Source organism: Manihot esculenta, chromosome 3, assembly GCF_001659605.2.
Source record: "Manihot esculenta cultivar AM560-2 chromosome 3, M.esculenta_v8, whole genome shotgun sequence".
In the NCBI taxonomy this organism is placed as follows: domain Eukaryota; kingdom Viridiplantae; phylum Streptophyta; class Magnoliopsida; order Malpighiales; family Euphorbiaceae; genus Manihot; species Manihot esculenta.
The window spans coordinates 10,285,820-10,429,998 of NC_035163.2; the positions used below are offsets into that span (position 1 = coordinate 10,285,820).

At 33.4% G+C, this 144,179-nt stretch overlaps 3 protein-coding genes and 1 long non-coding RNA gene across 4 annotated transcripts; 3 read left to right on the forward strand and 1 right to left on the reverse strand.

Annotated features, from left to right (window-relative positions):
- The first annotated feature begins 19,503 nt into the window (after positions 1–19,503).
- On the forward strand, positions 19,504–55,750 carry LOC110610499 (protein LSD1). The gene is made up of 8 exons (XM_043954591.1): positions 19,504–19,868; positions 19,955–20,024; positions 34,774–34,890; positions 48,485–48,595; positions 51,109–51,221; positions 54,919–54,993; positions 55,100–55,171; positions 55,280–55,750. Exons 3-8 carry the CDS (start codon positions 34,776–34,778, stop codon positions 55,319–55,321), a joined length of 528 nt encoding a protein of 175 aa, XP_043810526.1. The 5' UTR covers positions 19,504–19,868; positions 19,955–20,024; positions 34,774–34,775; the 3' UTR covers positions 55,322–55,750.
- On the reverse strand, positions 45,081–45,730 carry LOC122723184. Its single transcript, XR_006350130.1, has 3 exons — positions 45,591–45,730; positions 45,385–45,489; positions 45,081–45,287 (listed from the first exon to the last, which is right to left on the reverse strand). It is a non-coding gene; the product is annotated as an uncharacterized LOC122723184 (long non-coding RNA).
- Positions 55,751–72,361: 16,611 nt separating the features above from the next.
- On the forward strand, positions 72,362–73,295 carry LOC110612306 (CASP-like protein 1B1). The gene is made up of 3 exons (XM_021753057.2): positions 72,362–72,641; positions 72,746–72,869; positions 72,952–73,295. The coding sequence occupies exons 1-3, from the start codon at positions 72,421–72,423 to the stop codon at positions 73,186–73,188; spliced, it is 582 nt and encodes a 193-aa protein (XP_021608749.1). The 5' UTR covers positions 72,362–72,420; the 3' UTR covers positions 73,189–73,295.
- A 31,118-nt stretch (positions 73,296–104,413) lies between these two features.
- On the forward strand, positions 104,414–104,791 carry LOC110607837 (RNA-binding protein 12). The gene has a single exon (XM_021747001.1). The coding sequence runs from the start codon at positions 104,414–104,416 to the stop codon at positions 104,789–104,791; it is 378 nt and encodes a 125-aa protein (XP_021602693.1).
- Positions 104,792–144,179: the final 39,388 nt, after the last annotated feature.

Consider the following 144,179-nt stretch of genomic DNA (forward strand, 5'->3'; position numbering starts at 1 on the left):
GGCCGAACCTTCTCTCCAGAGACGAAAGTCAGGCACTTTCGGCGGCCGAACATTACCTTCGGCGGCCGAAAGTCTGCTTTCAAGCCAAAACTCAACTTTCGGGGGCAAGGTTAGGCGGCCAATCCCTGCATCCTCAGGCAGGTTCGGCGGCCGAAACCACCTTCGGCGGCCGAACCTGAGTTCTTCCCAGAAGGGCAGAACTCAGCTTCTTATGCATTCCAGCCTCCCAAACCTTCCAAACACCCCAAAACAAGCATCCAACTTCTCAAACACATGCATACATCCTCAATCATGCACAAGGGAGCTCAAACAAGCTTAAACTCCCAAAAACAACATCTAAAGCATACATAGATAGTTTATGACCCACATAGGCCAAAACCATCAAAACAAACCAAACCTCACATACTCTCTCCCAATCATGCATACTCTCTCCCATATGCTCAAGGGGCTTGAAAACTAACTTAAACCCCAACACAAACATCACATGAACATACATTATCATACATTGGGCATAAAACTCGCATAAACCCTAACATGCATATCTACCCATCAAAACCATCTTAAAACTTCATGAAACGTAAAGAAAAGCATAGATCCACACTTACCTCTTGAAGATCGAGGGTTGGTGCGACCCAAAACTTGAGATGTGGAGAACCCAAACTCTTAAAGTCTCCAAGCTCTCCAAACCTTGATCCAAGCTTTAAAACTCTTCAAAACAACCATATAGCTTATAAAACGTGAAGGATTTGAAGAAAAAGCAAGAAAACGACTAGAGGAGGACATGAACACACCAGAGCTTGAGAATGGGGAGAAAACTCGCCCATTTTCGGTCTGAGGGGCTTTTATAGGTGGCCAGCCAAACCTCCTTCGGCGGCCTAACGTGCATGCAAAACACCCCCATGTTCGGCGGCCGAACTTGAGGTTCGGTGGCCGAACCTGGTTTGTTCAAACATAGCTTTCGGAGGCCAAAAGCGCTCCCAAAACCAACTCATGTTCGGCGGCCGAACTTCACTTTCGGCGGCCGAACCTGGCAAAAACCTCCTTAGTCTTTTCTTTTCAAAACTCCCTTCTTTTTCATTTAAAACCATGAAATCAGTAAAATCATTTTAGAAAATCACATTTTACCCCTCTAGAAGACTCTGACATCATCAAAATTCCATATTCCAACGGAGATTCCGCCGGAAGGTAGGGATTCCGATGCCGGAATCTAGCCGGGTATTACATGTTTCGTTTAGGCCCATCAAGAATTGCATCAGTTTATGTTTGCTTTCCATATCAGCAAATATCTTTGTCACACCACAGTCACACACTGGAATTGGTTCTAAACATGCATATTCATCCCATAATTTCTTCAATTTTGTGTAATACATCATGATATTGTTGTTTGCTTGACTGACATTACTGATTTCCTTCATTAATTGGTACATTAGGGGGCCATTACTATCCCCGAATCTTTCTTTTAATTCTTCCCATAGTTCATAGGCGTTAGTAGCATAAAGGAAAGCCTCAGCTAAATCTTTTGTGAGAGCATTTAAAATCCATGACATTACCATATTGTTTGCTTTCTGCCATTCTTCATAATTTTTGTCATCTTGTTCTGGCATTTTGCATTTTCCATTTATAAATCCTAGCTTGTCTTTTGCCTTCAATGCGATGACCATTGATTTGCTCCAGGTTAGATAATTGTTTCCGTTCAGAGGGGAGCTGACCAGGGTCATGTTGGGGGAATCAGAATTCTGCAATTTGATCATCTTCTCTCCGTTGTCAGCGATTCTTGGTATAGCTTCTTCAGCAATTTGTGCCATTATTCCTGTTAGGTAAGGTAAACTGTATGGAAAAGAAAGGGAGGTTTCTCTCCAGATCTAGATCTGGTTTTGGCAGGGTAGTTTACACAGGATATGCTCTGATACCATGTGAAAATAATTGTGTTTGGTAGAGGAAAAATGTATATCTTTTATTGAATGATAATTGTGTTTATATACATGCTGAGTAACTGAAAAGTAACTGATTTTGTAACAATTTTTGGCTCTCTACAATATTCTGGAAGCTTCTAGGATGTGCTATAACTATAAATAAAATGGCGTCGTTTTACTTCTTCATAAACGGCGTCGTTTCCAATTCTGATATTGTGCCTCTCTTTTTCCTTCAACGGCGTCGTTTGGGTCCAGTATATTAAGTCTCAAAGATTTGAGTCTCTTTATCTACACCATTTTGTTTTCTCTTTGTTTGGCAATTTGGTATCGCTGCTCCTAGAGACGCATGTGTGAAATTAATGTCATTTGTGATTTTTATTTAAACATTTGATTGTGAATTTATGAAATTTGGATTTTCTTCCATCGTGAATTGCTTTTGATATTTGTTATATAAATATGAGATGTTGTTTCTAGGATTGAGGTATTTAGTTTTTTGTTTTGCGACTTTGTGGTTTGTAAATGTGGGTTCTGGCAATGGGTGAGTGAGGAGGTTTCAAACGATATCATTTTTATCTAAAACGCTAGAGTTTGAATCAGAAAAACCAATCGGTTATAATCAAACCAAACCAATTTATTTCGATTTGGATCAGTTCGGTTGTTCTTGTAATTCAGTTCGATTTGATTTTTAAAAAATACAAAGTTTGGTTTTTGATATTTTTATTCGATTTAATTTCAAACCGAACCGACTGAATGCATACTCTTATCTTTAGTTATAATTCATCTCTATTTTCTTATAAATTGATCCCTAAATATTATAAAATTATAAATAAGTACTTATATTTTTTATAAACTAATCTCCCATATCTATCAAATTTAATATCTTATATATTTGGCAATAAATTAACAAAATAAAACTTGAATCAAGAATTTTGGCACAATATGCATCTAAATTTCAAACCCAAGAAATTCTTTTCCGTTTAATTTCTCTATTATCAATAATTAATTTTTTTATTTAATTAGGACAAAAAGAAAATGATAGATTTATTATTTAATTTTTATTTATTGTTTTTCACATTTGAGATACTACAATTCAATAAACAGAGAGATTTGAAATATAAGGACTTATTAGCAATTATAATGTTTAGAGACCAATTAATAAAAATATAGGATTAATTTTAATTAAAAATATAAAAGTTTAAATTGAGGGATTATTTTATTAATCAAACAAAACTTGAAGGACTAAATTCAAAAAATATATGGATTAAAATTTAACTTTCATAATATTAAGGAGTAAATTGTAATTTACTAGTAATATTTAACGGTGTTAAAGAAAAAGACTCACTTTGCTAATAGTGTAAAAGTACAAGAGTCTTTTTGTTACAAATTAAAGTATAAAACTCTACTTGAAAATACACTAAACCATAACGTAGTTTTTTATAATTATTCTTATAAAATATGTCTTTAGTTCACAAACTTATAATGGAGTTTCGAGACATACTTTTATAAGGGTAAACTTTTCTCGTCATTTTGTATATTTTTACAAATGATTTGCATGTAGAAACTTACGAGTAATTATTTTGGGTTGGAGAATATCAAATATGTAACACAAACACATTTCGGAGCTCTAAGACCCACTTTTGTAATGGTAAAATTTTATCGTCAATTTGAGAATTTTACAAATGATTTATGCGTAAGAACATGTGAGTGACCATTTTGTAGTTGGAGGATATTAAATATGTTCTTAGTTGACAATTTTATTTTAAAATTATGGGACCCACTTTTGTAAGAGTAAACTATTATCATTTTGAGTATTTTTACAAATGATTCGTATATAAAAACTTGTGAATGATTATTTTTGAATTAGAGAATATCAAATATGTCCTTAGTTGGCGAAGTTGTTCAAGAACTTTGAAATTCACTTTTTAATAATAATATTTTAATGTTATTTCGAGAATTTTTATAAATGATTTGTGTATAAAAACTTATAAGTAACCATTTCAGGGTTCAAGAATATTAAATATGTCATTCATTAGTAAACTTGTTCCGGAACTCCGAGACTCACTATTGTAAGGTAAACTTTTATCATCATTATGTGCATTTTCACAAATGATTTGCACGTAAGTACTTGTGAGTGACCATTTTGGGGTTAGAAAATATCAAATACGTCATTAGTTGATAAATTTATCCCGAAGCTCAAGGACCCACTTTTATAAGGGTAAACTATTATCGTTATTTGGTGCATTTTTACAAATAATTTATGCATAAAAACTTGCGAGTAACTATTTTAGGATTGAAAAACATCAAATACATCCTTAGCTGTCAAACTTGTTTCGGAGCTCTAAGACACTTTTATAAGTGTAAACCTTTTTTTGTGATTTCATGCAAAATCCAAAATCAACATGTGATTAAGAATTCTGTACACATACTTGACTACGAACGAGACTTAGATAATTTTCAAAGGTTGCTTATCTACTTTTATTCAGCTATACAAGTAGAAACGAGAATTGTAGAACGATAAAAACTAGATTAGAAATGCCACAAGAAAAACTTTAATAAATTATTAGGTATGGTATAACATAAGAGTAGAATGAAAATTCTCCACTTATATCATTAATTAAAATAAAGTGTCAAATAACATTAGTTGGCTGCTATGCTTAATGTAATACCCGGCTAAATTCCAGCGTCGAAATTCCAATCTTCCGACAGAATCTCCGTTGGAAATCAGAATCTCGAAACTGGAATCTCTCTAGAAGGGTAAAACAAAGTTTTCTTAAAATGATTTTTGGTTTTGTGTTAAAAGAAAGAAAAGAGTTTTAAAGGAAAATTTTTTCGAGCAAACTCTAGGTTTGGCTGCCGAACCTTCAAGTTCAGCCGCCGAAGGTGGTTCCTCCAAGCCACCGAAGGTGGTTTCTACAGCTACCTATAAGAGGTCTTCAGCCCGAGAATAAGAGAGCTTTCTCTCTATTTTCGAGCAGAGGTGAGTCCTTGCCCTCCCTTTGTTACTCTTGTTGTTTTTCCTTCAATTTTCTCAGAAAATTCATGAGTTTTTCCTGGTTTTTGAAGATTTGAGTTTAAATCTAAGTTTTAAATCTTGGAGACCTCCGGAGATCGATTTTCTCTCATCTCTAAGTTTGGGTTGCTACTACCTTTAAATCTCCAAGAGGTGAGTTTAGATATTTGCTTTTCCTATATTTTAAATGAGTTTTAAGAAGGGGTTAAGGGTTGATAATGCATGAATGGGTAAATCTAAAAGTTTTAGGGTTTGAGTTAGGTAGATAATGAATGTTTTCTCTTGTGTTGTTTTTGTAGTTGCTTGTTGGGGATTAGCCTAGATTTTATGTCCCTTATGCATGTTGAGTGAGTATGAGTGTTTATAAGTTATTGAGTGTGAGGATCGGAGCGTTTGGTGGCAGTATGCGTAAGGCAGAATCGGGTTCTGCCTTGCTGGAGAACCCAGGTTCGGCTGCCAAACCTACTTGTGGAGGCAGCCTTTTGGCCGCCTAACCCGCCTCCGAAGGTTCCAACCTTCGGATCTGTGTGGGGTTTAGGCCGCCGAACCTGCCCTCGAAAGTCATCGATTTTGGGATCTGTGTGGAGTTTAGGCCGCCGAACCTGCCCCCGAAAGTTCCTGACTTTCAGATCTGTGAGGGACCTTCAGCTGCCGAACTTACCGCCGAAAGTCCCCTGTCCAATCTTCTTCTGCTTGTTTTGTATGCATGTTTTGGTATGTTTTAGGAGATTTTTAGGGAGTTGTTTAGAGTCATGTAATAGTTATGTTTGGTCCCTCATTTGAGTCCATCTGTGTAGGATCGGGCCTGGGAGACCGTAGAGGCCTACAGTGAAATAACTACGTCAGTGTTAGGCAAGCATCAGCCAGAGGTGAGTAGAACTGAACTGATCTATTATTTTAAAGAAATCAAACTTTTTAAGTATGCTCATGCATCACGAATGCCATGTATATGTACTAGGTTGTTTTACATTAGAATCCACGAATATGATGCATTGCATAACTTACTGTTGATGTGGATGGATATTGGATAACCCACTAGCCCTCGAATATGATATGATATGATATGATATGAAAGTCCAAGTCGAGGCCCATTCTACGCCCCTGGCATTATGGATATGTTATGTTATGTTATGTTTAAGAGGAAGTCCTGAGAAGCTCCCGTTGAAGGCCGGGCATTATTGGAATATGCAGAGGGTTACTGGTGACAAGTCCATTTTGATGTAAATTGTTTGTATTGTGATGCATTTCATTTGATCTTATGTTTAATAAACTATTTTTATGTTCTGCTCACTAGCTCTTGTAGCTTATCCCTTTCCCCTAACCCCAGGTTTGCAGGGTCAAAGATAGCTCGGGAAAGTCGGCATAGTTGCTGGTATAGTCTCATGTAATAGTATAGTTGTGGACATGTATTGTTTAATGGATTAGAATTGTGCTTTGCCCTAGTTTTTGACCTTGTAATCCCTGTTTTCATGATCCGTATGTAAAGGTTTTTATGTATAAGTTTATAATTGAACTAAGCTTGAGGTATGTGATATTTACTATACTGAAGCATTTGATGAGGGCTCTACTATGGGCTTATGTTTTCAGTTTTGATGCATGCACAGGTCGAGTCTTAGTTCATGGGATGTTTTTGTTTTTGTTATATCTTGTGATCATGTATGGGATTTTATCAGGTGTAACAGGATGCACAGTAGGCTTGCTACGAGTTCCGGTGACCTTAAGTCGATCTGAACCTTAGCGCTAGTAGTGGTCCGATTTTCGGGTCGTTGCAGAGTGGTATCAGAGCCCTAGGTTCATATGGTTAGACCTAGAGTGTTGGGATCATAGATGTTATAGAAGAGCAAGCACATTAGGAAAAAATCATGTCCACTAGGATAGGATGTAGAGTTCTGTTTTGATGAATGTATGATTATGTGTAAAGCCATAATTTTATGCATGTGCATTAATGATATGTTGTGTATGTTGAGGGTTCATGTGTATCCATGTGAACCATATAATACTAATGTTTATATGATATATGTTATTTTTTAGAAGACAGGATGCGAGGCTCACGTCGATCTGCACGATTGACCGAAGTTCCACCTGAAAATGAGGGTATGGATGCCTTTCCTCTTACTGCTTCGTCAAGAGCACGATCGAGTAGGACTAGCAGAGATGAAACGTCAAGGGACCCTAGAAGGTCTTTTGATGTAAACAGAAGAAGAACAGATTTGGGAAGGATGTCTGCAGATATTAGGGAAATGGTGGAGGATGATCAAAGAAGAGACAGAAGTCTGGGTGTGAGTTTTTCAAGAGAGGGTATGGGAGAATCTGAAGGAAATGCTCAGGCCTCGAGTTTTGCTTACCCACCTCAGTACCAACCCTATCCACAGGGACCCGGGTATTCGATGGGAGGCACATCGGACTACTCTACCTACCACCCGTACCCCTCATTCATGCCCTATCCTCCCTACTACCCACCATATCCACCTTACCCTATGTTTTTACCTCCATTTTATTACCAGAATCTAGCAAACCCTAATCCAGGGAGTGCTGCACCACCTCCTCCCCCAGCAAAATCAAAAATTTCTGAAACCTAACCACCTAAACCTAACCCATCAGCAGGGAGCAAGGTGAAAATGACGGACTATCTGAAGTTGGATGCTCCTAAGTATAAAACGGGTGATGACCCATTTGAATACATCAAAACGGTAAAGATGATAGCCGATGAGTTAGGAGCCAGTGAAAGCAGAGCCATTCAGATGGTGGAGTTCACTTTAAAGTGCAAGAAGGCAAAGAAATGGTCCAAGAATTATGTGGACCCGAAACTGGATAGCCTATTTTGGGAACAGATTGCAAATGAGTTTGCAGGGTGGGCTTTTTCAGATAGTTCGAGGGGGTTGAAGGTGATAGAATTTGAGCAGTTGAGACAGATTGAAGAAATGCGTGTGGATGAGTATACAGACAAGTTTCTAGAGTTGCTTCAGTTTGTGGATCAGGCTTATAACACTGACCAGAAGAAGGCTAGGAGGTATACCATGAGACTTCAGTCTAGGTACTCCTCCTTGATCTTAGCAGTAGAGAGAAAGAGTTTTCACACTATTGTAGATGCAGCCAGGAAAATGGAGGCTAGTGCCACCATCCAGGGAACGGTAAAACAACAGGTGGCACAGTCTTCGGGTTCCAAAACCCTGAGTACAGGAAAATTTGATCTCTCTTCTCTCAATGCAGCCACCACAGGAAGTAAAAAGTGGAACAAATCCATGAGGAAGCCAAAGAAGAACAAGTTTTAGAACAGGTTGAAGTCTGGTCTGAGAATGGATAGTGGTTCAAGCTCCGGTTCAGATAGTTCTGGATGTATGAGGTGCGGTAAACCGCATAAAGGGCTTTGTCAATTTAGAACTACAGCTTGTTACAGATGTGTATAGGAGGGGCACATGGCACGTGAGTGTCCCAATCACTACAAGATTTTTCCGGATTAGTAACGGATTTTTCCGTTACTAATTAATGAAAAATCCGTTACTAACCTGTTTAGTAACGGATTTATATCCGTTACTATGAACCTCGTTGCTAATACAATAGTAACCGATTAGCAATCCGTTACTAATTTTATAACAGATTTAGTAACGGATTTATAATAGAATTTAGTGACGGATTCAAAATCCGTTACTAATTTAATAAAATTTTAAAAAAATATATATAAATTAAATCCGTTACTAAATTTAGTAACGGATAGAAATCCGTTACTAATCCATTACTAATTTGATAAAATAAAAAATAAAAAAATATATTAAATTTATATTTCGTTATTTTTTTGAAATAGAGGTTGAGGGAGTCGAACCTTAGACCTTTCAAGGCTACAGGATGCACTTTCCACCATAATTTGTTGTTAAATTTAAAAAATATTTAAAAAATTGTATTAAATTATTAATTTATTTCATTATATTTTACATTAAATAATAATTTAATTATGGTAAACTATTAATTTTTTCATTGTATTTTACATTATATATTAACTTTAATATTTTAAATCTTATTAATTTTATAAGAAAATTATTATAAAATTACAAGAGAAAAATCTAAAAAATGAAAAAATTTGAGAGAATGGAAAAAAATGAGATACAAAAGAGAAAATAAGAGAAGAAAAAAAATAGAAAAAAACAATGATAAAAATGAGGAGAAAATAAGGAAAAGGGGGGAAATTAAAGAAAATAAAAAAAAGGAAGAAAAAAGAGAAAAAAAGAAAAGAAAATAAGAGAAAGATGAAGAAAAAATGAAGAAAAATAAAGAGAAAATGAAGATACAGAAAAGAATGAAAGAAACTAGAGTATATATATGAGAGAATAGAAAGTAAATGAATGAATAATAAAAGAAAAATGAAGGAAATGATAGAAAGTGGAAGAGAAAATAAAAGAAAATAGAAAAAAAATGAAAGAAAATGAAAGAAAAAAATATGTGAAAGAAAATGGAAAAAAATGAAAGAAAATGTAGTCAATGATTAAGAGAAGGAAATAAGATAAGAGAAAAATGAAGAAATGAGAAGAGAAAATGAATGAAAGGAAGGAAGACGAGAGAAGAAAATAAGATAAGGGAAAAATGAAGGAATGAGGAGAGAATAGGAGAAAGAAAATGAATGAAATGAAGAGAGATAAAATGGGTGAGTATATAAATAAACGAATTAGTAATGAATTTAGTAACGGATTGAATCCGTTACAAAATTTAAAAAAAAATCGTGGGCGAATTAAAATAAAAAGACGGTATTATAATTTTAGTAATGGATTTCTTAATCTGTTACTAGTTTTTAGATTAGTAACGGATTCAGTAACAGATTTTTTCCGTTACTAAATTAGAAAAAAAAAGGTGGGATTTTAAAATAAAAGCGCGGTATTTTATTCTCTAAAATTTAGTAACGGATCATAGATTCCGTTAATAATTTTTGAATCAGTAACGGATTTAGTAACAGATTATATCTGTTACTAATTTAAAAAGAAAATATAGGATTTTAAAAAATAAAAAGTCGATTTTTTGTTAAAAAAAAAGTAACGGATTAAATTTGTTACTAATTTTGTAATAGATTGCATTCCGTTATTAAATTCATTACTATTTTATTCATTTAATTTATTTATTTAGTAACCGATTTAGTAATATATTTAGTAACAGATTGAGATCCGTTACTAATTTTTAGCAAATTTAGTAACAGATTTGTAACGAATTTCAAAATCAGTTATTAAATTTGTAAATAATTTTATTAAGTAACAGATTTAGGAACGGATTTGTTAATCCGTTACTAAATAATAAAAATTAGTAATGGAATACAAAATCCATTACTAATCCGTTATAAATTTATAACGAATTTAAATTCGTTACTAATATCTGTTACTATTACGACAGATTTTTATAGTGAATGCGGCTATGATGGCTCAGTCCCAACAGACGGCTTCTGGCAGCGTGGCTCAGCCAGCAGCTTTAGCCACATCTCAGGGCAGAGGGCGAGGTCGAGTGAGAGGGACAACCTCTTCTTCAGCAGGTTCCTAAGGGGAGGGTCCTTCAGCTCCAGCACGGATCTTCACCATGACAAAATAGGAAGCCAACACATCAAACACTGTGGTGTCAGGTAAACTCACTATTGGGTGTTTTGATGTGTATGCTCTTATGGACCCTGGTGCCTCTCATTCTTTTATTTCTCCGAGAGCCGTACACAGTTTGGGTTTGATAGCTTTCAGGCTAAAGTGTCCTCTTTGGGTAAGTAAGCCCAAGTATGATCCATCTGTGGCAGAGATAGTCTACCGGTTCAGCCCAGTTATAGTTGAGGATAGGTGCCTTCCAGCCGACCTTGTGGTTCTAGATTTGACTGATTTTGACGTCATTCTAGGGATGGATTGGCTCTCTACTCACAGTGCTACCTTTGACTGCAGAGACAAGGTAGTTAGATTCAGAGAACTAGATGGATCAGAGGTTGTCTTCCGAGGGGACAAGATAGATATGCCTAGAGGTTTGATATCTGCCCTGCAGGCTCATAAGTTGCTTAGGAGGGGTTGTCAGAGCTTTCTTGCTCATGTCAGAGAGTTTAATGGTCATGTTAGGGAACTAGCTTCAGTGCCAGTGGTTAGAGAGTTTCTTGATATTTTTTCAGACGAGCTACCAGGTTTACAACCTGCCAGGGAAATAGAGTTCGAAATTAAAGGAATGCTCAGAACCAAACCCATCTCTATTCCTCCCTACAGGATGGCACCTGCCAAGTTGAAGGAGTGAAAAGAACAGTTACAAGAATTGGTAGATAAGGGTTTCATCCGACCTAGTACCTCACCTTGGGCTGCTCCAGTTTTGTTCGTGAAAAAGAAGGATGAATCCTTAAGGCTTTGTATCGACTACAGACAGTTGAACAAAGTCACTACCAAGAATAAGTATCCGTTATCCAGGATCGATGATCTGTTTGATCAGCTAGCAGGAGCCGATTGTTTCTCCAAGATAGATTTGAGATCCAGGTATCATCAGTTGAGAGTCAGAGAAGAAGACGTACCTAAGACAACTTTCAGGACCAAATATGGGCATTATGAGTTCCTAGTGATGCCATTCGGGCTAACCAATGCCCCTGCAGCATTTATGGATCTCATGAACAGAGTTTTTAGTCAGTTTCTGGATCACTTTGTTATTGTTTTCATTGACGATATCTTAGTGTATTCTAAAAACGCAGAGGAGCATGCCCATCATCTAAGAAGAGTGTTGCAGACCTTGAGAGAACACGACTTGTATGCCAAGTTCTCTAAATGTGAGTTCTGGTTTAGTAGTATCTCTTTCTTGGGGCATATAGTGTCAAAGAAAGGAATCGAAGTGGACCCTAAGAAAGTAGAAGCTGTAGCTAACTAGTCCAGACCCACTACAGTGACATAAATCAAAAGCTTTTTGGGTTTGGTAGGTTACTACAGGAGATTCCTTCAGGATTTCTCAAAAATTGTTGCTGCTATGACCAGGTTGACCAAGAAGAATCAAAAGTTTGTCTGGTCAGAACAGTGTGAGGAAAGTTTTAAAGAGTTAAAGAGAAGACCGGCGTTAGCACCAGTGTTGGCCCTGCCTACAAGCAATGAGGATTTCATAGTGTTTTGTGATGCATCTCGAGTGGGACTAGGTTGTGTGTTCATGTAGAATGAGAGGGTAATTGCTTATGTTTCTAGACAGTTGAAAAAGCACGAGTTAAATTATCCTACACACGATTCAGAGATGGCAGCTGTGATTTTTGCGCTCAAGATGTGGAGGCATGATCTGTATAGGGTAAAATGTGAGACCTTTACATATCATAAGAGTTTACAATACATCTTGAGTCAGAAAAGAGTTGAACCTGAGATAGAGAAGATGGGTAGAACTGCTTAGTGATTATGATTGTAAAATCCAGTATCATACGGGTAAGGCAAATGTGGTGGCGGATGCTCTCAGCCGGAAATCACTTGGCAGTTTATCCCATATATCAGTAGAGAGAAGACCAGTGGTGAGAGAATTTTACATGCTCATTAGTGAGGGTTTACAGCTAGAGTTGTCTGGTACTTGTGCACTAGTAGCATAGATGAAGGTGACACCCGTGTTTCTAGAGCAAGCGGCACAGAAACAACACGAGGACCCCGAGTTGGTGAAAATAGCGAGAGCTGTTCAGACAGACAAAAATGATGATTTTAGATTCGACAACAAAGGGATCCTCCATTACGGAAATAGATTGTGTGTACCAGATGACGTAAGCTTGAAAGGAGACATTATGAGAGAGGCTCATAATGCTAGGTATAGTGTGCACCCTGGGGCCACCAAAATGTATCAGAATCTGTAGAGAGTTTATTGGTGGCCAGCTATGAAGAGGGAAGTGGCTCAGTTTGTGTCCGCTTGTGAGATATGTTAGAGGGTGAAGTTAGAACATCAGAAGCCAGCTGGGACGCTCAACCCACTACCAATTTCAGAGTGAAAATGGGAACACGTGGTGATGGATTTCATGGTAGGATGACCAGCAATGTCCAATAGACTAGACTCTATATGGGTAATAGTGGACAGATTGACCAAATCTGCTCACTTTAATCCTGTCAGGAGTGATTACTCCGTGGACAAGTTGGCGCAGGTATATGTGGAAGAAATTGTTAGGCTACATGGGGCTCTAGTTTCTATAGTGTCAGATAGGGGACCCCAGTTTACCTTCAGGTTTTGGCGGAGTCTGCAAAATGCTATGGGCACAAGGTTAGACTTTAGCACTGCTTTCCATCCATAGACTGACGCACAGTCAGAGAGGACCATCCAAACTATAAAAGACATGCTAAGGATGTGTGTGCTAGACTTTAGTGGTTCTTGGAAGCAACATCTACCATTGGTAGAGTTTGCCTACAATAACAGTTACCATGCTAGCATTGGGATGGCTCCTTACGAAGCTTTATATGGGAGGAAGTGCAGGTCACCTGTCTGCTAGGAAGAAGTAGGAGAAAGGGCTTTAGCAGGACCAGAATTAGTAGAGATCACCAGCAGGGTAGTGCCTATCATTAGAGAAAGGATCAGAACAGCGGCGAGCAGACAAAAGAGCTATGCAAACATTCGCAGAAAGCATGTTGTTTTCCAGGAGGGGGACATGGTGTTGCTTAAGGTGTCTCCTATGAAGGGGGTGATTCGTTTTGGGAAGAAAGGTAAACTAGCTCCAAGGTACATCGGGCCTTTTGAAATCCTACAAACGATTGGGAATGTATCTTACAAGTTAGATTTACCTGCTTTTATAGAGAGGATCCATTCGATTTTCCATGTTTCTATGTTACGGAAATTCGTGTCAAATCTGGGCAAGGTTTTTAGTGAACTTGATGTGGAGATCCTAGGAGATCTCACCTATGTTGAGCAGCCATTTCGAATCGTAGACACGCAGATCAGAAAGCTGAGGAACAAGAAAATCGCAATGGTGAATGTTCTTTGAAATCACCACAACATGGAAGAGTGCACGTGGGAGACCCGAGAGTCGATGCTTAAGCAGTACCCCTATCTCTTTTAAAGTAAGTGTTATAAGTTTCCATATGTTTTCTTGATGTTTATGATTGATTGTTTGCTTTTTTGAACATTCGGGGATGAATGTTCTTAAGAAGAGAGAATGTAATACCGGGCTAAATTTCGACGTCGAAATTTCAATCTTCTGATGGAATCTCTGTTGAAAACTGAAATCTCGAAGCTAGAATCTCTCTAGAAGGGTAAAACATAGTTTTCTTAAAATCATTTTTGGTTTTGTATTAAAAGAAAGAAAAGAGTTTTAAAGGAAAATTTTTTCGAGCAAACCTCAGGTTCGGCAGTTGAACCTTCAAGTTCGGCCGCCGAAGGTGGTTCCTCTAGGCCGCCGAAAGTGGTTCCTGTTCGGCTGCCGAAGGTGATTTATCCAGCCACCTATAAGAGGCCTTTAGCCCGAAAATGAGAGAGCTTTCTCTCCATTTTTGGGCAGAGATGAGTCCTTGCCCTCCCTTTGTTACTCTTGTTGTTTTTCCTTCAATTTTCTCAAAAAATTCATGAGTTTTTCCTAGTTTTTAAAGATTTGAGTTTAAATCTAAGTTTTAAATCTTGGAGATCTCCGGAGATCGATTTTCTCTCATCTCCAAGTTTAGGTTGTTGCTACCTTTAAATCTCAAAGATGTGAGTTTAGATCTTTACTTTTTCTATGTTTTAAACAAGTTTTAAGAAGGGATTAAGGGTTGATAATGCATGAAATGGGCAAATCTAAAAGTTTTAGGGTTTGAGTTAGGTTGATAATGAATGTTTTCTCTTGTGTTGTTTTTGTTGTTGCTTGTTGGGGATTAGGCTAGTTTTTATATCCCTTATGCATGTTGAGTAAGTATGAGTGTTTATGAGTTGTTAGGTGTGAGGATCGGAGTGTTTGGTGGCAGTATGCGTAAGGCAGAATCGGGTTCTACCTTGCCGGAGAACCCAGGTTTGGCCGCCGAACCTGCTTGTGGAGGCAGCCTTTTGGCCGCCTAACCCGCCTCCGAAGGTTCCAACCTTCGGATCTGTGTGGGGTTTAGGCCGTCAAACCTGCCCCTGAAAGTCATCGACTTTCGGATCTGTGTGGAGTTTAGGCCGCTGAACCTCCCCCGAAAGTCCCTGACTTTCGGATCTGTGAGAGACCTTCGGCCGCTGAACTTACCGTCAAAAGTCCCCTGCCCAGCCTTCTTCTGCTTGTTTTGTATCCATGTTTTGGTATGTTTTAGGGGGTTTTTGGGGAGTTGTTTAGAGTCATGTAATATTTATGTTTGATCCCTCATTTGAGTCCATTTGTGTAGGATCGGACCTGGGAGACCGTAGAGGCCTACAGTGAAATAACTGCGTCAGTGTTAGGCGAGCGTCAGCCAGAGGATAGTAGAACTGAACTGATCTATTATTTTAAAGAAATCAAACTTTTTAAGCATGCTCATGCATCACGAATGCCATGTATATGTACTAGGTTATTTTGCATTAGAATTCACGAATATGATGCATTGCATAACTTACTGTTGATGTGGATGGATATTAGATGACCCACTAGCCCTCGAATATAATATGTTATGATATGATATGATACGAAAGTCCAGGTCAAGGCCCATTCTACGCCCCTGACATTATGGATATGTTATGTTATGTTATGTTTAAGAGGAAGTCCTGAGGAGCTCCCGTTGAGGGCCGGGCTTTATTGGAATATGTAGAGGGTTACTGGTGACAAGTCCATCTTGATGTGAATTGTTTGTGTTGTGATGCATTTCATTTGATCATATGTTTAATAAACTGTTTTTATGTTCTGCTCACTAGACTCTTGTACCTTATCCCTTTCCCTTAACCCCAGGTTTGCAGGGTCAAAGATGGCTCGGGAAGTCGGCATAATTGCTGGTATAGTCTCATATAATAGTATAGTTGTGGACATGTATTATTTAATGAATTAGAATTGTGCTTTGCCCTAGTTTTTGACCTTATAATCCCTGTTTTCATGATCCGTATGTAAAGGTTTTTATGTATAAGTCTATGATTGAACTAAGCCTGAGGCATGTGATGTTTACTATACTGGAGCATTTGATGAGAGCTCTAGTATGGGCTTGTGTTTTCAGTTTTGATGCATGTACAGGTCGAGTCTTAGTTCATGGGATGTTTATGTTTTTGTTATATCTTGTGATCATGTATGAGATTTTATTAGGTGTAACAGAATGCACAGTAGTCTTGCTATGAGTTCTGGCGACCTTAAGTCGATCTGAACCCTAGCACCGATAGCAGTCCGATTTTCGGATCATTACACTTAAACAGAACTTTTATAGCTTTTTCTAACCCTATTTTCTAGTGCAGGAAGATTTTCAAAATCAAACAAACAAGCCTTCCCATTCTAGGATTTCAAAAAGATTCTAGTCCTAATTTGACTAGTAAAAAACTTCCTCTATAGGTTGATGGATGAATTTTCCATCTAAAATGAATCTAAAATTATTCCAAATAAGTTCATTAAAATAATAAAATATAAATAATAAAATTTGATCTAAAATAATTTTTTATTGTATATGCATTTTGCGACCTCAATTTATGTTGTGTGTCTATACATACGGTGACTTATTTTCTCATTCTCTCATATTTTCGAAATATAGTTCTTATCGCTTAACTCTCAAATTAATTAATAATAACGGTTTCAAGTTTCACGTAGTATGCTTCAAATTGTTTAAAAATATAGGTTTGAGTTTTTTCTTACTTCAAATTGTTTAAAAATATTAGCCCATGTGCACGCATCAACTTTCATTACTATACCATGCTAATCCATGGAGATAGAAAGAGGTAATTATTAATTATTTCAGAATAAAAACTTTTATTTTGCTGAAATCATCAATCAATTTGTTTTTTAAAGAAAAATTATTCAATTATTCAAAATTTTAAAAAACGAAATATTATAACTTAAAGGTTCAAACAGTAAATTCTCAAATATATGATACATTTAATATAAATTATAATAATTAAAGGTTTTCTTTATATATATAAATTATAATAATAAGATTTTGTCAATCAATTACTCTAAATTTTTCCTTTGTTTTTTAAAGAAAAAACAATGTCATTATGTCAGGCTAACCTTACCTATAAGGAATATATAAACACTTTATTCAAATTAAATTTTAGAACTCAATAGAATTACCCCATTTCAAAAAAAAAAAAAAAAAAAAAAACTCAATAGAATTACAACGGATTTTTACAATCTAAAAGTATTGTGTTAAATTTAAAAAATTAGATTAAATCGTAAAAATAACAAAGCTTCGGCGTTTGCTTTTAAAATAGGCTTACTGTAAAAAAAAAAAAGCTAATTCTTTCTATTTTTTATGGCTAAGCTTGACTTTTCAATTTTAGATCACAAAATCTATTTTTTCAATTTTATTATAATTATAATCGATATTTAAAATTAAATTTAATTAGAGTAACATATAAGATCAAGCGTATTTGATTCAAATAGAAAATATCGACTGAACTGAATTAATTTAAAAATTTAATTTGATTTTTTATTTATTTTGATTTAGTTTGATTTTTAATTTAAAAATTTTAATTATTTCAGTTTGATTTAATTTTAACAAAAAAAATTAAATCGAACTGATTAGTGATAATAATATATTATTTTTGATAATATAAAAATTAAACTATAATTAAAATTGAAATATTTCAAATAAATTTTAGAATATTAAAAATAAAGTGTAAAAAATAAAAAAACTCATTAAAAAGTTTAACTAATTAAATTAAATTAAATTAAATCAAATTAGACTGATTCGATTTGATTTAACAAAATCAATTCGCGTTTTCATAAATACTAAAATTTCAATTATCGATTTATTTGGTTTGATTTAATTTTAAATTAAATCAACTAAATACTCACCCAAAATTGACATATTATGTTTATGTGGATTTTTATAATTTTGACTTTTAATTTTTTTAAAAAATCAATTCTTTTAATTTTTTTCATAATTAATTAATTTCTAAAATTAATCTTGAGTAGAGTGGCGTATCTTGTTTTATAAGGACTCCTCAAAAATATAAAATCTCTAAAAAATTCTTTATTTTGCAAAATTCAATCTCTAAATGTCAAAGTCATTTCATAAGTATAATTTATCCCACTAGATACAATGCTACAAATTAGGAGTGTATAGTATTCGGTTCAAATTGAAAAAATCAAGCGAATCGAATTAATTTTAAAATTCAGTTCGATTTTTTATTCAATTCGGTTCGATTTGGTTTTTAATTTAAAAAATTTTGGTTATTTCAGTTCGATTTAATTTTGATCAGAAAAAAATTAAAAAAACTGAATCGAACCGATTAGTGATAATAATATATTATTTTTAATAATGTAGAGAAATTAAATTATATTAAAATTAAAATATTTTAATTAAATTTTAAAATATTAAAAATAGAGTGTAAAAAATAAAAAATTTATTAAAAATCGAAACCGATCAAACCGAATCGAATCAGACCGGTTCAGTTCAGTTTCTGATAAAAATCAATTCGATTTGATTTTTATAAATATTAAAATTTCGATTTTCAATTTATTTAATTCGGTTCGATTTTAAATCGAACCGACCAAATGCTAACCCTACTACAAATTACAGAAAATCTTAACAGATGCTACAGATGAGCCACCACCCACTATTTATGTTATGTGACAACCAATGGTATATCACTCATGGCCACGAATTGTTTTATTTTTGAAATGAGCTCATGGCCATGAATTTATTTGTCTTTTTTTGTTAAATGATATGAAAAAATTAAATTTTTTTATAAACATGACATGTGACTCTTGCCAAATTTAATTTTAAAAATTAAATAATCACGAAAAAAATTAAAAAAAAATTTTAAAAAAATTTATTTGTCTTTTTTTATTAATTGATTGAAAAATTTTTAAAATGTAAATTTGCTCTCAAATAAAATTTCTTATTTAGTTATTAAATATTACTATTATTAATAAATCGGTCTCTACATCTTTAAAAATATATTAAAACGCGTATATTTTTTTCATATATATTAAAACATATTTATTGTTTATTTTCGTCAACGAAATAGTCATTCATCTTCCGCCTCCTCCTCAAAAAAATAAAGAAAGAGAAGAAAAAGAATTGCCTTCTCCTTCTTCTTAAAAAAAGAAAAAAAAGAAGAATCACAGAAGAAAAAAAAGAGAAGGAAGAATCGATGAAAAAAAAGAAGAAAAAGAAGAAAAAGAAGAAAAATAAAGGGAATAATTTATTCTTTTGCTATATTTTTAATAATATAAATAGATAAAAGAATTATTTTATTGTCAGAGATAAAATATAAGTACATTTTAATAAGTTTTTAAAAATATAAAAACTGACTTATTAATAATGATAATACCTTAAGATTAAATTATAAATATATTTTTTATTTAATATAAATCGATGATGTAAAATTAAAAATTATTAAAATATGATATGCATCTTTGATAAAAATTACTTTTACATATTATATCTAATCGAAAATTGAGCTATGTCCTGAAAAAGTGCTAAGAATCGCCTTTTAGTGGAATTAGCCTTTAAAATATTATGAATTTACCTATACGCCTATACAGGTAAGCCTCCTCGATATGTACCAATCCATGAACTCTGCCGTACGAAAAGTGGACCCCACCTGTGCTACGATAGAGTACAACCAGTTTTGCAAGGAATTTCTCCAAAAGAGAAGTTTCCGTTTATTTGTTGGTCGTTCACAAATTCTATTCAATCCCATTCTCAATTCCATCCCCATACGTATTCTCAATCTCCAGTTATATTCAGAAACAAATTTCAACAATCCACATTTTCTACATAAGCCCCTCTTCATTTGTCCTTTTCTTTTCAACCCAATATCATATTTTAACGAATTATTTAAAAAATCCATTTGATTTTGGGTCCTTAGCTTCCAACTAATCTCCTCGGTTTCGTCAATCACCGGATTGTTCTTGTCTCGATAATTTTCTACCGTTGTTCTTGTCAAAGATAGAGAATTGGGTATTTGTTTTTAATTAATTTCCGTGTGGTTTATTATTGCGCTTAATTTTTTTTTTTAATTTGATGAAATCCATTTGGGTTTGCAGGAGTTAAACTCTTACATTTCGATTGCTTCTGTAAAGAGTGCAAGGCGATTCTTCTTTTGAAGCAACTCAGGTGATTTTTTTTTTTGACAACTCTTTCATTTTTTAAGTTAATTTTTTGCGTTGATTTGCAATTCTTTTTGGGTTTATCTCGTGTTCAATGAAATAGAAGTTATAAAATACGTTTTGCAACGCTTGAAAGCACCAGCCTTCAATTTTATTGAATATCAATTTTGGCATTCTGGACTGCTGATGGATGTTGGCTAATGCTATTCTTTAGATTGTGTTTCTTCTTGGGTTAGGGAGATGGGCGAATCATGCATTTCTTGGGCAAATCTGATGATGCATATATGATGCAAAAAAAATTTGAGATGGAGAATTAGAGAAAACAAAGATTGAGAGAGAAATTTCCAGCAGGAACCACAATTCATTCATACAATTGATTACATGGATTGCTTCACCTAATTACAAGCATATATAGCTATCAAAACCTGTATTCCCGCCTATTCCAACAACTTCTCCAGCTGGCATAACAAACTCCTCACTCCTTCCCCATGTAATTGTTACCTGCAAGGAGAGAAATGTGCATTTGAAGATGCTAAATCTCCCTTTTATTCTATGTAGTTAAACGGTATCATATAAATACCTTCCGCTTGAAAAATTCCTTGTCCTCAAGGAAGAAAACTTCATCTTGCATTTAATCTTATTCAAATGCCCAACAAAATTATTGCTTGACGTCTATTCCATTTTGCATTTAATTCTTCCCAAGTATAGTTTCAATTTCAAAGCCAAATTTCCCTTTCCACAACAGTTAGCTTCCTTGAAAAATTCCATATTACGTTCAGAACTTCAGATTGGAATGTACTTTTAAAGGAAACTATCAAATTATTCAATTCAACAATATCAAATGTCGACCCAAGTCCTAGATCATTGGATGGATCAAATTGCCTCAGCTGGCCAATTTATTGACTCTCTATTTGTCTAAACATCTCTTTCAAATCTTGTTTGCCATTGCCCAACATCAACATGACTAGTTGGATATCCTGACCTAGTAGTTGTTCTTGCTGACACTGCTTTATGCAATAGCAATTCTAGAAACAAGGTCTGCTGCTTGTTGCCTTGCCTTGGTAATCTTGTTGTTCAAGCACCATTTTATGGTATCAAAAATTTATGAAAAATAAGCTTTTACCATCTATTCCAGAGTATCCACAGTAGAACCAAACCCATAAAACATCACATTAGCATCATCACTAATCTGCTTTAGGAAAGCAAAAAGAATACTATCAATTAAAAGATCTTTTGAGCTGTCATCAATAGCTGATGCACCCAAGTTTGAAGCCACTTCCTCAATTGTTTCCATAACAAAATGCCAGTATGATACACTCTGATCTATAAAATCCTCAACAATTCTACCTACAATATGCTTGGCACCAACGTGGTTAACAATCTCCACAATTGTATCAATATGAGGTGTTTCAACATTGATAACCCAAGATATTTCCAATAAAGAGATCTTTGTAAGTTGACTTCCCATTTATTTAATGAGTGATCATATTCTACAACTTCATTTTGTGATGACTTTTGTATGATATTGCCAGCATTCACAATTTCATAAGGATCCAAACCATTACCACTACCATTTGTTTCTTCTACTACATTAGTATCCCGATCAGTCTGAGTGCTATCAACAACAATTATCCCAATCAATATTATCCATAATAAAGTTTGCACAACCATCTCTATTATGGCATGATACATCTTCATCACTTAAATAATAGGGGAAAGTATAAAAACTACTTTGTAGTTTTATCGATTTTTCATTTCAGGGTTTGTGGTTCAATTTGTGTCAAACTAGTACTTGTGGTATCATGCCATTAGCAAATAGCGGCAATTTTTAGGCGCCGTTAGAAATGTTGTTATTAAAATCATATCACGAGATACTAATTTAATACAAATTGAACTACAGATCCTGAAATAAAAAAGAGTGAAACTACATGGTATTTTTTTTATACTTTTTCTTTTTAATTAGCAATTATAGTTTACTTACTATGTCAGCATTTCTTGACAGCATCAGAAAATAAAATGGCTGTTATTTATTAACGGCATGATACTACAAGTGCTACTTTGACACAAATGAAACTACAGATCCTGAAGTGAAAATGAATAAAACCACGAGGTGTTTTTTTGTACTTTTCCCTAAATAATACTTGTTACATAAGCAATAGTCCTAGGAGTGATAGTCATACTAAGCCCCACATTTTCAGCTCTTGATTTAGTGATTATAGATTACTCACAACTCACAAGACCCATTAGAAGTAGCTTTTGTAGAACCATCCTTGATTGAGGCTGGATATGGAGGTAAAGTGTCAGGTGCATGAATATCCTCTGCCATAACATGATCTAAAGCATCATGGAATGGCACCTCCGTTGGTGGCCACCAGTGAGCAACTGTTGGAATTGTTGCAAGATGCTCTTCCACAATTTTGTTACATATCCAGCTTGCAATGCCATTTGAAACAGAGAAATGGGGAGAGGAATAGACTGGATTGAGAAAAGAAACAGAAAGGGGAGGAGATTTAGAGAGAAAATAGAGAAGAACAAATATTTCTTGTATTTGATTATTGAATGAATTTTCCTTGATACTTGTAGATTCCTGCCACTATCTAACTAATTCCCTACTAACTTCTATACTCTTCTTTAATTATAATTTCAGCCCCAAAGTCCCTTATTCATTTGCAACATCCTTCATTCTCCTTATCATAACATTCCCCACTTCTTGAAATCATTCTTGCCCTCAAGAATAAAAAAAGAGAAAAGCAATCATCACACATTATTATTAGGAACTGTAATGAAATTCAACATTGAACTACTATACTGAAACTGAACTTCCTTTCTTCATATTTGCCTTTCTTTCTCTGCCTTCTCCATCTTTCAAACATATCTTCTTTCAGAATTACAGATGCAGCTCCTTTCAAGATTACTTTCTGCTTCTTCCTTCTTAATACCTCCACTTATCCACCATGGAAATTAGGTCACAAGAATAGAACTCACAGTCATAGTCTTCAAAATATAGCCACTTGCTTGCAACATTCCTCGTTTCTTCAATGTCTTTCACTTTTTCTTTATGAGAACCCTTTCCAAGAATCTCAGCAATAAAAGGATCCCACTCCCAAATCCCAACTGACTTGTGGTACTCCAAATTTTTTTAATTGCACCCCAAATGCCTTTTCTGAAACTTCAACAGAGTCAAGATCAAGAATAATACCATGGCCACCTGGATTTGAGCGTTGCACTTTGCTGTTGGAGTCTTCCATTTTTTCATCAATAACAAAGCACTCACTAACCTCCAATTTTTGTGCAAATTCGCCAGTTTTTCCCTCTTGAATTGATAAGCCAAATTCACCTCCATGGCTCCCAGAAGTCACAGTTTTATGGACTTTGGGTTGTGGTATGAATCAATTGCGAACTGGTCTTCATCTGCAAACCCTTCACTATGCTTTTTTCTGGGGTCTTCAACAATATTGTCGTTCTTCTGTTAATCATCAACAATATCAACCTCACCTTCTTCTCCATCTAATTCATGAATATCTAATTCCAGCTTTTGACTTCCACGTTTGACATCAAGGATTTTGTCATCTACAATTGAAGTGAACAATTTAGGTCGACCATCATTTTGAATTGCAATTCCACAATCAAATTCTTCAATAGGCTTCAGGAATGGACCAGATTCAGATGCAACTCTAGAAGTTGCAATATTTCCCATTTTCTCTTGCATTAATTGATTAAATTCACACAGTTTTTCCAATCTTTGACCACATTCTTTTAGTGCCTCATTTTCTCTTTGAACTTTGAAGTCCTTTATCTAAAACGTTTACAAGGACTTAGTAATTTCTCTATTTGCTAAGGATGTATTCCCATAATTGGCTGATTTGGTTATATTTGTATCTAGTTCTAAAGAAGGAACAAAAATTTCAAGAATTCCAAGAAACAAGTCCTTGAAGTGTTGGAAGTGAGGAATTGAAGAAAGAAAAGTTAAGAAACCAAAAAACAATAGAGCAAGAAAGAATTTGGTTCAAGAATTTAAGAAAGAAAGAGGTTCTAGAGGAAAGAAAGAAGTGCAAAAACAAGGTTTTGCCAAGAAGAAGAAATATAGCAAGAACAGTAGGAAAGAAATGGAAGAAATTTCTCCAAAAGAGAGGAAGAAAATTCTGGAAAAGAAAGAAGAGAAAAATAGAGGAAAAAGGAGAAGAATTCTCAGAGAAAGAAGAAAGAAGAAAGAAGAAAGAAAGGTAAAGAAAGAAAGAAATTTTAGGAGGAAGAAGAAGAATTAGAGGAAAGAAGGCAGAATAGAAGAAGAAAGACAGCAGGAGAAACCTGTAACTTGGGAGGACTGCTACTGCTACTGATATGTGCTTGATTGCAACTCCGAAAAATTCATTTGGAAGCAAAGACCATCCTCGACAAAGCTCTGTTACCAATTGTTACATATCCAGCCTGCAATGCCATTTGAAACAGAGAAATAAGGAGAGGAAAGGAGAGGAATAGACTGGATTGAGAAAAGAAACAGAAAGGGGAGGAGATTTAGAGAGTAAATAGAGAAGAAGAGATATTTCTTATATTTGATTATTGAATGAATTTTCCTTGATACAAGCTACCCTATTTATATGTATTCTTGTAGAGAACTAACTATTCCTGCCACTATCTAATTCCCAACTAACTTCTATACTCTTCTTTTATTACAATTTCAGCCCCAAAGTCCCTTATTCATTTGCAACATCCTTCATTGTCCTTATCATAACAAATTTCTTCATCATCTTCAGTATCATTTATAATGGTAACCCAAATGGGTTCTCTATCACAAATATGACCTATTGAATACATTTCTTCACACCAGTGACAAATACCCTTTTCCCTTCTTTCATTTCATTTGGACAAATTTCTGGTCGTTGAGCATTCCATGGTTCTTTGTCAAACGTGAAGGAAGAATAAGCTAAAAAGAGAATTGGAAATAGAGAAGAGGAAAATAAATTTAGAGTAATTGAAGTAGAAGATAGAGAACAAGAGAGAATTTCAAAACGATAATGGAATGGAGAAAATAGAAGGAACAATATACCTAAGAAGAAGACCAAAAAAAAAAAAAAACTAAGGAGAATTTCAAAAAGAGTGACAAGAAACCAGCAACTCCATGCTTGAGAGCAAGCTTCAATAATGGCTGAGAAACAATAAGGTCTGATACCAATTGATGCAAACAAAATTTAAGGAGATGGAGTATTATAGAAAACAAAGTTGAGAGAAAGAAATTTTCCACAGGAACCCACAATTCATTCATTCAATTGATCAAATGGATTTCTTCAGCTGATTACAAGCATATATAGCTATCAAAACTTATATCCCCGCCCACCCCAACAACTTCTTCGGTTGGCAAACTCCACACTCCTTCCCCATGCAAGTGTTAAGTGCAAGAAGAGAAATGTGCATTTGAAGGCTCTAAATGTTACAGATACTTTTATCGGCAAGACTGATCATCGACAACAGCAAGTAGATTGCGTCTCAAACACTTAATCGTCCTTTATAGAAAAGACTAGTTTCAGATAAGGATGGGTTTTATTAGATTAATAATATGCTGTCATAGTGCTATTTTATTCTGATAGGGATTTTGCTATTTTATTTTAAGCAGGACTTCTGATTTACTTAGGACTATTTGCAGTAGGACTCTATTTGTAATCTCTATTTATAGAGATGAATTTTATGAATAAAGCAAGTATATTATGAGATACAAATCGAGATTAGAGGCTCTCTCTTTAACGAGTTTTGAGGTAATAGGGCTCCCTCCAACGATCTCCATCACAGCAATCATAGATTCAACAAAGCGAGGAAGAAACAGAAATAAGGGAAAGGCTGTTGCAGCTGAAGATTCGGTAGTTCATTGAGCCGTGAGAAGATCCTTAATCAGAGAACTCAACAACTTGGTATCAGAGCCAAGTGTCATAGGAGAATCAAGGGATGATCTCGAGCATTACTCCAGGAAATTCAGGCTCAGAATGAAGCTCGTGTAGCACTATCAGAATCCCGCCTGGAAGCACAAATTTAGGCTCTTTCCCGACAAATACAGGAGCTGGTGGGGAAAGCGAACCCAACCCGAGGCAAGGAACTTGAGGTAGGGATCGGCAGCAGTAACAATAATCACTCGAAACGTCATTTTGAGCCAATGGAAGTTCATCCTGTTGCTGGAATGGTGCCAAGATATTCCAAGCTAGATTTTTCAGTGTTTGATGGTTCTGACGATCCTTTAAGCTGGTTGCATAGGTGCAAACAATCTTTTGCTAATCAGCGGACGCTGAAGGAGGACAAGGTAGGTTGGCAGCATTTCATATGCTAGGAGAAGCTCAACTATGGTTCTACAAATTGAATCAGGAGGAACCTGAGATGTCTTAGGCAACTTTTAAGGGTTATTGCAACCTGAGATTTGGACCACCCCTCTGAGGAAATCCCTTGGGAGAGTTGGTCAACCTGAAATAGACAGAAAGTGTAGAAGAATATCAAAAGCAATTCCAATACCTCTTAGCACAAGCTAATACGGTTCGGGCAGACCAGTACATTGATCTTTTGATTGTTGGATTAACCGAAAGTATACAATTGGATGTCGAAATGCAGAATCCTTCCAATTTGGTCACAGCTATGAATCTTGCTCGATCCTTTGAAAGGAAACAACATATGGGTAGGAATGTAGGCTATCGAAAAAATATCAAAAAAATATCTGGTTGAATCAGAAGGCTATGCAAGCTCCTTCCACCAGCAAGGCACTGTTGGGGATGGCAGCAGGCTCCACGGCTATTTCCGGCAGTAGTAGCAATGCAACTCCGTCTATAAAAAAATTATCCAGAAGTGAAATGGCAAATAGGAGAGCAAAAGGATTGTGTTACAATTGCGATAAATTGTATAGCCTCAGACATCAATGCAAAAAACTATTTTGGTTAGAACTGGAGGCTACTCATGTGACACTTGAAGAAGAAGGCTTTGAGGGCAATCCGGCAATTTCATTGCATGCAATCATAGACTTAAGAATCCCAGAAACATTCATAAATCCAAAACCATGCAACTGATAGCTGAAATACATGGTTGTCTAATGGTGTTGGTGGACTCGGGCAGCACACATAATTTTCTTAGCCAAGTAGCAACCCAACGCTTGAAAATAGCAATTGATCAACATAATGGTCTGCAAGTGACGGTAGCAAATGGCTAAAAAATTCCTAGCACGGGGAGAAGTGTTTTTTCCAATCGACTTTTACATTATTCCCCTAGATGGTTTTGATATTGTTTTAGGTGTTCAATGGCTGCTCACATTAGGCAAGATAAAGTGGGATTTCAATACCCTAATCATGAGTTTTCAGCTTAGAAACCAATGCATCACCTTGGAGGGACTCCACTTTGATCCTCTACTACAGGTTCACTCGATTAGATCCACTACTGACCAACAACCCTTGGATGCATTACTAGAGGAATTCTCAATCCTCTTCCAAGAACCCACGGGATTGCCACCTATCAGGAAATATGACCATCACATCTGTTTACTTTCAAGTTCTTCATCGGTAGTGGTCCGACCATGCCGCTATCCTTACCTTCAAAAAGATGAAATTGAGAAACAATGTGATGAGATGCTGCGCCAAGGAATTATCTGTTCAAGCCACTCTCCTTTTTCTTCACCAGTATTGTTGGTTAAAAAATAAGATGGGTCATGGCGATTTTGTGTGGACTACAGTTAGCTGAATGCTAAAACAGTGAAGGATAAATTTTTGATTCCAGTTATGGATGAATCATGGAGCCCAGTATTTTACTAAGCTGGACTTACGATTCGGCTATCATCAAGTCTGGATGAAAAAAGAAGATGTGGAGAAAACAACATTTCGAACTCATCATGGGCACTTTGAGTTTCTAATAATGCCCTTTGGCCTCACCAATGCTCCCTCAACATTTCAAGCATTAATGAATGAGGATTTCAACTTTATCTTTAGAAAGGTTTTCTTTGATGACATTCTGATTTACAGGAAAACATGGGAGGAACATTTGTATCACATACAATTAGTATTTTAGTTACTTCATTCCCATTGCCTATCCTTAAAACAATCAAAGTGCTCATTTGGAGAACAAGTTTCCTATTTGGGCCACATCATTACTGCTATAGGTGTATCTGCAGATGCCACCAAGATTCAAGGCATAACAAAGTGGCCTCTCCCACATTCTATCACAACTCTACGCGAGTTCCTCGAGTTGCCTGGCTATTATAGGAAATTCATTTGAGATTATGGTACCATTGCTGCACCGCTCACACAACTTCTCTCAAAAAAAAAAAAAACTTCAACTGGAATAATGAGGCAGCAGCTTCTTTTGCAAAATTAAAACAGGCCCTGATTCAAGCCCCAGTCCTCTGCTTGCCAAACTTTGAAAAGGAATTTGAAATGGAATGTGACGCATCTGAAATTGGAATTGGGCGCTGTTTTGCACCAACAACAACATCCTACTGCCTTTCTCAGTAGAAAATTGACCGTTCGACACTACACATTAGCTGCCTATGAACATGAATTGATTGGACCCTGATCTTTAGGGAAGGTCTTTTATCATCCGAATGGATAATTATAGTCTCAAATATCTCTTGGAGTAATGTCTAGCCCCATCTTCCCAACAACACTAGCTTAGCAAATTGATGGGCTTTACTTTTCCAGTAGAATACAAGATGGACAAGCATAATGTAGTGGCATATGCACTTTCTCGCTGACATGAAGAGGAAGGACAATTGATGGCAGTTTCTTCTCCCACCGTTATGATATTTGGTGGCATTCGACAGGAGGTTGCAAATTCCACAAAGTTGTCTCAGTTGCAACAACAAATTTCAGATGGGCAAATGGATGCCGCGTGGACAATACGCGATGGGTTGCTTCTTGTAGAAATATAATATTTTGTTGTTGTATTTCATAATAAAGATTACAACCTATTTATATATAAAAGACGGTATCTAAACAGGAAGGAAAATCAAATCTATGATTATACAATCCCTAAGATTAAGCAACTAACCCATCTATTAATATTTACTTCCTATAATCTATAACACTCCCCCTCAAGTTGGAGCATAAATGTTAATCATGCCCAACTTATTACATATATAATCAACTCGTCCCATACAACTTAGCAGACACCGAATTTGTGAACCCAACTTCTTCCAATAATTGACGTACCCACAAAACTTCACAAACGGTTTTTGCCATAACTCAATATTCAGATTCAGCACTAGAACGGGAGACCACATTTTCTCAGCTTGGTAAAACGTCTTACACACATCATAAATACAAGAAATATTCCCTTTGCCAGAATATAGAAATTCCAAATACTCCATTAATTCTTTAACAAATTCAGAATGATTAATAAGACAAATCACCTCACTGTGAATAGAATTTCGAATCTGTGAACAGTACTTCGATGAACAGTACTCGTGACTCGTGAACAGTACCCGATGAACAGTACTCGTGAATAGTGCCCGATGAACAGTACTCGAGAACAGTACCCGATGAATAATTCCCGTGAACAGTACCTGATGAACAGAGCCCTAGGTCTCCAAATGTTACCCTTTATGGATAACCCAAATGAACAGAGCCCTAAGTCTCCAAATGTTACCCTTTATGAGTACCCCAATTGAACAGAATCCTAAGTCTCCAAATGTTACTGTAACCAAATGAATAGAGCCCTAAGTCTCCAAATGTTACCTTTTACGAGTAACCCAAATGAACAGAGCCCTAGGTCTCCAAATGTTACTCTTTTATGAGTAACCAAATGAACAGAGCCCTAGGTTTCCAAATGTTATCCTTTTATGGGTAACCCAAATGAACAGAGTCCTAGTTCTCCAAATGTTATCCTTTTATGGGTAACCCAAATAAACAGAGCCCTAAGTCTCCAAAAGTTACTCTTTATGGGTAACCTAAATGAATAGTATCAAAAAAAGCCTCCACCCAACACCCAAACGAACTGCGAATCTGACAAGGGAGCTCCAGGGCGACTTTGGTATCCTCTTTAGGTGAATGGTGAGAGACAAATATTATCCTAGATGGATAACACAAAAGAACAGGAGTCCTGAGTCTCCAAAAATTTAAGACTTGACGAGAGAGAAAAAAATAAATCTCTACGAACCTGGCTCTGATACCATGTAGAAATATAATATTTTGTTGTTGTATTTCATAATAAAGATTACAACCTATTTATATATAAAAGACGGTATCTAAACAGGAAGGAAAATCAAATCTATGATTATACAATCCCTAAGATTAAGCAACTAACCCATCTATCAACATTTACTTCCTATATTAATATATTTATTTCCTATAATCTATAACACTTCTCTATCATAATAGGATCTACCTTCTTCCGGATTCACTATTGATCCCTACGATAATAAGTGCTATCTACGGTGGCACCCACGAAGGTGCTCAGAAAATGCGTCATCGCATTCGCAGTGATTTCTTCTGGACAGTTATGAAGTTAGCACTTAGGGAATTTGTAGATTCTTGTTCTATTTGTCAAAAGAATAAAACACTAAACTTGCATCCTGTAGGGTTACTTCAGCCCCTTGCACTTTCATCTCAGATATAGTCCGATATATTAATGGATTTAATTGAAGGTTTGCCGAAAGTGAAGACTAGTTTCAGATAAGGATGAGCTTTATTAGACTAAGAATACGCTGTCATAGTGCTATTTTAATCTGATAGGGATTTTGCTATTTTATTTTAAGTAGGACTTCTGATTTACTTAGGACTATTTGTAATTTTTATTTATAGAGATGAATATTATGAATAAAGCAAGCATATTCTGAGATACAAATCGATATTAGAGGCTCTCTCTTTAACGAGCCTTGAGGTAATGGGGCTCCCTCCAAAGAGCTCCATCACAGCAATCATAGGTTCAGCAAAGCTAGTTTATCGACTTGAGGTAACGGGGCTCCCTCCAAAGAGCTCCATCACAGCCTTGAAGAAACAGAAATAAGGGAAAGGCTGCTGCAGCTGAAGATTCGGCAGTTTATGGACCCGTGATGAGATCCTTATCCAGAGAACTCAACACTAAATCTCCCTTTTATTCTATGTAGTTAAACCATATTGTATCAATATATTTGCACTGATGATTGTTATAAAGTGGTCTTCATTTTTTTTAATTCCATTAGGTGTACTTAAGAAGAATTGCCAATTTGTTAGCTCCATTGAACAAACATTATTTTGGGTTTTGTTTTTCCTGAATCGCTTGACCCTTATGCAACATGTGCAACAAATTGATAACAAGAAAAGCAGTTTCCCATTTATCAGATGTGCCAGTTCCATTACCTGTTAAGTTGTTCAATATCTTCAATTTGATTTGAAATTGCTAGTACAATGGGCTTCTGCATGCATTTCTATTTTATCCCTGCCTTTCGAAAGAATGAAAGAAAACCATAACTATATAATCGTGTCAGTGGGCTTGATAGGAATATGGAGTATTCTAGAACATACTATAACAGAAATAAGGTTTGTTGGAGAGAATTGGGGATGGAAACATGAGATAAGACAGTTGGCAAAGAGAGCAGAAATTTTTATAAATAGAGGAAGAGGAGAATGGAAAGGGGATCTTTTCTTATTGTAATTGCAGCTATAAGCTAGGGCTAGTCTTGATGGTTGGGGAACTGAATTCGTAGGGGGTCTTCATGACCATTTTAATCCTTTCTTCTTTGATTGTATCATTGAGTTCTTAACACAAACAATATATCAAAAGGCATTCTGCCATTTTTATTAAATATATAGCATTACATATCCTCCATTATTCTTCTGTCTTTTCTAGAAATATATTCATCAAGTTCCTAGCCTTATCAATTGGCCTGACCTACCGGATTCGAACTGCTTTCGTGGGCTTCGAAAACAGAATCCATTCCCTTCCTAGAAACGATTTAAATATGAGTTATTACAATATTTTGGTGAAGCTAACAGCAACCATTCCACTGCGGATTTCATTGCTGATGAATTGAAAGGCTCAAAATAGAGATTGAGATGGGTTTGAACCTTTTGCAACGATGGAGTTCAATTTCTTTGAAGATGCTTTTTGGAGTTGTTTGATTAGGCGGAGCACAAAAGGATCTTCATGAGTGGTTGCAACTTGAAGAATCTTGGGAGGAATTTTTGATTTTATTCCAATTGAATTGATCTTTATAAGATTTGAGTATTTATACGCAAAAAATTAACTTAAATTAGGAATATTTACAATAAAAATAAAATCTCTATAATCAAGCCTAATTAGGATCCCAAAGATATGAATCCTCCTAATTAGGAACCTTTTATGTTGGTCTAACACTTCCCCTCAAGTTAGTGCATAGATATCATACATGTCGAACTTGTAAACCAAGGTGTGATAGGTCTTGTTGCTGATCTCTTTGGTAAATACATCATCTAGCTGTTCATCGAAAGTCACATGATTTAATCTCAAGGCACCATTTATTAACTTCTCTTTAATAAAGTGTCGATCAATCTCTATGTGCTTCGTTCGGTCATGTTGAATTGGATTGTGGCTATACTGATGGCAGCTTTATTGTTACAGTATAAGAGGAGTTTGTTCCTCTCTAACAGTTTCAATTCCACAAACACCTTGTGCCATCACTCTATATTTCACCTCAGCACTTGATCGAGCAACAACACTTTGCTTTTTGCTTCTTCAAGTGATAAGGTTTTCTTCCACAAGTGTGCAGTAACCACTAGTCAACCTCCTATCATCAAAGGATCTAGCCCAATCTGCATCTGTAAATGCGTGTATGCGAAGATGACCATGTTTAGAGAATAGGAGGAGACCTTTTCCAGGAGCAGACTTCAAGTATCACAAAATGTGAAAAACAGCTTGCATATGAGACTCATAAGGATCATGTATAAACTGACTGACTAAGCTGACTGCATATGCTATTTTGTCTCCATTGTCAGAAGTTTGTTTCACAAGAAGGTGTCTGGTGAATCAAGAAGATCAGGATTTTTTTGGTTTGACATGCATAAAAGATTCAATGCCGCAAATTATTTCAACTATTCAAAGTGAGCACATTGAGGTATTTTTCCATTATTTGCAAATTGGATTGTGGTGAACTCCTTTTGGTACTGTGTTCTCAATGGGTCTACGATCTAGCTTGTGCAATTTTATTCTTAATTTGGATCCTCATACTGTTGTGGAACAATTGGGTTTTTCCCTTATGAAAATACTGGACTCGTAAAATTTTCACTTCAGTCAACCATCAGTGTTCTCTTCAACATTTCTCATGTGTTCAGTGAATATTTATATAATTTTATCATTTATAAAGGCCAAGGAGGCCTGAAGTTTGTAACTACGATGTAACCAAAGAGGTGCAACAATGAAGGATTTCCATCTCAAGTTAGCAACAAGATTTGGTGGGTCTCATCTTTCATTGAATTCTTGTCTGACTTTCATGATAGGGAGGGTTTATGTTTAATTGACTTTCCATTGAGATCACCACAGTGGATTGCTAGTAAGTTTTCTGAGGACAAATTAATTGATGAGTTTATGGCTATTTTCATTTTCAAGATGGTTGACTTGGTTAAACTGGTGAAGTCAGGAATCAGAAACGGAAATGCAAATTGCTTCACTGCTCTTGAATTGTTTATTGTTCCAATGCGGATAGTTTCAAGCATCGAAATAGCTCTTATTTCTCATTAATCGAATCAAGTGCTTCAATGGGGCTTATGTTTGTATGGAAATTCTTTTCAGCCGGTACTATCCAATTGGTTATTGTTATTGTTATAGACTAAAATGTCTACAGAGGAATGCCTATGTTCCACCACTTACCCAATCACAATCATGTCCCTTCTCTTATGCTGCAAAATCTTCAGTTATCACATCCATTATTTTCTTATTTTTGACTCTGTTGATGGCTCAATACACTTCCATAGCAGTGTTGATGGAAAGAGCTTATTGGACAAGTCAATTGCAAACATTCAGCCTTGAGGACAAAGCTAGTTTTTTAGGGGATAGTAATGATAGGAATATGGAGTGTTCTAGAATATATTATAACAGAAAGGATATGGTTTGCTGAAGAGAATTGGGGGTGGAAACATGTGATAGGACAACCGGCAAAGAGAGCAGAAATTTATATAAGTAGAGGAAGAGGAGAATGGAAAAAGGACATTTTCTTGTTGTATTTGCATCTATAAGCTGGGGCTAGCCTTGTTGGTTCGGGAATTGAATTCCTGGGGGTCTTCATGACCATTTTAATCCTTTCTTCTTTGATTGTATCGTTGAGTTCTTAACAAAAACAATATATCAAAAGGCATTATGCCATTTTTATTGAATATATAGCATTATATATCTTCCATTCTTCTTCTGTCTTTTCTAGAAATATATTCATCAAGTTCCTAACCCTATCAGGATCTTAAAAGTTAGTTTGGAAGTTGATTATGTTGTTCAACTAATGAATGCAATACTTACATTTGGGGATATTAGCTTGAATATGTCATTTATGTGTTGGCAGGTGGAGATATTTGGTATTCGGAAATACACTACACCTCATACCATCCTTTAAATAAGCATTTAGATACAGTACTATGCTGTACATGCTTATGATCCAAATTGATAAAATTAAAAGCGTAGTTAGTGTAGACGTAAAGTTCAGGGTTAATATGAACTAATGTAAATGAGAGAAGTTTTGCATCCATGTGGAAGTATACATATAAACTTTGAAGTTGATGATGGTTTTGAATGTGTTCGATGGTCTTGCATTAATTCTGTTGAACTAATTCTTATGTTGATTTTCTTTTTTCAAATTGCAGCTATGCAGGGCCAGCTTCAGTGTAGCGGGTGTAGGAACATTCTTCTTTATCCAAGGGGAGCAGCAAATGTCTGTTGTGCATTATGTAATACAATCAATTTTGTCCCTCCTCCTCTAGGTACACGTTTTTCCTATATATGATTTTTTAGAGCAGTTTGTGGCTATGCCATGCGTTTTCACATTCTTGAAATAACTTGCTATACCTTTTACAGTTTTTCCATTTGTCTTCTTTAAGCTTGGAAACTTTTTCTAAGTTCATTTTTGCCTCTAGATACGATGAACATTCTCGTCCTGTTTTTCTCCCCACTATGTGTAAATTTTATTAGCAAAAGTGCTGACGCTAGTTGATTATGATGGAATGCCGAATACATCAAAATCTCCAAACCTAGTGGCACCCTCAACTTTCATTCAAAACCATTTAGCTAGCAAGGTTTATATATATATATATATATAAACTAATAAACACAAGTTCTGCACTGTGAATACATGTGCCCTCATAAAAATTTCTGCCATAGCAGATTTCAGGCTGATTGCTGATTTTTTATTTTAGCAGATCTCAGGCTGATTGCTGATTTCTAGGTCCTGAATTGTAGCTAATTTATTTGTTGTCTTTCATATAAAGATTCCTGGTTAGATCGAATTCTTTGTGTATAAATTGATGAATACATTGTATGTAAAATATATGGAAAAGCAATAAAGCTCAGTATTTCCCTAAAATCTTCAAGGATCAGCTGGTGATTTGAAGGAAAAATTACTGCAGCAATATCATGATTTAGCTCTTGGGGGGCACTTTGGAATTCATCCTACTTATGTTAGGTTCGAGAGGAACTTCTATTGGCCTGGGTTACTTGCTGATGTAGTGTTTACTGCTTAAGCAGATTGTTGGGATCCTAATTAGGTTTGGTTATAGAGATTTTATTTTTTGCCTATATTATAAATATTCCTAATTAGATTTGCTTCTTTATGTATAAATACCCAAAGCCTGTAAAAATCAATACAATTGAAATAACACTGAGAATTCGTCCTAAAATTTTTCATGTAGTTTCATGGGTCAGGCAATGTGATGTGTGTGCTAGGTGTAAACCTGAGCATTCTGCTCCTGTGGGGTTATTACAACCTCTGTCTACTCCATCACAAGCATGGTAATGCATATCAATGGATTTCATGAGCAATTGCCTAAATCAAAGGGTGAGGAAGTGATTTTGGTGGTGATTTGTAGACTAACTATATATGGCCATTTCATAGCTCTTTCTCACCCATACGCTGCTGCTGCCTCTATTGCTAAGATATTTTCCGACTGGGTGTTCAGACTTAATGAGTGCCACTTTCAATTGTGTCTGATAGGGATAAGGTGTTTAGCAGTCTCTTCTGGAAGGAACTTGCAAGTTACTGGGCACTAAATTGGCCTATTATACTGCCTATCTCCACGGTCTGATGGACAAACAAAAAAGCTTAAATCAGTTCCTTGAAAATTACTTGAGATGCATGGCCCATCATCATCGTTGATCCTTCTTCATGGTTTAAGTGGCTTCCCTTTCAGAATGGTGGTATAATACTGTTATAAGTTATAGAAAGTAAATATGTTAATATAGGAAGTAAATATTGATAGATGGGTCAGTTGCTTAATCTTAGGGATTGTATAATCATAGGCTTGATTTTCCTTCCTGTTTAGTTACCGTCTCTCATGTATAAATAGGTTGTAATCTCTATTGTGATAAACAACAAATATTATCTTTCTACATGGTATCAGAGCCAGATTCGTAGAGATTTATTTTTCTCTCTCGTCAAGTCTTAAATTTTTGGAGACTCAGGACTCCTGTTCTTTTGTGTTATCCATCTAGGATAATATTTGTCTCTCACCGTTCACCTAAAAAGGATGCCAAAGTCGCATTGCAGCTCCCTTGTCAGATTTGCAATTCGTTTGGGTGTTAGGTGGAGGCTTTTTTTGATACTATTCATTTGGATTACCCATAAAGAGTAACTTTTGGAGATTTACGCCTCTGTTTATTTGGGTTGCCCATAAAAGGATAACATTTGGAGACTTAGGGTTTTGTTCATTTGGGTTACTCATAAAGGGTAACATTTGGAGACCTAGGGTTTTGTTCATTTGGGTTACTCATAAACGGTAACATTTGGAGAGTTAGGACTCTATTCATTTGGGTTACTCATAAAGGGTAACATTCGGAGACTTAGGGCTCTATTCATTTGGGTTACTCATAAAGGGTAACATTTGGAGATTTAGAGCTCTGTTCATTTGGGTTATCTATAAAGGGTAACATTTAGAGACTTAGGGCTCTGTTCATCAGGTATTATTCACGGGAATTATTCATCGGGTACTGTTCACGAGTACTGTTCATTGGGTACTGTTCACATGGTACTGTTCATCGGTACTGTTCACGCCGAGTACTATTTTCTGATTCTGTGTTTCTTTTGTTGCTATCGTTTTTGGGTTGGTTGTCCTTATGGCTGAAGTTAAAACCACTACCGTAACTGATGTGATTCCTATGATGACTAAAATCACGGAACACAAATTGAATGGATTTTCCGATCAGGGAATTTTGATATCTGCAGATGAGTATGCACAATTCATCCAATACCAGGCATCTATAAAATCTTCTAATTCCTCCTCTATCACTGCAATTGCCGAGTCAGGTAACTCTACTGCATGTCTTGTATCTTCATCCTCCAAATGGGTTATTGATTCTAGTGCTACCGATCATATGTCAGGTAATTCTATCCTTTTGTCCAATCTTGAGTCTCATACATCGCCTTCTTATGTTACTCTTGCTGATGGCACTAAATCATCTGTCATGGGTTCTGGTCATGTCAACTTAACCCCCTTCTCTTTCTGTATCCTCTGTGTTATGTCTCCCTAAATTCACATTTAATTTGCTTTCCGTGAGTAAACTCACTCGTGCATTGAATTTTTGTGTCTCATTCTTTCCTGATCACTGTGTTTTTCAGGATCTTTCGACGAAGCAGATTATTGGTAATGGAAGTGAGTCAGAGGGTCTTTACGTCTTGGATCAGCAACTACCTCGATCTCCTCGATCTCTGGTATGCTCCATGCGTTTAACACCTTTTGATGTTCATTATCGTTTAGGGCATCCTTCTCTCTCGGTTTTGAAGAAGTTATATCCACAGTTTCATTCTCTGTCTATTCTAGATTGTGAGTCTTGTCAATATGCTAAACATCATCGTTTACCTACACTGTCTCGAGTCAATAAACGGGCTTCGTCTCCCTTTGAGTTAGTCCATTCAGATGTTTGGGGTCCTTGTCCTGTTGTGTCTAAGTCTGGCTTTAAGTATTTTGTTACTTTTGTTGATGATTTCTTTCGTACTACTTGGTTATTTTTAATGAAGAGTCGTTCAGAATTATTTTCTATTTTTTGTGCATTTTATGCTGAAATCCAAATCCAATTCAATACTTCCATCCGTATATTGCAAAGTGATAATGCTAAAGAGTATCTCTCTGGGGAATTTCAATCTTATTTGTTACAAAAAGGGATTCTTCATCAGTCCTCTTGTGTTGCCACTCCTTCACAAAATGGAGTTGATGAAAGAAAAAATCGACATCTTCTTGAAGTAGCCAGAGCCCTCTTATTCCAAATGAAGGTACCTAAATGTTTTTGGGCTGATGCTGTATCCACTGCTTGTTTTTTGATCAATCGCATGCCTTCCTCCATCCTTCATGGTGATATCCTTTATAACATTTTATTTCCCACTAAATCTTTGTTTCCTATTGAGCCACGTATCTTTGGTTGTACTTGTTTTGTTCGTGATGTTCGTCCACAGGTTACTAAATTGGATCCCAAATAACTCAAATGTGTCTTCCTTGGCTACTTTTGACGTCAGAAAGGGTATCGTTGTTTTTCTCCTGATCTGAATCGGTATCTTGTGTCTGCGGATGTAACATTCTTTGATTCCACTCCGTTTTTTCCGCCATCATCTGTTTATAACACCCGGGAGGAGGAAGATGACCTCTTGTTATACACTGTTCGCTCTTCGTCTCCTCAGACTACTCCTACACCTTTCGCTCATGTGCCAGGTCGCCCTCCCATCTTTCATGTGTATTCCAGACGCTTAGAGGACTCTGACTCCGTTCCGCTACCCGCTTCTTCGTCGACCGATCCTGCTCCTACTGATCCTTCATTGTCTGATTTGGATTTACCCATTGCTCTTCGCAAAGGTAAACGTACTTGCACTTATCCTATTTCATCTTGTGTCTCTTATGATCAATTATCCTCCTCTTCTCGTTGTTTTGTCACTGCTTTAGATTCTATTTCAATTCCCAAAACTGTTATTGAGGCTTTGTCCCATCCTGGTTGGCGTGCTGCAATGGAAGAGGAAATGATGGCCCTTGACACTAATGGTACTTGGGAGTTGATGTCCTTGCCCCCAGGAAGCGGGCTATTGGGTGCAAATGGGTGTTTGCAGTGAAAGTAAATCCTGATGGATCTTTTGCTTGCCTCAAGGCCCGTTTAGTGGCCAAAGATTATGCACAAACTTATGGAGTTGACTATTCTGATACATTCTCCCCAGTTGCCAAGCTCGCATCTGTCCGATTGTTTATTTCCTTGGCGGCTACTCATGATTGGCCTTTGTATCAACTGGATATTAAAAATGCTTTTCTTCATGGTGATCTTCAGGAGGAGGTTTATATTGAGCAACCACCTGGTTTTGTTGCTCAGGGGGAGTCAGGTAAGGTTTGTAGACTTCGAAAATCGCTTTATGGCTTGAAATAGAGTCCTCGGGCATGGTTTGGCAGGTTTAGTGAGGTGGTCCAACAGTTTGGAATGAAGATGAGTAAGTGTGATCACTCAGTGTTTTATAGAAATTCTGATAGTGGAGTAATTCTGCTTGTAGTATATGTGGATGATATCGTTATCACAGTAAGTGACATTGTTGGCATCACATCCCTAAAAGAATTTCTGAAAACACAGTTTTATACAAATGATTTGGGTTCCTTGAAATATTTCTTGGGAATCGAAGTTATGCGGTGTAAGAAAGACATCTTTTTTGTCTCAAAGAAAATATGTTCTTGATTTGTTGGCAGAAACAGGAAAATTGGGTGCTAAGCTTTGTAGTGCCCCAATGACCCCTAACCTTCAACTTATCACAAAAGACAGTGAGCCATTTGCAGATCCTGGAAGGTATAGAAGATTAGTTGGCAAGCTGAATTATTTGACGGTGACTCGTCCTGATATTGCATATTCAGTGAGTGTGGTAAGTCAGTTTATGTCTTCTCCTACTGTTGTCCAGTGGGATGCTCTGGGACGGATGCTCTGGGACAGATTCTTTGTTATCTTAAAGGGGCCCCAGGGCGAGGCCTATTCTATGGTAACCATGGGCACTCAAATATTGAATGCTTTTGTGATGCTGATTGGGCAGGCTCGAAAGTTGATAGGAGGTCAATTACTGGGTATTGTGTTTTTGTGGGAGGTAACTTGGTCTCATGGAAAAGTAAGAAGCAAAATGTGGTCTCCCGTTCTAGTGCTGAATTTGAATATCGAGCTATGGCACAAGCCGTTTGTGAAATCTTGTGGGTACGTCAACTGTTGGAAGAAGTTGGGTTCACAAATTCGGTGCCTGCTAAGTTGTGGTGTGATAATCAAGCAGCTATCCACATTGCCTCCAATCCAGTATTTCACGAGAGGACTAAACACATCGAGATTGATTGTCATTTTGTTCGTGAAAAGGTCCAACAAAAGATAATATCAACAGGACATATCCGAACTGGAGAACAATTAGGAGATATTTTCACTAAAGCTCTAAATGGGACTTGAGTTGATTATATATGTAACAAGTTGGGCATGATTAACATTTATGATCCAACTTGAGGGGAGTGTTATAAGTTATAGAAAGTAAATATGTTAATATAGGAAGTAAATATTGATAGATGGGTCAGTTGCTTAATCTTAGGGATTGTATAATCATAGGCTTGATTTTCCTTCCTGTTTAGTTATCGTCTCTCATGTATAAATAGGTTGTAATCTCTATTGTGATAAACAACAAATATTATCTTTCTACAAATACCAATTACCATAGCAGCTTCAAACTTACACCATTTGAGGCCTTGTATGGTTATTCTCCAACATCCATTCCATTCCTAGAAGAGATTACTACATCTGTTCAAGCTGTTACAGATGTGCCTATATACAGGCAGAAAATGTTAACTATTCTGAAAGAGAATTTGCAGCAAGCTCAAAATAGAATTAAGCAACAGGCGGATAAAATGTGGACTGAGGAGTATCAAGTGGGAGATTGGGTGTATCTCAGATCACGGCCTTACCGACAGACTTCTTTGGCTATAAGGAAGCCACTGAAGTTGGCAGCAAAATTCTATGGGCCTTTCCAAATCACTGCTAGGGTAGGAGCCGTTGCATATTAACTACAGTTACCTCCTGAATCTGCAATCACCCAGTGTGGCTCTCCTTCTACAGCTGCCAACACTAGCAGAGGATCTTATTGCTGAAGTTGCCCCTGAGAAGTTGCCGTAAACTAGTCATTAATAGACAAGCCTCGAATGTTTCTCAAGGATTGATTAATTGGAAGAATCTGCCTGAAGAGGATGCAACGTTGGAAGACCAAGCCTTTTTTCAAGCTCAGTTTCTTGCCCTAAGAAGGTTCTCGAGAAGAGGGTATTATCACATATAGAAGGAGGAGATATAGGAATAAATGAGGCTCGGGAATTGGAGGGGAAAACTGTTGTAACTTGTAACTGCTAAGAGAATGATAGGGATAGGAATGGGTAAGCTTCAGAGTATGGAGAAACTTCTAGAATTGAGTGAGCTGGAATTGGGTGAGCTGAAATATTCTTCTGTCAGAGAGAATGTTAGAGAGAATTTCGAAGGGAGATACATGGAAAGAAGCCAGCTGGAAAAGAGTATAAATAAGGGATGAAATGGGGAGTAGAGGGGTCAGGTTTTGAGTACAAATTTCTTTGTTACAGAGGTGCAGGATTCCTGCATGGACATTGATCCTAGGGGTTCTTATGAGCCATTTAATTTCCTTGTTGGTTCCTTTTTATTATTCTTATTTCTAGGTAGGGATTGTAAATCTATGAAAGGGTTGCATTGTTAGAGTTGTATTGTTTTTCATTATCAATCTGTACAAGTTCTCAATACTATTTTAGATACTCCATTGTTCTTTCTATTTTTTAGGTTTTTGTGTTCCTAACTCTATCAATTGGTCCGACCTGCCGGATCTTGAAGAACTGGTCCACAATGGAATATAGAATAGAGAAGGTAGAGAAGAGATTAGAGAAGATAGAGAGGAATATAATAGTCTTCCAAGAAACCTAAATGTCTATCATTGCGAGCTTGAAGAAAAATTTAATAGGATTGAGCATTTACTTAATTATTATGGAAGGAAGCAGCAAATGGAAATGGTGAAGCTCCTCAATATCTTCATCAACATCAAATCAGTGGTGAGTTGGTGACTGTTCATAAAGAAATAGGGTATCCGAACACACATTTGGGAACTGCTCAGCAGTTGGGAACTATTACAGGGTATATCGATGATGAGGTTTCCCAGTCGGTCACCGTATTAGTTCCTTCATATCCTATTTGCGAGTATTATCCATTAAATGAGTTGTGTTGAATCCCACATCGGTTGTGAAAAGGGTAATGTGCCCCTTATATGAGCCATAGGCACTCCTCCCCTTGAGCTAGCTTTTGAGGTGAGTTAGGCCTGACTCAAATTTAATATAGCATCAGAACATCCCCATCCGATATTGGGCCTCCCATAAATATGTCACGCACCAGTAAAATTCTGGGCGTGAGAGGTGTGTTGAATCCCACATCGGTTGTGGAAAGGGGTAATATGCTCCTTATATGGGCCATAGACACTCCTCTCCCTTGAACTAGTTTTTGGGGTGAGTTAGGTTTGGCCCAAATTTAACAAGTTGCAAGGAGAAGTTAAGGTGAGGATCAGTTCTCACGAGGCCCTTGATTCCTATGGAAGGAAGGAGGCAACATGAAGGCTCCAGAATCCAGATTCTTGAAAAAAATGACCTATTCCTGTGTTATTTTCCTACATGTATGTTGGAGAAGATGGGACTGGGTGTTGGGCCTAGACTGAGAGCACCGTTGGGACTTGGGAGAAGGAAATCCAACTCTTTCGACGGGCCTAATTTTTGGTCCTTTAAAGTTATTGCACCACCTAGACAGGCCTCCAGAGAAATGTATCAGCCCAAATAATTTTGAAAGCTCACATCCCAAGCCACTAGATTTAAGCCCATCAAAGTTGAGAAACATAGAGATACAACCATTGTCTTCTCCAATGATGCATACATTTTTCTTCCATCCCGATTTCTCCAAACTGGTTCATATTTCTAGCAAAATTTTTCCTCCTAATTTCAACCCAGAAGCTGCAATTAATTTTAGATTTTGGGATTTTTCAATCAAGTAAACTTCAAGAAAAGGGATCTATTACAATTAATCCATTTATAGTAAGGTTGGAAAGCGAGGAGAGTCGTAGTTCCCTGTCGCAAAACTCGGTTCCACATTTCCTAATTCAGATTCAAGATGCATTACAATGTGCTACATTTTATATCAACTCACATCTTATGGCCATTTTCTAAGTTTTGAATGTAAAGCATTTAGTACTGCTTTTAAAAGAAATGTGGAGGTGTGGGGTAGAGGAGTTTCTATCTTCTACTCAAAGCTTATGGATTTAATTTTTAGAAATATTTGGGTGAAGTTCTAGAAGAGGTGTTGATTAATTGGCTGGAAATTCCATTGGTTTTGCTTCAAAAGGGAGAAAGCATTCACATTGGTTCAAAACACAAATTATATTGCAAAGATGAATTTCTGCATGGGGTTGCGATTTTACAACAGAAGCTGCAGAATTTACATTTTCACTTCAGATGGAGAATCAAGAAAATATTTAGAGAGTAATCCAATGCTGGGGAAGTTAATGATATAGCATTTGCTCTTCTGAACAAGCAATTATGCATCATCTTATTGATAGGGAAGATTAAAAATTATTCTGTGCAAATTCATAATGCCAAAGCAAGGGTGAATAAGGTGAAAATAGAGCTTAAGGATCTGCCCGCTGAAACCTTTTATGCCTCTTACATATTAATGGAGTTGCTAGAGAATTTCTTGCTTGAATTAATTCTTTTGTATTTACTAGACTACCTTGAGGACAAGGCTATTTGTAAGGGGGTGATATTGATAGGGATAGGAATGGGTAAGCTTCAGAGTATGGAGAAATTTCTAGAATTGAATGAGCTGGAATTGAGTGAACTGGAATATTCTTCTGTTAGAAAGAATTTTGGAAGAAAATACGTGGAAAGGGGCCAGCTGGAAATGAGTATAAATAAGGGATGAAATGAGGAGTAGAGGGGTCAGGTTTTGATTACAAGTTTCTCTGTTACAGAGAGGTAGGATTCCTACACGGGACATTGATCCTGGGGGTTCTTATGAGCCATTTTAATTTCCTTGTTGGTTCCTTTTTATTGTTCTTATTTCTACCCTCTTATTTCTGGGTAGGAATTGTAAATCTGTGAAAGGGTTGCATGTTTTCCATTATCAATTGGTACAAGTTCTCAATACTATTTTAGATCCTCTCCATTGTTCTTTCTATTTTTTAAGTCTTCTTTGTTCCTAACTCTATCAAGAATCTGTTGTAACTGTTAGAAGAAGTCTATGGCAGCTTCAGTATACAAGTAGTAAGCTGCACTGTACTGAGAATCATCGAAGATCAATAATATCCTCCCTCAATTCTACTCAATACTCTCTGTTCTACTTTCTTTTCTCTCCTTCTCTTTATTTCTTCCTTTCTATCTCTAAAGCAGAACTCCTAATCTAGGGTTTCTACATGCTGTTTGCTGGGAAAATTTTTGCATGTTAATTACAGAAAGAGATCTCTGAGTGTGAATTCAAATAGAAGTTAAGGGTTCTGCTGAACTTTTCAGTAAAAGTCTAGGTTTTTTTTCTTTTCTTTTCTTTTCTTTTCTTTCCTCTTTTCTCTTTTTTTTTTCTTTTAGGGGGTGGGGGATGGGTGGGAGGGAGAGAAGCAATCATTGATTTGGCTGTTTTGAGTTTATTCATATTTCAATTTTTCATCAGCTAAACTTTGCTAGCAAATGATTGCTTGGAATGAGCTTAAACTACAATATGGTGGACAATTTTTTAAAATTCACTTTCTTACTCATATATATATATATATATAAATTAGTGATGTCAAGATTCTATCTATAATGTATATAAATGTGTGAAGAGTGAGGGGGAACACTTCAAATTTACTTAAATACCCTTACTATGGATTATTCATATTTCAATTCGTCATCAGCAATTTAAATTTTGTGAAATTCAAAGGAAGGCAGAATTATAAAACAATAATAATCATAAAAATAAGATAGAGAGGACTTAGAAGCATGACCTGCCAAGCATCCATGTGATTCCTCATACTTGATGAGCCATTGATGGCAAGAACATATGCACCCAGAATTCTCCTTTAATTAAATAAGGTTTCAACATGGTGCATGTAACAGCCCAGCTCAAACTTCTGCACATAGAGTCAAAATTAATCCATTATATCCATGAAAAGAATGAAGGCAGAATTACATTAAAATATAAATAAAAATGATGGTTAGAAGAATGACCTGCCAATGCATTTAAAATCTCTTTGAATTTGTTTCTCACTTCCCAATTTATTAGAATTTCAGGTGCGTAAAAAACAAAAAAATGATTCCTCTAGCTTGATGAGCCTGTATATGTGGGAAAAAAAAGGGTTAAAATTTTAACATAAAGCAAATAAATTTTATTATTGACCTTGATTGCAAAGAAATAATGACAAAATGATACTTACGAACTCAAAAGCAATACAGTGCTCATTTTGGAAGAAACACATCCAACAGTTGAAAACTTATCCTTCACTGATCTGTGTAATAGAATCATAGAGTGAATATTTTCTCATATAAGTTCAATTTGCAAATTGGAAAGAAAAAGCAATTTCTAAAGTTCAAATAATAAAACTTATTGTTAATTCAAATATTAGAAAATTTTTGAATAAATTTAAATTTAATAAATAGATAGTATTAAAATATTAGATAATTTAGATAAATATATTTAATATTAAAATAAATTAATTGAAATAATATTATTAGCATTAATATTAAAGTAAATTAGTTGACATAATATAATTATATTTAAAAATTAGCAAACAATATGGTTTACATTTTTACATAAAAATAATAGAATACAATGTTTAATTAATATAATAATTAATTTTTAAATATTATTTTAACAGTGATCGTAATTTGCATCAAAATTTTTATTACAATTTTTAATTTAAAAAGTAGTTATTGTATGATCATAATGCTATTTGTATTATTAATTCATAAAGCTCATATGTTATTGAATCAATTTAACTTAATTATTATTGGGTTTTAGGAGGATTGTTACCTCGTTATACGACGTCCCATTTGATTTGCAGGTGTAACGGCCGTTACATAATGCCAACTTACGTAACAGCCATTATCGACTGTGAAATAGCAGTAACGACAGTTACCAATAATTGAAATTCTTTTATATCCTTTCTCTTTTGCCTCTATTTTCATTTTTATTAGTTTCTATACTTTTCAGTAGCTTCAAAGGCAATATATTTTAAGTTTTTTATTCCCTTTCTCTTTCAAATTTCAATCTTTCCTGCATATTTCTCATATCAGCTTAGATCCATACAAAACTACTATATTTCTAAGCTTATTTCTTCTAAAAGTTAGTTAAATTTTATGTATTTTAGTTTTTAGTTGCTCTTTTTTCCCTTTTTCAAAAGTTTTTTTATGGATTAAAGTATTAGTTTTGAGTTAAAATTATACTTTGAGTTATAATGTTTATTTGATCTATAAAGATTATATTGGTTTTTCTTATTTTAAACTATATAATGTTTAACTTAAATTAAATAATCTATATTTGATGTATCTATATTTATTATGCATTTGTGTACATTATTCTGAATTAAATCTAATCAATATCATTTTATTTATGAACTTTGCAAATTTTTTGAAAAATTTGCATTGTGCCAAACCGTTATCTTTACGTTACTGTCGTTACAAGCCTGTTTCTACGACCGCAACCAAGATCAAGATCGTGATTCAAAACCATAGTTGATACTATAAGGTTTTTTATTAAATAATTAATAATTACTTATTATAATAATTATTTATTATAATAATAAATAAATAATTTTTATTAGTTATTAAAATAAACACATTATAATATATTATATATTAAATTATGAGTACAACGGGTAAAGTATCGTGCAATGCATGATCGGAAAAGAACTAATATTCCTAAATGTCAGTGTTATGGATGGTTAGTTCCTGATTGGAAAATACTATGCACTTCTTCAACCGTTTGAAGCCGAACAGGCGCGAAATTCATTCTTAACTCTTGATTCTTGTGCATGTCATCTCTAGGTCGTTCTTGTTTATGTCTTTTTTTTCTGGATTTAATAAGGAAGAAATTGATGTTTTATTTTCATATGTTTTGTCATCTCTAGGTTGTTCTTGTTTGTTTGTCTTTTTTTTTTTTTGGATTTAATAAGGAAGAAATTGATGTTTTATTTTCTTTTGTTTCCATTATTTGTAATCATAATCATTATTACTAAAAGAGTGGATATTACATTTTTAATCATTTATTCCACTTTAGGTTGAAATGTTAACCAAACAAAATAATCATGATTATAAATATACTGATTATTTCATTATATAAAATTTTGATTCCAGTTTATGAAAATCATCCTTAATTATTGAAACTTGGCTTGTATCACAGTCAATCTTAAAAATAATCATCATGCATGCATAAAACGCAATTAACATGTTAACATTATGTAGTAGAAATGAACAAGTGAATCTTGAAAGAGATATTTTATTTTATTAAGAAAACTTCTACTGACAACTTGCATTACTGAGTGATGCAAAACAAGTGGAGTTATGGGAATTATGGGGTGAGAAACAAATTCTAAAAAGATAGAGAATCCAAAACAAATACAAATTTTCATAGGTATCTATAGTTTATCAACTCGTTCTATTAATACCTAATTGGGAATATTAAACTAAAACAAATTAGGGAAACTAAACAAGTAACCAACTCGGACTAGGAAAATAGTAAACCTAATATAACGGAATTCCTAAATAATAGAACTCTAATTTTGCTAATTCTATAATGAATATAATTCCTAAGTTGAATTTTCTTCCAATTCTGCATCACTAAGCTTCCATATTTTTAATTAATATAATCTTAAGTTAAGTCTTCTTCCAATATTTGCATCATTGGACCTCTTTTTTTCTTTCCTTTTTTTTTTTTTTTTGGGGGGGGGGTTCCCCAAGAATGTTTGGACCTATGAGACTTTGGTAGTTTTTTTCCCCTACTCTAATAATGGTCCTTTTGAATTCTATTTCAAACCATTTCCAAGCAGCTGCTAATTTTTTGGATACCTTTTAAATAGCGGGACAAAGATATCTCTATTGACATTTATAAAAAAAAAATTGCTTGCTCTTAATTTTTGAATAATTATGGTTTGTGATTGTATTATATATAATTATGAGTGATCAAACATTTTCAAACTATTATGCCTAATACTTTAGTGTAATTGTATTTATGTTTTTATGTAATAACTTGAATCTATCATATAGATGCTTAGAAATGTTATAATATAAGAAACTTCATTTGATAGTCTGAATTTTTATGATGCCCTTGCAGGGATGGAAATGTCACATCTTATATGTTTAGGTTGTCGGGCATTGCTGATGTATCCACATGGGGCAACAAGTGTAAGATGCTCCTGTTGTCACACTACAAACCCTGCGCCAGGTATAAATCTATGACATAGAATTCTTGAACTGGGCAAATTAATTTGCGGGATTGATTGATTTGAAAGAAGTAAATTTTCTACTTGTTCGTAAATATCAAATGGATTAGGCTTGTAATTTCATAAAAGGATTTTTTTTTTTAAATTCTTGGTTGACATTTTTGTTAGATATTCTAGAAGAAATAAGAAGTAGCTAGAAGTGAGTAAGAAGTAGCTAGAAGAGAGTTTGTTGAGGAGCCAGTTACAGAGTTTTGGAGGGAAATAATCAACCAATTCTGTTAGTGACAGCTGGACTCTCGAATATATTAGAGTTGATTTGTAGACAGAAGAGGCATGATTTGAATGAAATAATACATCTCTCCCTCTCAATTCTCATTCTCTTCTCACCTTGCTCTTCTTTCTCTCCATCTATCTCACCAATATCTTCTCCTTCTCATCTCATCTCTATTCTACTTTTCTGTCAACTCACCTCAGATTAACAACCTCACGTTATAATTTGGTATCAGACCCGGTCCTCTACAGGCCAACTTAAGGTGTTAGCTCAGTTTGGATAATTTCCATCGGAATTTCTTTTACCAGTGATGATGAGATCCACGGCTGTTAATCAAGAAACAAGAATGGTCAAAATGGAGGAACAGATCAAGTTAATGCAGGAAAATGCGAAAAGAGATAAGGAGGAACTGCAAGAAGAAATCAAACAAAATGCTGTGGAAACAAGGAATGCCATCTTGGAGGAATTAAGAAGCATCTTTGGAGTTGCCATTCCCGACAAAGGAAAAGGAATCGTAGGAGAAGGAAGCAAAGGAGTGGGGGAACCCGCAATGATTCACTCAGTTCCAGCTGTGCCCCGAAGGAGTGGGGGAACCCGCAATGATTCACTCAGTTCCAGCTGTGGCTGTTGGGGCAAAGGCATTCTGCCCAGTCCAAAAGGGATCGTAATTCCACCCCTGAGGGATTTCAACAGCTCAGGCTATGTTGTCGACTCCCAAGGCATGTTGAGATTCATTCCTAAGATTAAATTGGTGACTTGTGATGGCAAAGGCCCTAGAGCATGGATTAGAAAATTCATAAAGTATTTTGAGGTGTATAACATTCATGGAGAGCATAGGGTAGCTATAGAGAGTCTATTTTTGATTGATAAGTCAGATGCGTGGTATCACAACTGGATACAAAGCGAAGGGAGTCATTCTTGGGCTGAGTTTGAAAGGGAATTATGTGTAAGATTTGGGGAGGAAGGGTTAGAAGATGTGATTGAAGAATTAATGAGAACTAGACAGGAAGGAAATATGGAAGAATATCAAGATAGATTTGAGGATATAAGGATTAGAGTGGAAAGGGTTATGCCTAGTTTGGGTGAAGCTTATTTTTCGTCAGTGTTCATTGGTGAATTGCGGGATGATATCAGGCCCATTGTAAGAATGCTGAAACCAAATACCTTAGCAAGTGCTTTCCAGATAGCCAGGTTTCAAGAGCAATTTCTTATTGGTTCCAGGAGAACAAATGCTTCCTTTAAACCCACTTCCAGCAATTTCAAACCCAGTAACCCAACCTTTACAACCAGCAGCCCATTCAAAACTGCACCCTTACAACAAAATTTTCCCCATGCCACTAAACCCCCAAATACCGAAGCTTTTACCTCTCAAAAAAAAAAAACCCAGTAACATCCAAAAATCTTCTCCTAGCCAGTCAAATGCTTGCTTCTAAAGGATACAAGGATTCTTTACTTAATTGGGAGAAAATGCTAACATGTGTAGAGATCAAGTCATGTATTATGTCAAAGGGATATTGTGAATTACCCATTCAATTACTAAATGAAATTTAGAAGTTTTTAAAGTCATAGATCAAGTAATAGGATGCAAAGGCATCAAATTATATTGTCTATTCCCTGGAGTGTAACTCTTCTAGAGTTGTTTCCTCTTCTTAAGTTGAAAATGCATATGATGGTTAATTTTATTTTTGAAACTTCCCTCATTTGTTTTTTAAAATTAAGAATATGAATTTTGCAGCAATTATGAGAAGATTTCTTGTTATGTGCAGTCTGTCAAATCTCTATGTCTTGTTGTTGCTTGTATGAGAGAATCATTATGTGCTCCTAAATGTTTTACTGAGTTTTTCACATCATTATTAAATAGAGAAGTACTACTGAAGGTTAAGTGGACATTCATGGAATTCAACTCATTCCCCCTTCGATATCCCACCCATTCCATGGGTTTTGTTTTGTTTAGGAGATCCTTTGATTTGGAACTGGAATCTGGTTGACTAACTGTGCTTTCTTTTTTTTTTAAAAAAAAAAGAATAAGAAAAAGAAAAAGCTTTTGAGAAATGAATGCATTTTACTTTTTTGCATTATAATGGGTCCAGTTTGTTGTATATTTCTAGATTCATGGTCTGTATCAATTATACATATATACATACATACATATATATATATGTGTGTGTGTGTGTGTGTGTTCTTTTGATTATTTGGTAGCGTACTGAATTGTTCTATCTTGGATTTTTTCTGGCTGTGGAAAAGTATCTAGCCAAGTTGCTCAAATCAATTGTGGAAACTGCCGGACAACACTCATGTATCCATATGGAGCTCCATCTGTCAAATGTGCTATCTGCCAATATGTTACTAATCTTAGTGTAAGTATATACTGCACTAAAGATGCCGTTTTTAACTTCCAAGCATATTATACGTTTTTGCTTAAGCTTTGAAATTATCTTAAATTTCAAGTCAGGTGTTGAACTTCTTTTCTTTTCTCTCTTAATATAGCATGATGTACTGTCCAGTTGAGATATTTGAACTCGAGGGTTTGCCTGTATCATATTAAATAAATACAGACGATGGACTGAACTTAAATTGCTGAACTTTTGTATTAGGTTCTGGTTTGTATGATCGGCATGAATATTAGGACTGTGCAGGGCTGTCTATACTGTGTTGTGAAGGACAAGCTTAAAATGTAATCAGTGGCATATGTTGTGCCCCACTGATCGCCTGGACTTCGGCATTTGAGGATGTTGAATCCCACATCGGTATAAGGGGCCATAGGCACTCCTCCCCCTTGAGCTAGCTTTTGGGATGGGTTAGGCCTGGTCCAAATTTAACATGGTATCAGAGCCTTCCCATCCGATGTTGGGCCTCCTATAAATATGTCACGCACCAGTAAAATTATGGGCGTGAGGGGGTGTGTTGAATCCCACATCGGTTGTGGAAAGGGGTAATGTACACCCTTATATGGGCCATAGGCACTCCTCTCCCTTGAGCTAGCTTTTGGGGTGAGTTAGGCATGGTCCAAATTTAACAGAGGATATAAAACTTTAGCTATAGGGTACTGATTGTTATTTGTGCTACAATTGTATCCAACTGAAAAGTGACAGGGTTAATTTGATGCATAGCATAAGTGGTACAAATTTGTAGTTAAATCATATGATTATGAATTTAAATTTCTTCATCTAGGATGCGCATGATGTTCAGTGTTATTCATTACAACTGTTGCATAAAATAGAGATGTTTCACTATTTGTCATGGTGAGACCCATGGACTGAATTTCACTCTATCATCCGGTTGAGAAATTTGAGTATCTGAGCTACATGGAATAAAGTGAATATGGACGAGGAACAGAATGTTGAATTGCTACAATTATCCCCTGTTGCTCTTAAAACTTGAATTGCTAATGGTAGCAGCTTCCATTGCTATGATTTACTTGAATATTGGATTTGTGCAGTATGTCTGAAATCAAGAATTGTGTACAAGGTTTTACTAGATAAAAGTTAAGGGAAAATGATGTTGGTTGTGTATCCTGTCCAACTGATTGCCTGGCCTTTGGCATATTTCTTGTTAAATTGTTGCCCATGGACAATCAAGACTATTTAGATTGAAGGTTAATTGATCATAGAAACTCAAAAACAACTTTTACCTTTGCTGTGACATTTTTTTTTTGGGCAAAAACACTCAGTAGGTAGTTGTTGCTATAAAATGATCATTGTCATCTTCACAAGGCAAGTCCCCCTGTTTTGATTAGGAGAATAAAGGGTGTTAGAAAACAAATTGAAGGTATTGAGATTTGAGTGTTGAAATTGTAATAAGAGGATCGAGTAGAAGGTAGTAAACTTAGCTAGGAATTAGTTAGAGAGTGAAGCGGCGGGAACAGTTATTTTAGAGATCTAAAAGCTGTATAAATAGCAGCTATTGTAACTAAAGGGGAACCATTCCAATAATTATTAATCAGTCTTCTTTTTTCTAATCTCTCTCTCTCTCTAATTCTCTCTATTCTGCATTTCTCCCTTTTCTTTCTCTCCCCTTTCTTCTATTTTCACTCCCCTTTTCCTCTCTTTCTGACTTGTTAGTTATCCTTAACAATTGTATCAGAGCTGTTAGATTAGTGGCCAACCATAAAATTGTTTCATTGGAGTTGCATCTATGGCATATCAGTGGTAATCTTCCTTCTCTCCTCTCTTCTTCTTCTTCTCTTCTTCTTATTTTCTGATCTACCCTCTTCTTCCCTTCTTCCTCTTCCCTTCTTCCCTTCTTCCATCTCTCCTTACTTTATTCTCATTCTTTCATCGTTCTTCCTTTCTTGGAATTCTTCTTCTCCCTACTTTCTTGATTTCCCCGAAAATTTCCTCGAGCTCCCATTTTACTTCCCAAAAATCAGATTACTCTTTTTTTATTTTCTTAGTTTTCTTGAAATTCTTAAATCATGAAAGTGCAGTATTTGGCACAAATTTTTGTTGATAGGGTTCAAGAAATTCTAGATAGAAGATTAGAAGAACGAAAGGAGCAGTTTGAACAAAAATTCGAAAAAGTGATTCAAATAAAAAAGATGAGAAAATGAAAAGATTCGAGTAATCAATTAAAGTGACAAAGGAAAAAATTGCAGTCTTGATCAATGAAGTTTAAATTTTTGAAAAGCCTAGTGAAGAGCAAGATGTCTCAGTTTCAAGACAGCCATTGCGGAGGAGTAGGAGCTTTTTGTTGACATGTCTAATGTAAGTGGGATCAATGAGGAGAAGAATGATGAAGATGGTGATGATGGACAGCTGGAGTCTGAAATGAGGAGAATATTAGCTGAATCTGAAATATTTGCACAATTCAGTTCCAAAATTGAGTTTTTTGCTACTGAAATTCTTGGAAATGTTCTTGCAGAAAAGAAAGGTAAAGGTGTTACAAAAGGTGTGGGTGTTGAAAACATGTGGCAGTATTTTGGTGCCAACATAGTGAGTACAGCAGTTGTCATCCTGGAATTCTTATGGAAGATAAATGGGAAATAGCAAGAAGAGAAAGGAAGAAGGCTATGACATCAAATTCTATTGTGATCTTGAAGGTCAAGCATGGGAAATTTGGAGAAGGAAAAGGAAGAAAGTTTAGCACCTACAGCCAAGCTTCATGGGTCATTTCAGCTGAAGAAGAAAAAAGAAAAAAATCCTTGTCAATAAAGAGTCCATAAAATCACTCAAAACTTTAGCCCAACTTTCTGGAACATTTCAACTGAAGCACGTGCTGGAAGTTAACATTTGGGGTTCTAAATTCAAGGGATTAATTGACCAGCAAAAAGCCGCTGTGTGGGATTTTCACATCCTTTTGACCAAGTCTGAGGTAAGAAGTAACAAAAATTCATTTTCAGTATTTTCTTCATTCTTGAGGACAAGAATGATTTCAAGAAGTGGGGAATGTTATGATAAGGATAATAAAGGGTGTTAGAAAATAAATAGAAGGTATTGAAGGTTGAAATTGTAATAAAAGGATGGAGTAGAAGATAGTAAACTTAGCTAAGAATTAGTTAGAGTGGAGTGGCAGTAACAATTATTCTAGAAATCTAAAAGCTGTATAAATAACAGCTATTGTAACTAAAGGGAAACTATTCCAAGAATTATTAATCAGTCTTCTTTTTTGGAATCTCTCTCTTTCTTTCTCTCTCTCTCTCCCTCTAATTCTCTCTATTATGCATTTCTCCCCCTTTCTTCTATTTCTCTCCCCTTTTCCTCTCTTTCTGACTTGTTAGGAATCCAATCATTAACATCCCCCTTCAAAATAGGCAGGTTCACTAAATTTCTTCCCCTCCTTTTATCCCTTGATATATAGCTGGTCATTTATTCGCATTTGTGCCAAAACAACACTGCTGTTATAATAATAAAAAAATCTAATATGTTAGCAAAGGAAAAAAAGGATTACTTTGTTTTTCAAATTGTGAAATAAAATTAGAGGCTTTAAAGGATTGCAAATAGGCTTCTTTGGCTTGTTGGTGAAATTGTGCTTCAGCTGTCTTTTATTCTGTTTTCACCATTAACGAGTTAACATAGCTAACCTATAACCTTTTCCTTTATATTATATATGTTGCAGATGGCTAATTTGAGAGTTCCGCTTCCTGCTAATAGACCTAATGGTACTACTGGAATGATACCGTATACTTCAACAGTGAGTAATTGACCTTTGCTGATCTTAGCTTGTAGTTATATTTGGGTTTTGTCGAACCTATCCGATGCATACTAATTTGGTCCTCCCCTTAATGTCATTCTGGCAGTCAACACCCCATTCTCAAACTCAAACTGTTGTTGTGGAAAACCCTATGTCTGTCGATGAAAGGGGAAAACTGGTAAAAATTATTCCTCCCTCGCTCTCTCTCTCTCTCTATACATATATATGCACACATACACACCATTCATTGTTATGTATGTACTAAGAAGATTTCTGAATGTTGCAGGTGAGCAATGTTGTTGTTGGTGTAACAACAGAACGAAAATAACACGCTTTATTTAGAGATCTTGCTGTTCATATGGTATCAAACACTCAATATGGAATTTGATTGTGTATATTTTGTTGGAGAACCAAGGTTAACATTAATCTTTTGAAACTATTGCACATATATATATATATAGCTGTCAGAGAAATTTAAAGTGTGATGTGCATTGTGAGCATGAGAATTCATTGCCAAATTGAAGTATTGTAAGTGACTGTGTTTTAACAAAAGTAAAGAGCTTTGGAGCGATTTAAGGTGAACTTGTTGACTCCGTTTAGTATGCCAGTAAATGCTAAACAGGGGGGTTCTTCTCTTCTCCATGCTTTACCTAAGCTTTTACTGTGTAAAAATTCTAAACCAGCTACTAGACTTGGTGTCCAATGTAAGGTTTTGCTTTGTATGAGGTTTAAATTATTTAATTACTTTGAAGTTTTATGTATATAAAGAATTTTATCACACAACTTGAAAAGCAGTTGTTCTAATAGTTAATTAGAGATAAAGATTATAGAGTGATTATTCCATATTAAAAGTACCACAAAGAAGCACCCTTGATAAGTAACAAAAATTATCATACATTATTTTGGGTCAAGTAGAAAGTAGGTTTAAAAATTAATTGTATTAAAGAAAATTAAAGATTTTAATACTTATTATCATATATTATTAATATTTAATAACAAATTCCATGCAAAGAACTATATTCCTAGACGGTTATGATGGTGGCGGTTGAGTTGGCTTGGCTTGCAAGAATTTTACAACTATGTATCTCATGCTAAATTCAAAGAGAGTAATAAAAAGAAACACAAGCTATTTGAAAATGGAGGAAATTTTGAAAATGGAGAAAATTGAGCTGTGTGAAAAAAATACATAAAATTGAGATTGTATTAGTGGATTTTATATAGAATGAACACATAAAAAAATTATATTTTTATGGAAAATAAAAAAAATAAGATTATCATAATTATTAATATAATAAATATCTTGGTTGTTCAATATTTATTACGATAAGAATATTTTATTTTTATTGATATATCAATTGTAGAAACATAGTTTATATGCATACAAAAAAGTATTTTATTTTGTTTTAGATTAAATTTCAGTGTTATGAGGTTAGTTTTTCTATTATATTCATTACTTCATATTCTTTATGGTTAAAAATTAAATTACTGTTTTAATTGTATAAATAATACTAATAAGAAATCTAAATTCTTTTAATGGCCTATACTGTGTAACTGGAATGATGTGTATAAATTTTTTTAAAAAGTATAATTCGTAATAAAACTAAGCAAGTTCTATTATCTTGGATATTACTAGGATCCGCATAAAAATGAAGAATATCACTTTTTTTTTAATTTTGATTTATTTACACTTTTTATAATAATAATAAATAAAGTTAAAAAAAATTGATTTATTTACACTTTTTATAATGATAATAAATAAAGTTTAGAGACAAACAAAATTAAATGTCTATATATATTTAATACAAAATGTCTTCTCTCTCATTGACAATCCTAAGTCACACTATTAAAAAAAAATATCATTATCAATTAAAAATGTCTTTGTTAAAAGAAATATAAGCAAAACATATTTAAAAATAGAGCTGAGCATTCGATCGGTTCGGTTTAAAACTGAAAAAAATCTATTGAATAAAATTCTAAATCCAATTTACTAATTTCGTTCCATCTTGCGATATGAATTAAGTAACGTATAAGATGAATTAAAACATAAAAGTCTCAATATAAAATTATTTATTAATTTCAAGTCAAATAATCACTTACACAATCATCACTTGAAAACATAGATTATTTTTCATATAAATTTCTCAGGCAGATAAGTTCAATGCACTTATTTATAAAATAAATATTTATATATCAGTTCTCAAGATCTCATATATCTCAACCTACGAGATCGGTTGCTTCATCTAAAAGGAAAGAACATAATGTATACTAGTCTCAACTAATTATTGTTCAATCATGGTAAAATATTGACCAGGAATATTTGGAGATATTACTTAAATGCAATAGGATTCTCACAATTATAATCATATTATAATTTTTTTTTTGCATAGTAATATAGTCTTATAAACTTTATCTATATTCGAGGTTCAATTAAATAAATAATCATCTTTATAAAATGTATTTAAAATATTTAAAATATATAAAAAAATAATATCCAACTATAACCAACAGATTAGTTGTAGGGCGTATTACTAACAATCTCCCACTTGTATTAAAGTCAATCACCCATATAACTTATCATATAAGTATAAATACGGTAATTATGTTTCTATGAGAATAATACCTTAGTAAGAGAATCTTTAAGATTCTCATTATTAGTAGAACTTGCTTTATCTTCACACCTTTCCTTTTAATAATCTCTCTAATCATTTGAAATCGTTTAAGTAAAAACTCATATCTTCAATGAGACTTAAGTTTCTTTACTTATGCAATGACTCCATTGTTATCACAGTAAAATGTAACTGGATAACAATGTTAAGAACTGTACCAAGTTTTGAAATAAACTTCTTAATTCAAAACGGTTTCCTTTGCTACTTAGGATACAAATTAAAGTGCACTTAACTTTTGTTATAGAATTTACAGTGGTCTCTAATTTGAAACCTTTGTAACTCACTTCTCCACCATTTGGGGTGGTTGAAGGGACTCCATGGACTATCAATGGTTCTTTGTTAGTTCTCAAGCAATAGTCTTTGGATTTAAAAATTGAAGAAATTGATTTTTTTTTTGTCCCTCCTGGGTGCAAGTCCATCTCTAACTCAAATTATTAGAGAGAATGCTCAAAAAATTGAGAAACTTTTCAAAGGTCTGGTGGATTTAGAACACTCCCATTAAAGTGGATTCTATAGATAGCTGTTTGAGATTAAGAGTGGAAATGGATATTAAGAAACCTAAGGAAACCTAATGGAGGGGTAGAGCATGTTAGATTATTTGGACACTAGATTCATATTTATCCAAATGTACCTCTTATAATTAGTAGCTCTTACCTGGGAAGTCTTGAATCTCTGAGAGCTGAAATTTTTTCGACCAGTAAACGAAGTCTTGAATCTCTGAAAAAAACTCAAGAAAAGAGGTGCAGAAGAATATGGGAAAAGATAAAGTGTGTGTTGAATAAATGCCTACCTCTATTGTGGAACATGAACCTAACAAATATGGGATATCTCTGTCAAAGCCTCTCTGATCCTTCTTCTCCTATCCATCTGTCTAAAAGATCTATGTCATCAGAACCTTTGGCAGTTAAATAGCTTATTGTTTCACCCAATCAATCATCTTCCCTCAACCTTAACCCACTCCCTAAATTTGTCCATTACCTTAGCCCACTCCTTAAATCTGTCACCTTTGAAATAAAGGAACTAAGAAGAAAAATCACTGTCACATCTTCACCTAAACAACCTTTTCTCTATTTTTACTAAGAGACCAAACAAGACAACCTTAAATGTAAATGTCTCTAAATCATCTTTGGCTCCTAAAAAACATTGATGTTTTTTTCTCTGGTAACAAAGTGTGGCACACAACCTTTATCTATGATGAATCGACCTCTTTTCTCATGGATCTCATGAGGCTTAATCTAAATAATAACTGCCCTTGGATCATTATTAGTGATTTCAATATCTGTAGTAGATATGTGGGTCTCTTTCTCAGGATGCAATGATATTATCAGCAGGATATGGCAAACAGATCTTTCATCTAATGATTTTTCTAGTAAGATAAAGTAGTGTAGTCAAGCTCTTTCTTCTTGGAGCAGATCTTCTATGAGGAATTCACAAATCAGACTTCAAGAGTTATCTAAAACTCTTGAATTTATTCAATCCTCTCTCTTTTACAATGTTTCAAAGGATGATGTTCAAAGTATTAAGCAGGAATTGAATTTCCACCATCAACAAGAGGAGATACTCTAGTTTCAAAAATCCAGAATCAATTAGCTTTGCTATGGTGATAGAAACACCAAAATTTTTCACTCATCTACCAATCAGAGAAGATCCTTAAACCAGATTGTTGAAATAGCTGATGAGTTGGGAAATTTTGTTAGGGAGGAATAAGAACTGAAAGCAGCTGTTGTTGGTTATTTTCAAAACTTGTTTACAGATAGTTCAACTCAAATCAATCATGATATTTTCCAACTGATTCCATTCATGGTGACAAATGGGATGAATGAGGTCCTGTGTTCTTCTGTTTCTCAGGAAGAAGTTGAAAAATGCAGTCTTCACCATGGGAGCATACAAAGCACCTGGTCCTGATGGATACCAGGAATTGTTTTACTAAAACTTCTGATCTTTTGTTAAATCTTCTATGCTTCATGTGGTACAAAAATTCTTCCAATCAGGATAGCTTCCCCACTAGATCAATGAAGCAAATGTTACTCTTACTCCTAAGATCTGGTCTCCAAAATCTTTCTATATATTATATTCTCTATTTCTATAATGAAATTTTAAAATTAAAAGTATATTAGTCTCTAAAATATTATATTATTTATTTTTAATAATAAAATTTTGTAAAATAAAAACTAATTAATCTTCACATATTATATTATGTGTATCTAATTCAGTAAAATTAATTTTATTGTATGAAAAATTTTAAGTACTTTTGAATTTATCACTAAAATATTTATCTTTGCTGTATACAAAATAAATGAACTAATTGTACAATGTAGTAAATATGTATATACTATAAAAAAATTAAATAATAAAAGTATTTTTTACTTTAAAAAATTAAATTAAATTGCAATATATACTTCTATGACATTTTATTTGTTATATATTAAAATAAACGATTATAGTTAGGTTTTAATCAAATTTGTATTAATAAAATTAACCTATAGTGCTAGTAAATAAAATTTTAACTAATCAGGTATAGATATAATAATAAATTTAAAATCTTAACATATTTTAGTTTTATCTTATGACTACTTAAATTTATATCATAAGATAATATTTTTAATTAAAATTATACTTAAAAATTTATAAATTATAATAAAATTTTAAATAAATTTTAATATATCATTAATTTATTTTAAAAACTGACATATTAAATTAAGAATTATAAATAAGAAATAATGAAAAAGGAAATGAAGTGGGATTGAAGTCCCACATCGTTTCCTCATAAGAACATGGCAAGAAGTAGGCGCAAACAATTCATCTGACTTTATATGATTTTAAATCAAATTGAATCGAATAAATTAAAAATTAAAATTTTAATATTTATAATTTTGATATTTATAGAAATTAAATTAATTTTAATTAGAAATTAAATTAAATCAATTTAATTTGATTTAGTTTTGTTGATTTAAATTTTAATAAATTTTTTATTTTTTATACTTTAATTTTAATATTTTAAAAATTAATTAAAATATTTTAACCTTATGATTTAATTTTTATATTATTGAAATAATATACTATTATAACTAATGGGTTTGATTCAGTTTTTTTAAGTTTTTTTAATCAAAATCAATTTGAAATAACAGAAATTTTTAAAATTAAAAATTTTAACCGAATCGAAATGAATAAAAAATCGAACTGAATTTTTAAATTAATTCAATTCGATCGATTTTTTTAATTTAAACCGAATACTGCATACCTTAAAAAGAAGGCTCTTTATTTTCCCTTATAATTTTTTTTTTGTTTTATAGGTTTTATTATTATTTTTTAATTTAAATAGTATTTTAAGTAAATTCTAATTTAAATTTTATTTAAATTAAATTTAATAATACGATAAAATCAAAATAAATAAATAATAATTAATGATTTGGAGAAATTAACATAAAAAAATATTATTAGAGATAAATTTATTTGACTTGAAAAAATTTTAAAAATAAAAAATAATTATTGTAAATTAATTTTAAATCAAATTAATTTATTAAAAAATAAATAATATAATTTGTAAAGTGATATAAAGAGACAAAATTTTGTTTCAATAAATTTATTTGTATAAAAATATATTTATCTCTAAAAATGAAATTTATTTACATACTTCTAAAAGTTTAAATTAGTGTCCGATATAAATTTATTTTCATATTTATCACTAATTATATTTAGGCAACAGTAATAAATAATTTTTGAGATAAAATTTTATATTTCAGTATAATAATTTTGATGTAGTGAAAAGCTTACCGCTGAGTTTTGGTGGAGTCATTCAATTGATAATAGCTATATTCACTGGATGAGTTTGAGCAAAATGACTAAAAACAAGAAGGAAGGAGGAATTGGTTTCAAAGAGCTCAACCTTTTCAATCTAGCTTTATTGGCAAAACAACCTTGGAGATTAATCTCAAATCAGGATGGTATCTGGGTCAAGTTACTGAAAGGAATCTATTTTCTACATTCTGATTTCATGGATGCACAGTTGCGTCATAATCCTTGTTGGGGTAATGTGCATCTTGTATGAGCTATAGGCAATTCTCCCCCTTAGTTAGCTTTTAGGGTGAGTTAGGCCTAACCCAAATTTAATATGGTATCAGAGTCTCTCCATCCGATATTGGACACCCCATAAATATGCCACACACCAATAAAAATTATGAACGTGAGGGGGTGTGTTAAATCTCACATCGATTGTGAAAAGGGGGAATGTGCCCCTTATATGACCCTCCCCCTTAAACTAATTTTTGGAATGAATTAGTCTGACCCAAATTTAACAGGAACATCTATGGACCAACTTTCCTGGATTCCTTCTAATCCAGGCTTTAAAGTCACTTCTATTAGACCTCATGACAGCTCTCAGATCTTATTAATTGCAACACCAACCAATGGGACCCTGCAATTATTTTCTCAAAATTCAATGACCAGGATGGCAAGGAAATTCTTAAAAGTAGATCTGCTAACTCTTCAACAGATTGGGTAGCAAAGTAGGCAAGACAAAGTCTAGTAGGCTAAGGTTGGCTAGCTAATCCCTCTCAACAGTTACAAAGCTTTCTTTGTTAAAGATGTTGTATCAGTTCATGATTTGAGAAAAAAAAAATGGAGCCTAACTTGACCAAGTCAAATCACTAATTGTTCCTACAACCAATTATTTTTTTTTATTTTAGCCCCTAAACTTTCTATTTTAACCATCCAAGTCCTTCAAATCGACCATTACTCATATCTCTATAAGTTTAATTGCAAATTTTCATCCATCAGACTTCTTCATGCAATTATACATATCTTTGTGTCTTGGCGGATTTCTTTGAAAAATATTCAAATAGGATAAATTTTGTATAAAATAATTTGTATTTGAAAAATATTTTTTAATTAAATATTTTGTACAGAATATTTAAATTATTTTTATTATTTAATCTTAATTTAAAAATAAAATATATTAATAAATTTATATTAGAGGTATTAATAAAATTCTTAAATTGTAGAAATGACTTATTTTTAAAAAAAGAAATTATTTTCTCAAATTTAATTAATTTTTTCATTAAACAAATAGATTTTAAATCTATGATAATTTGCAAATTATAAATTAACACATAGTATACATGGGAACAACAAAAAATTTTACAAAAAAAATTATATTTTTATTTAATATTTTACAATAATTTGAAAATCAAATTAGATTATATAATACAATTTAATATAATTAATTCTAATAATTTTTTAAAATTGAATAATACACAGCCGAAAATTACATTAACACAAATTCTCATTAAAAAAAAAAGAGAAAAGATAAATTTCAATTTTTTTTTTGTCAAAAAAATAAATTTCAATTACTTGATCACATTTTTGGATTGTAAAAAAAGCGAAAGAAAAAGTAATGTAAAATAAATAGAGAATTTGTTTATTATACAATGAGTAGAAAATTACTTAATAATTAAATTTCCATTGCATAAAAAAATCTCCATCTAAATTTACTGATTTTAATAATAATTTAATAAAAAATTACAACTTAAATTCATTTATTTTTACAAATTAAATATGCATGGGATGTTTTTATACTCGTTACATTATTTTTAAATATGATATAAAATTATATTATAAAAAATACTTTAAATATTTATATTTTTATTATAAAGATGTTAATATATAGTTTGTAATTTTTTTTTATATTAAATTATTAAAATTATAATATTATATATGAAAATTTTAAATATATAATTAACTCAATCCATCTCTAATTTATTATTTGTATATATAAATCAATTTATAATAATAAAATTTATAAAAATATAAATAAAATAGAGAAAAATATTTTAAATATTATATAAATTTATATTATAAAAAATACTTTAATGTTTATATTTTTTATTATAGAGATGATAATGTATATTTTATAATTTAATTTTATAATACTATAAAAAATTATAATATTATATGAGATTATAAATATTACAATTAATAAATTTTATTATATTTTACTATTTGTTTTAAATTAAAATTTTTAAATAATAATAAATTTATTTATTATTTTTAATCAAGATAATTTATAATAAATGTAACACGAGTATATTAAACCATCTTATTATTTAAATATATAATATAAATTATATGTAAACTAAGAAATAATAAAAAGCCATATGAACTTATTTTGTATAAAAATTCAATTAAAATAATATTTGATACGTTTTATTATCTCCAAGATAAAGCGAGTGAAGTAAAGAATTTAGCATCTCAATTTCATCTCTTCCCTAAAATGAAATTCGTGGGGGTGAGTACTGTTCGATTTAAATCGAAAAAATTGACCGAATCGAATTAATTTTAAAATTTGATTTGGTTTTTTATTCAATTTGGTTCGGTTCGGTTCGATTTTTAATTTCAGAAATTTTAATTATTTCGGTTCGGTTTGATTTTGATCAGAAAAAAATCAAAAAAACCAAACCGAATCAATTAGTGATAATAATATATTATTTTTAATAATATAGAGAAATTAAATTATATTAAAATTAAAATATTTTAATTAAATTTTAAAAAATTAAAAATAAAATGTAAAAAATAAAAAATTTATTAAAAATTAAAACCGATTAAATCAAACTGAATCAAACCGAATCAGGCCGATTTGATTTGATTTGATTTCTAATCAAAATCGATTCGGTTCGATTTTCATAAATTTTAAAATTTCAGTTTTTTGATTTATTCGATTCGGTTACCGAACCGATCGAATGATCACCCTACATGTCTACATTCAATTTTATTGGATAGCAGCTTAATTAAGTAATTTTTTATATATTACAAGATGAATATTCTAGTATAAGTTAATGAAATTAGTAGAGTTTATATAAAGTTTAAATTTTATTTTTTTTCTGTTTAAATTTTTATAATTATTTTCATTAAAATTAAAAATTTTCAAAAAGTAAATAAATTAAATTAGTTTGACTTTTCTGAAAAATTTTAAATTATCTATCTATTAAAATTATTGTTTTTTATTAAATCTAATCCACAAAATTTTAATTAAAATTATCTATTAAAATAATTTCATGAATAAAAATATAGTGATATTTAAGTAATATAATATAATAATTATGTTAAGTATTTTTTTAAAAAATATTTAGATAATATTTAAAATTAGGACAATTTTTAAAATTAAAATAATATTTTTTAAATATTATTTTAAACACATTAATAAAATTATATAAAGATATTTAATTAAATTTAAGGCGTTCTCTCCTCTTCACACATCTATATATTATAAATTTATTATAATATTAATAAAATGAACTGAATTATATAATATGGGAAAGAGGAGGAATAGTAGAAATTTTTAAAATATTTTAATTGTTTATATTATTTATAATAAAAATTTGATTGGATAATGATGTTGCGAAAATTAAATTGATGACGTGACTGGAATGGAGTTGCGCTATAATTAGATGGAGCCTGCAAAGAAGTGAATATGAAGTGGTGGCGGCGGTAGCCACTCCGACATTTAAGTTAGTATACTAAAAAAGAGAACGAATTTAATTAATTGTTTAGAACTTTTGTGTAAGAGAATAGCGTATTTTTGCCTCACAATGTTTCTCCTCTTATGCCGTAAGAAGGTGGAAATAAATATAATTTCATGCTTGATTCCATTATTGCTTTGTTATTTTGATCAATGTGGCCAGTTGATTCTTGATTACAAAGTAATATATTGTTAGTTTGAATAATTTTAAGTCTATAATTGCTTCGATTGTTCAAACACAAGAACACTTGGTGTAAAAACTAAGGAAATTGCATGATCTAGCGATATCTCCATGCGTTTGGGTAGCTAGAATTAGATCTCTCTATTTCTTAATGCAATTGACAGTTGTTTTGATGCCTAAGGCCCAAGGACGTTCCTTGGCAACTTGTTGACTAGTGATTGGTTAGAGAACGTTCCCTAATTAATTTATGCTTAAGGAGAGACATGGTGGTGAGAAGCGTCTTTCATCTCCATAACTAATTTATTGAATCAAACAACGGAACCTAAGTATCAATGATCAATCCCAACAACTGAAGTGGATCCAATTCTTCAATTAGAGTCTTTCTCATATTTGATTTACTCTACTTTTAATTATTCACTTTATTTTATTGCTTTCATCATTAAATTAACTGAATCAATCTCAAAACCCCCATTTTACTTTACTTGCAGTTTATTTTATTTTATTTTCAGTTTGTTCTCTTGGTCTTGATAAGAAAGATAGGTGAGTATCAATTCCTGAGGATTTGATCCTTTCACCACTATTTACAGTTGTAAGATTGTTGATAACCAGAAAGGTTATTTTTGATCGACTTCGATAACCGCAGTCGCCTGGAATATTTGTAATCTGAGAAAATTTTATCAATAATAGTTAATGATGTAGTTTTTCATGTGTTGTGTTCTTTAGTGACAAGGAACATTGGGGTTGTCTTCTTCAAAAAGATTAAAGAGCATTGATTAAAGGTCACAAGGCAGGTACCCGTCAGGCCACATAATCCAGGTATTAGTCCCGCTAAATAAGACATCTTATGCTAGGCCACAAGGAGGGTTCCACCAGGCCACCTAATCCAGGTATTAGTCCCCCTAAATAAGGCATTTGATGCTAAGGCCATAAGGCTGGTATCCGTCAGGCCATAATCTGGGTGTTAGTTTTGCTAAATAAGGCACCTTATGCTAGGCCATAAGGTGGGTATCTGCCAGGCCATAATCCGAGTGTTAGTTCTGCTAGACAAGGTATCTTATGCCATGCCACCTAATTTGGGTGAGTCCCGCTAAACAAGGCATCTTCTACTAGGCCATAATGCGGGTTTTGCCAGGCCACCTAATCCAGGTAATAGTTTCGCTAAATAAGGCATTTGATGCCAAGGTCATAAGGCGGGTATCCACTAAGCCATAATCCGGGTGTTAGTCCTGCTAAACAAGGCATCTTATGTCAGGCCATAAAGCGGGTATCCACCAGGCCATAATCCAGGTGTTACTCCCACTAAATAAGACATCTTATACCAGGCCACAATGTGGGTTCGGCCAGGCCACCTAATCCAGGTGTTAGTCCTGTTAAACAGACATCTTATGCTAGGCCATAAGGCGAGTTTTGCTAGGCCACCTAATCCGGGTGTTAGTCCCACTAAAAAATACATTTCATGACTAAGGCCACAAGGCGGGTATTCGCCAGGCCATAATCTAGGTGTTAATCTTGCTAAACAAGGCATTTGATGCTAAGGCCACAAGGCCGGTATCTGCCAGGCCACATGATCAAGTGTTAGTCCCACTAACTAAGGCATTTCACGCCTAGGCCATAACGCGAGTATACACCAGTCGAGCATCCAGGTGTTAGTCTCATTTCACAAAAAATCTCTAAGGAATTTCACACCCAGGCCACAAGGCGAGTATACGCCAGGCTGAGCAATCAAGTGTTAGTCGTGTTTCACAAAAAGTCTCTAAAGCATTTAACGCCTAGGCCATAAGGCAAGTATACACCAAGCCGAGCAACCGAGTGTTAGTCCCGTTTTAGAAAAAGTCTCAAAGGCATTTCATGACCAAGCCACAAGGTGGGTATTTGCTAGACTCAACGACGTGGTGTTAGTCCCATATAAAAATTTCTAAGGCATTTTATGCCTAAGCCATAAGGTGAGTATCCTCTAGGCCACGCATTTGAGTGTTAGTCTCATGTTGAAAAAATTTTTCTAAGGCATTTCATACCCAGGCAACAAGGCGGGCATCTGCCAGGCCAAATGTTCGAGTGTTGATCTTGCTTTGCAAATTTTCCAAGTTATTTTATAGCCACTAGTTAGGCCAATAATCGGTTGTTATGCTCTGGTGTTAACCCCTTAACAATCTATTAAGGAGATTATTTAAGCCTCATTGATGATAGTTGGAAGAGAGTTATGATCGAGTATCGATCATATAAAAACATTGTTAAAATAATGACAAATTGAAATGAAGTCTTTTCATTTAAAATGAAGGAGTATTACAGGCCATGAGGGACATCATCAGTCACCTCCTCCCGAGCTTCTGTTACAAGTTCATCTATTGCTATTATAGTGGAAGTCGAGTCAGGAGGGTTGTCCTCGATTACCCCTTCCACGTCTTACCCCTCTTTATCCTCATCCTCCTCGTCCGGGAAGATTTCGTAGATCCAAGAGAAGTCCTTTACAGAAAATCGCCTGATGAGCTCCTTCTTGACAGAGTATAGACCTTATACGAACATCTCCCTGCCCCAAGCCACCGTCTCCTTAAGCTCGGCTTCCAATTTAGCCACTCTAGAGGTGGCAGCCTGAGCCTTCTTTATTTGAGTCTGTAGCTCTTGGACTTGGCATTAAAGTGTAGCCACTTGGTCCTCGACAATTTTAGCCCGGTTCTCAGAGGCCAGCTTTGAAGCATTAGCCTTATCTAGGTCTGCTTAAAGTTTTTCAATGGACTCCAATGTCTCCTTTATTGTACCCTCCATTTCCTCAACCCGAGCCTTCAGCCTCGAGCATTCCTCTTGTAAGAGACCTTTTTCTATCTCCTAGGCGCTAAAATCTCGCCTCAAGGCCTTGTTACTCTCTATGGCCATATAAGCAAAGAGGGCACTCTCTATTGTAGAATGGATAATGTTGTCATAAAGATCATCTGTCTTGACAACATTTAGTTGATGACGATCCCTGAGCCTCAAGGTGTCCTTAGCTATCAGGACAGACAATTGGGGCTCCTTGAGAAGAGAGGTTGTCTAAGTCAGCGCCAGCGCCATGTGCTAGATGCCCCGAGGCCACAAGACTTCCGCTTCAGCCTCTCCTTGTGAAGTTCCAGCTTGGGTAGGAACTGCTTTAGGTTTGCCCCTCGTGGAAGACTAGTTGAATGGGGGCTGGTTCCTTGGATGTAAGGGAAAGATGGGGAGGAGGAAGAATGATAATCTCCTTAGCACGATGAGCACACTTAGGTGGAGGCACAGTCGCTCCAGCAATAGCCTTGCCTTTCCGGGGCAGCAAGGGTAACTTCAACAAATTTGGCTTTTGATCCGGCCATATCTTCATAAAATAAAAAGTAATTAAGTAAGACAGTTTAAAATACAAAAAGAGTTGGAAAGAAAAACACGTTGCTCATTAGCCAGAGAAGTGCTTTCTCTGAGCTTGGGAAGGCTGGGCGGGTGAGGACCTCAAGCCTGGCTCGCTTGAGGATGGCTCTGCCAAGATAAAATGGCATTTCTCACTGCTTGGATGATGTTTATTTTTCTAAGACTTGACCATCATTTGGAGGAAGTCCAAAGCCTCTTCCTCACTCCTCCGGGGCTGGACCTCATCCTTTTTCAGTTCTACATACACATTCTAGTTTGTACAGATGAGACCAAAACTGCTGGACACTCGGTGGTGGAAAATAAAAAAATTTATTCTTCCAGTGTTTCAAAGATGAGGAGGTCCAATCAACGAGTGTCTAATATTTTTCTCCCGCTAAAAATCCAGAACTCCTCATTCTTTTGTGTACCTAGCTAGTATAATTAGGAGAAAAGCGCCATGCTTGGCTCGATGTTATTACTAAAACAAACGAACTACAAGGCCACCAAGATCCTCTAACTATTAGGGTACAGTTGGACGATTAACGGCTTGTTGAATTGGAGAACCTCGGTAAAAAATAGGTCCATGGAGAATCGAAGACTCGCCTTCAATTGCTCTTTATACACCATGATGGTATCCTCCACAGGGATCTGGTCATCTACATGAACGCTTAAAGATGGAGCAAAAATGCGAAAGGTTTCTCAAGAGATGTTGTATTTATTGAGAAGACATTTTATGTCATTCGTAGTTAATTTCGAAGGGATTTCGCTGATCAGGCTGCCTTCACTTTCATTGATCGTCTTCAGTGGAATAATGAAAGCTGGAGCACGAATGGGGGTATCGGAGGAGGAGTTTAAAGCAGAACTTCCAACAAAGGAAGAAGGAGGGGAAGAGAAAGTACTCTTATTCATTTTTATAAAAGGAAAGCAAGAAAGAATTATCTTGAAGCATGGAGATGTGAATAAGAGAAGTGGTAGAGGCTTTTCTAAAGCAAAGATATCAGTTATGAGCAAAAGTGATATTTGGAGGAGAAAAAGGATTCTTAAATAGCGGCTTCACTGGAAAGTTTTCAATACGGATCAAAAAACAGGGCAGTCTTCATTTATGGGCAGAAGTAGGGAAAGCAATGTGAGTAGAGAAAGGCCAATCTAAATAAGCCACGTGCCCTATATCGTGAAGACAATGGTCACCTTCAAATCTAAAGAATAAAAAACCAACAGAGGGGATCTCTGATGTAATACAACAATCGCCCAAAATAAACCATGAGCTGTCACTATAAAATAAGGCCACGTGGCAAGGGTCTGATAAGTCGATACGCGGTCTCACCCGTGGAAAGGAAAACTCGAATATCGTAGCACTTGATTTTTCATCAAGATTCACCCTCTTCTAAATAGGTCAAATTTTCACATGAAATTACCATTAAGAGGTACAATCCAGTAGATTCCCATTACGCCTATAATCACGGGATCTCCTATTAATCAGCTAGTACCAACTGGATTTTTAGGAGTTGTGATAATTAATTATATTTTCTTACAGTATAAAAACTAATAATGACAGAGATTAAGGTATGGAATTTTTAAACAACTACGCTTGAAGTTCTAAATAATTCCTTATGTTCGCTATTTTTTTCAGTTTACTGACTTAAGCGTTGGAGTAGCTGTCACGGGCGCCAATCAATTCACGTTCTCTTTTTTGTTGATTGACCAATTGCAACACAGATCCATTCAATTACATATTAATTGAATTCCAAATAATTAAAAAATGAAATTATATATAATAATGAAAATAAAAATTCTTAGTATACCACTTTATTCCAAAACTATTTAAATTTCATGAAACATATATAATTTAAAAAGAAATTATTGAATTAATTTATTTTTAAAAAAGTATATACATATGTAGTTATTAATTTTTTAGCTATATACAAATCAAACAAAAAAAAAGAAAATTATATTTTTAAAATAAAAGTATAACTAGATTATTTTATTTTTATTTTTAAATTATTTAAATGATAATTTCAAATTTATGTATTTATAATCTATATATGTGGAGAGGAAGAAATAATAGAATTTTCTAAAATGCCTTTAATTATTTTAATTATTAGATAAGATATTATATATAAAAAATTATTTATTTAAATTTGAATATATACAACGAATAGAGACAAATGAATGTATTAAAAACCTAGTTATATAAATAAAATAAAAATTTTAGTACTTTTCAATATTACCTTTTTTAACATTTATACATTTTGTAAAAAAGAATATTGTTAACTTATGAAGTTTTTAATGAAACCTAAATTTATTTTATTAATTTAAAACCTTTATTACATAAATTCTTAATAATAAGTGCTATTCGAAAGTAAGAAAGAACATGATATTAATTTTCCCCTGCAAATATGGGGCTTAACTCAACATTCAAAAAGGCTTTAATGCAAAAAATAATAATATAAATTTTAAAGTTGATGTTACGAGTGTGGTGGATGCGTTTGAATTTTCTGAAAATGACTGGTTTAAATTTAATAAGATTATAAATTATTATAAAATTATTTTTCATAAGGATATGATGAAATTTTAATATGAATTTTTATTCAAATTAATATGACTATTTACCTCGTGTTATGTGGTCGTCTTGAAATTTAGTCTATTTCTCTAAATTTTATTTATAATTCTATTGAATTATTTTTATTTATAAATTTAAAATAATATACGATGTGAATATTATATATATAAATAAAAGAATGGAATTGGTTAAATTGCTAACAAGGCGAACTTACCCTTATTAAACTTCATTTTAGGGTGAGTAGTATTCGGTTGAAATAAAACAAATCAATTGAATCGAATTAATTTAAAAATTCGGTTCAATTTTTTATTTATTTTGGTTCAGTTTTTAATTTTAAAAATTTCAGTTATTTCGGTTCGGTTCAGTTTTGATAAAAAAAAATTAAAAAAATCGAACCGAACCGATTAATGATAATAATATTTCATTTTCAATAATATAGAGAGATTAGATCCTATTAAGGTTAAAATATTTCAATTAAATTTTAAAATATTAAAAATAAAATGTAAAAAATAAAAAATTTTATTAAAAATTCAAACTGAATCGAATCAAATCAGACTGATTCACTTTGATTTGATTTCTGATCAAAATCAATTCGGTTCGATTTGATTTTCATAAACATTAAAATTTTAATTTTCAGTTTATTCGATTCAATTCGATTTTAAATCGAACTGATCGAATGATCACTCTTAATTTATTCGGCAAAATAGTTGAGGGCAAAAAACGCTTGAAAAATTAAAAACCTTAAAAATCCATGTAACTATAAATTATATATATATATATTATGACAAATAAATAGTTAAAATAAGTTAAAAGAAAAATAAACCACCCATCTAACTTGGACTTAATAATAAAAAATATGAAAAAGGAAAAAAAAAAAAACACTTGTTCTCCATTTAATATCTGTCCTCCATGGCAAATACAATGACGTAATACTAATATGAGTTCACACTAGAGAAAGAAGCATAAATTTTTCCAAACCACCATACCAATAAGAGGAAAACAAGTGGATGGTTAGACCCACCCAAAGAAACTCACATGCCTTAGTAGACCAACCAAATGATTTTGATCATCCACTTACATCTTATATAATTCACATAACACATCTTAGACAGAGCACGAGCAAGTTGTTCAAACTCAATTTCACCACTGTGTTTCTTCCATGGCATTAGAAAATGGAGAAAAGTCTGAAGAGAGGTCAGGGCCAACTGGGAAGTATAAGGTTGTTTTGATGCTAAGGGTGATGGCAATTTTGGCTACTGCAGCTGCAACCATTGTCATGGCTCTCAACAAACAAACTAAAACCTTTGTGGTTGCCACTATTGGGACTACACCTATATCTGCCACTCTCGCTGCCAAGTTTCATCATACTCCAGCTTTTGTGTAAGCTCTTTAATTCTTTTCTAATTTTATCTACCATATATGTGGGTGATTATAAGGCTTCTCCCAATGAGTCCTTTCTAATACAAGAAGCAAAGATGATACAGGTTCTTTGTGGTAGCAAATGGAATGGCAACTGTTCATAACTTGGTGATGCTTGTGGTGGAAATATTTGCTCCAAAACTTGATTACAAAGGACTTCGCCTGGCCATAATTGCCATTTTGGATATGGTAATTAATCTGTCTTTTAACTGAATACTTTAGTTTCAATTGGCGAAATGGTAATGATGGTGGTTGCATTTGACTTGAGCAGATGACAGTGGGATTAATATCAGGAGGAGTGAATGCAGCAGTGTTCATGGCAGAGCTAGGGAAGAATGGGAATTCACATGCAAGGTGGAATAAGATATGTGACAAATTTGATAGCTTTTGTGATCGTGGAGGTGCTTCCATCATTGCTTCCTTTATTGGCCTTCTTTTCATGCTACTTATTACTACCTTCTCCATCATCAAGCTTCTCAAACCCATTTCTCATCATAATCTACCATAATATCACTTCCTCTCTAATTGCCTTGCATGTAAAACTTTACCACTTTATTCCTGTGTAATATTATTATTATTATGAAAAATTATCATGCATCTTATTTGATTTAATTATATTTAAGTCCTTTTCCACAAGTAAAGTCATCCAATTTAATTTATGATTTAGAAAAGTAAAATCTTTAAATATTAATTGATGGTAAGATATAATTTAATAATTAAACTCTAATGAACATACAATTTAATCTATATATTTTTAAATTTAGTTATTAAACTTTTATTTCATTAACTTAAACTGTCCATGAGTATAGCCATATAAATTAAAAATATGGAGGATTAAAAATTTGAGAGCGAGTGTTTTGCCGTTTACTCCTTTAATGCCCGATATAAATCTGAATTAATTGAATCAATGAATTTAAAATACTCGATGGTTTATATAATAAAAAAAAATATAAGGAGGAGTATATAGGAGTGAACATTCGGTCAATTTGATTTAAAATTAAATCAAACCGAATAAATTGAAAACTGAAATTTTAATATTTATGAAAACTAAACCGAACTGATTTTTATCAGAAATCGAATCAAACCGAACCGATTTGATTCTGTTCGATTCGATTCAGTTTGATTAGTTTTAATTTTTAATAAATTTTTATTTTTTTACACTTTATTTTTAGTATTTTAAAATTTAATTAAAATATTTTAATCTTAATATGATTTAATTTCTCTATATTATTGAAAATAACATATTATTATCACTAATTGGTTCGATTTAATTTTTTTGATTTTTTTCTAATTAAAATCGAACCAAATCGATATAACTAAAATTTTTAAAATTAAAACTCAAACCGAATCGAAATAAATAAAAAATCAAACTAAATTTTCAAATTAATTCAGTTCGATCGATTTTTTCAATTTAAATCAAATACTGCTCACTCTACTAAAATATAATTCACAACATAGCTCGACAAAATTAAGGTATTCTAAAGTGGGAAGTGAAGAAGAGTTATGGAGTTATAAAAAAATCTTATATCATTTCAACCATTAGAATCGCATTTTATTTTTAAAGTGGAAGATGAGTTATTAATTATTTAAATTAATTAAACAGTTAGTTACGGAAATATATCAAAGTTTAGGATATAAAACAATACAATAAAATAATTTTTAGAATAAAAATTAATATTTAAAATTATTTACTTTTATCAATTAGCTTATTTCATATTTGAATTCAAATTTTATTGTTTTTTCTATTAAAATTTAATTTAATTTATAACTAATATAATACATTAAACTATACTGGAATTTGAAAAGTAAAGTTTCGAATATATATTATTGAAAAATAATTTATTATATATATTAAAGTTCAATTAAATTGGTTTTAATATTTTGTTAAAATAAATTTAATAGAGTTTTTATTTTTCTATTTAAATTTAAATTTTATTATATTTTTCTGTATTAAAAGTTAATAATAATTTTTAAAGGTAATACATGCATTATAATTACGTTAATTACAAATTATGAAAAAAAAAGTTTAAGACTATATTTTGAATAATAAATTATTATGTTAAGGTTCAAAACATCGGTTCTGATATTTTATTTAATATAAATTTTAAAGAAAGTTGAGTAAATTTGTATAAGTTAAAATGATTTAAATTTAAATTCGTTTTTTATTGTAATTTTATTAATATTTAATCTATCTATAATTCTACGATGAATAATTTTTTTTATAATTTCTAAACTATAAAACTTTGAAAAGTTATACTTTTTTATTTAAAAAAAAAAATTCCATTCGTTGTACAAAAATCGATCCAACCGAATTAATTTAAAATTTTGATTTAATTTTTTATTCAATTCAGTTCGATTCGGTTTGATTTTTAATTTTTAAAATTTTAGTTATTTCAATTCGGTTCAGTTTTGATAAAAAAATAAAAAAAACCGAACCCAACCAATTAGTAATAATAATATGTTATTTTCAATAATATAAGAAATAGATCATATTAAAATTAAAATATTTTGACTAAAATTTAAAATATTAAAAATGAAGTATAAAAAATAAAAAATTTATTATAAATTGAAACTGATTAAATTAAATTGAATCGAATTGAATTAGACCAATTCGATTTAATTCAATTTCTGATTAAAATTAATTCGTTCAATTTTCATAAATATTAAAATTTTAATTTTTAATTTATTCGATTCAATTCGATTTTGAACTGAATCAATCGAATGATCACTCTTATTCTTCATTTATAAGGAAATCTGAAATTGTTGTTTTGTAATTTTTATGCTTTAAAATTTCATTGGTTATATTATTTTGCTTTTGAAATTTATTTTTACTTCAATTAAAAAATATAATATTATTAATAATGTTTAGTTCAATTGTATTTAAGTTTATTTAAATGAATTTTTTTAATTAACACTAAAATTTTAAGTAATATCAAATATAAATTTGAGAGTTGTTGTTTAAAATAAAAAAAGAAAAAATAAATAAATATCGATAAATAGTTTTAGCCACTAATTCTTTAAGGATTTCTTGAATTCAAGTCCTTTTCATGGAATTGTGTGATTTAGTGAAGAATTTTCATATTTTTTCTATTGAGTTTTGTCCATAAATTTTAAAAAATAAATAAAAAAAGAATAAACTTTTTTATTTATTTTTCATAGTAATAAATTTAACTTGTGATTTCACATCTATTTACTTAATTTAATAAATTTATATATTAGATTATTAAAATTAAAATTAGTATTTATATATATTATTTTTTATTTAAAATGAAAATTATATTTTAAAATTATGTATTCTTCTAAATATTTTTTTTATTTTAAACAATCCCGTTTTCTAAACAGACTTCTTTTTTTAATTTCTTTTGCTTAGTGATAAGAACTAATTTAGTGAGTAATTTTTAGGCAAATAATTCTTGGAAAAAAACTTAGTATAAAATTTCCTCGATATTGTATTAAAATTCTATTAATCAAGAAGTATTAACAATAATTAAGGGTTAATCTGTTTTCGATTGTCTGTTTTCTGTGTTTTATTTAATAAAAAATAAAAAAATTTGCTTGTTTTTAATGTTTTATTTTTATTACATGTTAAAAACTGTTTTTAAAATTAAAAAAAAATAAATACAGAAAATTATAATTTTTATTATAGATTCTATTAAATTATTATAATTTTTATTAAATTATTATTAACAATTTTAAAATTTTATCTCCATGGATCAAAATTTTTTTTCAAATATATGTACATTCAATTAATTTATAAAATATATTTTTATTTTATTATTTTAAAAAAATATTATTTAATTTTTATAATATGATAAAATTCATTAATTAACTTCTTACTTTTAAAAAATACATTAAAAGTACTTAAAATTTTAACAAATCTATTAACTAGCCTTCTATTGATTTTAATTTTTAAATATTTTATTATTTAGTTCTCAAAATATGAAAAAATCTATTTTTTTCTCTTAATTTTATAAAAATATCAATTAATTATTCTTTAAACTTTTAATGAAAATTTACTATTTAATTCATATGATATGGTAAAATTTATTAATTGGTCAGTCAATCAATTTTTAAAAATATATTAGAATATCTCTAGATATTAAAAAATATACTAATTAGTCCTATTAGTTTAACTATTAAGTTTTTTACTATTTAGTCCATATGGTAAGAGAAAAATCATTATTTGATCCCTCAGTTTTGTAAAAATATTTATTAATTAGTCATTTTGTATTAAGTATATTCTAAACTTTTTTGCGATACTTAATAGTTAAAATTAATGAAGAAATTAACTAGTATATTTTTTATAATCTCAAAAAAATTTAATATATTTCTAAAATTAAATGACTAATTTTTTATTTTTATTTTCTAAATTTATATATTTTATCTATTTAATTAATAATTTATATTAAAATTATATTTTCATTTAAAAAAAAGTAATTTCTCTAAAAAAACATTCAAATTTTAATTTTTAAATTTGTTCATAAGCATTTTTAGATGAATTTGAACCTAAAAGGAGGTTTTTTTTTTTCTTTTTTTTAGTAAATATAAAATAAATTTGTCTTACTGTATATGTCTAATTATTAATGTTTAAATTATTTGCATTAATATTTTAAATTTATTTAAAAATGCAAAATGCTTGTGCATGTAGTGTAGCAAATATAAAATAAGTTTGTCTTACTATATATGTCTTATTATTAATGTTTAAATTATTTGCATTGATATTTCAAATTTATTTAAACATGCTAAATGCTGGTGCATGTGGTTTTCTTTATATTGTTGGACCTATCAATGCCTACTCATACTAAGCAGGTGCTTATTAGTTTGCATTATTGTTTCTACACTCTTTTAACCGGTTTAAAACCTTTCTAAAGGCCAAAGTCTCAGATAATTGAAGGGAAAAAATCCCTTTCTTAAAACCAGTCATCACACCATAAAATTATCTAGAACTCTTTATAACTACTGTTAAAAAAAAAAAAATCTTACTCTCCTACTCATGAATCCCAATATTCATTTACACCGAGTAATTAGTCTTGAATTTTACGGCTGATTTAAACCGGACCTAACTTTTATTGCCGACGTCCAATAAAAACTCATGATAACTTTTCGGAAAAAAAATTTTAAGACACACGATTTTTAAAAGTGTGACGAGAATCGTAAATCTGTCACAAATTTCAATATATAAATTCCATCATTTAGAATGTCAAGTTTGCATTTTAATTATTTTTTTAGATATTTTTATAATTTTGCATATTAAAAATTTTTTTTCTATTATAAATAGTCTTTCATGCCCATTAAAGATTCACTTTTTAATATTTGAAAAATTTCAATAAAATTTTTATTTTTTAACTTATTTTTTTCGCTTATATCATCTTAACCAAATAATATTGATTAAAATTTATAACGAAATCTAATCAGTCGTTTATCATCTGGATTATACTTTTTTCTTTAAAAAACAGGCTTAACTCAACTCTGCTGCTTACTAAAGACAATATTAAATTTAAAAGTAATTTGGAAGTAATAATCTATTGCAGATATGTTAGCACCTTTATACCCGAAAGTACTTTATATCATATGAAATAATATAAATTTCATATTGAACAAATTTCAATTAATGAATAAAATAATATAATTTTTTTATAAAATCATATTTATATCATAATTTTTAAATATTAGATAAGTAAACTATAACTTTTAATACTAGTCATGATTAAACCATCTTCCTTAAAAACTCTTCATTCTAGAATCTATAAATAAATTGAAAACTCGTTATAATATTCATAAATTTTATTTATTTATATATATTATAAATTTAAATTATAATAAAAAATTAACTATAATAATTTAGGTATAAATATTAATAAGAATTTTAAATTTTAAATTTATTATGTAATATCTTAATATTATTCATTTAATATATTTTTATAAATTAAATAATTTTATTATTTAAATTATTTAATATTTATTATTATTTTTTAATAAATCGATTGATACTATTACATTATTTAATTTCTTTTAATATTACAACATTAAATTTTAAAACTAATATAGTGAATTTTTATAATTTTCTCTAAAAGTACAGAATCAAATTTATTGTACTTAAAATATAATTTTATTAGTTATTAGTTAAAACTGTTAACAATTTCTAAGTTGGTTTTTTGATATTATGATTAATCACTTTAATATTTTATAATTTTTTATTTTAAAATTTAAATATATTTAATAATTAAAAAAATACTATATTATTTAAAAACTTTATATTATCAAATTATTTATATTTTGATTTTTTTAATTATCAAATTATTTATAACATTATCTAATAATTTTATATTATCCAATTATCACCTTAATAATTTATAATTTTTATCTTATAAATTTTTGGTTGAATTATCATCCACTTTAAAATTTAAATATCATTTTTAAATAATTTTAAATATTTTCATTAAAAATTAAATTATCATTATCCAATAACTTAATTATATTATCGTTTATTATCCTACAATATTTTTTTAATTTAATAATTTAATATTATCAAAATTAAATTTATTTCAATAATATTATCTTAATTTTAATATTTTTATTTATTAATATACGTAACCAAAATTTAAATATTTATTTATAATAAATATAATTTTTCACTTCAATATTCAAATATAATAATTGATAGTTAAAAGAAGAACATATTATCTAATAATTTTTTATTATTAATTTTAAATTAATAAAAATTGCTAAACCCTCTAAATAATGTAATATTCAATAATTTTAATATTACAATCTATATGTTACAATATTATGAATTTATATTCTGATTAGATTTTACTTATTTTATGATTATTACTCACTTTTAAATAAATAATAATTATTTGTTATTATTTTAATGTTATAATAATTATTTTTAATATTTTTAAATAATATTTAAATTTATTATTCTAATAATAGTATATAAAAGTTTTATTTTTTTAATTATTTATATATATATAAACATATAAATTTAATATTATTATATCTTATATATTATCATGTATTTTAAAAAATAATATAAGGAGGTGTCCTATTAAATTTACAGTTTTATTCGTATAATAACTCTAATTAAATTTAACAATAATTATTATATTTTATAATATAAAAAGTCTAAACTATAAATATTATTATTTATTTAGTTAATTAATTATTAATAAATAAACGATTTCTATATATATTTATAAAAATATTTAACTTTATATTTTTATAAATATTTAAAAATTTATTTTTATATTTATTTTATTATACAATATAATTTTATAATAATCATATTATAGCATAATATTAAATATTTTATATTAATTTATCTATATTATAGTTATATAATATAAATAATAAAATTATAATCTAATTTATAACTTTATTTTCAAAAAATTAATGTATTTTTTTTGAAATTTTCTTTAATTAATTAAGATTACTATAAAATACAATATTATCATTTATTTTAAAAATTAAATTTAAAAAAATAAAATTATTAACTATTTAAATAATTAAAAATTAAAAGATTGAGTACGAAGGTGATTTTGAGAAAAAATTTTGGATTATTTTGAAAAATTAGCCTAGTGAAATTAAATAAATTAAAAGCGTACAAGGAACGCAGATTACGTTACCAAATTCAGATGAAGCAAGAACGGAAAACACAAATTTCAAAAGAAATAAGAAAAACGGAAAGCACGAGGAAAAAGTCAACTAGAGACGTTGGAGGAAAATCGGCATGTTAGACACGCGTAGGTACACATGCATACATGTCACTTGTACAAGTTTTCTTGAAACCAACAAGTAACTGGAGGGATTAAATAATTAGAAGTAGAGGGCACAGTTTCCAATTCTATTTTAGTTCTATCTCTTATATGACTTTGAATAATTTTGATAGAAAAAAAATTTTAAATAAATTCTCTTAAAATTATTTATAATTTTATTTTTATATATTACAAAAAAATTTAAATTGAAATTTTAAATAAAAATTTTATAAAAAAATTTAATTTAATTAAATTATTATAAAATTTTTAATTTAGACTTTTAATCGTTGCAGATGACTCCGTGGCACAACCTTCGAGCTACTTGTGGTGCATGTTTTTGGTATTATCTTAAAAAATAAATGCTAATATATTTTTTTTTCCTCGAAATACTAATATAGATTAAATGGGTCGAACATAAACTTAAATTCATATAAAAATCAGTTTTGTAATAATCTAATTTTAAAAAATAAATTAAATTAAAATTATATACTAAATGCATAAATTTATTAATCAGTTTCATAATCTTCTAATTTTGGAAATAATAATTTAAAATTATACACTAAATGCATAAATTTATTTATAATATATTTAAACTAATAGTTATTAAATTTATTTCATATAAATTCTGTATTTTTTACATCTTAAAGTTTATTGATGTATTTACATAATTAATGAATATAACTAAAATAATTAAAACCATAAATTTTTATATTTATTAATATATTATTTGAAAAATAGTAAAAACGATTCTATTAAATAATTAATTATTAATTTTTTTCTTAATTAATTATTATACATTCTAATTAATGCAATAGAAAGTATTAAATAATCACTTAAAAAAGTTAATTGTTACTAGTATTTTTTATATCATTTATTCATAGAATTGATTACTAAAATATTATTGAAATTAATAAATTTTATTTTTTAATATATATTAGATAAGAATATATTTAATACTGAAAAATAAAATTTATTAATTTCAATAATATTTTAGTAATCTGACATGAGATGCCTTGCCTTGTAGCCTTTTATTGGGCTAACGTCCGGATGGTCCGGCAAATTTCCACTTTATGACTTGGCATAAAATGCCTTGCTATGCAGGATTGACGTCCGGATAGCTTTGTGGTCCTTCATTGAAGCTAACGCCCGGATGGCTTGGTGGATTTCTGCTTTGTGGCATTTGTTTTTGTCTTCATACTTTCATCCATCCAACGTTTTTAATTTTTCTATAAAAAAAAGGAGCTTGAAGAATGTATCATAGTATTATAACATTTACATAAATCACAAACATTTTTTTAATAATAAAATAAAAGACTCGGTCGTCTGACTTGACCAAATTTAAAACTCGAAGTTTGACTTAAGAGTTGAACGTCTGTGACATTCTCCTTATTGCCACTCTTATCAACACTTGGTGCTCATGCAGTTGTATGAATAACCTCCATAGGTTCACTGCTAAAGGTGGTTTTGGAAATTATTACCTCGAGCTCAGGCCTTGAAAAGATTGTAACTAGAAGCAAGACAACAATGTTTTGTTCTTGACAATGAAACGGTATGGAGAGGCCGATCTGCGGAAGGCCTATCTACAGAGAGGCTGACCTAAGTAGACCTGTGCGGAGAGGCCGACCTAAGCAGACCTATGCAGAGAGGCTGACCTCCCTTTTTTCCTTTTTTTTTTTTTTTCATATACAGCACACCTGTTGTATATCATCATTACCTGGCACCAAACATCAACCTTTTCTACTCTTTCTGTGAACTTCCAAAGTGTGTCATTTCTTATTAGCCTCTTGATCTCGTCTTTTAGCTACTGGCACTCATCCATTGTGTGTTTGTGGTCTTCATGAAAGTGACAGTACTTGGTCTTATCTTGCTTTTAAGCTTTCTTAGAGTTGAGTTTAGGAGGCCATCTAACTTCCTTATTATTTTTCTTGATCCACACTAAAATATGTGTCGTGAGTCATTCAGTAGAGTATAATTCTTATATTTACCTTGCTCATTCCTTTCTTAGGAGACTGGATACCTTTTGTGGTCTCTCCCATATCCTTGCCTCTCTAGCTTTTGGTCTTACTTTTGGCTTGTCCTTTAATCTTCTTCATATCCTTCTTGGTACCTTTAAGTAGCCCGTACCAGCTTCCAGTCGTTGCTCTTTGGGGCATCGTATGATGGAGCTTTTTTAATTCATGCATAATGGAGCTTTTCAAATTCTGTATGTCAAACCAGTGTGTTCAGTAGTCATACTGCCAAACACACTTGTTCGACACCTATTATATCCAAGAAAGAGGAGTTCGACACCATGGGTGTCGAATTGCCACGGGAGCAGTCAAACTACTTCCGTGGCAGCATGCGTGGATGCCAAACAGCGTTTTCGATAAAGACTCATCGAAATCTTCACAGTCAGTAGGTCCAAATCGAGACCACAATTCCTCAGAGAAGATTTCCTATGTTACTGTCGTTCCAGCAGCGGTATGGGTCCTGCGAAGCCACTGCCACCATTCGTTTGCCTCTCCCGGAAGGTGATAAGAAGCCAAAGATACTTTTTTTGAGTCTGGAGTGCCTTGGTAGTCGAAAAACTGATCCACCCTTGCGAACCATTCAGTTGGATCATCTCCTGAATAATTCGGGAACTCCAATTTTGCCAATTTCACAAAATAAAACGACAGTCCTCCATCTCTGGATTCATCCTGATTAATGCAAACTTGGCTAGCTCGATCACTTGCACTGCTAGCGGGTTTTTTGCTTGGAAGCGAAAGTTCAGAGAATTTAGTGATGGCTGCTTTGATTTGTTGCAGTTCATCGCTAAGCCCTTGTTCCATTTTAGACAGATTGTCTTGGAGCTGGCCAAGGCTAACTTCCAAATTTTCGATTCGCTCTTTGTTTGTTGCCATAAAAAGGAAAAGGAAAAGAACGCAGCTCTGATACCACTGATAGGTCCCAGTCAAAGCTACAAAGAATTTAGTTCTCAGAATGAGAAATTTGGAATGTATTTCCTTCATAATCATTGCTGCCAATACAAATGAATAAATAGCAGAAGAAATAACTGACACATCCTATACTTAAGGCCACAAACGGCACAATGAATAAAAAGAGGAAATATTTGCTGCAGTAAAATCTCAGCAGCCAATTTGACTTATTCTAATACAAATAAAGAAAGAATAAATGCAAATAAAATAAACAGCAGGCAGCAGCAGCAAGACTTGGGACATATTGTCTCTGGTGCTGGTATACAGGTGGACTAGGGGAAGATTAAAGTTATGCTTGAATAGCCTAAACCCACTAATGTGTCTGACTTATGTGGTTTTTTAGGCTTAACAGGTTACTACAGGAAATTCGTGCGGAATTATGGAGTGATCGCTCAACCTTTGACTAATTTGTTAAAGAAGAAGCAATTTTCTTGGAATGCCAAAACCGAAAATGCCTTTACTGACTTGAAAAAGGTGATGACCACTACTCCAACGCTCGCAATGCCTAATTTTGATGAGCCTTTCTTCGTCACCACCGATGCCTCCAACAACGACATAGGCGCTGTGTTATCTCAAAATGATAAACTAATTGCTTTCATGAGTCGCACTTTGGGAGCCTCCAAACAGTCTTTGTCAACATATGCCAAGGAAATGCTAGCTATTCTCCAAGCTATTTGTACTTGGCGTCCTTACTTGCTTGGCCGAAAGTTCTTCATTCAAACTGATCAACGAAGCCTCAAATATTTGGTGGAGCAGAGGATTGTTACTCCTGAACAGCAGAAATGGGTTTCAAAGTTACTGGGCTTTGATTATGAAATTGTGTATAAACCCGGGAAAGAAAACATGGTTGCTGATGCCTTATCCCGGGTTAGTGGTAGTCCATGTTTAAATGCCCTTTTTCTGCCTCATACTTCACTCTGGGATCAAATTCGGTCTACAATCACCACTCATCCATACATGATTAATATCAGTCGACTGGCTTCCAATAATCTAGGCTCTTTTTACTCTTGGTAAAATGCTTTGCTCTTCTATAAAAATCGGATTGTTGTTCCCCCAAATTCCAATTTAACTTGTCAGATTCTATAGGAATTTCATGATTCTCCTTGTGGTGGACACTCTGGTGTTTTACGCACCTACAAAAGAATTGCTTCTCACTTTTTTTGGCCTTCAATGCGCAAACAGATTCAAGAATATGTTGTTGCCTGCTCTGTTTGTCAGAAAAACAAAGTCTCAACCTCTTCTCCAGCCGGGCTTCTGCAACCACTACCCATTCCTCATCAGGTTTGGGATGACATTGCCATGGATTTTATTGATGGTCTGCCCACTTCAGCCGGAAAGAATTCAATTCTTGTTGTTGTTGACCGGCTTAGTAAGTATGCGCACTTCTTGCCCCTGTCTCACCCTTATTCTGCTAAGGTGATTGCTGAAAAATTAGTGGATGGGGTTGTAAAGTACCATGGACTGCCTAAATCCATTATCAGTGACAGAGATCCTATTTTTGTGAGCAATTTTTGGCGTGAATTTTTCAAACTGTCCGGAACTAAGCTGCACGTGAGTTCCTCTTATCATCCCGAGACATACGGCCAATCTGAAGTGACGAATCAATGTCTGGAGCAGTACCTTCGCTGCTTCGCATCTCAACAGCCGCGCAAGTGATGCTCTTTTTTGCCGTGGACAGAATTTTGGTATAACTCTTCCTTCCATAGAACAATTGGTATGTCTCCTTTCTTGGCTTTGTATGGTCCACATCCACCTATGGTGCCTCGGTATGATGGGGGACACACTCTCCTATTCATGAAGTTGATAGGAATCCTTAAAGAACGACACAGAGCTCTATCAGGTGATAATCAATCTTACTTTGAGTAAATTTTAACCCATCAGCAATACTAACCACTACTATCCAATCAGTAGGTCCTATAACCCCACCATTCTTGAGCTTAACAATATTGTCAATGCCACTCCTGTATGTGGACATATAAACACATAGTAAAGTTAACTACTCCATTATCTACATAAAATAAAGAAGATAAAAAAAAAAAGAAAAAGAAAAAAAACAATGACAACTTATCATAATCTCACTGATCTAAGCCATCATCTCTTATTAGTTTTCAAAATCCACACATGAAACAATGAATTTAGTAAATGCCAATTGAAAACAATATAAAATCAATTTCACATTTATCATTGACAATAAGTTTATGGATATTAGTTGGGTAACGATCAGTTGCATATATTCAGAGTAATTCCACAAGATAAAATCATAAATCAAGAAGCATAATAAACAAAATTAGAAGAAAAAACAAGCTAAACCAAATGCACCCAAAAGAAAGATATACATACAGAAAACAGAGCAAAAATTAGATGAGAGAAAGAGAGAGGGACCTAGTTTGCCTGCTGGTGGTCCGACGAATTGCAATAGACGAAGAGGAGATTCTGCAGCGTGATACGGCTGATCCACATCTAGTTGGGAAAAAGATTGAGTACCTTGGCTATGAAGATGGGTGTAGAAGGAGAAAATTTCATGAAGGATAAAGCTGATGATGGTTAACCGAAGAGAAAGAAAGAGAAATGTGGGAGAATTTTAGGGTGCCATTAGTTGTAGAAAATAATTTTTTATTTTCAGTTTTATTTTCATTTTATTTATTTTATTCTTCATGAAAATTTGAAAAAATATGTTCATTTTACATAATATTAAAAATTATTTTCAATTTATCATTATTTTTTTTAAAAAATATATTTCTTTTTTTTATAATACTTCCATCTTAATTTTTATTAAACTAAGAAAAAATTCATATATTTTATATTAATTTAAAATGAAAAAATTAAATTAAATAATACAGAAGAATTTACAATTCACTTATAATTAATTTATAAAATTAAATGAACACATATGGATTTTGTATGGAAGTACTACCGTTTGTAAAATTAAAACGATATAAATGGATGTGTAAATTATTTATAAAACTAAATAGATATAAATGAATTTGTAAATAAATTTATAATCCATTTATAAAATTAAATAGACGCATAAAAATTTGCAAATGAAAATGTAATTGTTTGTAGAATTAAAAAGAAACGCACGAATTTGTAAACTAACTTTGTAAACGGAAGTATAACCGTTTGTAAAATTAAAAGAATACAGATAAATTTACAAACGAATGTGTAAACTATTTGTAAAATTAAATAGAAATAGATAGATTTATAATCCAACTTATAATTCGTTTGTAAAATTAAATGAATATACACAGATTTGCAAATAAAAGTGTAACCATTTGTAATATTAAGAGGACACACAGATTTACAAAGGGACGTTTAATCAATTTGTAAAATTAATTCGCTACGAATATTTGTATAAACAAATGTTAACTATTTATAAAATTAAATGGATACAAAAGGATTTTCAAACGGATTTAAAATTTATTTGTAAAACACATGACTTTGTAAATGGAAGTATAACGTTTGTAAAATTAAAAGGACACAAACAAATTCACAAATGGATGTGTAAATCCTTTCTAAAATTAAATAGATATAGATAGATTTGCAAATGGATTTATAATTCGTTTATAAAATTAAATGGACACATGCATTTACAAATAGAAGTGTAATCCTTTATAAAATTAAAAAGACACGTATAGATTTGCAAATTGATGATTAATCCATTTGTAAAATTAAATAGTTACAAATATAATTACAAATGGATGTGTGATCCATTTATAAAATTAAATAGATACAGAAGAATTTTTAAAATAACTCGTAATCAGTTTATAAAATTAAATAGATATGCATGGATTTGCAAATGAAAATATAACCGTTTGTGAAATTAAAAGTATACAAACAAATACATAAACGGAATCTGTAGACTATTTGTAAAATTAAATACACATAAATGGATTTGCAAATAGACTTGTAATCCGTTTATAATATTACATAGATACACATGAATTTGCAAACGAAAGTATAACTATTCGTAAAATTAAAAAGATACATATGGATTTGCAAACGAACATATAATTTATTTATAAAATTAAATTGTTATAAAGAAATTTACAAACGAATGTATAAGTCATTTATAAAATTAATTGGATACAAACAGATTGACAAATCATTTATAAAATTAATTGGATACAAACAGATTGACAAATTAACAAATGGACGTACAATCCGTTTGTAAAGAAAATGTTTTTTTGTATGTCCATTCATGAAATTATAACAATTATAAATGGATTTGTGAAGCGGTAATAGTTACAAACGAATTTGTATCTATTTGTAAATTTCTTTTATATTTTAATAAATTCTTGTAGTAGTGTATGTTATATATATTCATTAATTAATTTAATTAAGATCATAATCTACATACAGCATATATAATTCATTTATTCAATTTAATTAAAATTATATTCTATTTATGCCCTATATATTTTATTGATTTAATTTATTTAAGACTATTTATTATATCTAGATTATAAATCATAAATGATGTTTTCAATCGAATGATAAATCATTTATTCTAATTGAAAAAGAATATCTCACTGAAATTACGAGTGATAAATATAATAATTTCCATTTCAACTCAAAATTCATGCACTATAATATATCTCAAATTGTATCAATCATTAAATTATCATTATCTTTAAATAGTAAATATATTATTTTTTTCTTCATTTTCTTTAGGAATAACTCAATATATTTATTAAATTTTTATTATTGGGTGTCTTTAACTAAATGATCAAAATTATTATCTTCAATTAAGCAGAGTCAATTCTTTCAATGACAAAAACCAAATACTATTTCAATTATACTACTATTTATAGTGTTAGATCTTTAATTTTAATCTAATTAAAATTCTTATCCAAATTAGAAATAACACATAAATAAAAAATTTACTTTGAAAAATAAATCTCACTTTAATGGAAAAAAAAATACCAGAGGAAAATGTTTTGCTTGTGAAGCTATCTCTCAACTATTAATTCAAAATTATAGGATAAAGGATATAATGGTAATCTTATCAAACATAATTATTTCCTCCCCTGCAATGTCTTCCAAACAAGAAAAATATATATATATATTTTCCTTTTTTTTTTTTTACCTTTCAACTACTTAACCAAAAATTAAAAAAAAAGTAAAATATAAACTTTATTTTGCACTTTTTATTTTCCCATTTCCCTCAAAAATTGTCTGGTAGAATTTTTTAAAAATAAAAATTTTAAAGTAGAATTTTTATTCATTGAAAAAGAGCTAAGCCCAAGTATATGAAACTAGATCTAAAGATTCAATATAGAATTTCCACTCTATAGAGATTTTAATATGCATGTAGCATGAAAAGCTCATGGAGCAAATAGAGAGTAATGACCGCCGAGTTTTTCACACTCGGGATGAGGCTGCATTCTAAAAAAAAATATAGGTCCAAAATCCATCAGACCACTCTAAAGCAGATCGACTCAACATTGCAGGCTCCGGTTCGGCGACGTGAAGCGGGTCGGATCAACCATATGCACAGGTCCACCAGAAGATAGTCTAGTCCGGTGACATGACGAGGGGTAGGAGAGCAAGATCAGTCACCTTGCAGCCTTACCATCATGCACGCTGGAGGAATTAAATGGTCGTCTGACAGAAAGGAGTATGCTTCCATATTTTACGTACGGGTCTGAATAACAGAGACAGATGACTATGCGTCACTAGAGGATAAAAAGAAAATGAATAAAGAGAGAGACGTTATTCTCCCTGGCTAAATTTACTCATATACTTAAACTCTATTTTATATATCTTAAAACATCAGAGAGTATACACAAATCAACAAACAGGGCAAACTCAGACTATAGCAGGCTCTAAACGCAAGCGATGAGAAGAATAAGAAACCATGCAAGAAGAACAAGATTTATTATTTAGGTTTTAATAACACGAAAATCAAAATATTCAACTGTCGAAAATGAAATCTTAAATTTCAAATCATAAAAGTATAAAATTATGTGATAAATTTCTATACTTGAATCATAGGTTAGTTTAGACATAGCATAACTACTCAAACGGCTTTTTTAAGAATTTTAAATTAAAGGGGTCGATTTAAATAAACCATCAAATCAAATAAAATATATAAAATAATTATATATTTTAAAAGAATTTTTTTTATGAAAATTAATAAAATAAAATAATTAAATTATAATAATTCTTATTTATTGTTTATTAATTAAAATTTAAATTATCTAATCTATTACCTATTAAATTTTTATTTTCAAAATTTTTAAAATTTAAATGGTTCATAAAATCTATTAAATAATCTAAAATTACTTGTAAAACACTTTTGTTTCTAAAAAAATTAAAATTTATTTATTTTTAAATTTAGATAATTTAACATAAATTTTAATCATATAAATAGATTGCAACTAAATGAGAAAAATAAAAAAAAAATTATTAATTTTTAAGATATAGTTTGTATAGAGTTAGCAAAATAAGGTTAAGAGTTAATGGTGCATTCTTTCATGGAGTAATAATTAATCCTAAAAGAAATTTTCTTTTCATGATATTTAGTTTAATATTGAGAATGAGATTAACTATTAATTTATTAACCTTTTTCAAAATCAGTTAAGTGGTTAAAATTTAACTCATTTAACATAATATAGTTCATTCTGGATGTGGAGGAATACGATGAATATCCATTCATTAGCGGTAATTAGGGGTGTTCGGTTGAAAATCAAACCAAATTGAATAAATTAAAAATTAAAATTTTAGTATTTATACAAACTGAATCAAACTGATTTTGATCAAAAATTGAATTGAATTGAACCAGTTTGATTTGATTTGATTCAGTTTGATTTGATAGTTTGAATTTTAATATTTTTTTTTATTTTTTAACCCTTATTTTTAGTATTTTAAAAGTTAATTGAAATATTTTAATTTTAATATGATCTAATATCTCTATATTATTAAAAATAATATACTATTATCACTAATCGATTCGGTTCGATTTTTCAATTTTTTCTTATAAAAATTGAATCGAATTGAACTAAAATAACTGAAAATTTTGAAATTAAAAATCAAACCGAATCGAAATAAATAAAAAACAGAACTAAATTCTTAAATTAGTTCAGTTCGGCCGATTTTTTCGATTTGAACTGAATACTGCTCATCTCTAACGGTAAGTATAAATTTTAACTCAAAACCAATCATAACTAAATGAGGTTAAATATTACCCTTGTAGATAACTCTCTTTTAAACCTATATCAAATGTGTCCTTAATAATAAAAATAATGTGTAAATTAAATTAGATGATAAGTGAATATTTAAAAAAAAATTACTACTTAGAATATTAAAATCTTGAAAATGAAAAATAAATTTTTTGAATTGAAAAATAATAGAGATGGAGAGAGACTAAATAGTATAATATGTATAGCTAAAAATATATGAACTAAATAGTATAAATATTAAAATCCACTAAATATTTATTTGATAAAAGGATTAAAGAGTTTGATTTTATAAAATAAAAAATACATTCATGGAATGATTTTGAAATAAAGATTAACTAATAAATTTTTTAAATATATAGGAATCTAATCATAATTTTTCGTACTTTATGTAAAACTACTTAAATACCTCTGAAAAATTAAAGATTTTGAAGGGAAAATACAAGTAAAATGAAGTTTTACAAAATTGACCAAATGTATAATTATTATTTTTTTAGACAAATTCCACATATTATAATTTTAAATATAATTTTAAGAAAAATACTAGTTAGTCCTTGGTATAGACAAACTTACTATTTAAATATTAAATTTTTAAAAATATATTAAAATATTTCTCACGTTTTAATAATTTAACTAATTTTAATAATTTAACTAGTTAATCGTTTTTATTAATTTTTACGCATAATGCCATTAGTTTTAATGAAAAAAAAAAGAAAATTTTTATTCTAAAAATGATTATAAAAATCCTAAATCAATTTGAAATCACTAATTTATTATATCTTCCTAATTTTTATATAATTATGTATAGTTTTTATTTCTTTTATATAATTCTGTTAATTAAAATTTTAATTCTTTCATTGAAAAGATAAAAATTAATATAAAAATCAGTTGAATTAAATTTTCTATCGTATATTTTTAAGTCTAAGTAGTAGTTTAAAAATAAATAATTCAAAAATATATTTAATTATAATCGAAAAATTAACAGAGAGTGTTCGAACTCAATATTATTTTCACTTTAGTTACTACATTTCACCAAAATAAAAGTTTTGGCCAAAATTAGGAATATTAGGTTAAACGTTAATTTAGACTTACAAACTATTAAAACTTATTAATTAGACAGTTACTTATTTTAATAAAATACTTTTCAGTGACTCATAAATAACTGATTTGTTTATCGGTGGAAATTACTAAAGATTTGTTTCGGATTATTGTTAGAATTTTAGTTGAGAAAAGCATTTTTTAAAAAATATATTAAAAATAATTTAAGAAGAGTATACTATTATGAAAACTTCACAAAGAAAATGTATAAACGGAGAGTTCTCTTTAAATTAATAAATATTTATTCATACTCAATTTATGTAGAATAATATATACCATAATTTTGCCATAGTAATTTTTTTCAAGAAGTGATGAAGTGTTGTTTTATCTTTTAGTTTATAAATGTTCACTCATATTAATTTTGAGTACTTTTATATAAACTATAGTTTTAGTATAATAACTTTTTGAAAAAGTTATTTTGCCATTAAATTTATAAATATTCAATCATATCAATTTTTGGATATCCCACTGACTATGCGGTTGTCGAAACCGATAAAAAATAATCTTTTTAGTTATAAACAATTTTATAACTGCAGATACTGGCAAAAGGAAATAATAAAAGCAAATGAGATTCAAATATGAGAAAGGCTCTAGTTGAAGAATTGGATCCACTTCAGTTGTTGGGATTGATAATTGATACTTAAATTCCTTTATTTGATTCAATAAATTAGTTATGTATGTGGAAGATACTTCTCACCACTATATCCCTCCTTAAACATAAATTAATTAGGAAACATCCTCTAATTAATCACTAATCAACAAGTTGCCAAGAAATGTTCTTGGGCCTTCGGCATCTAACAACTGTCAATTGCATTAAGAAATAGAGAGACCTAATTCTAGCTATCCAAACGTATAGTGATATCACTAGATCATGCAATTTTCTTAGTTTTTACACCAAGTGTTTTTGTGTTTGAATAATCCAAGCAATTGCGGACTCAAAACTATTCAAACTAACAGATTATTACTTTGCAATCAAGAATCGACGTAGGTCTAAACAACAAAACAACAATGGAATTAAGCATGAAACTGCATAAATACTGAAAAACAAAAGATAAACAATGTATGTTTAGATCTCCCAATCCATAAAACAATTAAAGTTTCACCTAAACTTCAATTAGAAAAAAGAGTTTCAGCCACTCATGGCTGAAACAAAACCAAGAAATAAAGAAAGAGATGAAGGAGAGAGGTGGCCGAATGGTCTTCAAGGGAGAGAGCCTGGTGCGCCGAATGGAAGAGTGGAGAAGAAGTGATGGGCGGAACTCCTTATGCTTTTATAGTGTGGGAGTGTTGCCCTAGATGAGGTGGAGTCTTCTTTTGAATTTTGAATTTTGAATCTTGATTACTTGGGAGGCAAGTATGTCTTCTTGAGATTTGGCTTCCTAAACAGGCTGAATTTTAAATTTTGAATGTGCATTTTCTTGAGATTTGACTTCTTAAATAAGGGAAAGACTTTTTGAAAATTTGAAATTTGAATTTCAAATTACTCTACTAAATGTACTTTCCTTATTTACCACTTTTTTTATTTATATTCACTTCAGCTGCAACTTGACTTGGGCAACAAGCTTATTCTCTTTTATCCATTTTTAGGCAGTTTTAAAAGCATTTTCTCCAAATTACCCTTTTACACTATTTTCTACAAAATAAGATTAAAACCACAAAATTAGGCAGAAAAAGTGTAAATTAACATTAATAACATCATGATAAAATGGTCTAAATTTGGACTGATTAAATATCCCCACACCCAGCCTTTTGTTTATCCTCAAGCAAATAAACTTAGTCAAACAAGCTCTCTTTGCTACTTGATCCTTTATTTCCACTTAAGCTCTTACTCTAGATCCCTATTTTGAAGCATTGCAGTGAAGAGTGTATGCATCAAGGTTACTCTCCTTCTTTCCTTGTCTCCCTTTACCAACCATGGCTAGTATTTGTTTTCCTCAAGGGAGAGATTATACATGCACATATTCTTGTTCAGTTAAGACTTTTCCTAGCTTTCAAATTGACTTGCCCTTGACTTGAAGCACTTTATTCAGCTTTTTGAACTTTATTCTTGCTTGAAAAAGTCACCAACCTTTTGACATGAAGGTACATATTTGTGATACCCACCCCCAATTACTCAGTAGGTCACCTGTCCAAGTGGCTACTAGCTCTGTTCATAGTGTTTTGACCATTGGAACAGTTTTTAATTTGTGCTTTTGAAGTATTTGCTTTTGCTGAATTTCTTTTTCTCAATGAATTGGGTAAATCAACACCAATTGCTAAAATAAGCCATGTTTCATTATTCACACATCTTTATTATTATTCTCTCTAATGAGTAATGTCATATATTTTTCACCATAACAAGCTCAAAGATTCAATTCAAAAGGAAATTCCCAAAACTGAATACAACTCACTGCAATTGATTCAACTTAGGTTTAAAGAGTAATCACATCAATGGGGTCATGGAAAGAAAGCTCATTCAACATAGCCTATGTGTTTGAGTAAAGCATATCAAAACAGAAAAAAGAAAAAACTATGGCCACATGTGTGTGCATTAAAAGCAAAAATAACAAAAAATAACAAAAATGAAAAATGTGTGCAAACTAAAAAAAAAAATAAAGCTAAAAAGGACTTAAAATACAAATTCAGAGATATATGCACCCCCACACCTAATTCATGCATTGTCCTCAATGTATTGGAAATATTAAAGTTCAAAGGAAACTGAGTACTCCCTTAGTGTGGTTTGTGTGGTGCGATCCACTAAGTAAGCTGAGGAGGATGATACAGTGGAACTCCTTCCACTACTTGCACTGTGAACCCTTCATAGTATGGTTTCAGGTGTGGTTCATCCCAAACACAGTATTTTGCACTCTTCTTTATTTTGTCTACATACCATGGTTTATCAGTTTGGGCATGGAAGATTTGTTCATAGGAGTCACTCTCATTTTCTTCAGATTCTAGAAGTTAACGCATGGGGGCTTCTGTTTGGGCAGACTAGATTCTGCCTTATCTGGTGGCTTGGACAGAAAGTGTTCCGCATGCTCCTTTGCTTTGGGCGATTTGAACTTCACTTGTTCCTTGTGCACATGGTATGTCTGCGAACTGAGCTGAAGAGGTGCGGATGGCCCTCTGTCTTTCTGCGTTAGGTTGCAGTCAATCTGTTGGATGCAGCAGACTGTTGCTTTCAGTTTTGGCTCTTTTTGGCTTCCTTCATCTTGATTCATATCAAAAACTTCTTGGCTCAAACAATTAATGATATCTAAACCATAAATAGGGGACATGTCATGGGGATATTTCATAGCATCATAAACATTAAATTTTATTACTTCCCCTTCAAATTCCATGGTCAATGTGCCATCATGCACATCTATCTTAGTTCTGGCTATGCTCAAGAAAGGTCGTCCAAGTAGGATGTCTGAAGTAGTGTTGCTATTATCTTCCTCCATATCAATCACATAGAAATTTGCTAGAAAGACAAGTTGATCTACTTGCACTAAAACATCTTCTAGAACTCCTTTTAAATATACTACAGATCTGTCAGCCAATTGAATAACTACTCTAGTGTCTTTCAGTGCACCTGCATTCAAAGAATTATAAATAGAAAGAGGCATAACATTAATTAATGCACCTAAGTCACACATGGCCTTTTTGATACCCACATTGCTAATTTTGCAAGAGACAACAAACATCCATCTATCTTTGCACTTGGCTGGGAGTTCTCTCTTTATGACAGCTGTCACAACTTCAGCGGCCGAATCTCAACTTTCGGCAGCCGAACCCTTTCGGGGGCAAGTTTCGGGGGCTGAAAAGCACTCCAGAGACGAAAGTCTCTAACCTTCGGCGGCACCTTCAGCGGCCGAACTCCCCTCCAGAGCCGAAAGTCCAACGGCTCGGGGGCAAGCTTGGGCAGCCGAAGCCACCTCCTCATGGGTTCGGCGGCCGAATGTACCTTCGGCAGCCGAACCTGAGTTCATCCGCAAGGCAGAAACTTGCTCTGCCTCTCGCCGGGTATTACACATGCTCCATGTATTAAAATTAAATCAGCACATTTGTGATGAAGCGATATTAATTACACTGAGAAATTATATACTGAAAGGTTTAGTCAAACCACTTTTGATATTTCAAATATTTGGGTAGTATTGACATGTTACTAACAATGTTCTTGACCTTTAAATTAATTAAATTAGTTAATTATATTTGTTGCCAACATATTTGGAACCTAATAGGTCATACATATAAAGAATATCATGAAAAAACAAAGCGAGAAGTTAAATCAAGTGGGATTTGATTGCATATAAGTTTTATAATATTAAGATAAAATTATAATTTAAAAGGGTTATGATTTTGACGTAATTAATTAAATATAGACTTAATTAAAATTGTCTAAAATTTATGTGGTTTGTTATTAAAATTTTGGATCATAATTATAATTTATTTATTTAATTAGTTAAATAAATAAATAGTGAAATCTTAAGATTTTAGTATAAAAGGGTCTATTATGAGAGTTATAATTATAATAAAGAAAATAAAAGGTTTTTATTTTTTTATTTTTATTATTTTAATTGTTTAAACGTGATACACATTAATAAAAAAAAATTATTCTTTTTATATTTTTCGCTGTGTTTAATCTGATTAAAACCCAACCGATAGATAGTTTAGGATTTGAATTAGGTTCATGAAACAGTGTTTGGTTTTTGAAAATTAATGAGAAAAGGGTGAGAAAATATAGGAAAGAGGGAGAGTGCTAGGGTTTTCTTTTTAGAAAAAAGAAATAATTAATAGAAAATGTAAAAAAATATATAAGTAATAGAGAATGTAAAAAATATATAAGTAATAAAACAGACAAATTAGAGAACTTTAAATAACAATTTTTTTTGATTCAAAAAAAAAAAAATAACAATTTTTTATTCATTACTCTTTTGATATAATTTTTGAAACATTTATTGAGTTTTATATTAACATATACCAAAAATTAATTTCTTATATAAAATATTAATATTTTTAATGGGATTGGTATAATTATTATTTAAATAATAAAGAAATGGAAAATAAAATATCAAAAGAATATATAAATAATAAAAATCTAAATTAATTAAATAATTTATTATACTGATTGGCTAAGTCAGTTATAAATCTAAAAACTTATTTGATTAACTTAGAATTCATTTATAAAATGATTTACATTATCTCATATAACATATAATTTAATTTTAATTGATATTCATTATTTAATACATCACAATTTAAAATGTATTTCAAAATATAATTATTCGACTCATAAATATTATTAAAAAATATAACTACTTGTTAAAAATGTAACAAAAAGTTAAAAGCATGAGTAAACATAACTTCAATCCAATCATGAAATTATTACTCAAACCGTAACTTTTTGTTATTGTTTTGTAAAGATTAGTTGTCAAATATCCAGGAGAATTACATTTTATTTACTTGTACTTCTACCAATTTTAGATTTCAAATACTAATGTAACTTTCGTTGCATTTTAAAGTTTAAACTTTCACACCGTTAGCAATTAACCGTTAGCGAATAAGGATTCAATAGTGTTAAATGTGATGATATGGCATGTCAACATTATTGCAATATTTGATGTGACTATTTGATGTCATTGTCACGTTTAACGTGGCACATGACATCATTGCCAATATTATTAATCTTTTCTTTTATAATCTAAATGTTAAAATTTAAAAGTTTAAATTCTTAAATTGCAAATAAAATAAAGTTTTAATTCTTAATGGTAAAAGTGTGAATATTTCAAAAAGTATAAAAAAAATAAAAAAAAAAGAGAGAGAGGGAGAGAAGAGAGGAAAAGTGACAGGTGAGATAGAAATGGAGAAACGGATAATAGCAAGAGAGAAAGTCTCTCTCCTGGCTTTTCTCTCAAGTTTTCTCATTTACTTCTATGAATAAATATTAAGAGAAGACAGTTGAATAAAGATAATATGAGAGCAGCAAAAGAAAAAAACTAACATAGAAGCAAAGCGAGATAGAAAGGTACAATAGGAGAGAGAGAGTATTTTTCGTCTTAATCTCCTTCTGCTTCTCTAGCTCACTATGTCTCTCTCTCTCCTTTTTCTTCCTATTTTCTTTTTTTTTTTCATGCATTTTAAAAGTTTCACACTTTTACTACTAAAGGTTAAAATTTTATTTTATTTGCAATTTAAGAACTTGTACTTTGAAGTTTTTGCACTTTGGTTATAAAAGAAAATATTGATGATGAGGCAATAACGTCAGCATACCAGCCAGATATAATATCAGTGTTCCACCTTAAATTTAACAATAATATCAATATGCTACATCAGTAAATTTAACACTATTAGTCATTGAATCCTTAAATTGCTAACACCGTAAAAGTTCAGACATTGATTTGCAATAAAAATTACTTTAATTCTTAAAATACAAAAGCGCAAAAATATTATATAATTTTTGTTTCATTTTTCATCCTTTTTCAATTATTTATTATTTTTATGATTATTTATTTATTTATTAGTTTCCTAGTGCACTCTTGCTTAGCTTATATTTTTGAGAAGTAAAATTTACTGCTCTCAAGAATAAATTTTTATTGCAATAATATGAATGGAGGGATATATTAGGAAAGTTGATATAAAATTTATTGTTTTTACTATATTTGTAATTGTTAAATTGAGATTTGAATACGAATCAAATTCTTTATTTTATAAATTGAGAATAAATAATAGAATCGAATAACAAGATTTAATAAAAATTTTAAAAAATAATTAAAAAATATACATTTTAAAAAATAAGTACAAAATATATTATAATAACACATTTTGATAAATATTTATTTAAATTTTAGAGTACATAATTTATAATAAATATTTAATAGAAAATACATATTATTGTGTAATAAAGCATGTTTCTAATTGATGCTGCACAAGAGTCATTCAAAGTGAGTTATGAGCTATCACCACAAAATAGGATCGCGTGGCAAGGATCGGACAAGTGGGTAACGCAGTCCAAATAAAAGGAAGACCAAACACCTTAAACACTCGGTTCATCACTGAGACTCGTTATTTCCTAGATAGGGCAAGTCTCGATATAAAGTTACAATTAGCAGGCACATTTCAGCGTGTCCCCGTTATGGTTGTAATCACGGGATCCCCGACCAGTTAATTCGGTGGAATCCTTTGTTAAGTTACTGGTTACATTATCGCCGAATTATTAGAAAATGACATATTTATCTTCATCTTCTTACAGTATAAAAGAAGAACGATCATAGAGGTAAAGGTACGCAATTCTCTTACATAAGTGCTCTCAAATTCTATAATCACCCTATTCTCCAGTTTATGGACTTAAGCATCGGAGTGGCTACCATGAGCACCCACCACCTCACGTTCTCTTTGTTGCAAATCTAGCCAATCATAGCTCTATTTTTCGACCACATCATTTGGTTCCATTGCCGGAAAAATCTATTGAATTCTATCTATTCATTTGGATTAAAGCCGGTCTTTTGTTCCTTTTTCTTTGAAAGAGAAATCTCTTTTCTCACTCTCTTGAAATGACTAGAGTCATACATGTCATTCCAAGAGGACCTGATAAGTGCAAAGGGAAAAATAAATGTGTGATAGAAGATGTTTTGTCAGTTAAAAAGCAGTTGTGGGCCAAACAGAAGGTAAGGTTCGATCCTATAGACAAAGTAATTGGATTCTTTCAAAATGACCCTCTGATCGTCAAGATCCTCCTAAATAAGTATGAAGTAAGGTGAGTATTGGTGGATACAAGTAGTTCTATTAACCTCATCATCTTAAATGTTTTTAACAAATTAGGTTTAGATAAAAATAGCCTTGCCAGAGTTTCCTATTCGTTAGTAGAATTATGAGATAAGACTGTGGTAGTACTGGATACCATCAAGCTCTCCTTAGTGCTGGGTGATAAAAATATAGGCAAGAGTTGTATGCAGAGTTTATGGTGGTAGATATCCCATTTGCATACAATGTGATACTCGACCATCCAATTCTAAACTACCATAATATTATTATTAACATGGGTATTATGTGTCTTAAGCTACCGACTCTAGGGGGAATAGTTATGGTTCGAGGATGGAAAAGGAATGTTACGGATATCTGGCAAAAAGCCTTAGAAAAATAGCAATACCTATTGACTTGCTAAAGAAGCATACCCGATAGAGGAGGTCCAGTTAGGTAAGGAGCAAAAGGTACAATATGGTATAACGTTAACCAGGGAAACAAAGACTCATTTAATAGAGTTGCTAAAGTGCCGAGTAACTACTTTCGGTTGGTCTCTAAAAGGTGTAATAGGATTGGACTCGACTGTGATCACTCATAAGCTGTCTGTTGACAAAGCTATCAAACTAGTGCAACAAAAGAAAAGAAGGTTCGCATCGGAGAGGCAACAAGTGATTAAAGAAGATGTTGACAAGTTATTAAGTGCAAGTTTAATAAAGGAAGTCCAGTCTTCCACATGGCTCGCCAATATGGTTTTGGTGAAGAAGGCTAACAGAAAATACAGAATGTGCATGGATTTTACTGATATGAACAAAGCATGTCCGAAAGATCATTACCCGTTGTCGTCCATCGATAAGTTAGTAGACTTGACTTCGGGTCACGCAATAGTTTCCTTTCTTGATGTCATTTCAGATTACTACCAAATCATGTTAGACATTGAGGATGCAGAGAAGGCTACGTTCATAACAGATGAAGGAGTTTTCTGCTATAAGGTAATGCTATTTGGATTAAAAAATGTGGGGGCAACTTACCTAAGGCATGTGTCAGGCATCTTTAAAGACAGGGTGGGATCAACAATTGAAGTGTACGTGGATGACATGGTGGTAAAGAAAAGGGTCGACGAAGACAAGGGCAACTGGCCCAAGGAGTTACCTTACATACTATGGGTATACAGGATAACTCTGAGGACAGCTACAGGAGAAACGCCCTTTTCTCTTGTATATGGGGCCAAGGCAGTCATCCCTATGGAAATCTAAGCAAGCAGCTTCAGGATACAATACCCTGAGATTTCAAGGAATCTTAAAGAAATGCAATTCAATTTAGATCAAGCTGAGTTCCTATGAGAAAAGACTGCAATTAGAATGGCGGTTTACAGAAATAAAATATCCAGGATATTTAACTGTAAGGTCAGGCCACTTTCTTTTAATGTGGGGGACCTAGTCCTTAAAAAAATAAATGTAACGAGCAGTAATGTTGGGTCTGATAAGTTGGTCGAGAACTAGAAAGGTCCGTTCAAGGTCTCAATGGTCATTCACCAAAGGTCCTATAAGTTAGCCAAGCTAGATGGTAAAGTCATTCCCCATTCCTGAAATATCTATAATCTAAGAAAATTTTATCAATAATAAGTTTACAAGATATTTTTTTTTATATGTTGTGCTCTTCAGTGACAAGGAACGACGGGATTGCCTTCCTTAAAATAGATTAAGGAGGCAAGAAGAAGCCAAAAGATGAGTTTTGCCGGGACAGGTCACAAGGCGAACTCCGCTAGACCACAATCCGAGCGTCGATCCCACTAATCAATGCCACAAGGTGGGTTGCACTGGGCCAAATCACAAAGGGAGTTCCGTTAGACCACAATCCGAGCATCCGTATCACCAATCAAGGCCATAAGGTGGGTTCTACTAGGCCAAGTCATAAGACAGGTTCCACCAGACTACAATTGGTCGTCGGTCCCTCAAACCAAGGCCACAAGGCGGGTTCCACTAGGTCAAGTCACAAGGCGGGTTTTGCCAAACTATAATCCGGGTATTAGTTCCACTAAACAAGGCCATAAGGCAAGTTCCACTAGGGCAGGCCACAGGGCAAGTATAAGGCAGGCCAGAAGATCGGGTAGTGGTTCCACTAATCAAGTCATTCATGCCAGGCCACAAGGCAGGTTTTCTCCAGGCCACAATCTAGGTGTTGGTCTCGCAAAACAAAGCATCTTACGCTAGGCTATCCAGCAAGCAATCGACAAGCGAACCAAGGAGTGCTAAATCCCCAAATGTCGAAGGTGTTAATCAAATGTTAAAGTCGAGGGGATGAGTCCTATGACTTAGTCTCAAGACACGCGACTGAATGTAGGTCCCACATTGCAAAATTGGTTCAAAGCATTCCATGATCAGAAGGCAAGTCTGCTAGACCATATGTCTAGGTATTGATCCTATTTTGTAAAAATTCTCCAAATTTATTTTCTGAATGCTAACCGGGTATTTAGGCCCTGCTAAATGAATATGCTTTAGCCTCTTTTTTTGGGAAAAAATGGTGATCTCAAGGTTCTTGGGGTTGGTGGGGCGATAACCCCTTAGCCGATTATTGAAAGATTATTTAAGTCGACGACTGTATGGGACAAATATAGAACATATAAACACATAAGAACAAATATACAAAATATGTATTTTCATTACAAAGGATCATAGGGGGAGAAGTGGGACTTCAGTTTACTCATCATAAGTCTCTATTACATCAAAATTTTCTAACATCTATTGCGTCACTAGCAGAGACCTTGTCGATGGGGCTCTCTTCAGCCCGTCCCTCGCCCTCTTACTTGAACTCATCCTCCGGAAAGGTGTTATCTATCTAGGTAAAACCCTATGAAGAGGATCGTTTCTCTAACTGCCTTCCTAGCCTGGCCCTCAAAACCAATCTTGCATAATCCACCCCCCCTCTTAGGGGTCGTGGTACTAAAAACTATTATAGTTAGCTGATTGCAGTCCTTAACCAATACACAGAGCTAAGCAGTATGCTTGCACCTTCATAAAGGCACGCCTTTAGCTACTCTTCGTAGACCATAATGGCATCCTCCATATGGATCTGGTTATCCATAAGAGAAAAAAAGAAAGCACCCCTAACGAAGGAAGATCCAGAGGTAGAACTTTCACTAGTAGAGGAAGAAGAAGAAAAGAAAGCGCCCCTATTCATTTCTCCCATAGTTGTAAGCAAAAATAAATTCTTATACAGTGGCATAGCTGGCAAAGCTTTGAAAACGACTCGAAGGCTATCATCATTTATGGGCAAAGGCAGACAAAATGATGCAAACAAGAAAGACCAACCAAAATGAGCCACGTGCCCGAGACCGAAAAGACAAATCCTCACCTTCGAATTTGAAGAATTGAAGATCAGCGAGAGAACCTCTGATGCTGCACAAGACTTGCCCAAAGTAAACCATGAGCTGTCACCATAAAACAGGGTCATGTAGTAAGGATGTGACAAGTGAGTAATGCGGTCCCAAGAAAAGGAAGATTCGAACACCTTAAACACCCGGTTGATCACTAAGACTCACCCTCCCATGAATAGGACAAGTCTCGACATAAAATTACCATTAGCAGGCATAATCCAGCGTGCCCCCGTTAGGCTTGTAATCATGGGATTCCTGACTAGTTAACCCGACGAGATTTCTCATCGAGTTAGCCGGCCACATCATTGCCGCATTATCAGAAAATGACATATTTATCTCCATCTTCTTACAATATAAAAGGAGAACGATCATAGAGGTAAAGGTACGCAATTATTTTACACAACTATTCTCAAGTTCTATAATCGTCCTGTTCTCCAGTTTACTGACTTGAGCGTCGAAGTGGTTGTCGTGGGCACCCACAATCTCACGTTCTCTTTCTTGTAAATCTAGTCAATCATAGTACAATTCTGTTTTTCGACCGCATCACTAATTAAATAATAATTATCACCAATATATATGATGAAACTTTTATTTAAATTTTATTAAGTAATTAAATATTAAAAAAAGTAAGTTAGAATGTTATTAGTATAAGTTGTTATAATTTAAAAATTATAATTAGTTAAGTAAATTACCTAAAAAAGAAAAATGAAAAAGAAAGAAGAGGAAAAAAAAAGTTAAAGACATCTTAAATTTTAAAAATGTAAGGTTGGAAAAAACTTTTTATAAATAATTGATTGAATCCGATGAAAACATAATCGTTCACCTAATTTATTATCAACTTTTTAAATTTAGTTATAATTTAAATACAATTATATTTTACCCTATAAATATAAATTGATATGATGTGGAATTAAATTAAAAATCCTAAGATTTTGGTGTATTTAACATTCATCTACAGATTCAAATTTATATATTAGGAAATTATTTGAATAGCAAAATTCAAATTGAAAATCATAAGATTCTAATAACAATCGCTATATTAATTATATTTTTAATGCATATAAAAAATAAATAAATTTTTATGAGATAAGAGAGAATAACTAAACCAAATGTAATAAATATTTGAGTAAGTCTAATATATGTTCAATCTCATATAAAAATGAGTTTGAGGCCATTAAATTAAGTATCTATATATTCGATTTTTAGAAAATTAAATTAAAGATATATATAATAACTATAGTTAAATATTTAATCCAACGATGATTAAAACTAAGTGTATGGCACTCATACATTTAATCTAGTGGTAGATGTATTTGAATAAATTTGAGACGTCTCATTCTACTCTCTTAATTTTTAATTCTACTCTCTCAATTCTCAATTCTCAATTCTCAATTCTCAAATTCACGATTCTCAATTCTCAACTCTCAACTCTCTAACTCTCCATTCTCAACCCTGAATTCTCATTTCTCAGTTAAAAAACAAAACTAAGCACGTGTTTCCGTTACCTTATTCAGACTATTTCCTCTAACATGAACCAACCTACGATTTAATGTCATTTATTACGATTTCTCTCCTTTCTATATAACACCCAATCAACCCAAGCACTAGAGACCATGGACATGAGCTCTCTTTCTTAATAACTCTTACTGCTAGAGAAAGAAAGACGCCCATGGCTTCTTCAAAGATGATGATGAGAAGCTTCTTGTTCTTGCTAAGCTTGATTCTCATATGTATTCTTACTCCCAGAATAGACGCTCGTTTGCTTGAGAAATCAAATCCAGCAGAAGAAATTGGGAAGCTGGAGAAGTCTGATGACAAAGTGAAGAGTACTACAGGTGAGATGAAGATATTACCATTGCCTCCTGGAGTTCCATTTCCACAGATTCCTCCGTTTCCGTTTCCGTTTCCGTTTCCACCTGGATTTATTCCAAACATTCCTCCCCTTCCTAACCTTCCGCCACTTCCTAACCTTCCTCCATTTCCTAAAATACCTTTACCTCCTTTTCCTTTCCCTCCCTATCCTTTTCTCCCACCTTCTGTTCCATGAAAGTATTGGACGAGACGCCGTCCTTTTATCGTAAAATAACTGAATAATGGTTTGTGACGTATGTATGCAACTGAAGCACGTGCTCCTTCTCATAGTGTGTGCACGTGAGGTGGATCATGACAATGGTCTATGTATGAATAATTAATGTTTGTTTGTTTTATATATTTATTTGTTTTCACCTTGTGTCCATCTTCATACTTTAATCTCCCTGCCTCTTGAAATATGTGTTCAAATTAAAATTAAATTAGTTATTTATTTCGAAACAATTAAAAAAATTAAAAATTTGATTTAATTTTTTATTTATTTCGGATCAATTTAATTTAAATTTTAAAAATTTTAATTATTTCGATTTGATTTAATTTTAATAAAAAAATTAAAAAAATCAAATTGAACCGATTAGTGATAATATTATATTATTTTTAATAATATAGAGATATTAAATTATATTAAAATTAAAATATTTCAATTAAATTTTAAAATATTAAAAATAAAGTAAAAAAATAAAAAATTTATTAAAATAAAAACCAATCAAATTCAACCGAATCAAATCGAATTAGACGATTTGATTTGATTTCTAATTAAAATCGATTCGATTCAATTTTTAAAAATATTTAAATTTTTATTTTTAATTTATTTAGTTTAATTCGATTTTAAACTGAATCGATCGAATATTTATGTTCAAATGAAAGTAAGTTCTGATCTCAAAAGTTAAATTAATTATAAAACTGTACTAAATTAAATTAAGAAATAGTAATTTTTTTATAAAATAAAAATAAAAAAATTTAGTTATAATTGAACTGGGTTATATATTCAATTACCATCAAATATGTTAATGTATATTTCAGATGTATTTATACAGTACGTTAAAATTCTATTGCACTTCAATTTTTCATTTAATTTAATTTTTTTTATTTAAACTTATTTCATCTAGCCATTTTAAATTTTTTTAACTAATAGTTCCGTCTAAATTATAATTGATGATAAAAAAATATTTTAGTTTTTAGAACATAAGAATGGTTGATAATATTAATTTTTTTTAATCAAATGGTAAACTTATTTTCGTTAAAATGATAAATTTTATATTATAATTTTAAATGATAAAAAATCTGTCCATTTATTATTATTACTTTTTTATGACTTTCTGGTACAACTTTCAAAGTCGAAGAAACACTGATTTCAAGAAATTGCATTAAATTCGGATACATGGAATATTTAGTATGAAAAGATTAAATTTGATCTTTTAACTGCATAACATAATAAAATATTAAATTTTATTTTTTATTTAAATATATTTTTTAAATATTATTAAAAATTAAATAATACCATAACGTAGCATTGTCAAAATAGATTTTAATTATGTAAACAGTTCGATGTCACCTATATTTCTTTTTAAAATTAAATAATAAATTTAACACAAATCTCTATAAATCAAGTGTAAAAATTAATAATAAACTCCCTAATATAAAAAATAACAAAAATACTACAGTTAATCGATAAATTTACTTTAATTTTTAATATAATTAAAAAAATATAATTTTATACTCTCACAATAAAAAAATACATAAATAGTATAAATAATTTTAAATTTTGATTAAAAGTTTTTCCACGCAAAAGACCGCCAGAGTTTATATAGAAAAAAATTAAATCTAAACCTAAAATATTAAGAATAAACTAAACTCTAAACTGTCAAACAATAATTGGCTGGATTAAAAACCCGTAGTAGAGGGGCGGCACACTAAAGCTAAAAAACTAGGATTCCTAAAATAAATAAGATAGCACAACTTTAACCCAAATAAATGGGCTTACAAAATATATCATTAATATCCAAATAACATGTATAACACTCCTCTGAGACTGCCTATAAGTTGTGTACATTCTTGCTCATGCTCTTTAAATTGCACATGTTTCTTCAAATCTCCTCACTTGGTTTAATGGACTTGTACACCTTCTAATTAGACTCAATTGACTTGAATTTTCATAAAAGTCTTTCTTGATCTTCACTTTAGACTTTCCTTTGTATAGTTTTAGCCCATAGACTTGATTATACTCCTTAAGCCCATAGGCTTGATTATGGCCCTTAAATTAGGCCCAATGGGCTTGAGCCTTCACAAAAACCTTTCTTGATCTTTACTTTAGACTTCCCTTTGTATAGCTTTAGCCTATAGACTTGATTATGCTCCTTAAATTAGGTCCAATGGGCTTGAATCTTTACAAAAACCTTTCTTGATCTTCACTTTAGGCTTTTCTTTGTGTAACTTTGGCCCATAGGTTTGATTATACTCCTTAAATCCATAGTTGCAAGCGTTGCACCAAATCTGCTCCATATGAATTGAAGCACGCCCCAAGTGGATTTTGTTCATATAAATACGATTTTGAACTCTTTTTAGACCTATTTGAATAATATAAGGTTGCTCCACACAATTGTCAGAAGTTTACCCTATTGGATCTATATCATTCTCTCCTTCTTTAGAAAAGATTATTCCTTGAATCTTACTCATGTTCATGTCAGGAATGGAAGTTTTAAGAACTAATGCATCTTCAAAGACCTCCTATTGAAGATGTGAAAATAGCATGAAACTCTCTTCATGGTATGTTCTCATCAATAACTTGCATATCGAGAATAAAAGAACTAGACGTAACAATGTTAGTCATAGAAAGATCATGTGGATGTGACCCATTCTCCTGTGCGACTTTCAAAACAGCTCCATTTGCCTTCTCTACCTCATCAATCATGTCCTCCCCATGTCCACCATCATTCACAACCTATTCTTTAATCTTAATGATGTAATTTTCAGTAGTAATTTCAGAAACTTCATGCATTATAACTTCCTCTTCAATTTCAATCTCTATGGAAGTTGAAATTGAAACTTTAGCCTATTTTTTCTCATTTTCTTTCCCCATCCTCCTCTTTCTTATCTCCTTTCTTTTCTTAGCAACAAATCTCTTTATCTCTAACTTTGCTTCATGTAAATTCTCTTCATAACCTTGAAGCTCCTTAAGTAACAACATAGCTTCTCTAAAGCTATATGTAACTTTCTTATCCATCCGTTTTCTGCAATGCTGAATACAATTTTTAAAGCTATTTATTATAAAATCAAGCATAAGATAGGAAACATTCTCCTTAATCTCCATCTCATGTTCCTCTCTATCATCTGCATACTTATCTAAACTCATGGTTAAGAACAAAAACAGAAATTACAAGAAAAAAATAGAGTTAGTAGCAAAGCACTTCCCTCACATGTTTGCACTCTTTTACCACTCTTTATAATTCCTTCAATTGAACTTCAGAATTGAGACCAACCCAACAACTCAAAAGAATGCTTAGAAACAAAGATTAAAACTCTAACAAAGAAAAGCAAACTCAAACACACTAGAAAGAAGATACAAGACAAAAGGATGGTAGCACAAAGTCAAGACTATATACTACTTGATTATATCAATTTAGAGTGTAATCACAATCAAATAACACTTGAATATTGTAAAGAAAATAAAGAAGGCAAGACTCAAAAAAATCAGCAAACAAGAATTGAGAAATAGACAATTTAGGCTAAAATATAAGAATTTAAATTACTACAAAGCAAATCAAATATGAAACCTAAAATATTTCTATCCAACAAAGTAAGAAAGCAATAATACTTAAATTAAATCAAAATTCTTATATACAATTAGTTTTTTGGAGCCAAATTAATTATTTTGTATCAAAATAATTATTTTGTATCAAAATAATTATTTTGTATCAAAATAATTATTTTGTATCAAAATAATTTATTTAAAGGTATAAACATGCACAAGTATGCAGGTGATCAAATATGAAATTAAATTGATTGAAACAAGAGAAAGTCAATCCAAACAACCTCTAAAATAATAGAAATCCGAAAATTGAGGCAAAGAAAGCAATTTTTAAGGTACAAGAAACCTCAAGTCTTGATTCAACTAGGATAAGAAAATAAATACAACAAGGAGAAGGATTCCTCCAAGATACGTCAAGAATTCTCTTTCTTTCTTCTTCCTCTCTTTCTCTTTTCGATTTTCTTTCTTCTTCTTTTGTTTTCTTTCTTCGATTATCTTTCTTCTACTTCTTTTAATTTTTTATTTTATTACCGAATTGATCAATAATAAAACTTAACTAATTTAACAACTAAAATTAAATCAACAATCATTTAAACAAGTTTAGACCCTAAACCAATTAAAATAGCACAAGAGCGAAACTTTAAAAATAAAAAACGCAAGAAAACTCAAATTTAAATCCCTAAATTAAAATAAATCAGAATTTATCTTAATCTTTACCTCTGATACCAACTGATGCGAAATCTTATGGATCAAGTCCAAGAACTCTATGACAAGATGGAATAGCTCCAAATATTAACAATAAACTCCCCTTTATGGCACCCAATGTAAAAGACAACAAGAATACCAATAACTGAGGATTAGAGAAACAAGACAAATTTTATAATTGAATTGATAAGTTTACCTTGATTCTTGATGTAATTGGAAGAATTCAATCTCACACTCTCACAATAACAAAGGCACGCAAACAGCATAAATAATTCTAAATTTTGATTAAAAATTCTCCCACACAAAGGACAACTGGAGTTTATATAGAGAAAACTAAACTCAACCCTAAAAGACTAAGAATAAACTAAACCCTAAAGTCGTATATAAAGGCTAGCCGAATTAAAAGTCCATAGTAAAAGGGCGGCACACTAAGGTTCAAAAACTAAGCCCAAATAACTAAACTAGCAATATTAAAGCAAATAAGATAACATAAACTTAAATCAAACAAATGGACTTAAAAAATATATCATTAAGACCCAAATAATATGTATAACATATCCCTCAAGGTTGCCCATGAGTTGTGCACATGCTCCTTAAGTTGCACATGCATTGCATATGTTTTTTCAAATCTGCTCACTTAGTTTGATGGACTTATATACCTTCTAATTAGGCCCAATAAACTTGAATTTTCACAAAAGCCTTCCTTGATCTTCACTTTAGACTTCTCTTTGTGTAGCTTTGGCCTAGAGGATTGATTATGCTCCTTATACCCATAGTTGCAGTGTTGCACCAAATCTACCCCATATGAATTGAACCACGCCCCGAGTGAATTTGGCTCATATAAATATCATTTTGAACTTCTTTTAGACCCATTTGAATGATATAAGATTGCTCCACACCATTGTTATAAATATGCCCTATTGGATCCGTATCAAGATTTGAGGCTCATTTTCAAAACGGGCTTTTTTACCTGGTTCGTTTTGGGATCGAGCCCGCGCAGACCGGACCGAACAGGTTCGCAGACTATCCATTTTAAAAATACTGAAACAGCATCGGTTTATTTATCAATTTTACTTTTTATAGATGAAGATCAAGATGTGGATGGTAATAAAAGGGCAAATAAAGATGTATTAATTTTCAAAGAAAATTCAAATATTATTGATCTAGAAAAAGATGATATTTATCAATTTTATTTTTTATAGATAAAGATCAAGATATGGATGACAACAAAAAAGTAGATAGAAAATATGTATCAATTTTCAAATAAGATCCAAATGTTGTTAATTTGAAAAAAGATGATATTGATTGATATTTTCTTATTTACTTTAATTTTTAATATGTTTTGTTTAGATTTTAATTTAATTATATATTATGTTGTTTTTCTTTTTGTTTTAAATAGTAAAAGTTGTTATAATTATGATTTTTTTATTACTTTTTTTATATTAATTTCTGTCAATATATGATACATGATAGGTAATTATAGCATTTGATTAGATAGTCAGAATAAAAGAAACAAAAAATATGAAGTTGAAATTTATTTGTTGATTATAATGTCTTTCTTCATTTGCTGATTATGGTTGTAATAGCGTGAATTTAATTTGTTTTTTCAGTCTCAATCTTTTTTTTTTTTCTTAAAAAAAGGACACATCCATGCCCGTCCATAGATCTACTATAGACTAGGCCGAGCTTAAATATTAAAAGCTCATTTTTAATAGATTTTTTGACTCGGTCCATTTTAAGATTGAGTCTGCACCGGTAAGAAGGACTAGGCTAGACAACTTGTTTTAATAGCGCTACTAGGCCAGACAACTTATTTTAATAGCGCTACCATAACCTCTTAGAATTTAAAATCGTGAGCCACTCTCTTCCATATGGAAAATCACTACCATAACCTTTTAGAATTTAAAATCGCGAGCCACTCTCTTCCATATGGAAAATCATCAACTTAACGGCATTTAAAAGTAAATTACACAATTCTCAGTTTATTTTATTTGATATTATTTAATATTTTAATAATATTAACATAAGAATTGAAAAAAATTAATATTTTTAATTTTGCTCAATAGTTCAAAAATAAATTTGACATGTTTTACCCATATTAATTAGTTGTGAATAATCATCCTATTTAACTAGGATATCCTATAGTGTTATTTTTTTATATAACTGCAAGATGAAGATTGCATAAGGACTAGAAGAAAACAAAATCCAGAAAACTATCTAATAAAAAATTAAGTATAACATTAATGTGGTCTAAATAGAGTTGTGTTGCGATTAATCAATCTGCAAGAAGGAGAATGTAAGGTGGTTAGCGCCTACGACAGCTACTTCGATATTCAAGTTAGTAAACTGAAGAGAAGGGTGAATGTAAGAAATTGCTTAGAACTCAAGAGTAATTGTATAAGATAATTGCGTACCTTTATTTCTGTGATCGTTAGCTTTTATATTGTAAGAAGATGGAGTTATTTATAGCATTTCCTGGAAATTCGACTGGTGCTGGCGAATTGATAGGAGATTCAAGAACCCAAGGGGACAAATCCTGCCAGGAACCCGTGAGGGTGAATGGATGTTAAGAGCTGTTCACGACGCCAGTGGAAAGCCCGAGGTGGCAAGAGGCCAGGCGAGGGATAGCCCTAGGCCGTGAACGGTAACTGTTACACTAACACTCGGATTATGGCCTATATGAACCCGCCTTGTGGCCTGGCACCAAATCCCTAATTTAGCAGGACTAACACTCGGACTATGGCCTGGTAGAATCTGCCTTATGGCCTGACATCAGATGCCTTGTTTAGCGGGACTAATACCCAGATTATGGCCTGGCAGAACCTACCTTGTGGCCAGACATCAGATGCCTTGTTTAGCAGAACTAACACCTGAATTATGGTCTAACGGAACCTGCCTTGTGGCTTCATATCAGATGCTTTGTTTAGCGGGACTAACACCTAGATTATGGCCTGGCGGAACCCGCCTTGTGGCCTTGCCTAGCGGTTATCCGCTTTATGGTAGTGTTCTTGTGTCCATGCTTTCATACATATCCTCAACTTTCTGGCTTTTCGTTTTACTTTTGACTTGTCCTGTTGTCCTCTCTCAATGCTCGGACTTCATCGTCTAGCCTAATGTACTTTTGGGCTTTGTTCATTAGCTGTTGGTACGTAGCAGCTATGTTCTTGATTAGAGAATCTATGAACATGAGGTTGCACATTTCTTTTTTCAATGCTTCACATGCTATTTCATAATTTAATTCTTTCACTTGTATTGCTTCTACATTGAACCATGAGATAAAGCTTCTTAAAGGCTCACCCTCTTCTTGATGGACCTTTTGCAAGTCAGAGGAGAGCTTTTTAGAGGGTATACAAGTAATAAACCTAGATTTAAATAGCATAGCGAATTGGGTAAAGTTCTAAATTCAACCTAGACTTAGATGTTGATACCATTTCTAGGTCAAACCTATGAGTATTGACAAAAACACTCGACACAACACGAAATCATTGACATTCTGAACTTGAAAGTCTACTATTTCATCGTATTTGTCTAAACTTGAAATTTTGAACTTAGCGAGAAATGTCTTTGCCAAGATCTCTTTTGAAAGAAGTGAGGCATCGTCCCGCCCATAATCCTTCTCCTGCTCCTTTAGATACCTTTGTACATCCTGTATTAGCTTCCAATCGACATCCTTTAGAGCCTCGTCCGACGATTCCTTTTCCTCCAACTTCCTTTCACTTGGATTGCGTTTAAATTGCCTCCGTCCAAGTCGTTGGGGTATTAAGGGAGGCTTCCTCCCTTATCCTGGGAGCCATAAATAATCCTCTTTCTGAGTCTTATATTGCTCGAGAGTGGACTATAATCTTTTTATGTATTGAAGCATCTGCTCATTATTTAGGTTACTCAGATCAGCCTCATTGAACATCGATGAAGTTTTTTGTCCACTATTAAGAGTGGAGAAAATGATTATGCCCTTGTTGGCATCAGCCTTAGTAGTAGCTCGTGAATTGTCAGCCATTTTAGAGAATAGAAAAGGGTATAAGAGACCAATTTTAATCCAAATGAACAATGAGAATTCAATAATTTTTTCGGCAATGGAACCAAATGACATGGCTGAAATAGAGTTGTGCTACGATTGGCTAATCTGTAAGAAAAAGAATGTGAGGAGGTTGGCGGCTACGCCAACTACTCCGATGCTCAAGTCAGTAAACTGAAGAGAAAGGCGAATGTAAGGAATTGTTTAGAATTCAAGAGGAATTGTATAAGAGAATTGAGTACTTTTGTCTCTGTGATCGTTAGTTTTTATACTATAAGAAGATGGAGTTATTTATAGTATTTCCTAGAAATCCGGCTGGTACCGGCTAATTGATAGGAGATATTACCGACTAATTGATCGGGAATCCAGTTATTATAAGCGTAACGAGGATCTGCTGGATTATATATACTAACAATAACTTTATGTGAAGACTCGACTTATCTAAAAGATGGTGAATCTTGATGAAAAATTGAGCGCTACGATATCCGGATTTTTCTTTTCACGGGTGGAACCGCGTGTCGACTTATCAAACTCTTACCACGTAGTCCTATTTTATGGTGACAACTCATAACTTATTTAACCGATTTTTATATAACATCAAACATAATAATTACAATCCCTATATTATTGAATTTTTATTTTTTTATGCTGCAAAACGGATGGTAATAACATGACTAAATTATTAACCTAGCAATTATTAAAACATAGAAGGAAAAATTATTTGAATTTTTATTTAATTAAAATGTCATTTACTATTTTAAAATATAACTATTTAGTTTTTTATGAGTATTTCTATTATTCAAAAACCTAAATAAGTTATAATAATGAAATGTGAAGGACCTTATACTAGTTTATTTATTTAAAAGTTTAGGAATTAAATTTAAAAAGACATGATATTTATCAAATGTCTAATGGAATCCATCGATATATATAATAAAAAAAATTAAATAGTTATATTTTAAAATAGTAAAAAAAAATATATGTGCAAACTGATAATTTTTTTTAAAATTTAGGTATTTAACAGTAATTCTCTCTAACATAGAATATGTGGTAGCTTTTAATGTCTATATTATCTAATAGTTTTTGGAGAAATGAAGCCAGAACCTAAAGGTAAGAAAGAATAGAAATACAAGGGTTATTGACACATTGGTGGTTTTATATTTAAAGAAAATTGATTATCAAAGACGGGTAAGCACTCACAGACTTAGTCTGGTGATAAGTGTATCTTAATAAAATTGAGAGATCTCAAGTTCTACCTCCTCAATTCCCGATTCTCATTTTAAAAAAAAAAAAGACGGGTAATAATTAGTGAGACGCAAATATAAATCACATCTAGTCATTTTAAAAAATAAAAACAAAAATACAGATAAAATTCGAGTTTTAATGATGGAAACTCCTTAAAACTAAGTAGTGAAAAATTCTTTATCTCTACACCACTAAGTATTAGCTTCCTTGCACGTAAGGTTTTTTAATATTTTGAACTATTTATCAAAATTAATAGAATTTTCCTTGCACGTAAGGTTTTTTAATATTTTTATTCAAAAATATATATTATAATTGATGGCAACAAAAATTTTTACTTTTTAATTTTTATATAAACTTGTGGAAACATTTATTTGTTAATGTCTATTTTTTCTGCAAACCACAGATAAATATTAAAAAGTGACTATTCTGGTATATGATATCATACATTGGGATGGAGATTTAATTAGAGCTGAAGTAAATTATGAATATGTGGATATTGAAGAAAGTTTTTTTCGTATTAAGAGAAAATTGATATATGCAAAATTAATGCATAACACAGGAACAACTTACATTCAAAAATCTCATCACATGCTAATGACATAAGATACACACTATAATATATCAAAAGATATGTATTCTTTACTATAATTTTAATTAACTTGGAGCTAAAATATGAATAATGAAAAATAAAACAAGAATTGAATTTGACATGAAAAACTATGCTTGATAAAAAGACAGATTCTTGATGTAACATAATAAAAGAATAATATTCCTTGTATTTAGAAAATATTCAAATAATGTTGATAACAAGATGTTATATGCTCTGCCTTATGCAAGGGTATTTATAGCTAAAAAATAGTTCTATGTGGAATAGAATTATAAAACAAATTCTAGTTGATATAGAAAAAAGATAATTCAAGTTGAATAAGGAAAAACTAGACATAATACTAATTGTTCTAGTAAAAATAATTATATGTTGACTCAAAATAATGATAATGGACCTAAATAAGTCTAAAACAATAAATTCTAAATAAGCACAAAATAATAATTAAATAAATTATAAATTAGCTCAACTATTCAGCAATAAATTACAAATTGGCCCAATTATACTTCACGACCTAGTGCAATCATAGTCGTGTGATTCTTTACTCCTTTATGTTGCATCTTCAACTTGTAGTAAACTCATACTTAATCCCTTAAGGCTATTTTCATGTCTTTCAGACTTGGAATTTTCAACATATGCATCAGTTCTTTCCAAAATGACTTTTCTTGTTAAACTTTAAAGTACGATTTTAAGTCTTTTAACTCTGGCTCTTGTGATTGGTCCAAGTGGTAATGCAATGTCCTCATCCATTTCATATGAGTGGGTGATGTCATGCAATATGCCTGCATCAGTTCATCCCTTCTCAAAAAGATTCATCATTGAATCTGAATCGAAAATATTAAAAGTAGTAGAAATCAGATACTTACCTTGTAAATCAATGTAATATGCATTGTCATTCACACGCTCCAATACTTGGAATAGACTATCCCCTTTGGGTCAAGCTTAGATTTCCTTTGTTTAGAAAACCTCTCATTTCTAAGGTACACTCAAACCTAATCTTCTAACTTAAAGATTATTTGACGCTAGCCTTAATTTGCCCTTTCTGTATACACCTTGTTATTTTGTTTAATGTGCTATCTTTCTTTCTCATGAATTAATCTTACCATCTTTGCCTTTTTCTTTCCATCTAAGCTAATAATCTCATGAAATGGTAGAGAAATCAAATCCATTATAGTAAGTGGTTTAAAGCCACAAAAATCTCAAAGGTGAATACCTAGTGGAAGAGTACACTGTGTGATTATATGCAAATTCAACGAATGGTAAAAAGTCTTCCCATGTTTTCAAGTCCTTTCCCACTATAGCACATAACAATTATCCCTAGTATCATATCCATAAGTGTTAGAGTACAACAATTTAATACCTAACTTTCCCCATAAAATTCTCCAAAAGTGACTTAGGATTTTATCATCTTGATAGACACATTATCTTAGTAACTTCGTGTAGTCTCATAAACTCTCTAAAGAATAGGTTAGTAATATATATGGCATCATATATTGTGACAAGTAATAAATATGCCATCTTACTAAATCTATCAATAACCATAATACTATCCCTCCCTTTCCTAGACCTTGATAGTCCTAACACAAAATCCATAGAAATATCAGTACAAGATTTAGAAGGTACATGTAGAGGTGTATAAAGATCATGTGGCATAAACTTAGACTTAGCCTGTCTATATGCAATACATTGAGAACAAATTCTTTCAACATCTCTATACATGTGTGGCCAATAAAAATGCACAGAAAGCATTCTAATGTCTTATGCACACCAAAATGACCCATTATTCCATCATTATGTGACTCACGTGTAAGCAATTCACGTACATGCAAGGGTACATAATTGATTACCTTGAAATTGATAACCATCATGTCTATAAAATTTCTAAAATGCACCATGTTCACATGCATGAAAAACTAAACTAAAATCTATGTCTATCACATGCATCTCTTTTAACTGCTCAAATCCTAATAGCTTAGTATTAAGAGTAGAGATCAAAGTGTATCTAAAAGATAATGTATCCACGATAATATTATCATTACCTTGCTTGTACTTAATCACATATAGAAAAATCTCGACGAACTCCAGCCATTTTGCATGATGCTTATTTGACTTTCCTTGCCTTGGTATGTATTTTAATGATTTAGAATTTGTGTGGATCACGAGCTCCATCAGAAGCAAGTAGTGTTGCCAAACTTCTAAAGCTCTCACCAATGTATATATCTCTTTATCAAAGCTCCTTATTTTACATATTAATTTAGGCTCTTTCTCTCCCCATACCTTTCTCCATCTCCCGCTCCTTTCAAATTGCAGGATGAAGACCCACGTTGCAGCCGCCGCTCGTCACGCTGCTATTGCCACTCCCATGCTGCTGCTGCCGCTACCGCCACTCCGACCAGAATCTACCGCTCATCACGTCGCCGTTGAACTATGATGAAGACCCCATCAATCCCGACAATCGAACCTTGCACAAAGGACGGACTCGTGGTCGCACAACCATCCTCACCGGTCGCGCAACCTTCTTTGCCGATTGCAAGTCCGTCCATGCCACCCTTGCCAATTGCGTGTCCATCCTAACCGGTTGCAACTTCTTCCGCACCAACACTGTTGCCTCTGCCGCCGTCAACTTCCTCGCTAATTGCAGCCACGCGCCAGCGTTCACAGATGAAAAGTAAAACTCCTGTCTATGACTTAATGAGTGATGATGATGAGGAAAAATGGGAGGTGAAACCTAAGGTCCTGAAGCAACTCCAAGACCGAAAAATGCAACCTAGAACCACAATATTGATCTTGGGGGCTTCGAAGGACAGCAATGAGGACACAACCTCGAGTGCCAGTGAAGAGACCCAGGCCGATTCTCCTCCAAAGAAAAAGCAGAAAAAACGAATGCCCAAGATAGCTGGTGGGAAGGCCAGATATCTACCTGTTAAGTAGGACCTTCATGGCAATTTTAGCTTTATCGGCGATGATGAGGTCAGGTATAAAATCTTTCTCTATTTTGATATTTATGCTTGTAAGAAAATAAATGATGATACCTTGATCCAATTGCGATTGTATGATAAGTTTATGCTTTAATTGATACTATTGGGTGGAGAAAAATTTTTATTATTGACTGTCCCCCCTATGTTGAGCTTTGTCGTGAATTTTATGCAACCTACAAGTTTTCTTTTGATGCATAGGATTTTAATTTGAATATGCATATAATTCATTTTAGGTTGCAAAATAAAATGGCCCAATGTTCAGTCACAGCTTTTAATTTGTATTGGGGTATTTATAATAATGAATATGTTAAAACTGTTGAATATTTAGACTCATTATGTGACTACCCAGTCAGTTGGGATCCAATTTTAGCATATAAAGAATTAACAGGGAAACTTGAGTCAGGGAAACCTGAGCTTAAATTTAGGGATGGAAAATCTAAGGCTAATGATATTCAGAGCCCTACCCTTAGATACATTCACAGGTTCCTGTGTTATACATTTTCTAGAAAAAATAAAGATTCAACCAAACTCACAAAATATGAACTCTTCTTCTTGTGGTGCATGTTAAATAAAAGAAAAGTTAATTTTGGTTTTTGGTTAGCCTCCCAATTTAAAAATATATTTGATGTTGGGTGTGGTATATACTTAGGTTCTGTAATTTCGATGCTAGTTGTAGGATTGGGTGTGCTTGATATTGCAGATACTGATTTGCACATAGTTAAGCCTATTCTTCCACTTGACATACCTGCACTTAATTATATGGGCTTACTTTGGCTCAACGAAAGGAAATAATTTGTGTTTTGTCCTCTAGGTCCTATCATTCCATTACGATTGCGATTAGATCGGACAGAGGACCAGTCAGTCCCAACCTCCTCAGCAGCACCTCCAGAACCTACTGATCAAGTCCGCCTAGCAAAACTTGAGGCAACCATGCACCACATTGATGCCAAATTGGACGCCATTCTCTCTCACATGGGGTTGCCCATACCCCAACCACCACCAACTTGAGTTCTATGCGACTTACTCCTCAAGGAAGTTCTCTTTAACTTACTTTTATTTTATTTTGTGAACTTCCCCCATTTGATTGAATTTTTTCCACATTGAGAACAATGTGGGGGGAAGATATGGTTGAATAGAAATAGAATTTTTTTTTGTGATTGATGGGATTGATTAATTCTAGATATATTTTGCTGTGTTCTGGAAATTTTTAGTTCTTCTCTGCGTTTTTGCTGTTTGAGCTAGAGGCTTGTCCGAGCCTATAAACACTTGATCTGTTTTATGATTCTCAGCAGTTTCTCAACATTTACACTTGCTAAATTATTTTCAGATTTAATTTTTTATGATTTCCAGTATTAGCATTATTTTATTCAACAAAAATTTTTTATAACTTCTTACTTGTCATGAGAAATTGATATGTCCTTTATCATAGAATTCAAGTTCTTATGTCATTTGTATGCTAGCTTAAATAGTATAAATTCATCATTGTTCATTTTGTTAGTTTTATTTTTAAGGCTTGTTTTGAAAACTCATGAAGTATGGTCTTTATTTAAAAAAAATTGATAATGAATGCACGTGCTTTTAAATGAGTTGTTGTCCTTTGTTGAAAATGATTTAAAGGACATTATCTAGACTATGTGTTTATGTGATAATTAAGGAGTGTCATCAAAGAAATAAAAAATAAAAAGAATTAGAAATAAATACACTCCTATGACCCACTCCTCTAGTAGCTTGATTAATTGGTTACCAACCCGATGACCCAAGTAGTGCGGTACTTGGTGACCCCTTAAGGTAATTCCATATGGAAAAATCGGTGTTTGGGAGAGTGGAGCTAGTAGCTATCTGAGCTGAATAACCTGGGAAAAGTGGCTCAGTAACCATTTGTTTCACGTTCACTTTATCGGTTTCAGGCAAGATATAGTAGGAAGTGTAAAAAAATAATAAACCCCCAAGACTTTAAATTTTATTAGTCTAGTCAAGAGTTTCTAATATTCTATTCTTTCCAAATGGCAGTTTAATATTATATGGCATTCTAATATTTTATGTGCTTGAAATTGAATTGAGGACCAACTTTATGTCTTGAGAAACACGTTTTAAACATGAAATTTGTTGAAGTAAACTTTTGGTGAAATTAAGCTATTTCTGCTATCATCCTATTGCATGACAATTTGGTTCTTTGTTTTGGATAAATTAAATTTCAGATTGGTTGAGGACGGGAATGTGTTTTATTGTTTTAATTATTTTGAATTTCTATGCTTGAGGACAAGCAAAGGTGGAAGTGTGGGGGAATCTGATGAGTTGCAAAACTCACCACTTTTTTCTTATTAAATTCCATGATTTTGCTATGATTTTGATATAAATAATTAAATTTTACTTCAAATTTAATTTTGGACAGGTTTTTGAGCGAAAGTTAAGAAAAGGAATGAAAAGAGGCTAAATTGAAAGATTTTCAGACTGGGAAGTTACAGCCTTGGGCAAGCCTGTAGCTCAAGGTGATGGACAGCTCCAAAATTTAAAAATTACCACCTAAGCCTGATTTTACCTCTTAAGCAAGGATAAGATTAGCTTCAAGTTAGATCAAACACAATCAGATTAGGATAGGGATAAGATAGGAGTAATAGAGTTTATTTTAAATTATTAAATTTTATCTTGTTTTGCCTATATAAAAGCTCCCAAAATTAAACCTAGGCATTATATTTTCTCCTCTCCCCTTCCTCATCTCTTAGTGCCGCCGCCTCCCTCTCTTCTTCTCCATCTTCTTCCTTTCTTTTCTTCTTTTTTTGTAATTTTATTATGACCCTTAGAGGCTAAACAATTATTTTCAGTTGAAAGTTAAATTAAATTGAGGTTTTATTCAAGTTGTGAGGTTATATACTTCAATTCTCTCCACCTTATTTCTATTTTCTGTTAATTTTTTATTTCGAGGAATGTCACCTTCATTGTGTTTTTCTTGAGAATTCAAGAGGCCATTGAATCTCTTGGAAAACACATACAAGTAATTAATTCAATTAAATATGTAATTGTTTAATTGGATTAATAACAAGTAGCAATTAACATATTAATTTATGTTAAGGAATTAGTAGATTTGATTTAAATAAATCACATGTTTTTATTGATCAAGTTTGGGTTGTTCTCTCTTAATGCAGTTGACTAATTAAATTTATACACGTGTAGGGGTTGTTATTTAACTAGGAATTAATTTAAGCGCAAAGCGGATTAATTAATTCATAAGAAAGAATTGGTGGGATTCATGTGTTTGACCACTATAACCAAACAATAGATAATAAAATGAATTATTTTTCTAACCAATGATCAACTGCAAAACATCTCAATTTGATTATTTTCAGCTGAATTTTTTAATTAATTATTTTTTTTTCAAATTTAATTGTATTGTTTATTTTTCTTTTAAGTATTTTTGGCTTGCCCAAGACAAAAAACCATTTTCATAAAAAACTCTTTTATTCTCACTTTTTGTATTAAACTACTCTTCTATTTCAATTGGTCATCTGAATTAAGCAGAGTTAAGGTCTTTATGGGATCGATACTCACTTACCCTATCTATAAGTTCTTATTAATTAAGAAAAGGGAAATAAAATTAAATTGACGGATTCAACACCCGTCAATATACAACAATAATGCTTATGCATGAGACCTTAATAGAAATCTTAGGATTAAAATCCTTAATTAAAATTTTAAGTACATGTTAAGAACATGATGACTTACCACCCATTGTTATAGCATGAAATTTGAGTTCAGTTTTTATTAACTTGTTGAGCAAACTCAAGGTTAATTTCACTCGAATATGTTTAATGCTATGAAATATTGGATATTTTTGAACAATGGTTCTACTTAACTAAATTACTTGATTTGGATAGGTAAAACCATGATCATGTAAGTTTAGCGTAAGAGTTAGGCATAATATATAAGATATGATAAAGACAAATAGTTGTCACCTAACTAATCTGGGAGTCACATAGAGATGTGATTGATAAATTATATTATCTATCTAATTTAATTTATAATAATTTATTAGGCTAATCCAATGTTATTTAAATTAATGAGATCCAGGCCTACTAGGAGATCTACCGCTGGATTTCCCAAATTTATAGATAGGGCTATTAATTTGAATAAAATAGTGGGAGACTAATTAAAAAATTAAAGACCTTATCTTGTAATTAAGAAAATACATGAGACTAATAATTATTATTTTTGCATTTGTAGATCTTTTTCCGCCATGAGTAATAATCTATCCCTACGTAGCATATTTGATGCTAACAAATTAACTGGACCGTACTTCTTGGATTGGTATTACAATTTGAGAATTATTCTCAAGCAAGAAAGGAGGTTGTATGTTCTCGATCAAGACATACCTGATGTTCCTAATGAGAATGGTAGTGATGATGTTAAGGATAAGTACGATTGTCATATTGATGATGATGTGCAAGCTACATGTGTGATGTTAGCTAGCATAACTCCTGAGCTTTAAAAGGAACATGAGAACATGGATGCTCGCACTATTATCTTTCACCTCAAAGAGCTATTTAGCTCTCAGAGGAGGATAGAGAGATATGAGACCTCAAAAGAATTGTTCAGCTGTAAGATGACAGAAGGTTCTTCAATCCATGCCTATGGTTTGAAGATGATTGGGTACATAGAGAAATTAGCCCAATTAGGTTTTGTTATGGACCATGAGTTAAGTGTTGACTTGGTCTTGCAATCACTGCCACCTAGCTTTGCTTAGTTTATTATGAATTTTAACATGCACAAGCTAGATGCTGAGCTACCTAAGCTGGTGAGTATGCTTGTAACTGTTGAGAAATTCCTTAAGAAGGAAAAAGTATCAGTTCTTTTGGTTTAATCTTCTAAGGCTAAGAAAAAGCCCAAGAAGAAGCAAAATAAGAAGAAAACAAATACAACATTGAAGCCCACTAGAAGTGTCAAGAAAGATAAGGGTACCTGCCATCATTGTGGCATAGAAGGATATTGGAGAAGAAATTGCAAGGAGTATCTTGCTACTATAAAGGCAAGGAAGCTTAGTGAAGCTTCCACTTCAGGTATATTTATGATTGAAATTAAATCTTTCTACATTTAATTTATGTACTTGGATTTATATTTAATACCGAATGTGCTTTGTACATTTGCAACAATATACAGGAATTAAAGAGTAGTAGAAAGTTGAGGAAAGGAGAAGAGGACCTATAAGTGGCAAATGGAGCAAAGGGTTGCTGCATTAGCTGTATGAACTTATCATCTGCCTTTATCCTTAGGCTTAGTATTAGAATTAAATAAATTGTTATTTTGTTCCAGTACTCTACAGAAACATTATTTCAATTTCATACTTAGTTTTGAGTTTTGAATAATGGATTCAAATTTATTATTGTGAATAATATTTGCTCTTTTTCTAATAGACATTTATTATGGAACTAGAGTTTATATAAATGGTCTATATAATATTTCTTTTGAAATGCCAATTTTCAACATAAATAACAAGAAACTCAAAATGGATAATCAACTTTTATATTATTTTTGGCATTGTAAACTTGGTCACATAAATGAAATAAGAATCACTAAGTTACATAAAGATGGATATCTTGATTCATCTGATTATGAATCATATGAAACTTGTGAAGTTTGTTTAAATGGATAAAATGACCTAAACATCTTTTAAAAGAAAAGGTAAACAGTGATAATGATTATTGGGCCTTATACATACAGATGTATTTGGACTAATAACCACCATGGCCATAAGTAAGTACTTATATTTCATTAGATTCACTAGTTACTATATTAGATATGGTTATATGTATTTAATGAGATATAAGTCTGAATCTTTTGAAGAGTCCAAGGGATTCAGAATTGAAGTTGAAAGGAAGCTGACAAAAATATTAAATCACTTAGATCCAATCAAACTGATGAATACTTAAGTCATGAATTTTGTGATTATCTAAATAAAGAATGAGATTTTCTCACAATGGACTTCACCTGGAACACCACAAGACAATGGAGTTTCAGTAAAGATAAGGTCCATGATGAGTCTTGCAGACTTACCTCTATTCTTCTAAGAAATACCTTGCAAACTTTGATATACCTTCTTAATAGAGTTCCATCCAAATCTGTTGATAAGATCCAAATGAGATATGGACTAACAAAAATCAGTCTTATCACACATTAAGATTTGGAGATGTGATGCTTATGTGAAGTGTTTGATATCTGATAAGTTTGGAGCTAAGTCAGATAAATGTGATTTTATGGGATATCCAATAAAAACTATTGTATATTACTTCTTTTATCCCATTGAGAAAAATAATTTTTCTTAAAACATGTTATCTTTCTAGAAAAGCATTTTCTTTTGAAATAAGCAGTGGGAGTCAGATAGAACTTCAAGAAGTTCAAGAACTACAAATAAACATCCAAGTGGAACCGGGACCAAAGACTGTAATGTCTTCTATGGAAACACAAAGTTTCATACAGATAGGAATATATATTTTGATAAAATGATCAAACTATTTGATTTTATCATGAATCAACCTTGTGTGCAAGAAGGTTAGTGGGAGTGGAGTTGTATTTCTTATTTTATATGTAGACGGAATATTAATAATAGAAAATGATATTCCAATACTACAATCAGTAAAGACTTAGCTGTCCAAAAATTTCTTTATGAAGGATTTAGGATAAGTCACCAAGATCTATAGAGATAAATCTAATAGGTCGCTTGGCTTATCCAAATCCACTTATATTGACAAAATGCTAAAACGGTTTAGCATGGAGGAATCCAAGAAAAGATTCCTGGCTATGTCACTTGAAGGGACTGATGAACTCAAAATTCATAGTTATTCAGATGTGAATTTCCAATCAGATTTTAATGATAACAAATCTCAATCTGGTTATAATTTTATTCTAAATGGTGGAGCAGTGATTTGGAAAGATTTTAAACTAGAGACCATTGTAGATTCTATAACAAAAGCCATGTATACTTCTATGTCCAAGGCAGCAAAGGAGACAATTTTGGATTAAGAAGTTTATTTCTGAACTTAGTGTGGTTCCTAGCATTATCAATCCAGTTATAATAAACTGTGATAACAATGGAGCCATTTCATAAGCAAAGGAACCCAAGTCTCATTAAAGATTCAAGTATGTACTTAGGCGATTTCAAATGATTAGAGAGATCATTAAAAGGAAATATGTGAAGATAAAGCGAGTTTCACTAATAAGAATCTTAAAGATTCTCTTACTAAGGTATTATTCCAAAAGAAATATAATTACCGCATTTATACTTATATGATAAGTTATATGAGTGATTGACTTTAGTGTAAGTGGGAGATTGTTAGTAATATGCCCTACAACCAATATGTTGGTTGTAGTTGGATATTATTGTTTGTGTATTTTAAGTGTTTAAATACACTACATAAGACCATTATTTATCTTTAATGTTAATTAAATCTTGAGTAAAGATAAAGTCCATAAGACTATACTATTGTGCAAAGGAAATTATAATGTGGTTATAATTGTGAGATTCCTATTACATTTAAGTAACGACTCTAAATGTTTCTAGTCGATATTCTTATCATGATTGGACAATGATTAGAGTTGCTGAGACTATAACATATTATGTTCTTTCCTTTTAGAGGAAGCAACTGATCTCATAGGTTGAGATAAATGAGATATCTAGAACTAATATGTAGGTGGTTATTTTATAAATAATGAATTGACTAGCTTGAGAAATTCATATGGAAAATAACCTGTATCTATGGATTACTCAAGTAACGGTTGTGTAAGTAATCCTTTAACTTGAAATCAATAAATAATTTTGTATAGGGACTTTTGTATTTTGATTTATCTTACACGTTGTTTGGTTCACGAGTAACAAATGTGGATGAATTGGACATATTAGAAACTATATAAAGGTTTTTATGTTATTGAGATAGGATTTATCACCCTAGATTAAATTAGGAAATGTCCCAATTGTTCTATGCTAATATTGTTCATGAAATCCTTACACAAGGTGGATTTTCATTCAATAGATCAATGGCTAATAAATGAGAACTAATATGATTTAACATTGCAGACATGTTCCATGCATCAAATGTTAAATCAAGACATTTATGATGAATGGATATTAATTACACTGACAAACCATGTACTAAAAGGTTAAGTCAAACCACTTTTGGCATTCCGAATATTTGAGTAGTCTTGACATGTTACTAGACTATATTCTTGACTTTCAAATTAATTAATTAGTTAATTATATTTATTGTCAACATATTTGGAACCTAATGGATCACACACATAAAGAATTCCATGAGAAAATAAAATGAGAAGTTAAATCAAGTAGGATTTGATTGTGTATGAATTGGCATTGGGATAAAATTGTAATTTGAAAGAATTACAATTTTGATTTAATTAATTAAGTAGGGACTTAATTAAAACCATCTAAGATTTATATGAATTACTTATTAAAATTCTAAATCATAGTTGTATTTATTTATTTAATTAAATAAAAAATAAAAAATACTATTATACTAAAACCCTAGGGTTTTAGTATAAAAGGACATCTTATGAGAACCTAAAAGACTATTGTGAGAAACCCTTTTGAGAGCCTCCAGAATTTGTAGAAAAAGCACAAAGTTAGCACTCAAAATCTCTCCCCTTCTTAATCCCTTAGTATTATTCTAAGGTTTTTCGATTGCTATTCTATTTGGATATCGTTAGAGATCAGACACTTGGACGGTTTGTAGTTTGCGACAATCCAACCAAAGCGATCAATCTCATGTTTTATTGCAAGAAAAATAAAATGTATTTATTTTCTATTTAAATATTATTGCTTTCTTTGTTTAAATGTGATTCATATTAGTGAAAAACTTTATTTTTCTATGTCTTTCAGTGCATTCAATCCGATTGAAACCCAACAAATTGAGACTTCCATTATTCCCTTTTTCCTTCGCATATATATTAGTAAAATTTAATTAATTATATTAGTACTTAATCACTTGCTCTACTAAAACTTGTCCAATTATTAGTACCATATACTCATGTATTTGTACTCTATCCAGGAGAGGCTCAATTTTCTCTGACTGTGACTGTGAGTTCAACTTTTTTTTTTTCTAATTTTTTATGTATTTTTGTTCATTATTCCTATCTTTATTTATTTTTTATATTATTTGCAAGAGAAGTCATTGTTTTTCTTTCTTAATGGAAATACTAGTCTTTATTATTATTGTTGAATTTGATTCGTCATTTTAATTGTTGATTAAATAATGTAATCAAGATGTAAAAAAAAGTTATATTAATTATAAAGACTTGCAGATTGAGAAGCATAACCTTTCATATTCAATAATCGATGCGCTAAAATACAGCCGAAAATTATTATAGAATTCAAGAATCCTTATCAACAAAATAGCCCTATATATATATAAAGCAAACATATCCAAAAAATGAATATGTCAATTGAGTATTAAGTTTGCAAATAATTTGAAGTTAAATTCTTTTAAATTAAATATGAATTTAAATGAATGGTAAATTATAATAAAGTCTAAAACCAAAGTATTCAAAACTTTTATTTATTATTTCTGAGCACTTGCATGGAGTGTCACTATTTTTTTGATGCAAAGATATATATTTGTAATACATACCTCTAGTTACTTAATTGGTCACAGCTTTAAGTGACTACTAAAACTATTCATGGTCACTTAACCAGCTAAGTAGATTTATTTTGTACTCTTTTTTTCCTTTTTTTGGTACCTTGAACACCTTATTTTTTGAACAAAAGTTTCAGAAAAATTAAAAATTCATGACTTTAGCATATTTTAATTATACTCTACTAGTGCCTTAATCATTTAAGCACACACATTTTATTCAAACTCAACTATTTATACTTCAATACAATTATAAAAAACTATTACAAATAATGTGAAAACCAAGACAATCACCGACATAATTAGTAATATATTGTTATGATTCAATTTAAATTTTCAAGAATTCAAAAGTGAGTGGAATAATCAAATTGTAATGTTTAGCCAAAATTTCTACCAAAATGTATAAAAAAAAAAGTAAAAGGAAATACATGAAAAAAGAAAAAAATTGTAGAATAAAATAAGAAACAAGTAAATATAGCATATATAGTTTTCCTCCCCCACATTTGACCACCACATTGCCTTTAATGTGTTTAAAAATAAAAAGTTATACAAAAAGGGTTAGAACAATACTCTCCTGGTCAAATTGACGTAGGCAAGGTTCAAGTAACTGGTGGAAGGAAAAAGGATCCTAATATGATCAAGCAAGAAGTGTAGCAAGCCTTTTATGTCGGCTATAACCCACCCTATTGCTTCCTTGTATTCATGAAATAACATGATTAGTTTCTCTTCTTTTAATTGAAGTGTATATCCAAACCCTAAGTATGAATGTTTGAGATGATTAGACAGTAGTTTTAACTCCAATTCAGGTCTTCATAATAGATAGTTGCAGCTGTGAGTTAGATTTGGACAAATCTTCAGGCAAGACTGTCCTAGGCAGTGGCAGAATGTTGTCTAGAGCATGAATAATTTCTTGTAACTTTTTATCAGCAACAGTTTGCTGATCTAACTACTTTGGGTTTTTCATATCCATGCCCCTATATATAGCCACATTCAACTTGTCATCAACACCTAATTTAAATGTATTTTGGCTTGAAGTATTAAGAACATTTATGCCATCAATATGAGTTTCATCACTAGGATATTTTAAAAAATCATAAGCATTAAATTTAATCACTTCTCCATTAAATTTCATAGTGAGTGTACCATCATGCGCATATATTTTAATACTAACCGTGCTAAAAAAATGTCTACTCAACAAAATATCAAAATGTAATATTAACTTTATCTTCTTTCATGCCAATGATGTAAAAATCTGCAGAAAAAACTAACCCATCAACTTGGACTAGAACTGTAATACCCGGCTAGACTCCGGTATCAGAATTCTTACCGTCTAGTGGAATCTCGGATGTCGGAAACCTCTAGAAGGGTAAAATCATGTTTTTATAAAATGTTTTAATGTATTTTATGGTTTTAAGCAAGAAAGAAATTAAGTTTTGAATGAAAATAACCTTGAGAGGAAGACTCAGGTTCGGCCGCCGAACCTCAAGTTCGGCTGCCGAACATGCATGCGCTTCGGGAGCGCTTTAGGCCCCCGAAGGCATAAGTGAGGGAAGTCTAGGTTCGGCCGCCGAACCTTAAGTTCGGCCGCCGAATATGGCATGCATGCGGAGGCACGTTAGGCCCCCGAAAGTGGCCTGACCAGCCACCTATAAAGGGGTCCCTTGTCCGAAACGGGCGAGCTTTTCTCCCCATTTTCGGCCAAGGTGAGCTCTCCGCCGTCCCTTGTTGATTTTGAGCTTCTTCCTTCGAGTTTTCATGATTTATTATGGATTTTAACTTGGTTTTTGAAGATTTCGAGCTTAGATCGAAGTTGTGAAGCTTGGAGACCTCAGGAACCCATTTTCCCCAAATCTCCAAGTTAGGTCACACTCTCTCTCGATCTTCAAGAGGTAAGAGTCGATCTTGAGCTCATTATACGTTTAAACAAGTTTTATGTTGATTCTTGGGGGTAGAAATGCATGTGTAGGTTTATGTTGAGTTTAAGGGTTTATGTTGAGTTATTGTGCAATGTGGGTTGTTTATGTGTGTTTGATGTGTTGTAGTTGGGGTTTAGGATAGTTTGAAGCCCTTAGGAGCTATTGTATGTGTTTATGCATGTTTTGGTTGAGTTGTGAAGTTTGGGAGGCATATGTGCATGAGTTGAGGCTGAGTTCTGCCTTTGGGAGAACTCAGGTTCGGCAGCTGAAAGGACTTTCGGCCGCCGAACCTGCCTGTGGAGGCCAGCCTTTGGCTGCCGAACCCTGCCCCCGAAAGTGGACTTTCGGCTCTAGAAGGAAGTTTCGGCCGCCGAAGGTGCCGCCGAACATGCATGAGTTTCGTCTTTGGAGGGAACCTTCGGCCGCCGAAAGTGCCGCCGAAGGTGCATGACTTTCGGCTCTGGAGGGCCTTTGGGCCGCCGAACTTGCCGCCGAAAGTGCCCTGTGCAGCCCTCCTTTGCATGTTTTCTATGATTGTTTTGAGGTGTTTTAGGGGGATTTTGGGGAGTATTTTAGAGTCATGTTCTTGTATGTTTGGTCCCTCATCTGAGTCCACCTGTGTAAGTTCAGACTCGAGGAACCGAGGACCCCAGCAGTGAGTCAGCTGCTCCAGTGTTTGGTTAGAGCTTCAGCCAAAGGTGAGTGGAATAACTCTTTATGTTTTAAAGTAAATAATGAATATTTCAGCATGATTCACGCATCATGGATACCATGTGATATGTTAGGGTGTATGCATTAGTATTCACGAATATGTTGCATTGCATATTATGTTGTTGATGTGGATGAATGTTGAGTGATCCATTAGCCCTCGTATGTTATGTCATGATATGATGATGATACGGTATGGAAGTCCAGGAAGACCCATTCTACGTCCCTGGCACTATGTAAGAGAAAGTCCAGGAAGACCCATTCTACGTCCCTGGCATCTTGGAATGTTATGTTATGTGATGTTATGTAAGAGAAAGACCAGGACCCATTCTACGTTCTGGCACTAATGGTAATGTAGAGGGCTATTGGTGACAAGTTCATCCTTAATGTGATTTGTTGTGATGTGATGCATTTCATGAAAGCATGAACTTTTAATATAATGTTTTATTATTCTGCTCACTGGGCTCTAGTAGCTCACCCCACTCCCTTAACTCCCCAGGTTTGCAGGTACGGGTTAGACCAGGAGGACAGCTAGAGTAAAGTTATGGTCATGTAATAGCTAGTGGTGGACATGATAAATATTGAAATGTAATGTTTAGTACAATAATTTAATGAATGGTATTAATCAATCATGTAATGTAATGGTGTTATTGAGGATAGAATTGTGCTTGACCCTAGTATGTTGTTAATCCCTTTGAGTACATGATTTTAATGATGTTTATGTAAACCAAACTTAATACATGTTATGTCACCCCATTGGAGCATTGATGAGGACTCCAAGGAGGGGTTAATGTTTATGATTTTGTTTATGATTAGTGCATGCACAGGTTGAGTTTGGTGAATGAATGAAAAGAAAAGTTCAAAATTTTTATGTATGTGTTGATCATGTATGGGATTAAACAGGTGTATAGGTTGTATGTTAGGCTTGCTACGGGTCCCGGTGGCCTTATGCCGATCTGGATCCTAGCGCCGGTAACGGTCCAGATTTCGGGTCGTTACATATTGGTATCAGAGCCCTAGGTTCATATGATCGGACCTATAGAGAATGTCGGACTCATAGATGTTCTAGAAGGTCAAGCACAATAGGAAAATCATGTCCACTAGGATAGGATGTAGAGTCCTGTCTTGAATGATGATGTGAAATGCCATGATTTTATGCATGTGCATTAATGATATGCTATGTATGTGATGTATGTGATGCGGGTTCATGTGTTTGCACATGAACCATTTGATGCTAATGTTTATGTGATGGGTGTTGTTTTCAGTAAGCAAGATGAGAGGAACTCGTCGATCTGCACGATTGACTGGAGTGCCACCCCAGGACGAGGGCACGGATGCCCGTCCTCCTGCATTGCTTAGGGCAATGTCAAATAGGTCCAGCAGAGAAAGAGCTGTAAGAGACCCTAGAAGGTCTTTGGATCTGGGTAGAAGCAGATCAGTGAGGGGAACAATTCAGGGAGGAATGTCAGAGGATGTGGGGGATGATATGGATGTAGATTAGAGGAGGGATGGCAGTCTTGGAGTGAGTATGTCGGAAGAGGGCTTGGGAGAGTCCCAAGTAGGCACTCAGGCCTCGGGATTTATTCAGCCACCCCAATACCCACCATTTTCTCAAAATCCCGGGTATTCGATGGGAGGTACATCGGATTACCCCAGCTTTAACCCTTATCACTCTCACATGCCATACCCACCCTTCTACCCACCATACCCACAGTACCCTATGTACCCACCCCCATCATTCTATCCTGGTACAGCAAACCCTACCCCGGGGGATGCTGCACCTCCTCCACTACCAGCAGAACCTACTGTCCCAGTAACCCAAATGCCTAAGCCTAGCTCATCTGGAGGGAGCAAGGTCAAGATGACAGACTACATGAAGCTGGGTGCTCCCCAGTATGAAACAGGTGATGACCCGTTTGTGTACCTTGAGAGGGTCAAGATGATAACAGATGAGATAGGAGCTGATGATAGTAGAGTCATTCAGATGGCTGGTGTAACGACCCGAAAATCGGACCGCTACCGGCGCTAGGATCCGGGTCGGCTTAAGGCCGCCAAGACCCGTAGCAAGCCTGACTTGCAACCTGAAAACCTATTTAATCCCATACATGATCACAACATACATAAAAATTTAAAACTTTTCTTTCATTCATATGCCAAACTCAACCTGTGCATGCACTGAACATACTCATAATCATAATCATGACCCCTCTGTGGGATCTCATCAATGCCCCAATGGGCAAAACATCATATGTTGAGTTGGTCTACATAAACATCATAAAAAGATTTAAGATCATGTATAAAAAGGGATACCTCATACATAAAGTCAAGCACCATCTCTAATCCTCAATATCATTACATGACTGAAACTATACTTTTACATAACATTAATACATTTATCATGTCCACACTATCTATTACATATACCAGACTTCATTACTCTTGTAAACCTCCTGGTCTACCCTGTACCTGCAATCCTGGGGAAATTTGGGAGAGGGGTGAGCTACTAGAGCCCAATGAGCAGAATAATAAAAACATTTAAATCATATGGATCATGGAATGCATCACATCACAACTAATCACATCAAGGATGAACTTGTCACCAATAGCCCTCTACATGGTCCAACTGTGCCAGAACGTAGAATGGGTCCTGGTCTTTCCCTTACATATCATAACATAACAGTGTCCAACTGTGCCAGAACGTAGAATGGGTCCTGGTCTTTCCCTTACATAGTGCCAGCGAACGTAGAATGGGTCCCACTGGTCTTACTTTCCATACCGTACATATCATATCGTCATATCATAGATCGAGGGCTATGGATCATTCAACATTCATCCACATCAACATCAAAATGTGCAATGCAACATATTCGTGAATTCTAATGCAAGCAACCTAATTCATCACATGGCATTCATGATGCATGAACAATGCTCAAAACTTTGAAATTTATTTACTTTAAACGTAAAGGTTTATTCCACTCACCTCTGGATAGCTTTGACCAGACACTGGGGCAACAGACTCACTGCTGGGGTCCTCGGTTCCTCGGGTCCGAACCTACACAGGTGGACTCAAATGAGGGACCAAACATACAAGAACATAACTCTAAACTATTCCCCAAAAACCCCCTAAAACATCATGGAATAATCATAGAAAAACATGCAAGAAAGGGCTGGACAGGGCACTTTCGGCGGCAGGTTCGGCGGCCGAAAGCCCCTCCAGAGCCGAAAGTCAGGCAGGTTCGGCGGCACCTTCGGCGGCCGAAACTCCCAGACAGAGACGAAAGTCTCCTTTCGGGGGCAAGCTTTGGCAGCCGAAGGCTGCCTCCACAAGCACGTTCGGCGGCCGAAAGTTCCTTCGGCTGCCGAACCTGGTTTCTCCCATAATGGCAGAAATTCAGCTCCCCTATGCATTTATGCCTCCAATCTCATCCAAACATGCATAAACTGTAACGACCCGGAAATCCGGACCGCTACCGGCGCTAGGATCCAGATCGGCATAAGGCCGCCGGGACCCGTAGCAAGCCTAACATAACCTGTAAACATGTTTAATCCCATACATGATCAACCATATGCATAAAAAGATAAAACTTTTCTTTATACATACTGTCATCAACTAACTCAACCTGTGAATACTCTGAGCATGTACACAACATAGTCCCTCTGTGGGATCTCATCAAGCCTCAAAGGCAAAACATCCTGTGTTGAGTTAGTTTACATAAACATCATAACATAAGATCATGTACATACAAAAGGGATTAACAATATACTGTGGTCAAGCACAACTCTATCCTCAATAACCTCATTACATAACATACTGAATATTTTTACATTTCATCATAATACAACTGTCATGTCCACAATCTAACTATTACATACATATGACTTTTTCTCTTCTTGTCTTCTCTATCTATCCCGCACCTGCAAGCCTGGGGGTTAGGGGAGAGGGGTGAGCTAGATGCCCAGTGAGTAGAACTATAAAAAAGAATATTTAAAACATGCTGTTATGAAATGCGTCACTGCACAAACAGATCACACCACGGATGGACTGATTCAAAAATCCTCAGCTCCATGCCCGGCCCTATTATGGGCACCACAGGACTTCGTATTGCCCGGCCCTATTATGGGCACCACAGGACTTCGTATCTCAGAGCTATTGCCCAACCCTATTATGGGCACCACAGGACTTCGTATTCAGAGGCTAATGAATCATCCTAATGTCCATCCACTATCATCTATCACAACAATGCAATGCGGCATATTCGTGAATTCTAATGCAAACATCCTATAGTATAATCATGATGCATGAAGCATGATAAAAACATTTAATTTCTTAATTTAAAAGATTAAGTTTAGTTCCACTCACCTCTGGCTGACTCTGACAAACTCTGTAGCAGCTGGCTCACTGCTGGGGTCCTTGGTTCCTCGGGTCCGAACCTACACAGGTGGACTCCAATGAGGGACCAAACATACATAAACATAACTCTAATATATCCCCCAAAACCCCCCTAAAATATCATGAAAACATCACATGAAAATATGCATGAAATGGCTGAACAAGGCACTTTCGGTGGCACCTTCGGCGGCCGAAAGTCCCAGACAGAGACGAAACTCAGGTAGGTTCGGCGGCACCTTCGGCGGCCGAAAGTGCCAGACAGAGACGAAAGTCTCTGTTCGGGGGCAACTTCAGCAGCCGAAAGGCCTGCCTCCCCAGCCATGTTCGGCGGCCGAAAGTACCTTCGGCTGCCGAACCTGGTTTCTGCCAAAGGGCAGAAACTTGGCTCCCTTTGCACATTTCGCCTCCAAACCTTCCAAACATGCATATTTTTCAACCAAAGCATGCATACAAGTTCCTAGGGGCCTCAAACATGCATATACCCCATCTACAACACTTCAATCACACACAATCAAGCTACATTGTTCAAAATCACAACATATACCCATAAACCTAACCATGAACTAAACATGCATTCTACCCCATAGATCTTACTCAAAGCTTGTTTAAAACATAAAAAGAGTTCAAGATCGACCCTTACCTCTTGAAGAAACGAGAGGAAAACGACCTTGACTCGAAGATGGGAGGATTGAGCTCCTTGAACCTCAAAGTTCCAAAACGTGCTTAAAACTTGTAAATCTTCAAAACAAATGTTATAAACTTGTAAAAATCATGGAAAAAGGAAGGAAAATCTCAAGATTGAGCAAAGATGGCGGAGAGCTCACCTTGGCCGAAATGGGGAGAAAAAGCTCGTCCGTTTTCGGCTAAGGGACCCTTTTATAGTGGCTGGCCAGGCCACGTTCGGGGGCCGAATGTGCCTCCGCATCCATGCAATGTTCGGCGGCCGAACTTAACTTTCGGCGGCCGAACCTGGGTTTTCCTCCAAAGATTTTTCATGTAAAAACTCATTAAATTTCATACTTAAAACATTTAAAACATGAAAACATTTTATAAAAACATGCTTTTACCCTTCTAGAGATTTCCGACATCCAAATTCCACCGGACGGTAGGAATTCCGATACCGGAGTCTAGCCGGGTGTTACATAAACCTATTCTACAACACTCATACACAAGCATACAAGTTCCTAGGGGCACCAACTAACTAAAACCCCATCTATAACACATCCAACATACATTTGCAAGCCACATTGTTCAAAATCACATCAAAAACCCATAAGCTCAACATAAGTTACACATGCATTTTCTAGCCCATGAACTTGCATAAAACTTGCTTAAAACATAAAGTAAGCTAGAAATCGACTCTTACCTCTTGAAGATCGAGGGTAGAGGCAACCAAACTTGGAGTTGGGAGAGATTTGAGTTCTTGAACCTCAAAGCTCCAAATCTTTGCTCAAAAGCTCAAATCTTCAAAACGAAGTTAAAACAAATGAAAAACTTGAAAGATCTAGAGGAAAAACATCAAAGATCAGTGAGGGGCGGCGGAAAGCTCACCTTGGCCGAAAATGGGGAAAAGCTCGCCCGTTTTCGGCTAAGGGACCCTTTTATAGTGGCTGGCCAGGCCACGTTCGGGGGCCGAATGTGTCTCCGCATGCATGCCATGTTTGGCGGCCGAACTTGAGGTTCGGCGGCCGAACCTGGACTTCCTCACTTATGCTTTCGGGGGCCTAAAGGCGCTCCCGAAGGCATGCATGTTCGGCGGCCGAACTTGAGGTTCGGCGGCCGAACCTGAGTTTTCCTTCAAGGTTGTTTTCATGCAAAAACTCATTTCCATTTTACTTAAAACCATGAAATACCTTAAAAAATTTTATGAAAACATGATTCTACCCTACTAGAGGCTTTCGACATCCGAGATTCCACCGGACGGTAGGAATTCCGATACCGGAGTCTAGCAGGGTATTACATTCTCCCCCCCTTAAGAACATTCGTCCCCGAATGTTCCTCAACTAGCACATAGCATGGCATAAAACATAACATACATACATACATAGCACATAAACACATAGAGATCTAACCTTAAAAGAGATGAGGGTACTGCTGGAGCATAGACTCCCGTGTCTCCCAAGTGCATTCCTCCAAATTGTGGTGGTTCCGCAGGACTTTCACCATCGGGATTTTCTTGTTCCTTAACTTTCTGATCTGGGTGTCTATGATCCGTACTGGCTGTTCAACATAGGTGAGATCCTCTTGGACCTCCACATCAGGCTCACTAAGAACCTTGCTCGGATCTGACACAAATTTCCTCAACATTGAAACATGGAAAACCGGATGGATTCTTTCCATTGAAGCAGGTAAATCCAGCTTGTACGACACATTCCCAATCTTTTGCAAGATTTCAAAGGGTCCGATGTATCGTGGGGCTAGTTTACCTTTCTTCCCGAAGCGAACCACTCCCTTCATAGGAGACACCTTGAGCAATACCAGATCCCCCTCCTGAAACTCGACCTGCCTTCTGCGGATGTCTGCATAACTCTTCTGTCTGCTTGCAGCAGTCTTGATCCTTTCTCTGATTATGGGTACTACCCTGCTGGTAATCTCTACTAGCTCAGGCCCTGCCAAGGCCTTTTCTCCAACTTCTTCCCAGCAAACAGGTGATCTGCATTTCCTCCCATACAAAGCTTCATATGGAGCCATCCCGATGCTAGCATGATGGCTGTTATTGTAGGCAAACTCCACCAAAGGTAGATGTTGCCTCCAAGAACCGCCAAAGTCCAGCACACACATTCTAAGCATATCCTCGATAGTCTGGATGGTCCCTTCTGACTGTCCGTCGGTCTAGGGGTGGAAGGCAGTGCTGAAATCCAACCTAGTACCCATGGCATTCTGCAGACTCCGCCAAAATCTGGAGGTGAACTGGGGCCCTCTATCTGACACTATCGAAACAGGAACCCCATGCAGTCTAACGATCTCATCGACATACACTTGCGCCAACTTGTCCACAGAATAGCCACTCCTGACAGGGATGAAGTGAGCAGATTTAGTGAGTCTGCCCACAATCACCCATATGGAGTCCAATCTGTTGGACGCCGCCGGTAACCCCACTACGAAGTCCAGAGCTATATTTTTCCATTTCCATTCTGGAATAGGTAGCGGGTTAAGCAGTCCAGCCGGCTTCTGATGTTCCAGCTTCACCCTCTGACACACTTCGCAGGCTGACACAAACTGTGCCACTTCTTTCTTCATAGCTGGCCACCAATAAACCTTCTTTAGATCTTGATACATCTTGGTGGCCCCGGGGTGAATGCTGTATCTTGCATTATGAGCCTCTCTCATAATGTCTCCTTTTAGCCCTATGTCATTTGGTACACATAGTATGCTCCCATAGCGGAGGATCCCCTTACTGTCAAATCTGAACTCACTGTCCTTGCCTGACTGAACAGTCCTGGCAATCTTCACTAACTCTGGGTCCTCATGCTGTTTCTGAGCCACCTGCTCCAGAAACACAGGTGTCACTCTCATCTGGGCCACTAAAGCACCGGTACCAGACAACTCCAACTGTAGACCTTCATCAATGAGCTTGTAAAACTCCTTCACCACTGGTCTCCTCTCTGCCGTGATGTGGGATAGACTGCCTAGTGACTTCCGGCTTAGGGCGTCTGCCACGACATTCGCCTTACCCGGATGATATTGAATCTTGCAATCATAGTCACTCAGCAGCTCTACCCATCTCTTCTGTCTCAAGTTCAAATCTCTTTGACTCAGGATGTACTGCAGGCTCTTATGATCTGTAAAGATCTCACATTTTACCCCATAGAGGTAGTGTCTCCACATCTTGAGTGCAAAGATTACTGCTGCCATCTCAAGGTCATGTGTGGGGTAATTCAACTCATGCTTCTTCAGTTGCCTAGAAGCATAAGCAATCACCCTCTCATTCTGCATCAGTACACAACCCAGTCCCACACGGGACGCATCACAAAAGACTGTAAAGTCCTCATCACCAGATGGCAGAGCTAAAACTGGTGCTGAAGTCAACCTCTTCTTAAGCTCTTCAAAACTCTCTTCGCACGGGTCGGTCCACACAAACTTCTGATTCTTCCTGGTTAGTCTGGTCAGAGGAGTTGCTATCTTCGAGAAGTCCTGAACGAACCTCCTGTAGTAACCTGCCAAACCCAAGAAACTTCTAATCTCTGTCACTGAAGTGGGTCTAGGCCAGTTAGCCACAGTTTCTGTCTTCTTGGGGTCCACCTCTATACCATTTTCCGACACTACATGCCCCAAGAACGAAATGCTCCTCAGCCAGAACTCACATTTAGAGAACTTGGCATACAAGCCATGTTCCCTCAAAGTCTGCAAGACCAACCGCAGATGATGGGCATGCTCCTCTGCATTCCTGGAATACACCAAGATATCATCTATGAAGACAATAACAAAGTGGTCCAGGTATTGACTAAACACTCTGTTCATGAGATCCATGAATGCTGCAGGGGCGTTGGTTAACCCGAACGGCATTACAAGGAACTCAAAATGCCCATATCTGGTCCTGAAAGCTGTCTTCGGCACGTCTTCATCCCTTATCCTTAGCTGATGGTACCCCGATCTCAGATCTATTTTGGAGAAACAACCCGCTCCTGCTAGCTGGTCGAATAGATCATCGATCCTTGGCAAAGGGTACCTATTTTGGTAGTGACTTTGTTCAACTGCCTGTAGTCGATACAAAGTCTAAGGGATCCATCCTTCTTTCTCACAAACAAGACCGGAGCACCCCAAGGTGAGGTACTCTGTCGGATGAAACCCTTTTCTACCAGCTCTTGCAACTGTTCTTTCAACTCCTTTAACTCGGCTGGGGCCATCCTGTAGGGAGGGATAGAGATCGGTCTAGTTCCAGGCACCAACTCTATCTCGAACTCTATCTCCCTAGCAGGTGGTAAACCTGGAAGCTCATCCGGAAAAACATCCTGAAACTCTCTGACAACTGGCACCGAGGCTGGCTCCCTGACCTGACTGTCTAGCTCTCTCACATGAGCTAAGTACCCCTGACATCCCTTCCTAAGCAACCTACGAGCCTGAAGAGCTGATATCAGACCTCTAGGTGTGCCCCTCTTGTCTCCTCTGAAGACGACCTCTGACCCGTTCTGATCTCTGAACCTGACTACCTTGTCCCTGCAGTCCAAGGTAGCACCATGGGTAGATAGCCAATCCATCCCTAGAATGACGTCAAAGTCTGTCAAATCTAGAACCACAAGGTCGGCGGAGAGGCATCTTCCCTCAACAAAAACTGGACTGTACTGGCAGACTGACACTGCCACCGACGGGTCACACTTGGGTCCACTGACCCATAGGGGACACTCTAACCCAGAGACTATCAGACCCAACCTCTCAACGGCTCTCGGAGCAATAAATGAATGAGATGCACCCGGGTCCATTAATGCATACACATCAGAACACCCAATGACGAGATTACCTGACACCACGGTGTTGGATGTGTTAGCCTCCTGCTGAGTCATGGTGAAGATCCTGGCTGGAGCTGATGGACCTTCACCTCGGGAACCAAAAGAAGAGGCTGCCCCTCTCCCTCTACCTCTGCCACTGCCCTGAGTCGTGGCTGGAACTGCTGGCTGTGCCACACTACCAGAAGCTGTCTGCTGGGGCTGGCCCATGAAAGGCGCTCTAGGACAATCCCGAGCCATGTGTCCCTCCTGTCCACATCTGAAACATGTGTTAGTCCCAGCTCGACACACTCCCCTGTGTGGTCTTCCACATCTCTGGCATTCTGTACCATCTGAGCCTGAGCTCGAGCCACCGCCAAATCCCAGACCGGATTTCAACTTGTTCCAAAACTTATTCTTCTTCGGCTTCCTGGTGGTGTTATCCCACCTCTTCTTTCCTGAGCTCTGAGAAGAGAACCCTGGTCCTCCTCTGCCTGGGGTCTTAACCCCTGAAGACTGGGTCACTGACTGCTTCACTGACCCCTCAACTATAGCACTCGCTTCCATCCTTCGAGCCATATCCACCACAGTGTGGAAACTTTCTCTCTCAGCTGACTGAACTAACGAGGAGTACCTGGAATGCAGCTTCATAACATATTTCTTGGCTTTCTTCGTATCTGTATCTAGAGCTTGCCCTGAAAAAGGCAATAGCTCCAAGAATTTATCCGTGAACTCCTCTACACCCATGTGCTCTGACTGCCTCAGTTGCTCAAACTCAATCATCTTCAGTTCTCTAGAACTGTCTGGAAAAGCCCATCCAGCGAACTCATTCGCAAATTCTTCCCATGTCATACCGTCTAGTCTCGGGTCCACATAACACTTGAACCATTCCCGTGCCTTCTTGCACTTTAAAGTGAACCCTGCCATCTGAATGGCCCTGCTGTCACTTGCCCCTAGCTCATCAGTTATAGTCTTCACTACTCTCAGATACTCAAAGGGGTCATCCCCTGACTTGTATTTGGGAGCATCTAGCTTGAGGTAATCTGTCATCTTTACCTTGCTCCCATCAGTTGAGCTAGGTCTAGGAGGTTGAGTAACTGGGGCTGCTGGTTCTGTAGGTGGTGGAGGTGGAGGTGCAGCATTCCCCGAGGTGGGGTTTGCCGGGTTTGGATAGAAAGGTGAGGGTGGATAAGCTGGGTACTGTGTGTAAGGTGGATAGAAAGGTGGATAGGGCATGTAGGTAGGGTAGGGGTTAAAGCTGGAGTAATCCGATGTACCTCCCATCGGATACCCTGAACCCTGTGGGAAGGGTGGATAATGGGGTGGAAAACCATACCCCGAGGCCTGAACGCCTCCCTGAGACTCCCCTGTCCCTTCTTCCTCCATGCTCACATCCAGGTTCCCATCCCTCCTCTGATCCTCTTCCATAACCTCCCTCACATCTGAAGAACTTCCTCCTCTATCAGTCCCCCTTCTGCTAGCATCAAAAGACCTTCTAGGGTCCCTTGACACTCTTTCTCTGTTGGCTCTACAAGACATTGCCCTAGGCAATGTAGGAGGACGGGCGCTCGTGCCCTCATCCTCAGGTGGCACTCCAGTCAATCTTGCAGATCGACGAGTTCCTCTCATCCTATTTTCTGAAAAACAGTACACATCAAGCAAGCATTAGCATCATATGGTTCATGTGGGCACACATGAACCCTCATCACATAAACATATCATAGCATCAATGCACATGTATATAATCATGGCATTTCACATCATCATGTAAGACAGGACTCCACATCCTATCCTAGTGGACATGACCTTTCCTATTGTGCTTGACCTTCTATAACCTCTATGAGCCCGACACTCTAGGTCCGATCCTATGAACCTAGGGCTCTGATACCATTCTGTAACGACCCGAAAATCGGACCGCTACCGGCGCTAGGATCCGGGTCGACTTAAGGCCGCCGGGACCCGTAGCAAGCCAAACATACATCCTGGAAACCTGTTTCATCCCATACATGATCAAGAAAATACATAAAAATTTAAAACCTTTCTTTCAAACATCCAACTCAACCTGAACATATACTGTACATAGTCATAATCATAATTATGATCCCTCTGTGGGACCTCAACAATGCCTCAATGGGCAAGTACATCATGAGATGAGTTGGCTTCCATAACATTATAAAACATTTTGATCATGTAATAAAAGGGATACCTCAATACATAATGTCAAGCACAATATCTAATCCTCAATATCATTACACATAACATAACTATAATATACTGAAAACTCTTACATTACATCATAATACAACTGTCATGTCCACAAACTAACTATTACATACACTCTTCATATCTCTGGCTAACCTCCTGGTCCACCCTGTACCTGCACATCTGGGGTTAGGGGAGAGGGGTGAGCTACAAAGCCCAGTGAGCAGAATAGAGAAAACATGTATTAAAATTTCATGCCATTATGTAATGCAACACATCACAACAAATCACATCTCGGATGGTATTGTCACCAATAATCCTCTACATAGTCCAACTGTGCCGGGACGTAGAATGGGTACAACCGGTCTTTCCCTTAACATAACATATCATACAGTCCAACTGTGCCAGGGACGTAGAATGGGTACAACCTGGACTTCCTCTTACATCGTGCCAGGGACGTAGAATGGGTACAACCTGGACTTCCTCTTACATCGTGCCAGGGACGTAGAATGGGTACAACCTGGACTTCCATACCATATCATGCCATAACATCATCATATCATATGAGGACTAAAGGGTCATCCAATAACCAATCCACATCAATCATCATAAATGCAATGCAACATATTCGTGAATACTAATGCAAACAACCTACTATATCTCATGGCATTTATGATGCATGAATCATGCTCAAAATTCATATTTCATTTATTTTAAAACTTAAAGTTTATTCCACTCACCTCTGGCTAGCTCTGACAAACTCTGTAGCAGCTGGCTCACTGCTGGGGTCCTCGGTTCCTCGGGTCCGAACCTACACAGGTGGACTCTAATGAGGGACCAAACATACATAAACATAACTCTAATATACTCCCCAAAAACCCCCTATAACATCATGAAAACATCACATAAAAACATGCAAGAAATGGCTGAACAGGGCACTTTCGGCGGCAGGTTCGGCGGCCGAAAGTCCCTCCAGAGCCGAAAGTCAGGCAGGTTCGGCGGCACCTTCGGCGGCCGAACCTCCCAGACAGATCCGAAAGTCTTCTTTCGGGGGCAAGCTTCGGCAGCCGAATGCTGCCTCCACAAGGGGGTTCGGCGGCCGAAACTCCCTTCGGCGGCCGAACCTGGTTTCTGCCAGAAGGGCAGAAACTTGGTTCACATGAACCCCTTGCCTCCCAAAACCTCAAATCATGCATAAACTTGTTCTAAAACATGCATAAACACCATATATCACACCTAGGGGTCTCAAACTATCATATACCCCAACTACAACACTTCAAACACACAAAATCAACATACATTGCTCAAATCATCATCAAAACCCATAAATTCAACTTAAAGCCTAACATGCATTTCTACCCCATAAAACAACTTAAAACTTACTTAAAACATATAAGGAGCTTAAGATCGGCTCTTACCTCTTGAAGATCGAGAGGGAGACGACCTAAACTTGGAGATCCACGAAAATGAGCTCCTGAGTTCCCAAAGCTCCAAAACTTGTTTCAAAAGTTCAAAACCTTCAATGCAAGCTTAAAACTCAAGAAAATGGTGGGGATTTGAAGGAAGAACACTAGATTTGGGGAGAGGGAGGTCGGAAGCTAGCTGTGGCCGAAAATGGGAGAAAGCTCGCCCATTTCGGCTAAGTGCCCCTTTTATAGTGGCTGGCCAGACCATGTTCGGGGGCCGAACTTGCCTCCGCATGCATGCCATGTTCGGCGGCCGAACTTGACTTTCGGCGGTCGAACCTGAACTTCCCTCACTCATGCTTTCGGGGGCCTAACGTGCCTCCAAAACGCATGCATGTTTGGCGGCCGAACTTGACTTTCGGCGGCCGAACCTGGGTCTTCCTCCAAAGACTTTTCATGCAAAAACTCATTTAAAAACATACTTAAAATTATTAAAAACATGAAAACATATCATAAAAACATACTTTTACCCTTCTAGAGGTTTCCGACATCCGGGATTCCACCGGACGGTAGGAATTCCGATACCGGAGTCTAGCC

Excerpts from the sequence above, each read along its gene's own strand:
- LOC110610499 (XM_043954591.1), top strand. The coding sequence starts at position 34,776 with ATGCAGGGCCAGCTTCAGTGTAGCGGGTGTAGGAACATTCTTCTTTAT. Across the intron at positions 34,891-48,484 it reads TTTTGTCCCTCCTCCTCTAG|GGATGGAAATGTCACATCTT; the intron begins GTACACGTTTTT and ends ATGCCCTTGCAG. Across the intron at positions 55,172-55,279 it reads TCGATGAAAGGGGAAAACTG|GTGAGCAATGTTGTTGTTGG; the intron begins GTAAAAATTATT and ends TGAATGTTGCAG.
- LOC110612306 (XM_021753057.2), top strand. The coding sequence starts at position 72,421 with ATGGCATTAGAAAATGGAGAAAAGTCTGAAGAGAGGTCAGGGCCAACT. Across the intron at positions 72,642-72,745 it reads CATCATACTCCAGCTTTTGT|GTTCTTTGTGGTAGCAAATG; the intron begins GTAAGCTCTTTA and ends AAGATGATACAG. Across the intron at positions 72,870-72,951 it reads TAATTGCCATTTTGGATATG|ATGACAGTGGGATTAATATC; the intron begins GTAATTAATCTG and ends TGACTTGAGCAG.
- LOC110607837 (XM_021747001.1), top strand. The coding sequence starts at position 104,414 with ATGGCTTCTTCAAAGATGATGATGAGAAGCTTCTTGTTCTTGCTAAGC.